This window comes from Pieris napi, chromosome 4 (genome assembly GCF_905475465.1).
Source record: "Pieris napi chromosome 4, ilPieNapi1.2, whole genome shotgun sequence".
NCBI classification, from domain to species: Eukaryota; Metazoa; Arthropoda; class Insecta; order Lepidoptera; family Pieridae; genus Pieris; species Pieris napi.
The window spans coordinates 9,071,787-9,215,965 of NC_062237.1; the positions used below are offsets into that span (position 1 = coordinate 9,071,787).

The window sequence follows — 144,179 nt, forward strand, 5'->3', positions numbered from 1 at the left end:
TGGTAATTCCCACACTTCATTCGCCTATTTACGAACACGTTAGGTGTTAATAAATACCGCTAATGGTGCGTATTTCGTTATGTGATTGTTTTACATTTTATGGGTGGTTTCTTCTTGTCTGTTTATATTCCTTATTTTATTAAGACATAAGACATAGACATAACATTTATTACATACGAAAACACACACACATAAACACACAAAATAAAAACACTTAAAGAAAAAATAAAATAAGACATATCAAAAACAATAAAAATAAAAATTAATAATTCGCTTTTGCCATTCGGTTCGCTTTTAGTGTGCAATGTGTGTGTACTGTGGTTGTAATTGGCCCTGGCTCAGCATTATGCTGAGGAGCAAAAAGTTCCACAGCGCTGGTCATTCTGCCAGAGACCACTCAGTAGCAAAGAAAAATAATAAATAATACAAATTAACGTATGTGTATATTATTTTGCCTAATACGCAGTTTTGTTGTAGTTACCAAACATTTTTTTTTAAATTAATACAACCTCCTTAGCCTCAGAATTCAATCTGTTTATTTTTTTTTATAGATAGTGTTGTTAGCCTGATACATACGTCCTTCATAGTAAATCTTTTTGCACCCATAGACAACATTATCTATAAGTCCATAGCCGTGAATCAAACGATCTCACGTTTGACGCATACTTTAGCCCTTTAGCCAAAAGAGTCCCATTTGTGTGCATATGGACTTATGATAAAGCAAATCAACAATTTTCTTATGTCTACATTAGAATGTGATTTGTGTAAATAAGTTATATTTTTTCTATTAAACCTAAGTATCATTCATATTTGTTAATTGAAGTACGTATATGTTCTCTGTATATGCTATGATAATAATAATACAAAGAAGCGATAGTATATGTTATAAAGTGCATTCGTAACCTAAACACTAAGCAAATAATAATATTTTTTATAAATCATCACACATTCACATCACACATAGAACATTCAGTTGTTCCTTCTGTAATGTATGATAAAATTAATGTATGGCAAATTGTATGGAGTCTTGTCTCCAAATCAGGCATCGGGCAAGAATAAGCAACATATATTACTAATCAGGTTAGACATATACATAACATTTATTACATACGAAAACACACACATATAAACACAACAAAATAACAATACTCAAAGAAAAAAATAAAATAAGACATATCAAAAACAATAAAAATAAAAAAACCCTTTTCCCATTCGGTTCGCTTCAAGTGTGCAATGTGTGTGTGCTGTGGGCCCTGGCTCAGCATTATGCTGAGGAGCAGAAAGTTCCACAGCGCTGGTCATTCTGCCAGAGACCACAGCAGCTAGTTTGCGCCTCAGTAGCAGAATAAATAATAATACTAAGTAGAAAATAATAATAGTAAAGTTAGCAGTGTGAGTAATGAAAATCGTGTGTAAGGGTGTATAGTAAATAAAATAAAATTAAAAGTTAAAAATAAGAATAATTGTTAATAAGTAGATATTTTTTGTTTTTGTTTTTTTGGGTGCATAAAAACTAAATTTCGTGGGGTTTCATTTGATAAAACTTCTGTACCAAAAGAGTTTTACTTTACCAAAGTACTGAGTATTGAATTCTTTCGTCTCCGCAAGCAAGCTACGTCTACATTTATAAACTCTTTGGTAGCAGCTTAAATTTGTGTTCAAAGCCATTTTAAAAAGTTTTCCTTCTACTTGTAAAAATTACGTAAAAACGAATTTATCTCGAAAACAAAGGGTTGTGTACAATAAAAGAGCTTTATTCATACTTAGGGACCTGTGTGATTTTATTTTACTGAATCAGTTCAAAAAGGGGTTCTGTATCTGAATATATACGTATGCATGCCCATAATTGTTTTATAAATTATTATCAGATTATGAAACCGTATTTCTCGTTTAATTAGAAATTAAATTTTCAGCAATGTCTTTCTGGTTATTCCTTTTGAAATTTTCATTTAAAAACATGATGCTGGTTATGTTTCAATCCATCGTTGGTAATACGACATTAGTATACTGACATCAATAAAATAATAAAAACTTAATGTTCTTAATCATAATATAATGATTGTGTACGCAAAATCCCCTAACGTAACGGAATTTAAACTTATAAAAAAACATGTTATGATCGAGTCAAAACGCATCGAGTCGAAAAATCATATTTTTTTAAATTGCTTTTCAATTATTAAATATTTTAATAGTTTGGAATCATTACTTAACGAAAAATAACGACTGTTACGACCAATCAGAGTAGAGCAAATGCTCCGAGTGGGGTGGTGATCAGATCGGTGCTTTGAACCCACTGCTGGTTATAATTTACGCTAATGAGTTATTTGGAGTGGTAAAGGAATCAATCTAAATTAAATATTGTACGATAAGTATTCGTGTCTTTTGCACCGCTAACTCGCTATTGTCAGTATCGATGGAGTGACGATATTTTTCCGACATATATATTAATCACATGCACAACGCCATCTGTTGTTGAATAAAAAATAAAATGACTATTCTAGATATAACATTATTATATTTTTCCTTAATATATCTTAATAAATCTTTTATTTACAATCAAGTATACAGTATTTACAACTTTCTTAGCCTAAAAAGTAATAATAAATAATTTAAAAAAATATTAAAAAGAAAATAAAAACAAATTTAAAAAGTTTCGCGCCTGTGGCAGTGTACCTTTAACGCTGATAGCATTTCCTCGCTGTATAGCGATACTTATTCGTTTTACTTAATTTGCCTTTACTATATTTTACGAAGTTAATAACATTAGAAACAATACAGGAAGTATAAACGCCGTCCAAGGTCGATACTTAAGAACTTTAATAAGTCTAGAGCCGTCGCGCTAACTTTGACAAAATTTAATTACAGGATTAATTCCTTAATTTCTACGGAACCTCACCTTGCAAAACACGATTCGATCTTAACTTATTTTACGTTAGTTTATTGACAGGACTTTTAGCGTGGCTCTTTTTTACGATCGTACAATTGTTTGCGTGTCCATGGAGAAAATTTATGGCAATGCACAATGGAGCAGTCGGAAAATTGGAAGTTATTTTTACCAAAATACGTGAATTTATTTCGTTCTTATGCAAGGGGTGTTAAAAATTTTATTCACATAAAAGAGATAAATGTATCCTCAATATAGTAATATCTGGTAAGCAATTTTTTGTATCATACCTGCAGAATACTACAAGGTTTTTCGTTTAAAGTTTAAAGTAAATACAAACGAATAAAACCTCATGCAATTTGTAGTTCCAGATCAATCACTACAAAGCTTACTCAACATAAACTATCAATTACGAAAACGACAAAGGGAAGTTTAAACTTCGCGAAACCTTGGACCGCTACTATTTCCCAGACCTGAAAATTGAGTCTGGATTCCGTTGCACCGTCAGCATATTGCTGACCACGTTCCACAGTATTATGAAGTTCTATTTTGCCGTGACATTTTTCGTTCAGGAATACCGATCGGATTTTTGAAATGTGTATATTCGATAAAAGGCGTGTACAGAATCGCGGGACTTGTAAATATTTGGTGTCATTGTTCCTCGTAATTCGTTTGGGCCGTGAAATTGATATTAATGAATTACTAACGATGTGGTTGTTTTACACGTTTGTTTTAATTATTGTAAAATATGTATGCTTTCAGAACAGCATTGTTTCATCCTTGCAATTACCTTAACGCTGTGGCGTAAGCTGTGTATATGTTACTGTAAAAGCTCGAACTGCAGTAAATCCTAAAATATTCCAGTAAAACCTAAGATCTACCAATTCCTAATGGTTAGATTAGGCAAAAAGTTTGCGATTCGAACTCTTACCACCATTCCGTTGGTAAATCTTAGGATTTACATTAATGGCACGGTAAATGTTGAAAAATAAAAATAATTATTAAGTTAGACTAGCTTATGTTAGCATTATGTTTGTATTTCGTTGTTAAATTCCAAATAGAGAACTACTGATTTAGTAAGATAGATATGATAGAGATTGAAATATTCAGAGATATACGTTATGTGTTTTTTTCAAAATAAATTAAATAAGTTGGTATTAGTTTGTACTTATTACTATCATATGATACCTTTATAATACTATGTACCTGTTTTGTCTAATAGTACATAAAAGTAAATAATGAAGAATTACTCATTGTTTTATTCCTAAAACCAACATCTACCAGCTGACAGTGGTAAAACCTAGCATATACTGAATTCGGATGTTAAAAGCTCGAAAAAATCGTCGTATTTTCAGAAATACTTACATTTACCAACTCATGTCGGTAAATCCTAAGACTTACACTTAAATCTTAAGATTAACCGTAGTTCGAACTTTTACAGTAACATATACATACTTAAACCTCAATTAAAGATAGACAAACAATTGTATATATTTATAAATATAGATAATAAAATATAATCACGAATAGCTCAAGTATTTTTATAAAACGTTTCCAATAATTCAATCTCATATCAAATGTTAGCGGAAATTTCCGGTTATATAAAATTCACGGGTAAAGTCTATGAAATGGTTACTATAATATTAAGCGGCTCTAGTTAAACGATATTTAATGTAAACGCGTGACGCAGCTTTGAAACAGCTGATCTTAGGAATTTATTTAAATGAGCGTTTAATAAAATATAATATTCAATTAATTTCTTCTTCTTCATAAAATTTATTAAATACAAATTAATTTTTTTGTCGATTAAAGTTCAAACATTTATTTAACTCTGAAAAGTAATAAATCAGTTTAAGTAGCCTCGCAGTCTTACGCGGTAACAGCGTTCATTGAATTGTCACATCATAACCTATAGCCATCCTCTGGAAATGTGCTATTTACCACGGAATAGATTGGAAGGTTCGATCAAACTGATAGTTATTTATTTAGTTTATTTAATTTTTACCTAAATAGTGTATAATTAAATTGTATAGTTGTGGTAGAGGTACTGGCAAAACCTGTGGTACGATTTTTATGTCCATAAAGAAGCTGTGAATTGTGTAAATTTACACAGATTTCCTATTATTACCCTCCCTTTTAAATAAACTGAATTGTCTAATATATCAATTATAAATCAAACCAATCAAACAATCAACCTTTAAGAGAAGATACGTAGAATATGTATTAAAGTTTGATATAAATCATTTGTTAAATTTGACAAAAGATTAACCCAAAATAACATATTTGAAGAGGCATTATGTAGTCAGCGCGCATAAAATAGCTTCAATACTGTCACCAAGCTCAGATCCCGACAACCATATATCGACGATACGATTTGAGCAAATCGCTTCAGAATATTCAAAGTTAGATTGATTTGAATTTCACAGCGCATTCTAGTACCTTACATACAGGAATACTGATTGTGGAGTCTTGAATACATACAATGCTATTTAGATTAGATAATCAGGCAGTATTTTAATATCAACAAATTTTATTAAAATTATAATGTGAAAGTATTTGGTACTCATTCTAAAAACCTACTAGAGTTTGCTAACCAAGAAATTTTCTGTAGAATATTACAAGGTAATAAAAATAAATTTTACCTAGAATTATAATAAGAATTCGCGGCCATTGCTATTCTCAACAGACGCTCTTTGTAAACTTGAAATTTTCCGCTGCAATGAAAATGTTACGTGCTCTCCAGGCATTCACCGGACAATCCTATAACCTGTACGGTCAACTTATAAAGTACAACTAAGTGAAGCTTAAGCAAAATGTTACGTTTATTACAAATTTAGAGCAGCAAGAAAATATGTTAATTAATTTTACTTTAAACTAATGAATTTGTTTTTTTTTTTCTTAAACAATTCACACCAATTGACCTAGTCCCATACTAAGCTGGTGAAGCTTGTGTTATGGGTACTAGGAAACGGATATAAATACATATTATAGATAGATAGACATATAAATACATATTTAAACACCCTAGCCCTAAGCACAACACCAAATGCTCATCACATCGATGTTCGTCTCAGCCGGGGATCGAACCCGGGACCCATGGATTCGCAGTCAAGGGTACTAACCACTAGACCAATGAGTCGTCAAAAATTAATGTGTAGTAACTTATTGTTATTATTTATTTTAATTTTATATCATTGATTGCTTTACTGTATGTATGTACTGTAAGGTTGAATATATCATAAGATTTCTTTAATTTAAAAACTTGAAAACGTAAAACTCATACATAATCCTTCAAGTAGCGTTAGTCTGTCAAAACTATGTCATTAATAATATTTAATTCATAGGATATATAAAACTCTTAACTCTTCAAGAACACGTCCTACTCAAATAAGCCAAGAAACTGACTAAATACTATTTAAAAAAATTGTTAAATCATAGAATAAACCTATCCTTTACAAAATATCTAAGAAATATATTTTTTGTTAAATTATATATTGTTACTTTACACCAACATAATCCTTTGCTATGTTAAAACGGTCAACTGTGTTATTAAATTTGTATTGTCTTACGACTTGAGTAAAATGCAAATACTAAATCGTGTCATGTTTATCATTATAATGTGTAATTTAAAATGAAATTTTGACAACGCAATATTAATGACAATCCTTAGTTTAAATTCTAACAGCCTTTAAACCTAAGCTAGGTTTCCTAGAAAAGCGGTGCCGTTAACTAACGGCGGTCATTTTACGGTTATTAAGCTTAGGTTTCCTATAAAAGCGGTGCCGTTAACTAACTACCGTCATTTTACGGTTGTTAATAACGGCCGTCTTTACTTTTAACATAATGCAATGCTAAAAACATAATTTTCGCTCGTCCAAGCCACGTGTCCACTCATGGTACCCGTATTAATTAAATATGGGCACCGCTACACGCGAAAAACGTTGAACTAATGTTTATCACCGCTATGGCCATCATGCAAATGACAGCACCACTATTTGACGTTACGGTGACACTCAACATTCTCTAGAAAACCTACTCCGATGTTATTTATAGACAACGTATTGGTGACGTCACCCAACGTTACATTACGGCCGTTGGATAAGGGCACCGCTTTTCTTGGAAACCTAAGCTTAACAGTTTCTGTGGTTAAATCATAGATTGACATATTGTGTAGAAAGCTGTTCGGCCATAGTTGTGTAGTAACTCCTATTTACCCCTAAAATTGAAGGTTTCATTCTCCTTGAAGCCTCCTTGTTTCTTGAAGGTTACTGAACAGAAGCTTTAAATAAAATATAGGCTTTGAAGCAGAATCAGCAATGTATCCGCCTCTTGCCCCTTTAATGGCTGATAGGCGAAAATATAATATTATATCACATAGAAATATTTTTATTTGAATGAAGTATCGATAGCTTTTACATGATGATATTTTAAATTTCAGAGCAATTTATTCGATATTTCTAATATTACGCATTTTTATAGCAAATGAAAAATGGACTGAACATCTGATGTTTAATGACACGCACAAAAATATTCACAATAACTAAAGTACGTGGGTGGAAATAATACATATAAAAGAAATTCTGCAAAATGTAATATAACACCCGAATGAAGTACAAATGATAAATTTTAGAAGACCACTGTAATTATTCAAACAGACCATAGGTAAGTGACGGTTAAATTGTCTAATATTTCAACGAAATAACGACCAACGTTGAATAATACTCGATTTTATCTTGCGTTTTACGAAACGTTTAGAAAATGTTTCTCTATATTATTTTTGTGAACTGGTTTGAAAATTATATTCTAAGTACTTTGTATATTCATAAAATTTAAATCGTTTTAACCAAATATATTGTTTTTTTTAATAATTCTGGTACATATTATATTTTGGCTATGGCGGAGGACCCTTAGCTACCGCCCGAAGTTTGGACTCGCGTGGTCTAGATATATTTTGGCAAAATTTTTTGCGACCTCTTAAACAATAAACACTATAATTATTATAATTTACATAAAACCATAATCAATTATAGGTACACTTGAATCTCAAGAATCACACTATCTTTTAGTAGAATTGTACCGTACGTAGGTACATTGTGTTCGGTAATTTTTGGATATATCACACAGAAAGACCGACGGAGGATCGCTTCATTTTATATTGTGTAAAGAAATATTTATTAAGAACGTTTCAAATTTACAAATGTATAATTATTTTCATTTTTCAAACATGTCTTAAATTAATCATAATTTACGAAGTAAAATAATGGAAACATATAAGTTATCGAGCGGAATAGCGAAGTCAGCTTATAATTGGTGAAACGTTCAAAATTTACAATACATAAAAATATGCCGAAAGTAATCAAATATTTAATATAGTTATTATCTATCGGCAAACGGTTATTTGTTTATTTACAGCTTGTTCTTAGACAACATTTTTCCAATCATGGCGTTCTCTAGCGATTCGAATCCAAATTGGACCTTGAATTTGGCAGGTCCATATTTATATATTCTTCCCATCTTCTTATCTGCTTGCCTTTCTTTCGTTGCCCACTCAGTTACAATTCTGTTTCATTTTTGCTTCTTTTCTCTCATCAAATAAAATAAAATTTACATTAAATAAAATTAACATTTCCAGTTTCGGTAAGGCTAAGAAACAAAATCCCATTGGCCCGTAGATCATGTACTATTCATTGAAAGCCTACAAAGTTTGCTTCTATATCATATTTTAGTTCTACCTCCATCTTTAATAGATAAACCACATCTAATTAAAATTATAAGTTATAATAGGACGTCTCCTCATTATTTCCATGAATGCGAATTTACGTCGACAACTATCTAATGTCAATGGCAGAACGACTTCTTAAATGACACTTCGCTGTGCTAATGACGCCGTTTCATCCATTTGAGTACTTAACAATTAGGTGAGAAACCAACAATGCTTTTACGAGTTAATAATATCCAATGTGTGAAATTTGTGATTATCAAATGAATTATTTAATTCAGCTAAATTTAAATTACAGTCCGTATTATTTCCCGTAATACTATTAAACCAGTCATGGCCATAGCAGGGAGAACACTTGATAGCATGCGGCTATACAAGTATATATACTTAGGAGCATGGGTCAAAAGAAATCAAATCTTGAATCGAAATAGCCCGGGCTTATTTAAATAAACTGAAAAAAGTACTATGTTGTCGCCACATTAGTATCAAATTGAGCGTTCGACTCTGACTCTCTTACATCTGTCCTGTAGCACTATACGGCTGTGAAGCATTGACAATTAAAGAAGACACAATACAGCGCCTCGAAGCTTTTGAGATGTAGTTTTACCGTCGCATGCATCGCATCATCTGGATGCAAAGAGTGACGAATAAAAGAGTTCTTCAACGTATGTGTATGCAGACTTTTAAACTTTAGACTAGCGCAAGATAACCGGCAATTCGAGTTGTTTACAGTTAAAGTTTAGAAAAAAAGTGGCATCAGAAGAAGAAGACAAAAAATTAGAGCGTGACACCCTAGTGGCTTCAGCGTGCGGCTCTCATCTCTGAGATCGTAGGTTCAATCCCAGGCTGTGCACCAATGGACTCGACCGGTGAAGGAAAACATCGTGAGGAAACCGGCTTACCTTAGACCCAAAAAGTCGACAGCGTGTGTCAGGTACAAGAGGCTGATCACCTACTGGCCTAATATATTGACAGATTGTCAAGAAAAATATGCAGATATCTGAGGCCCAGACCTCAAAGGGGTTTAGCGCCATTGATTTTTTATATTAAAATTGAGTCACTATATTCGTCGGGTCCTATAACTAAATTCAAGATTTGATTATTCTGTACTGTATTTGTTGCTTCACAAAAAGGCTACGCATCAATATTAAGTGCTCACGTAACTTCGTACCTCAAAACTAGTCTTTTTGGCGCAAGATAGTAGAATTGTCTAGACTCAAATAACATACTGACATATGTCGTATCGTTTTAAGGTAAAAAAAATAAATGTGTGGGGGTGATGATCTCGCCCTATTATATCTGATAATAATACCAATCTTTACAAATGTACTGTTTATATTTGTTACATACATTTTTGTTATTCTTATTCTAATATCTTAACTTCCTTCAGTACAATTGATCAGAATACAGTCATGGGTTTCTTTCTCCATTCGCTTCCTGCTAACGCTTCTATATCTTTTATCCACCTTTTTTGGGTGCACCTTTCTCGTTTTTCCCTTTGGTCGATTGTCTTTAAAAGGCCACCTTTTTATCTGTGTATTTTAGTTCTGAGTATCTAGTACTCAGAACTAAAATGCACTGGCCAATGAACATCGTTAAAACTTATTATTCATAACAATAAGCTAATTCCGTCTGAATAAAATAGTGATCTACATTCCAACAGATACGTCTCAGAAAATGCATACACTTTTTAGCTTATTATTCAGTACGCTGAGTTTCAAATGGTACTTCAACAGGGTAAAATATTTAGTAGGTCAGATTCACTCACTTATAAAACCCAAGCGCTGGCGTTCCTACAAAGTTCACGCTTGCGGTCGAGGCTTTAACTTTGTAGGCTATGTTTTACGCCACACTGTGCCACACAGCTTCACTTTGTACTATAATATGCTCGCGACTTCGTCGACAAAAATATTGTCTATTGTCTCGACTTAAGTCACTCAATTAACTTAATAAGATTAAGTTAGTTTAGTGGAATATACACTTTTTAGGATGTAATTAACTCACCCTACCTTAATCTGACGCGCTCGAGAATTTCTGATGGTCAACTTTTTTTTACTAATCTGATCCTGTATCCTTCACGGGCGGCCTTATATATGGGCCTCATGTTTTGTGGAGGTACTTAACCGGGTACAAGGTATCCCCCTGTATATTAATCTGCCGCGCTTTAGTAAATCCCAAAATCCCCGCTTGGGCTCCCCTACCATAAGGCACCAAAAAAAGAAGTAGATAATTAGGGCAGTGTTGGCCTAGTGGTTTTAGCGTGCGACTATCAACCCTGAGGTCGTAGGTTCGATCCCCGTCTGTGCCAATGGACTTACTATGTGCGCATTTAACATTCACTCGAACGTTGAAGGAAAACATCGTGACGAAACCAGCTTAACTTAGACCCAAACAAGTTGACGGCGTGTGTCAAGCACAGATGGCTGATACTTGTCAGTAAGACAAATGATCATGAAACAGAAATCTGAGGCCCAGACCTAAGGTTTTACCGCTACTGATTTAAGTCACTCAATTATTACCTCCGCTGACAGCAAAGTGTATTTTTTAGAATTTAGTTTTATTTAAAATCCATCGACAACGATTAACTTCCACAGGAATTGGATAAATGAAAAATGGATTCCTCCTTTAGAAAAAAATAAAAACACTTGATATGCACGTACATATTTTTACTTAATTCGATTCCCAGTAAAGCAAGCCTTAGGGTCGTGGGCACAGTAGCTTTACAAACATAACATTTTAATAATTATAATTTTGAAATAAGTTATAAATAATATTAATTAAGAGTTGTAGTATATTGTTGAAGTTGAAACAAAGGTTTCATAATTTTAGCAGAAAAGAATTTCTGTCGCAACAGCGCGAGAAGCCCTACAAAGTTTTAACTTCAAAGCACTTTACTGAGTTTGTGACTTTTTTGCGCACTTAATAACCAATTTTATTTGTACAATTACTTGTTTATAAATAACTTGAGAAAGTTTCACGACAAAAATTATTTTGTTTATGTAATACTAGTTGTTTCTCCGCATAGTTCAGTCTAGGATTTAAATCAATAAAATCTATATAGGGACACTCTAATCATTTAGCGGTATGAAATATACATTATGAGCTTCTTATACCTAACAAATAAATGTAGATAATTTCATAAAAATCTGCACAATGGAATGCAACCACAAATACCGTGACACGAGATTGCAATATGTTCCTTTTTTTAAAAAAGATCATTGTCTTATATAACTTCGACTGTTGTTCCCAACAAATCCATATTTACGTTTGATAAGTACATTATAAATAATTACAAAATATACTTTACATTCAAATCAGACGCTTCGTTGATGACGTTTTGATGAGACCCCATGGTCCCCCTTTATTACATTTTCATTCAATAATCTAGAGCAGTGCTAGCTTATAGTTAATGTGATTCTTTGGCTTGAGAATTCAAAACCTATATGTTAACTACGTAACTCTTAAAAGAAAACAGCGCGAAGTCAGTACATGCAATGTTTAAAAAAATATACGCATCATTTCATTCGGTCAAAGGGAAAGACGTTACGGGTGTGAATAGCCTTTGTGCCTTTATTACATAAGTAGTTTAGAAAACTAAAACCGACTTTGGTTCGGCTTGTCAACATTATTTAATTTAAGATTACTAAACTGACTTTTATGAAACTTAAATAAATCTAATTCAAATCAAAATAATCTCAGTATGTCTTTTAGTTTTGCAGAAATTTGTGGACAAACAAGTATACATTTTGTGGATACACTTACGTATCCAATTAACATATAGAAAATGTCTTTTTTTAAATCCATTAAAATATGTGGTTGTTTTTCACTTAGATTCGTTTTCCACTTTGAAAATATTCATTAAAACAAGTCCTTTTAAGTTGAGGTGTGAAAACGATAGCTTTTAATAATACAATATTTTTAAAAGCCATCGTCGTGTTGTGACAGTATTTTAAACGTTGACGAGAGTAATTGAAATGCCACAGCAAAAATCAATTCTATTAATTAACAATTTACGTTTAAAGAATATTGAGTTTTTCGGAGTGATATAATTTATTTATTTTATTTAAGGTATTATTGATACTATATACTGAGCAGTGTTGTCCTAGTGGCTTCAGCGTGCGACTCTCATACCTGAAGTCGTAGGTTTAACCCCTGGCAGTGCACCAATGGACTTTCTTTATATGTGCGCATTTAACATTTGCTCGAACGGTGAAGGAAAACATCGTGAGGAAACCGACATGTCTTAGACCCAAAAAGTCGACGGCGTGTGTCGGACACTGGAGGCTGATCACCTACTTGCCTATTAGATTTAAAAATAATCATGAAACAGATTTAGAATTTCATTCATAATAAATAAAAAATAAATAAATAAAGAAAAATAAGATTACATCAAACGAATAGAAACTTAAATTTGATCCTTATACTTGTGTTACTTTGCAAATAAATAAATCGGACAAAACATTTCTAAATATATAAATTTACGTCATCATATTATTTAACTATCATTATATTATTTCTATATTTTGTACACATCAGTATTTAAATAATGAAATATATTTTTGAACAGGGTAAAAAATATCTCATTACCGAGGGTGGCTAGCACGCCATTGGCCCATTAAGCGACGCGTCAGTAATCTTGGCTTACAGTAGTTAATATCTCATTAAGTCCTGATCAAACATGGAAAGTTACGATGTTTTTTCTGATCTACGGTCTATGGAAACCATCCCGGGAACTCAGTTAGTGCCTGGATTTTGCAATACATTCTTTATAAATTAAGAACGGTCTTTAAATAAACAACTATAAAAAGAAAAGGACATTTTTAATAGGAACTTTCTTTCACACGATCATAATTTTTTAGTAAATACCAACTAAATGGGTAAAACAAGAGGACCCATTACTAATCTACTACTCATACATATATAATGAGATAGAAGCAGGGTTTAAGTTATTAAAGCCTTATATAAATAAAATAAAATAAAAATAAATAAAAAAGCCTTTTTATTCGTTGCAAAAGAATAAAGTAAACTTAATCCTATTACATACGTTTATTTTAAGAAAATAAATAATACTAATTTTTTTATGGAAATCGCCTTATAAAAAACATTCTTCTAACCAGTTAATACATAATTTTTCTTACCCAATTCTAAAATACCATTAAGGCAAATGGAATCTGGTTTGACACATATATATGAGTGGGTTTCCAATCTCACTAACCTTGTATCCCTTATTAAGATAATATACTGATGAAAGTACCGGGTGCGTGATTATTAGCTATTGTGCTATTCAATGATGGAAGAGCCAATCTAATCAACATAATGTATTATCATACCATTATCCTCCCTCATTTGTATAATTCTTTTTCGTTATTTTTTGGAACATTATGATGATTAAGAAAATTTAGGTCACCGTTTTCATATTTTACGTAACAATATCTTAGAATTATGAATATCGGCTAATGTTTACATGACGCGAAACAGCTGATTTGTGATAAAAAAATGATGTTAATTTATCCCTAATGGGAAAGGCAAAGGACTTAAGTCCATACAGCCCAGATCTTGTTCTTGGTAATAATTGGAGAATTTTTTTAGTTGTAAAGGTCGCAGCCACGTCTTACGTAGTTACGAGCCAATCTACTTTCTCGAACTCAAGTAAATATACAGCTGATTTGTTTTTTGACTCAAAACATTGTGTTTATTATGGAACCTATTTTATTGTAATCTATGACCTTCAAATTAAGAAAGGAAGACCTTCAAAGATAAGAATTCTGTCAAAGATTTGCAAGATAGATTAGTTTGTGTTTAATTCGTTTTTAAAAATAAGGTTCCAAGTGCACCTCATAAAAGTAAATAAAAAGGTGACTAGTCTTTGTGCCTAACGAAGCAAATTGTTATAGTATCTCTTGAAATCGAACTCAGTGAGTGAGTTACAGAATCGCAAGGCAGGTCACAATAACTTCAAGCCATAACGCAATGCATTCAGATTATTAATATATGAAGTTAATATAGTTCTTATTCATCATAATTTTTTTACTTTTTGTTTAACTGACGTTTAAAATACCTGCTGGTTAATTCTTTCAAGCCCATTGTGCAGTGACAGGTTAAGCAAACAATATTCAAATAATTTATAAACCACACCACAAAAATATGGGGTAAGTATTCTAGAATTAATCACATAAGAACCTTTTCCAAAAATGTAACCAAATATTTCAGAAACGTTTTCATTATCTTGCTGTCACATAATTATTGTAATATCGCATACGTATCGTATACTTTTATATGCAAGTCAATACTACTTTTAAAACTACAAGCAGATTCTTCTCCTGAATTTTGATATAATTATTAGCTGCGACCAATTATATAACTATATTTTTAATATAATAAATCTTCATCAAGAAAGCTTAAAACTTAAATAAGTACCTCCAAGAACTTAGCAAAGATCTATATTATTTGTTCTTAAGAAAAGCTTACTTGCTCAATCGTTTTCCAATAACTAATTAATTGATTAAATTGTGGTTAAGTTTGATATCTCATTTATTAATTGAAATTTATTGGCAGAGTACCCCACCAAATTTATTTGGGTAAAATCAATGGCGACTAGCGATTCTAATCGTTATTATTATATTAAACAAAAAACCTTATAAAGTTTATATATCCATACAATATTATCAACTAATACTTAATTTAGTTTATACTATAATTATTAAATTTAATAACACATTGAAGTACTTCTTTAATCTTTGGTTTTGGGGGAATTTTTAAATCTCAATAACACTAATGGGATTGTTAATTTTTTTTTAACATTACGTGCACCGCATTCACATTTTTTAATCCATTTTATTATAGTCTTTTTTTTAAATATCTACTCTCGTGTTAATGTTCCATAAGATTTGAAAACCCTGCTACACCATTATTCATGGTGCGCTTTAAAATGCCTTACGTCTCTCGTCACCCCAAATTTCAATTACACCGTTAATGCGGCCACACAAATGCGCCCCAGCACCATAAAACTGACGTCCCCTCATGAAATGTCAAGTGTATGAAAAGAACAAATCTATGGCAACGGTGAGTAGGATAAACTAGGGTAAATTATACGATGAAGCTTTGTGTGTTAATCTTTGCTTAGTAACTATTATAAGCATAGTTAAAGATGGAATGAGCTAAACATATATACAATATACATATATATATTTTTGTTTACTTTTATAGGCATTAAAGTGGATTCAGCGTGCGACTCTCACACCTGTGGTCGTAGGTTCGATCCCCGGCTGTACACCAATGGACTTTCTTTATATGTGCGCATTTAACATTTGCTCGAACGGTGAAGGAAGACATCGTGAGAAAATCGACATGTCTTAGACCCAAAAAGCCGACGGCGTGTGTCAGGCACTGTAGGCTGATCACCTACTTGCCTGTTAGATTTAAAAATGATCATGAAACAGATTCAGAAATGTGAGGTCGATCTTTAAATAAGGAATTATTAATTTTCAAGTTCTTTTTTTTGTTTCTTTATGGAAATATAATACCGGAATATATTTTAGAAAATTAGATTGAAACTGTATGTGATCTGATATGCTTTAAATAAAAAAGAGAGCATGCCCATTTATTGAAATTTCAAATAGTTTTTTTCCCATAACAGACGGGAAATTCGCACTAATTGAAACCAACTGACCCCAACTAAACTTCACCGCTATCTTTGCTATATTTTAATCCTTAGGGGGTCCACTTATATAATTGCGTACCCAAGCACGTGTCTTTGGAATCTCATCGAGCTAAGTCTTGATATGACATGTCATTTGCTGCCCGATTACATTCAATTATTTGCGAATAAAAGCGCGCTACGGGTTCATAAACAATTTCGCAATATCCACAGGAAATAAAATTACTAAATACTCACACATCTTCATTAACTTTCGACTCATAGTACCTTGATAAGAAAGAAAAATGCTTTATTTCACATAAAGAAAATACTATTGATTTTATTATTATGAATGGTGTACTTGCTACTGTGCGGTAGGATTCCCTTTGATATGGTGCCTAGTCTCTTTTACTTGACATATACCTATATCATTAGAAACAGTGTTTGTCTAGCGGTTCAGCCATACCAGTCTCAAGCCTGGAATACACGAAACTTCTGCCAAAAAATACGAAATGTGTCAGTTATAGAAGGGTCATCTACTAGTCTATACAAAAAAAAGAAAAACAGATACTGTATACTGACGCCCAGACGTTGTATTGGATTATCCCACTAGACATTTTTTAGGTACTATAATTATTCAATAGAAATACTAAGACATTGAACACGACTAATGTATGGCTTAGTAATAATATCATAGAGCAGTTCGTACAATAAACTCGAGACGATTCTGAAATTTGAAAAGAGAATACCATTATTCTCAAACATACAAGTGATATTGTATGTAAAGCCTATATACACTTAAGAGGGGGAATTCGCAGCTACTTAATGCCACTTACGCTTATGCATTATTTATTGCATCTGATGCGCTTTACGCGTTCAATCGACTTAGGGGAACTTCTCCTTAAATTGATAATATTTAATTCGGGTAAGTGCTCGACTAACTACTTGTCAAATGTCAGAGTTTGTTAAGATCCAGTTTCCCTATTACCTCTTGAGGTTTCTCCCTAGTCACGGGAGTAATAAGATACGTGTATTTGAAATGTACCTTAGTTTGTCGTGTATAAAATCGATAAATTTAATATACTAAACGACGTTGTACCAAGTCATGAGGTAAAATATATATTTTTTAATTATTCGAAATTCAACTTTACCTAATCTGACTTAGAAAAAAAATTCATATCGAATTCATAACCTCCTTCGGATTCAACTGAAAGCCTTAAATAACTAACCTTTTAGCCTGGAAAGGAATGGGTACATAGTAGATTAGAGTGTACCTCAAGTACCTATTTGCTATGTACCCGAATAGTATTTTTTATTTAATTGCGATTTGTAATTGCTTTACATATGATAGTATGGACATTAAACTAATAAGCAAACGGACAAGGGAACATGATGTTAAGTAATACTGTTGTACGGGAACGTACAGTTTTATTAAACTCTTCTAGAACACACTTTTCTTGGAAGACCCAAGTCACATTACGTGATACATCGACACGGCTTTTGCACATATGTAGTTGTAATACGTGACAAATAGTTTTAATGCTTTGTTAATGAACCATTAATGGTAAATCAACTTATGAAAACATTATATTTTGTTTAAGCACTTGAAGTTCAAACACCAAAATGATTCTAGTAACTATTAGATATGAAACCTTTGAATAGACAGGCGTAATTGTACTTAGACAAGCGACAATAAAATCAATAACAAACCCCTTCTGAACTTCGTGGAACCAATTAATCGTTAACTGCTATAACATCTTTTAATGTCCGTAAGATAACCTGACAAGTAGGCTTGAAACTTGTACTTATCTCACGTAGTAGGTCGTTACCTGAGAATTATGGCCGTGGTTAAACACATGCTACATTTACTCGAAAGTTCTTGTTACGCCCGAATAATTCCCCTAAAGGATTCAAACTATTTTGTCTATACGCACTTTTGAGCCCGTATAACGGGAACTTTAACCTTATCGAAATAAATATAAGAGATGAGCCCATTATAAGATCGCCTCGGTGGCACAGTGGGTTATAACCTCGCCTAGGGTTGATTTCCGGTGAAACAAATATTGCTTTGGATCTGTAGACAGACGATCAGAAAGAAACAGGATCAAACATTTGCGTTAAAAACGGCTGAAGTATGCCCTTCATTTAGACCCTTCCTTATTTTCACATTTGGATTTTTGGTATAAATAACAAAAAGCGATTACAATATATGAACATTCCGTACATATTTTCTTCTTTTTATAAATTAGCCTTTTATTTAGCCTTTCCCACCAAGTGACCGCGAAACTGAACGTCGCTCGATATGTAAAATATCCTAAAGTCTTTACTAAAACTGTAACTTTGACTTACCAATTTATTCGACTGATCAGGCAACACAAACGAAGGTATCACTAAGAATAATATAATATTACAGTGTTACAAGTTCGTTGACTGTTTACAAATAAAATTTCGCGTTCGGGACAAGAAATTATCTAGGAGCTCTCGATTATTATTCAAACAACATATTTACAACTCCGAGCTTTAATATTTAATAATTTCAAAGAAAAAGTATAGCTCTTGTTTGGAGGAAATAAATTGGTTTATTTGCATACTGAGTTAAAGATTCATTTTGAACCATTACAATCACTCCAGAGGGTATGATAATTTCTTACATTCCATACACGTGTTACGTCTCCTTAGACTTAACCAAGATTCGGAATAATCGGAAAATAAATTAAATTTCAAGAATGCATATCCTAATGTGTTACAATGTTAACTCTCCATAATATATTACAGATATATGATTTACATGCTAACTGAAGTCATGATTGCATAGTATCTGAGCCAATTAAGATAAAATCCATCTGTGATCTTTAAAATATATCTCATCCGCATGCCTAAGTAATGTGCGTATAATTTATATGTACACACATAAATCATTAATATAATTTATTTGTTTGATGCCCCATAACGTAAGGCATATTTCTCTATCCTTCCAGTACGAAATGATTTCACACCAGAAATGGGGCGTAGAACCTCTTAGGACCGCCGTGTTCTTTAGAGTTAAAAGTGACGGCCACTTAGAAAAGTCCCTTCCTATTATATAGAATATAACTAGTTTCTTATAGGTTTAATAACATGCAAATACCGTGATATACAAATGAGTTTCACATCACACGAAGCTATTTCGTTTCAGGTAAGCGTTCGTAACTTTCAATTCCAATTTCGAATGCAAAAAATCCATATCTTTAGCAGGTCCAGGTGCAGTTTCGAATGGGATGCGGGAACAAAATTGATTGTAGGGCAGCTTTCCATTTAGATATGGAAATTCAAGCGGTACGACACAGGCTATAATAAAAATATTTCAATCGCCATTGTATAGGACCTTTGTCAACTTTACTTGTGTTGTTTACAAATGTTGTATATGTCACATTTTATTGCTGAATTAATCACGGTTAATATACGGTTAAAGCGTTAAATGTTGTGTAAATAAGCTCTTGAAAACAGTTTTTAGTGAATAAAATAATTTAATTAATACATTTTTATTTTGAGAACCTTATTTTAACGTTTTTTATCAAATAAATATACAAAAAATGTTAAATGCCTCGTTATATCTGTAATTTAACCACGGATACCACGTTTTCGTTTGTCGCTAGATTTTTTTTGTTAAAAAGCTTTTTCAGTTTTTTGGATATAGCTTTTACAATTATTGTTTACAAATCCTACCTCGAACTAAAAATAGCTTATTGTTTGGTTGCCTTTGTGAAAATATAGAGCGCTTTCGTAGTTTCATAAAAATGATTACATATTTTTCGAAGTTAAAATAATATTAATAAAAATAAAAAATACCAGTACACTAATAACGTGATGCCTATTATAGCTTAGGATCTTCCTCGTAATTAATTGACTTCATATCAATAATGTTTCTATTAGAACCCGTGGTTCATCAAATTTAATCATATAAATTTAATCGGCACAAATAACTTATATAGTTATATTTCATATATTCACTTTTATCTCTATAACTCTATCTACACACGAATCGTGCGTGATAGACTAGTATTACATTTCGGCCACCATATGTCTATTACAAATCTAAAAATATGCGTGTCATATAAGTCAGCTGAGTCTCAACTTATCCAACTGTACAAATCGTGTGAGTTTTATTGCCGTTTGTGTATAGCGAACTCATTTGCCAATATATAGGTAAATATTTTCTATGTTAGAATAGGTAATAAAATAAGAACAAGATACATAACAGAAAGGTTCAAACATAAGATTGTCAGGTCCCAAACCTCTTACCCTTTTCCCAAGGCCTCATAAAACAGAATGTGCTGTCGGATAATTTACTTTGCCGGGCTCATTACGTCAACGAAGTGGACAGACTAATGCACCTTGAGCCTATAATTTAATTATCTGAGGAGACAAATACGAATTAATGACGTACCTGCCTCCGTGAGCTTAAATGCTGATGAATTTTTCTCGCAAACCTTGTTAAACGGAGACAAATTAAATTTGTATTGATTATCTGAGCTATTTTGTTGCAGATATTGAGCGCGTTCAAGTTGAAAATAAAAGAACTTTGCAAATTCGATTTTTGAATGTTTTTCATCATGACTATGACTTTCTTAGGGTAGATCATGTCTCGCTTTCAATCGCGTAAAACATATTAAGAAATATTCTAGTAAACGTTAATAATTCGTTGTGAGTGATCCCTTAAAGTAGTAATATAATTTAAAGCTAGGGGCCTCATAGCCTAGCGGTCTTATTAAGTGGCAGCTAGGTGAGGGTACCGGGTTCGATTCCCGGTTCGAGAGCAAGTTTTAAATTAATTTAAATTTGTTGTCGGCCTTTGGAAGGGTTATGCGGTACCGGGCGAGTGCCTTAACCGTACAAAGAGGACACGGTCGAATTTCTAAAGACAAGCACGAATTATAAAAAAATCCTATACTTGACGCTGGCTAATGCACAAATCGTGCCAAAGCTATAAAAAAAAATTTAAAGCTACTGTCATGTCTAAAGCATGATTGACATCTATAAATAAACATTAAAGAGCATACTTACATTTTATGAACTATACGAAATTATAAAAAATGATATTATTCATTTTTTAAAACTTGGTGATTCCGCTTAGAAAAAGTACGAACTTTAGCAAATATACTGCGTTGAAGCAAATAGAAACTTTTTAAATAGCACTAACGACGGATGAATATAAAGTTTTAAAAGTGGGACACCCACACAGCCTACATTCAGCCAAGCTCAATTATTATACTTAAATTGTAATTAGTGACTTACCATTGTCGAGGCCGTAATTCACGTCATTAAAACTCCATAACTATTGTATTTGTGGTTAATTATTTCGCAAAAAGTTAAATGAAATTTTCCATTACAGATGATATATATTATGTTCGTTCGTTCACTTTTTAAATAAATATATTTTAACATCATCCTACATTAGTCAAATATTATAAGATCTTGTTAAAACTTTTTTTATTAATATTTATATATATATTAATTAATAATTGTTTGGGTTAGATTGTATGGGCATAGCATTATAATAATATTAAAATAATGCCTCTGTTTTATGTATATTATTACGAAATCATATTTTCTTCCTTACCTTTAAAAATATTTTTTGAATTCGATTGCTTTGATTGACTTTTATTGCTAAATATTTTGTTTCATTGTGTAACTAACATTACCGGGGTCTTAAGAAAAGAAAAAAATATTTTTATAAATGACTTTAATTTTCCATTTACCTGGAATCGCTTAGATATTAAAAATTATTTATTTACATTTTTAATCAGATACTTAGTAAGTACAAATTACATAATATACATAGTTTGATTATATTGACACTAAGTAGACAAACATTTTGTTTAAACAAAAAGAACATTGAACAATGTTACTCACAGATAAATAATAATTTTGCTGTCAAGTGTCATGTTTAATTACTTAAATATATCTTAAACAACATTTGTGCAGAAACTAGATAATACATTCACAACTTACATAGTATTTTTACAACCTATATCACATTTCATTTTTTATCTATATGACAGTACAACACCTTTTATATTAAGTGTCTTAAATATTACGATAAATTACAGTGTGTACATTTTGTTATTAATACAGATTATAATAAATTCCAATAACGATAACTTATATAACAGAAATGAACAATTTGTAAAAAAAAATTGCACATTAAATTTTCTTAAGTTTACTGGAATATTTTCGGAGTTATATTTACAAAACTTATATGCTAACTCTGTAACCAAAGTCAATGAGAGATAAATTATGAATACATTAAAATGTACTAATCTCAAGTGAACACTAAAATTAAGTGAATACATTCATAATACATTTAATTTTGTAATTACAATATTGAGTTTGTATATTAATATTGTCAAGCGTTATTTACAATTTAGATATGTTATTTGAAGAGCCATTTAAATACAAAATGTATAAATACGAAATGTTAGTAACGTATCAAGTTGTTATTTGAAAATCAAGACACGATATAGTATTCCGAAACATCCAATATGTTCACACACTGCATGAGTTTAAAAAGCGAATAAATTTGCAGGCACTTTTGCCGCTTCAGTCTTTAATATGAAACAAAACTTTATTAATGTTCACACTGTCGTCTCTAAAGGGTCCGGAGATTGTCAACAAAAGCCATCCTTTAGGTCTGGGTAACCTAAATCAGGCAAAGCTTTCCTTGAACTTCTATTATCTGTTCGACTGCTTCTACCGCGGCCTAGACTTGCGTATCTTGTATCGCTCAATTTTTCTCTTTGAGCCACTTCATCATAATATCTTGCATCATTTAAACCTGCGCTATACTTTTGGCTCAGACTGTATTTGTCTATAGTAGCATATTTTTGTACTGTGGCGTATTGTTTGGCTGCTTCCGGTATGCCGTTAGCTTTTGCTCTATCATATGGTTCTTCTACTTGTAATGCTCCATCAAGACGTGCTTTAAATTCTTTGTCTTTTTTTCTTCTACGTTTGCATGCACAAATTGCTATCGCTACTGCACATATTAGTAGGCCTACGCCGGCCATCGCCGCAACGTACGGTGGAGGCAATGATATCCGAAACGAACAGTTAGAATCGTCTTCGTCGTATCCAGATGGGCAATGAGCGCTTCCATCACACCACAGTGTGAGTGGAATGCAAGCATTTAGTTCAGGACAACTGCAAGAAAAAACTTATTTGTAAAAACAGAATATTACTAAAACCAATATTTTATTTATTATTATATTAATTGGCATGTGTGACAGTATTAGATTGAAAAAAATATTACTAAAATTTTATGTTTTTGAAGTGAAACTTCTTTATCGGGGTTGGAAAAAAATTTAGTGTAACATTTTTTCGTTACGCGTCACATTTTTCCGTTACGCGCCATCTTTTGAAGTGAAACTTCTTTATCGACGTATGGGAAAAAATTTTAGCAGGTTACGCGCCATGTTGCTTTTTGAAGTCAAACTTCTTTATCGGCGTTGGAAAAAATTTACACACATTTGTCACATTTTTCGGTTACGCGCCATCTTTTTCTTGTCCCTACCACGGTTGATCCGAAGAGATTCGAAGCCATTAGTAACAAAAATATATAATAACGATAACAATGATAGTAATACTAATAATTCTATTACAATTAATGAAATTCTGTAATAATCTTAGTACTACATAGTAGTACAGTAATAAGTTAAAATGAAATAATTGTATTTGTATTCATGTCTATGATAATAAAAGCCTTTTGTTAAACTTTATCTAATTTAACTTTATTTAACCAATTTCTGTAAAGTTGCATATAGTAGATCATTTTTCGAAAAATAGGGTGATAAAGAAGTTCCACTTATTACGTGTGTACACCTAGTACACGCACACATTTTTTTTTTTAATTGTATACGTTACGCAAATTACGTTTAAATTGTATACGTTTTTGTATAGGTTTATATCCAAGCAACTTTTAAAACCTGAAAAGGCTAAAATCGGTGTAAAAAAACTAAAATTTACATAAAATTAAAAACTTACTGGTATCGGCAATCGAGAAGAACTGAAGATGGTAAAATAGTATTTTCTGGATCATTTTCTAACGAAGGCTTTTTCATAATCTCTATCCATTTAATTGAATAATCGGCTTGTTCATGTTGTAAGAAGTCTATAACAAAGCTTCTTGCATGTGGTTTCAGAGATGACTCTATAGAAGTTTGAGCTGAGTCCCATCCGGGTGAATAAAATTCCATCATGCTCGATGTATCGGGGCATATTTCCCTAAATCTACTTGTATCATACGCTTCGTATAAAAACAATCGATTTGGCGTGAGACATAACGATGAAGATCTATCGATTTCGTATCCAGGAATCTTTAAGTAAAGGTATCGACCTTGCATTGGAGTAACTTCGTCACCACCTGGCTCAATTAGCCACGGTCTATGCACACAAGCTACTTCCGCTTTTACACTCTCTGATATCACGTGCCTATCACTGACTATTTCTGGTAAAATCGATGTTTCTCTCCGGTCAAATAGTCTTATTTCACCACTGCTTCCTCTAAGTCGTCTTTCTCCCCAGCCAGTAGAACAAACAGTCTCATCCCCTGGTCCAGTTGGTATAAACTTATATTCACCTTCAAAACTAAAATCGTCATAATCTTCAGTAATGTTCATCATAGTAACAGTGAAATTGACTTCTATCACGGGAGCTGTTAACGTATGAATGTGTAGAGGTTCAGAGCGGTTTGTACAAAGGCAATCTCTTTTTATGGGGACTCCCTCCCATGGGTATTCAGTGATAATTATCTGCGCGAGGCCTTCACCTCCTATTGTCCTCTTGAGAGGTCTATTGCATATCCAACGGTTGGTTCTCGAGTCCTTATGAGTGCTACAATGCTTATTGCCAAAATTGTTGTTATTAAAAATTAATTGAACCCGCTCGCCGTATTTTGCTTCGAACCTAAAAAAATATTTGTTATAAGTTTAAAGTATAGCATCACTTTTGTATGAAATTAATATGAACATGTTACACGCTTTGTTGTAAAGTTTACGTACAATATCCCAAAAATAGAACAAAGGACAAACATGTAATTATTATCTTTTTAAAAACAAAAATAAAAGTGTAAATACCTCAATATACACGTAAGATTTTGAGCTCCACCGCGACCGTAATAAAATATCGCTCTCGGTGCTTGAAATCTTCCGGAGTACGTCTGGGCGGATTTAAAAACTCTATCACAGGCGGATTTTGAGTCCATCAATGGCTGTCCCTGTTCGCTAACGTCAACAAACTCGTAACGTAGAACAAATGACACAGGATACAGTGCTGATCCTTGGCGAAGTTCCTGAGTAAAACATTTGCATTAAAGAAGTCTGAAAGTTATTTTTTTCGATTTGATGAGTAAATTGTGTTATAAGATGAATTCGAGTCATATATATTATTTATGTTAAACCACATTTAACACATCATTGATATTATAACTTCAAATTAAGATTTAAACTTTTAAGCGGTTCCTGTTCTAATCATACTTTTTTCTTTATTCGTATACTATAAAATATTATTTACGAAATATCAAATTAAATTTGCTCATCGCTTAGAACTGCAGTACAAGTTCAAATATTTAGTTAGCAAACTGTAAAGTCCTTACTCTTCCATACTTAATATTGAATAACAAAGTAGTTTCTAACTTGGATAACTTGTTCCAAACCATCGCTCTAATATTAACACCTGCTCTTAAGAAATTTCATTATCACATGTGTTAATACATAAATTAACAAATGCATAATGGATAATAATACTACTGAACAATTATTAATATTGTAAACATTTTAACTGTAATTTAAGAAAATCAGTAATTACAAATAATAGTACTGACTAAAGTTACGTATGGGAAATTTGGTAGGACGTGAACTCATTTCTCTTTCAATAACATGGCGTTGTGTTCATTTAGGCGAGCCGAAGACATCCGTCAGGTTTTAGTGGGTAGGTGTGTAAATATTATGTCTGAGTCCCACATAATCCCTGCTGGAGTAAAATTCAGCAGGGATATGCGTAAAAGCATTTCCTGACGTTAAAAAAAAAAAAAAAAAAAAAGGTGATCAGTATCGGCCATACAATTATTATTTTACCAGGAACCGCTGCTAGGAGCTCCACTAGTTATATGCAACACCAATAAACCCAAAATGGCAATTAACTGTTGATTGAAATATTTTCCTAGTCACTATAAAATCTTCCCAACCGTATTTAAATATACTTATTAAAGCGTAGTAAAGATTTTCGAATTGGACCAAATTTATATAACATTTTAAAGTTAATGCGAAAACTAAAACCACAATTTAAGTGCCACAACTATTTGTTCGGCTTTGCACCAATTTTCTAGCGCTTTGCCATACTATAATTTTCACGTTAAATTATTAAACTCTACGTACCATAATTAGTTACACCACAACGATTCGGTTAGACCTTTGTTAGGTATTTTAATAAAATTTTGCATATAACATGCTTAAATTGTTGATTTAAAACCTATATGGTGATGAATATATTGTACTGTATACCTACTCGTAAATATTGGACTAATTAATTTATAATCAAACGTCCAGCCTTGCGATTCTGTATCTCACTTTACGAAATTGATATATTTTTGATATATATAATTGGCATTCTGATAAACAATAAACTACAAGCTCCCTCCTTATCAGAATGCCAAATCGTAAAATGACTGCTTCACGACGGATTTGAGCGCGACCGCCGCTGCGAAAACGGCTGTGCGAGTTCGAAAAGTGAGTTACAGAATCGCAAGGCTGGTCATTTGCACACGTGTATATGCTTTTTCTATCATATTCGAATAAGTGTAACATTTTAATTTTGTGATGTTTGAGAGGATAAAATAAAAATTTAGATATAAACACAGCGCACGTGCAGGGTTTAGATTCACGAGATCGAAATATCGATAAAACAAAATTTAATTAACGCTCCGTATGTATGTAATAACAGTATAAAAGATGTCAAATAAAACCTTTGTTAAAAATAAGGATATGAAAAGAAAAATAATGAGCTGTCTTTGATCGTAGAGACAGAACTTCGCAACTTGCGAGAGGTTTGTAGTTGAACTACTTACTTATTGAAAATGTTTACAGTTGCAGTACTCGTCACGCAACCGTTTGAATCAGCGCACCCTCAAACGCTTGGCGTGTGTGCGATTTTAGACTACAACTTCAGTTAAGCGAAAGCGATTTTATGTAATGGACGGAACATCTAAGAGTAAATATATTTTTATTGTAATCGTAATAACATCAACGAAATAAGTTTGTGTAAAGTTAAATTTGTTTTAATTTTCGTTTAAGTTTTATTAATTTTTTTACTATTAATATGTAGGTTAATAAATTGTAAATACTGTACATTTGATTGTTATGATTTGGTTTTAAGAACGATCCATTTATTTATAAATAATTTATTATTTGCACTTCCATTGTTGGTTTATTTTGCAAACGCTGGTCCGCTGCTTCCAAAGTACAAAAAAAGAACAGGTTTCAGACATGTTAGTCAAGTTTTATAAGGAAGAGATGTAATTTTTCGCATCACATTTAACTTTGGAGCGGATTACCAAGTATCATCTAATATAAACGACTCTTGTTTATTTATTTTGAAAAATTCTACCGCTCCCGCTATATTCAAAACACAGCCCTAATCCACAGTAACAAGTAAGGCAACGTGAAGTGTTCACGTGCCCGTTGCATTATTCACTATGGCGAGTGCAACGTGACTTATCTCCTGCGACTGTGAACTGACTGAATGAATGCATACTTATAGGCCTCTGTAACTGAGAGAATCACCAATGTATGCTCTGAATTTTCAAACAGCATCCACAGTATATAATCACAATTTTTTCCAACATCCAGAGATTGTTCTAAAAAATTTATCCGAAAATTTAATAGTAAACTCCACAATATAAAAGCTTTTTATGAAAAAAATGTGCAAAGTCAGACTTATTCCAGCTGCACTTCTGCAAATTTGTTCAATTTATTCAGAATTAACATTTTCCTGTCTCTTTATTTATTTATTCAAAGAGAAACTCATTGCTAATTGTACTTTCGTCACCGAGGAATGTAGTTGAAAGGAATGTAGTTTTATTGTACTTAAGTATGCTTAATATTCTATGAATAATAGCTGCTAAAAGTTCATTAAAATTTGCTTTTATAACTCTGACATGGTATATTAACGTTTTGTCTTAAATGAGCTGTAAATTCGTTACCGCGGTTTTAGCTTAATAAATAAGCTAAGAATGGTAATATTATGTATATCTGTAACTTGAAAACCTCTAGCAATATTAATATTATACTTGACCGCTGAACAGGTATCACATCTTTGTTATGGTTACTACGTCATCATATATTAAATATGAATGATCGAACATAAATAAAATGAAATATATATGATAACAAAAATATCGGTTCAGTAGTTCTAGTTCTACTCTGGTTTTGTAACACAGACAGGCAGTTACAAAACCAGTGGCGCTACAACATTTTACGTCTGGGCCTCAGATTTCTCTAACTGATTCGTGATCATTAACTTTTTCTAATAGGTACGTAGGTGATCAGCTTTCGGTGATTGACCGACGGCGTCGACATTTTGGGTCTAAGGCATGCCGGTTTCCGCACGTACGCGCAAATAGCTAGAAATTCTATTGGTGCACAGTCGGGGTTCGAACCTACAACCCCAAGGATGAGAGTTGCATGCTGGTAACACTAGGCCAACTCGGCTCTTGTTTGTGTACAAAAAAGTAAAAAAAGATGTGCCCAGCCGTTTTACCGCATTAATTCGGTCGTAGCGTGACTACTGTCGATAGACTTCCTCGATAGCCAGATTCTGAGATCGGGTTCAATAAAATAAAATATAAGCAAATAAAATGGACATCACTTTGCTGTTTAGGGTCTGTTTCACAATGTATAGATAAAGTACCAAATAGCTATGCAACACATAAATTATTTGGAAGATAAATTGTGCTATTTGACATTCATCGGACTCATAACTTATGAAGGACTTTATGTGACGATTAGCACTATCTGACAGTTGTGAAACGCAACAATAGTGTTTATCCTACCAATAAGTAATAAATAGCTAATTTGGAACTTATGTAGAACTTATCCGTATAAAACAGACCCTAAATGTCAAAAAATTGTAATGTTCTTAATACGAAATAAATATCTTAAGCCATACTCGTATATAGGATTGGATTACATACATAATATCTTACCAGGAATATAATAACAAAGCACTTTCAATGGTTGTCACGTAGCAGACGCAGAATATGTTTGGACGATTTGTCGTATGTCGTATTGTTGATATATCACTAAACGTGTGCAAGCAATTTCATACAATGTGATAGAATTGCAGACTATGCAGGATTGTATAGATTTATGGGGTTTTCTTAGCTTTATGTACAAAGGATTATTTACCTTTAAAATTACTCGTGGAGGAAGGAAGGTGAACTTATCCTACAACCTAACAATCCTAAAAATAATCTTTTTAAGAACAAAAAATAGTATATATTTTCATTATGGTACTTTGACATGTCCCGAGCCCGGAATTAATAAATAAAAAATGTTATTTGCACCATCTGTCTCTTAGTATCACAGCGTGAACAAAGTTTGACAGAAAGAGACAAAGAAGTACCTAAGTTAAAAAAGTGAACTGACTGAATTAAAGTCTATATCGAGCATTTAAGATTTTATTATTATTCATAAACTAAGCTTTAGGTCCGAAAATCTACGATATATTAGATGCAGCTACATACTTACTGAAAATAAAACTGTATGGACTGTCTAAACAAATCGTAAATGCTTTAACAATTCCTGTTCAAATGTACTGTAATATTTTTGTCGCTGCTTTTTTACGCTACTTAAAGATTATTTATATATATATATGGTTTAAAGATATGCAATACTGACAGTATAGTTGGATGCATCTTAAATACACAGGGAAAAACTAACGAGCCACTAGTAAAACAACGTAATAGATTGCAATCTTGTCTGTGAAAAGCGTTGGGTTGACTACCAGCCCTGTTTGTGCGTTACATTTTTCAACGGAATTGCTAGTCATACAGGCACGCTATGCATTCCTGAGTTACCCGAAACGAAGGCGCAATATCTAATGAATGAAGCCAACAATAGCTTCTTTAGATATTCAAGAGACTTCGTATTTATCATGAATACGATATTGCAATATGAAGTTTAGATTATGCTGAATTCTTCTAATCTATGTCATCAGTTATTATTTGGTCGAAAGCGATCCACGAACCTTCTACCAATGCTAGCCATGATATGCTCATTTTAAGTAAATATTAGAATTAATGATTTGAAAATCTCATAAACCTTGAAAATGAAATCATTGTATATTTTAATTTTAACTGCATACAAATAAAAATTTCGCCACTTAATTTCGATAGTGAGTATTAAATTAACAATTTAAAGAAATAATGAGATCGAATCCCTTGTAATCCCTGTGAAATTTCATCATTTATAACTAGAGCGAAACTTATCAATTTCGGAATCAACAAAACCGACAATTAATTATAAATTCTCGCAAATTAATTAAATTCAAGCATGTGTTACATTAATTGTAGCCCACAAGTCTGGTTGACGTACTATCAGCACACACGGTATTGAAATAGAGACTGCTGACTCCTTACCTACTAATCTAAACATCTTCATTAGTATAATTTAATATGCTATAACCTTATCGATATTGCTTTAAGTAAATCATGTCTGTAATAGTTAAATTAAAACAAAAAAATCCTAAAACATTATGTTTGTGCTCGCCGTCCACACTTATTTCCGAGGGCACAAATTGGTTCTAGTTTGTGGTCTTTTCTTTCTTATGTGTACCTAATTAGTGCGTCTATAAATAGATAAATAACAAAACTAACTAACTAATTGATAAAACTACACTTTCATATTTAAGCACCTGTAGAGCCTTCGTTGATTGATAATAAAGAGTTGTTAATCAGGATATCGGTAACTCTGGAGACATTTGTTTGAAACCGGCTGAAATGTGTAGTGCATTTTCTAAGTGCGAAATTTATTCTTGCATAAATAAAGAGTTATATATGTATAAGTTTAACTTATTTTATATGTTATGTAGTTTTCCACATCTTGAACTCACCTTTTATCATTTAATTTTTCTTTAAAAGGTAACTTAGGGTAAGGTAAGCGATAAGACCGCCCGATGCCCTTATTGTTATTTAATTATTATTATTTTTACTGTATAAGTGTTAAACAATAAGCTATTATATACGAAACCTAAATATAAAAGAAAAAAAGCCAAATAGCTCTTAGACATAATAAATATCAATAAAGTTAGCGCAGAGGTGTATCATGCCTCTACGAGATTGAAAAAAAATAGAAAAAGAAATCAGTGAATTAGCAACAGTAGAAACTAGTGGTAAACCACTTGCTGACGGTACATAATTGATATAGTGAATGTTGCCACAAATGCATCTTATGTGTTGGCGATTCTAATGCAAAACCCTAGTCCTAAATGGATTTGATGAGATTCTGATAAGATTTACTGATCTGATTTGAAGTTTACTGTGCCTGTACTTTGGAATTGTACCAAAATATATAGGATGAATTTTTAAAATTTAGAAAACACATGGCATTTAGTTATATAAAATTTAGGAAAGGGAATGCCTATAACTTATAGTATACTTCGGAAAGTTTTTCTATCCACGGCTCTCTTTTAATTAACCTTAAAAGTCATATATATCCCAATTATCATCTCTTTATTGAAAGAAAGATACGTTACATAGTAGCAAAAATTATATTAAGTCAATAATAGAAATCACCCACACAATTAACCATACGTGGTAATCTTACAAGAACGATTACTTCACATCAAGAATAAATCAATTATAATACCTACTGATAGTACAAGAGAGATTAGTTTATAAATGGTTGCGATGGATTTATAGGTAGAATCATTAGTGTCCCGCAGACCATTATTGCTACAACCACTTGAATTGTTTAATAATATAAATAATGTGATAAATTTGCGTTTATGATGTTAAAGAGGTTTTTTGGTGCTACGACGTAGCGTTATCGCGGAAGCTACACAACGATATTACGTAACACGTGCAAGAAAATATGGTGAATATGAAATCTTATTAAAGTGTCCTTTCCTTTGACAGCACACTATTTTGTAACCAAAATATTTTTAGATAGCCTTAAAGTTTTGGCCTACTATTAAGTGAAAAAATCACTTTAATCTGTTTAATTTTGTTATGGTTCCGTAAATTATATAGCAATTGCGCATTTTCAGTCCTAAAGTGTCATTTAAATCTATGTATAGACAGTATAATTTTCTAAAATTTTCATGCAAATTTAACTGTAATTTGTATTTAACTATATTAAAAACTAAAGGGCATTTTATAAACGTATTATTTTTCTGTTAAGTTTTGAAACTTACTTCATAAATAAAAGATCATAAAGCGAACCTGTAATATTGTAAGTGCTGGTCCAGAAGTGATGTAACTCTCAGATGGTGCGCAAGGTCTGGTTGCTCTCGTGGCGTTTGAGAGAAGGGCGTGGTCACATAGTCGTGGAGATTCTTCGCGACAAAACGATCCCAGCAGCAACTTCTTGTCGGTCATATCCAACTAAAGAGAAAAAAGAATCTTTTAAGTTTGTTAGTATTAATACGTGATACTTTTTTTTACTAATATTTTTACCAAAGAATTGTGTTCGCTTATTTATTAATAACATGCATTCGTTTTGCGTCGCTCGATAGGTTGTTAATGGCATGATTATAAAAAAAGGGTGCGTGTACTTATGTACGCGCGTAAGAAGTTATACTTCTTTAGCATTATTAAAAATAGTTTTTAATGAAATAATTAATTACAATTAAATAATCAAAGACTGGAAAAGGAGTCATTATAGTCAATAAAGTTCAGTTTACATATGAAAAATTTAATAAATAAATATTTATTATTATTCTCGTACATTAAGTGTAACATAAATTCTATTATTATTCGAATGCTGTTATTAAATAATGTCCAATGCCGTAGCATCTTCCGTGTGCAACTTCATTCTGTTAATTTTGTGTCACGGTACGCGCGCATCGTAAAATTTCACTCTCATCAATTTTTCATAACGCAATTTCATAAGTATAACTTCAATAATATTTTACATTCTTGGTACACTTGCTGTGACACAAGTATGCTATAGACAAAACCTTCAGTAGCGAGGCTTATAGTACGTTTAAGGTGTAACATTATTATCGTCATACAATAAAATATTATACACATAAAAGAAATGGCTTTGTTTATCCAAATCATAATTTAATTTACACACTCCGACGCTTATTCGATATTGTTGACATAAAAAAGATGTAAAATCCTCAAGTTTGTTTTACAACTTCACGTAAGATAAACGTAAAAGAGAAGTACGGGGGAAGTAAAACGTAAATACGTACCAAGGAGAAAGTTTGAAAACAAATAAAATTGTAACAGATAGCACAAAATTATTATAATCGTATTTGGGTTGAATATTTATTCAATACAATGAACCAACGTCAAATTCGTTTATTTTTACCACAATATTAACAACACCACATTCTTATACGTCCCAATAATGACAAAAAACTCGGATCACGAAGAAGTTATCCCTATGCGTTAGTAAGAATAGTCCAATGGTGCCACAACCCAATCTGGGTCATGGCTGCGGATTGGATCGCATCCACATCTTTCAGAACTCTTATTTTTATATAGACAGGTGATCAGGCTTCTGTACATAATACATATCATATTTTTAGGTATATAAGACCATTCAAGTTAGCCTTTACCATAGGAGCAAGTATTGATTGTGTAGAATGAAACTGTGTGTGATTCTAACGCGCGTTTAGACTCGCACGATTAATACACTAGGCTACCTGGCATTTTTGATACTACGCTTAGACTGCTCTAAGCGTAGTATCAAAAATGTTAAAGATTTTTTAAAAAGCCAGCAACGCATTCGCGAGCCTTCTGGCAGGGGTATCATTAACATCAGATCACCCTCCTGCCCGCTTGTCTATGTTGTATAAAAAAGAAGTTTAAAGTTTTCTGAAAGTAATATACAGTTATATAGTATAGTTATTTGGAAGTCACTGCTTTTAGCAGTAAGACAATTAATCATTTGCCTTCATTGATTTATCTTAATTTTCTCTTGTTACATGTTATAGTGTGAAGTGCTATTATTATTATTATAAGCTACTATAAACTTATATATAAGCTGCAATAGTATACTTAAAACGCTTAAGAAATATATAATCAATATAAAAACTACTCTCTTCTAAAGAATTGATTCTATAAAATAGAAAATCGTGTTCTCAAAATTTTAGATATTCTTAAGCTAAAAGACGTTAGTTAGTATATTACGCAAGGGAAATCAAAACATTTATGTCTATGGTGATATTACTTGCTATGAAATATTCCTAATACTGAACAACACAACGTTCAATTACAGTGTATAAACACACGTTTCATGTAACGTCAGCCACGGCTTAATTATACGTATCGATTGACTTAAATAAGTACAGTTTGTACTGTAGAAATATCGATTTAGATTTAATCTAGGTAGTAATAACCGTATCTAGCGTTTTCATTGTGAAACTTAATCCCTGTTACATATTGCTACAATGAATAACCCAGTTCTGGAAACCAAGGGATTCATACTGATAGCGTGGAAACATTAAAATAACCTATTTCTGCTGACTTCGATTTTACAGATGGATCTCAAGTAGTAGCAACCAGTAGGAATGTATTTATTTATTAAAGTAATTTTCACCTATGAAAAACTGAACAAATTTCACTTTTCTGGTATTGATGAAATAAAAAATTATTTTATTAATTTTAAATATTAATTTATCAATTATTTTATAAAAGTATTTTAAGTTATAAGCAGTGTATAGTTTTAACATATGTTTGACATTTCGCTTGTCAACAAACTCGATAGGTTACTGACATCGTCGAGGGTCTTTGGGGTAAGCATTTCCCTATAACTTTTATCGTTATTTTCGGGACTTAAATTTAAAAGTAATATTTTTTTCATTTTATAGACAGTAGGTAGACAGCGATTTTTAGATTTGACACATGCCGGTTTATGCACAAGCGAGTGTTAGATGCGCACATGCACAGCCGCAATCGACTTTAAGCAAGAGTGTCGCATTCTGAAGCCAGGCTAACACTGTTATTTTAATAGAGGCATATTACTTCAAAAATAATGTGTAGTTACCGACAAAATCATCTGTTTCTCAACTCATATAGTTTTCGCAAAGTCAATAAAATAGGTTATACCTTCAAAAAAACTAACGTGATTAATAGATATATTGTGTATTGACATCCATCTGTAACGAAATACAGTTTTCTGCTAGTTGCTATTCAAAAATGAACTTCACAACTCAGGTATTTCTTGACACAGAAAACTTTTGATTAAAGTGCTAACAAAAACTTGTGCTCATCCGAACTGAATGCAATAGGAATGTCGAGTGAATGAAAACACCGCACTGCAGAGCAAGTAGGAAAGTGTTCAGACACATTAAAGAAAATTAATGTTTGGCTCCAACGTCAAGTATAGGTAGTTGGCAAAGTGCTACGAGGAACTAGACATTTTTATCGAGTGCGTAGCGTACAGCCGAAAGTAGTAGTCTCAATAAATAAAAGCTAATACCGACCTTGTAGATTTGTTATAATGTGCCGTGCTCTGAAATCTTTATTTCTTCAACAAAACTTAGCCGAAGTACATCTTTAATTGCAAGCAAACGTAATAAATATTTAACAATGTTGTAATTGTAATTGAGTGCACAAGATGTTTACTACGTTTGGGCTAGTTGTAGTGATGCAGAACTGTAACATCTACCCTCCGTACTTGTTACAAACTGTATGACAGCGGAGTAGTGCGGCCACCTCGTTGCCGCTAAGTGGGGCGCGCGTAGTATGCGTAACTAAAATGCCTTTTTTAGATCTGACATACATTCATAATTTTTGGGGCTCAAACAACCCGTGCCCTCGCAATATTTTCCTTAAACGTCAGTGTTAACTGCGAATAATGTTGCAAAGGTGGAGAGCCAACTCACTACTGCGTAAACATAATGATTTTATTTAGAATGTTCTCGAATTAAAATTCGATTGCTAGGTTTATAACGGGATATTAAAAATCACTCTTGCTTTATATTGTTTATCAAAATTAATAAAGAACTAAATTAGTATATATCTGGAGTTCAGGAAGATATAATGAATGTTTTAATTGTGTAAAACATATTTATGACATTCAATCAGTACCTACTTTACATTTATCCCGTAATAAGGTATATAGATTTAACCTACCTTTCTATCGAGGTCAGCATCTGGAGCCGCCCCATCCCAAATGGTTAGTTGTGAAGAGCAGTCCTTTTGTTGGTCAAAGCCAGCCGGCTCCGTTCCCGCCGCGTGGTACTTCACAAACGAAACCCACACAACTTCGTTAGGACGACCCTGTAAGAGCACTTTTGTTATTTGCTAAGAAAAACGTTAACAGAACAATACACTTAAAATGTCTTACAATAAAAGTAACAATGGAACATCGTTAACAATTTATGGTAAAAACTTCATAATGCAACTGTTTTATAACGCAAATAACAAAGTTGGTTAAAAAATATAAATTAAAAACTGAAGAGCGTTTTTTCATGTTTGACAACTGACATCTACTAGTAATGTCAAGATGTCATGTTGATGTTTGACAGTTGAAAATCAATAATTGTCAATTTGAATATAGAAAAAATATATTAAATAGATAGTGAAACTGAGCCCTTTATGCCTACGGTGTGGGTAGTACATAAAGGCCATAGATAGTTTCACAGTTTCCCGTGACTGATAAATAACGTGTGTATCTGTTTAAAAAAAAATTACAATAACGATAAGTTATTAATAGTAGAAAACATGTATGTGGAACCAGCTGCCCACTGAAGTATTTCCGAACCAATTCGACTTAGGGACCTTCAAAAAAAGAGCGCACCAATACTTGAAAGGCCAGCAACGCATTTGCTAAAAAATATGAGTGAAGTCAATGTTACTTATTACTGCTAAATTATACAATGTTATGGATTTTCGGTTAAGGTAGTCAATGAATGTGTTGTTAATTTTTAAAGTTATCCTTCTTTAGGCGCGTTATGAAAAATTGATGAGAGAATTTTACGATGCGTGACACAAAATTAACAGAATGAAGTTGCCCACGGAAGATGCTACGGCATTAATACGGCACATAATTTAAAAACAACATCCGAATAATAATAGAATTTATGTTACATTTAATGTAAAAGAATAATAATCAATATTTATTTATTTAATTATACAAATGTAAAATGAACTTTATTGACTCATTTTCCAGTCTTTGATTATTTAATTGTAATTAATTATTTTTATTTATGTGTCATAAAAAGTGGTTACAATGTATAATTCAAAAGGCCTCTGCGGTATTCAGTTCGTTATGAATAGCAAAGTGAAAATCATGAATAGGTAACGTTAAATATAAAATCTCTACAACATCTTCACTCAATCATCAAATGTTTTAAGGTTCATAATAATTCAAAACATCTAAGGCAGATAAATCAAGATATATTGTGGAGATCTCGGATTAAAATAAGCCAAGAAACAAAATACGATGTCTGTTTGAGAAAGGTAATTCTGGCTCGCATTACTCTGAATGGGTACTATTCATCTTAAGACTTGGATTATACCGTATTAAAAACGAGAATTTACATACAAAATGCTGTATTTTCGAAGTTTAAGGGTCCCTTCTCGGTTTTATCGTTGTTCACGTGTTTTTAAAACAAAATTGCGATGGAATCATTGCAAATAAATCAAGTTCAGATGTTTTATATTTAATTATCAAACACTTTCATTACATTGAATATCCATATAACATAATTTATTTTTATTTATTTGATCAACGGTATTCCTACAGCTACTTATTAAACTATATTCAAAAAATTACACTGTACACAATAGCCAAAACGAAATACACATTTAAACATAATATGTACATATAGTGTATCATTTGAAGTGTGTTATAGCGTATTCATTGTATGATGGTAAATGTAGTTATTAATTAATTATAATTAAGGGTATAGACAAAACACAGAATTCAATTTCAATACATTTGAAATTGTTTTGCATGAATTATTTGATATAGTGTCAAATGAACCTAAAATAATTTTAACCAGCAAATTGATAAGTAATGTTCAATTATTCCACTTATTTATATCAATTTATTAGAAAATAATTAGTTGATTAGTTTAAATTAAATATTATTGTGTTCCTATATTGCTGAATTCTATGTCGCTGACAAAGGTATAAAATTAATTCTATTTCGATTTAATACTACATTAATTTTATTTACTCTGGTAATAGTGGTATTGGATAATTAATTTAAAATTCACTCTTTTCAAAATACATATTTCAATTTTCCAATTATTTTTAAGCGAATCAGCGAAATAGCAATTATACCGTTAATAAGTTTGTATAGCTTAAGTTTCAAATTGAAATTATGGTTATTTATTAACTTAAATAGTTAAGGAAACTAAATTTATAATCTTTAATAAAATGGCAACACAAAGATCTATCTAATTATTCAATTAAACTAATCAACCATTTTGTTTGTATCAATAACAATAATACAAAAAGGTAGACATTTCTCAATACTGTGAAATTCAAAAATAGAACTAACCTGAAAGTAGTAAGCGCAGGAGGTATTAGGAGGCAGGGAGTGTCGTGGATTACGTAGCACGCCACTCGTCCTGTCAGAGGAGCGTAGAACGAACCGGCAGCGCCCATCCGTGCCCACGTACGAGTGGGAATCTTTGTCCACGTACAACACCTGTCGGCGATTTGATTCTGTTACTACGTGATATCGAATGTATGTTTAAAACTTTTAGAAAAAGATTTGGAAAGATCAAGAAGCAATGTCTTTATTAAAAACCTTTGAAAATTTTAAGAAAAAATACATTCAAATGACTATGTTTAAACAAGAATTGGTTACAGAATAATAAAAACAAATATATATGGGCAATATGTATGGGCCAGCTAATTTACTAATTGACTGATGTTATATCTAAATTTAAAAAAAAAACATGTCTGTCAGTGAATTGATGTATTTCATTTTTTGACGTGACAACGTCTTATAATTCGATGGAGCTCTGAGGCTCTTTCTGAGGCGTTCCATTTAAAATTGACATAATTGTATTTATGCGTACAAAATATAAATGTAACTTGATCAATTCAATTGTGATTTCCATTTACCTCCTTCTCTATATCCATACAAAATACCTATCAAACAAATAAAATTTAATTTTTTTTTTGAAAAATGCAACCATCCCATCAATATTTTTTATGACGTTGTCACGTTCAACTATCGTCAGTAAACCGACTTTACAGACAACCGATTTTTATTACATATTAAAGGTTGTTTCAACTAAAACTCTTGTATGGGACAATTTTTTTTTAATTCTTTCAGAACTAACCTGTACTTCAAGTTCAAATCCTGGCAAGTAGCTTAATGGTACGGGATGAAATGGATTATCATAAGGCGATGTATGAAACTCGAGCAGCATTTTTGGACTTCTGCTGATGATATCTGGTACAGCATCGCCACCACAAAGCCGCACTAGTACTGGTGAATCTCTCGTTGGTCCATCCCAAACCGTCAGGTAGTCTTGGACTACATTGCATTGGTCCCAGATTCTGTTACCATTAAACAACAATGTACATGACTAAATTATACATATTGCAAATATCCTACCAAATTCAATAAAGCTTTGTTCGGCCATCTTGTCATGGTTGAACAAGAAAGATTCATGCATATTTAAAGAGTATAAATATAGAAAGGTAAGCTCGTTGATAAAATTTGAGGCTAAAGTCAGAAATATTTACACGAAAACGAAAAAAAAAGTTAGGTAATCCTTTAACCAATGCGTGAATGAAATATATGATATTTTTACAAAGAATATATTTAAAGAAGATCGTTCGTCACTTAAAAATAAACCCCGGAAATTATCATTCAAACTTTTCCATTTATGAAGTCTTTTTAACTGAATGTCGGCGGTAGTCAAACCAATATTATTGTAATTAAGGTAAAAGATCGATATTACTTACTTTAGTACGCGTTGACTCCTATCGTACTTCACTATTTGGTCTTTGATATGTATTTTATGACTATTCGTTTGCCTCACTGCCAATAGGACATGTTTGTCAGCTGGTATCTGAAAAATACATTCCTATTAGCTTCACTATAACTATTGTTACTAACTCACTAATCAATCAATGGACTGTATTTGTCTGATTAATAAAATTATTATTATTATAAAATTATTCTAAGGTAATTTTTCTGATATTATATCAAAAAAAACCTCTTATCATAAACTTGAATGATAGGCCTTCATAGAAATGTTTCCTCTATAGATTGGACTTGAATTCGTGTATGCAGTGATGTTTGTTATTTCGACTATGTGTTTGCGTGTTATTCCCACGAGAATGTAAGTGCGTGCTCCTATTTAACCATGCCTCGTACTGATAGAGGACAAGTCTTTGTTTATAATTTATGTTGTTATTGTTAATTACATAAGATGTCATGTGGAACATGGTGTAATGGTTGCAGCTCCTTACAAACGTTGTGTAAAAAAAATGGCGATTAAAAAGAGTGGCGGAGAGTTTATTGTCAGTTCTTGTCTTCCGTTCTACGCCCTTGATTTGAGAACTGGCTAAGTGTAAAGTTAGAAGAATTTCATATACATTTTTTTTTTGACGATCATAAGTGTACAATGTGTTACCTATAAGATTAAATGATTTTTGAATTTGAATTTACTATAGTACTGAACCGAAAAATCACGCATCTAAAACAAAAGGCGAAACATTTTAAGTCAAAAAAGCGGAGCGAGTATATAAAAAAGTTAGAACGAAATGACGATACAAATCTTAAGTCGCGTTAAGATATGTATCTTCCTTCCGAGGACTGGTGAGAAGTTTGCATTAAATATTAAAACAGCAACAACCATACTCATACATTTTCATACTTGTAAAACATAAAGGTTATCTGTGTGAAACTTAATTCAGCTGTGACTCGAGGCATAGTTAAAAATCTATTGAATTGATTTAGCTTACAAACATCGACCGCAAACATCATCAAACAACATCATCTATTAGTCGCTAGAACATGGTGACGGTCCAACATCTTTATATTTTGGTATGCTTGTAAAATTAGGAAATGTTATCTGTGTCCAGAAAAACTAAATTGTATCACCTGTAACCGAATCATCTTGCAAGTTAAATGTGCTTACGTCACAAATGCTCGTACATTCATAATGCGAATCTCATACCAAGCCCGGGTGTAAATTTTAAATTAAATATTAATACAAACAGCCACATCAACCACACGAGCGATTGTCGGGCCTCCGCTCCTTCTGAATTCGTAAACGGTTCAAACCTACGCGTACGAATTATTTCGCTTTTGTTTTTTATTGCCGGGTCAATTATACGTCCACGGATATTTATAGCTGGGTAAATTCGTTTTGTCTATAATAACATTAACACAAAGGTTTTATTTAATGCATTTTAGTGATACGTCATACACACAGTATATGAATAGGAATATTATATAATTTATGTTCTGAAGATTTTTTGTAAACTTATTAATTAGTAATATAAACTTAGATAATTGATCATCACAGATTTGAAGTAAATTTGACACGTGTCATCAGAATGTATAAAAAATATGAATATTTTTAGTAATTTATTCTATTCTGAATATATCTCCCGAATGGGTAGGCCGAGACAACGGATCTCTTCCTACAGTCCTGACACCTCTCTCGCTTCATCCACTTTCATGACACTCACCATGCACGCTTATCAGTTATGGAAACTTTTAACTTGTCCCTTCTCTAGTAACTCCTGGATTTGGTCCAGGTTTGTCCGACAAGACCTATCTAACCCAACTTCACTATCCTTACACACCTTGTACATTCCACTTGTAAGCCCCTTAAGTATATGAATATATTATAATGAAAATCTTCAGAAGGTTTTTCATCAATAATTATCTTCAGCTACATATTTTACATTTAATTCGTAACTAAAGATCATTATGATACATGTAGTATATGTAGTTGTCTGGTGAATACAAATATTACATTTCCAAATATCATGTAACATCGTTACGTTAGTAATCAGCAAACTAATTTAATAACTAGTACATACAAACTTTGCGAACCGCGTATCTTCTCAATATCTAATTTATTATGAGTAAATAAGCTTATGTGCTTCACGATTTCTAATGAATAGGAATACGTATCGAAGTTTCTTATAATATAAAAGTTATTATAGAACGCAACTGTTTTTTTCAATAGTTTCTATGCTCTCATGGGATATTTAAGAATGTTTTATTTTAGAGTCAAAAACTCTAACTCTTACAATAGGTCGTGGGGTAGAGGTCGGGTCTTATTCATTGCTTATTATGTCTGTCGTACGACCAAATGATGTTTCCGCTACTCGAATCCAAACCTGTGGATTGAAAACTATCAACTAACGCCCGAACTCAATAACCTATCTCAATCCATAATCCACCATGAGATAGTAATCTTAATCCAAATGTTGTAACAAGTGTGCCAATAACCAATCGACGGATTGTAATAGCCATCTGTCGATACAAGCTATCCATGGGAGGTCGTATCGGTCGGTGTCTGTGGATAGACCTTTGTATGGAAATGACAGTTTACGAAAGCTCGATTTTAACAGTTAATTATTTTAACAGATTTTAACTTACACCAGTTTTTTAAATAAATAAACATCTGTTTGTTATGTTTTAAACATACACATGTATATTTTAATGTTATTTGTACGGTTTTATTTACTTTATTTGGTTTACATTGATTATCAAATATTAGTGAAAACGGTAAAATGCAACGACAAAGAGCATTTTATCCGTCGCCAAAATTGCATTGTCTTCGTAGGGTTTGGTTATTGGGATGCAGATAGGAGATCGATCGACTGTCACGGTCTGAACTCAGATTGTTTTCAATCTGAGATTGTGGATTGATTATTGGGTTCGGGCGGTAATCATGCTGGTTTTTGGTTTCTTAAAAGTAACTTTTAACATATATAAGACAAATCAGCTAGTATAAAAGCAAATAGTAATAAGTTTCCATAGTTTTTATTCACGTCGATTATATATAGAACAATTGTCTTGATAGTAATAGCATACAATGAATTTAATTCCCTATGGGACAATGGAATTGTCTTTTCGATAGAAGCATAACTTTGTCTCACCTTAGTATGCTCAATGCGATAGGTGCACGTCGCGTTCCTCGGGTACACTCCAGGGAAGTTAGGAGACTGTATCCTACATGCTCTTAGGTCGCAGTCACTCAGTATGCGGTCGCAGTACGTTCCAGGTACCCCCTCCCCCCTCCACGCCCCCACCGTCGTGTTACCGAAGCGGAGTCTAGCGTCGCTACGTCTTAGAAACTTGTAAGCCAACTTGAAGTCGAAATTGTATCCAACGCCCTAGAAATTCCGTAATTAGAATAATTTCAATCGTCATGTCATTGTGTCTAGACAGCTAATAGCAATTCAATGGGCTTAGGTTATAAGTTCTTGCTGTAATTACGAGACAAGACGTTATCTAAAATATATATGGTTTCTTTAATGTCTTTTGCCGACTAAAACTGCTGTAAGGCACTTCAAAGCCGCATTGTAAAGATTGTATTAGATTTGTGTTTATATTAGTTAGAAATGTGTAGTACCAAAGATAATAACATAAGTAACGCCTTCATAGTGTAGTGATTGAGTGATATTATTTATTCATTGAATTTTTTCTTGATTAGTCCTGGAGGAATACTCAGAAAACAATTGTTTATAAAGCACCAAAGGCTATTTTTTAATATTATTATACTAAAAATTTTGCATGGTTTATAGCATCTTAGTTTTTACGAGAAAATAATTTAGGTATTGTTTTATCAAATAAATATCAATTTCCGGTTAATTTTCCCTTTACAATATACGTTATTATTCCGTTGAATAACATAAATGAATATAGCAACCCTTGTAAAGATAATGAAATTATGGAATATTAATATTTAAACATTAATTTCCTACTCGATCCGAAACAGATTATTCGAGCAATTCAGGATTTCAAACAATTATCTGCTAATTTTCCCCGGTACTGTTTGAAATGACGAAATTTAATCAGTGGAGATATTTGAAATCTCTGAAGGATTTAAAGGGGTCCTAAAATTAAATCGCCATTAACATTATCAAGTTATTGTATTTGTCTCTCGTGATAGGGCTGGAATATAGAAACTTATTTATTCATTACCTATATATAGGTATGACATACACACATATATTATGTCGGCGTACAGCCGGTGTATCGTGATACCCCATCTTGATACCCTCAAGCAAAGAAGCACTTGCTTCCCCTTGTTTTTTTATTATTATTATTTCTTGTTCTCAGTCGGTCGTAGGTTCGTACCCCGACTGTGCACTAATGTACTTTTTTATTTATGCGCGTATTTAACACTTGTATATATAATATATTCTTAGTTAATCGAAACTACTAATATATGATAATAGTATATTGGCGCCACAATGCTATATAAGTCCAGTCCTGCGATTCTGTAACTCACTTTTCGAACTCACTCAGCGGTTTTCGCATCGGCGGTCGCTCTCAAATCAGTCGTGAAGCAGTCATTTTATGATTTGGCACTCTGATATACAATAAACTACAAGCTCCCACCTTTTCAGAATGCCAAATCATAAAATGACTGCTTCACGACTGATTTGAGAGCGACCGCCGATGCGAAAACCGCTGAGTGAGTTTGAAAAGTGAGTTACAGAATCGCAGGGCAGATCTTCAGTTTCTCTCATTTTGTTTTGTGTGCAAGTAGGTGAGCTTTTTGTGCAAAGTAAATTTTTCCCTTTAATGTTGTATATTATTGGCTAAATACTTAAACAATATAGTTAGGAAAAATTATTATATAATAATTAAACTATTACGTTAAATTATGGAGATTTAAATTGCATTCGGTAAAGTTTTCAAATAAAAGAAATTCGTTTCTTCTAAATAGTCTTAAATATTCTTATCTAATAAGTCATATGTTCAATCGTTCGTCATCAATGGACGTTTTTAGTACGTACACCTTTAACACTCACTCTTACGACGAAGGAAAACATCGTGAGAAAACCAGAATGCCTTATATTCAAAACTTGCCAATTAATATCACAAACCAGATAAAGTATTGTGAAACCAAGACTAAGGGTTGTAGCGCCACTTTTATTTAAAAATACTTACTGAATTTAAATTACATATTGTTACTTAATGAGGAAAACGGCAGCGTTTACCTGTAAAAGTGAAATCCCATCGCAAATCCCTACAATTTTATAGAATTAATAGGAACAAATTAGCTTACCCTTGGGTGTTCCTTAATAATCTCTTAATTAATTGATCGTTACACATAATAGCTAAAATAAGATAAAGGGGCCAGTGAACCGGTAAAATTAGGCTGATGTGAAATATTAGTCAAGTCAGTGGCACAGTATGCTTAAATCAGTAGTGTCATTATTATAAAATGTACTGTAAGCATCAATTTAAATTAAAAAAAAAACCCGCACTATAAAAAGTTATTCAAAAAAGAACATTTCCTTTATTTTTTTTTGTTATTTACACACATATATAGAGTATTTACAATACTCTTAACCTACATAGTAATAATAATAATTAAAAATTGATAAACAGAAAACTAAAATAAAATTAACAGGTTTAGTGTCTGTGGCAGCATTTCCTCGCTGTATTGCGATACTTATTCGTTGAGCGAGGAAAGCACCAGCTCGGTCACCGGTAATATTTACCAGGTGCCAACTTAAATCTTTAATCTGCGTCTGTGCACCTGAGCATCCAAGAGTCTATATTACTTTTCTTTTTAATATACTCAATGGATCAGAAAGAAATATACTTTATTACATAAAAAAAAAGAATGTTCAGTTAAAAAAGAAAGTACACTAGGATTTCCTGTCTCGTGGGCAGCTAGTCTCTTCCATTTGACATATTAAAGAATTTAAGAGATTTAATAAATCTTCAATCTTTTTAGCAATTGTTAATTATTATGATAGTACTGATTGGCAGATCTTCGTCTACTCATTTTCATTAACAGAAAATACTTATCAGGTCATCACAGCTTATAACATCGACAAAATCTATGTATTTCTTAACTGACAAAAGTTAAGATTAAAAAGTACAACAAAGTAAACTTGTAAATAAGTGAACTTACTCGAATGTTAATAACCTACATAAACAAATTGGCTTCAAACAAAGCGTTTATATAACATCGGCCTACTGTCCTCATTATCCTGTATTACAAGCGTGAGCACTGTTAGTTACGTCATGTCATTGAAACAAGGGGTTGCTTAGTAAGCTCTTAATGAAGATAAATACCGTTGTTCATTTATATGGATTAACTTTGCAATGTGCTGAAACTGTTAATTAACGTTTCATGTCGAAGCTAAAATGTATGAAAGGATCACCGGTAACACGCTACTTCTAGATCAGTTCAAACAATAGCTACCCGACTGTATGTCTAGTTAAAAGCTTCAAATATTGACTGTTTCGTTTAGGCAAATATAATTGGGCGAAATTAAAGTATCGTGTGTGCGCAGTTAGTACAACATAGTTATGTAGGTTTGGAATAAATTAATTGAACCCGCAACCCGTTCGACCCTGAACAAATTGGTGATTGTTCAATAGTTTCAAATAGTTTGATACTCTCGTTTAGCGTAAATTTGGTAAATTAAATTTAAACAAAAGGCTAAATTTATTTTCTTATATCCTTCAAAAATATGACATATCTCAAAAATTACTCAACCAATTTTAATGAAACTACAATTAACTTAACAATTCAGATATGATTTTCGAGAAATTTAGTGACCCAAAAATTATTCAATTCTAACAAAATCACATACTGACAACCACCATTTTGTAGTGTACATAGATGCCATATATTTTCTTTCACACTTCACCGATGTATTATCAATATTTTCTTATTTTTACATTAAACCATTACCTGTTGGCTCAATCGGTCCAGTCTCAGCGTCATATTGATGGAATTTGATTCACTGAAATACACTGTATAGCCCCAAGCTGAACCGCACCACTGTCCCATAGGCGGTGATGGGCTGCTCTCCACAATCGTCATATGCCCATCTGGACACCCATCCGACGTGAACGACACGAATTTACCCACCGTGAACGTGTCGAATGTTAGCTGCAGAAAAAAATACCTTCTTATTACGGGAAGGGTGTTAGAAATTGGACATATAAATCTAAGTGATTTTGTGAAAACTTCTTTAGCGCCGTTGTACACTTTTTTTTGGAATGGGTAAAAAATGTTAAACTCGCGTCAGGACACGTGACCTGATCAAAAATTCGTAAGACGGATGGAGACAGCTGGCGCGGCGTATTAAATGTAATATATAAATTGTGTTTGTGTACGATAGCGCAATAAATAAATATTGTATTCTACCACATAAATGATAGTACTTTTATACTGATAGCTAAAACAATTCCTGCAAAATTATTCCCTAACTATTCTAAAATATCAAAAATGCACAACGTTAATATTCAAATTTTTACTTCTGCCGGCACTCCCGGAGTGCAACCCGTTTTTTTTATATTGAATATAGATGTATTAACAGTTATAGTATGGTTAAATTGTTTTATAGAAAAGAAGTTACAATTATTATTTCCACAGAAATAATCGTCTCGCACTAACAATTCTCTTTTAAAGTCTCCGCAGTGAGGCTATGGCTATTATGTATAGGCTATTCACTTCCTGTCCCTATCCGCTTAGATCCTTCTCTATCTACCTTTCAATATCTACCGTACAAGCATTATCCATCTGAACTAACTAAAAATATCGTGATTCATGTGTCCTTTTTCATGTGCCTTTTAATTGTCTACATATGTTAAAATTGCTTTGTTTTGTCCATTCTTATATATTGGTAGTTTTAAGCCTGGATGATATGACTAGCAGTTTCCGTTTTTTAAACGCGTTGGGGATTTAGGTTTGATAGCCTTAATCCCGTGTGAGTCAGATTCATACAGATTAAACCGCTTTTTCATATACGATGTATATCTGTTCGACCCGTAACTAAACTACATAAATATTTATTAATTCCTACTCCTAGCTAACTTCAATCACATAAAAATAATTATACTTAAGTTATAGCCAAAGATGGAATACATAATATATAATAAAAGGTTCCAAAATTTATGAAACTTAAGAAGAAAACTTCAATAAAATACATTATTAAATCTAAGTCGTCTTCAAGTATATTAACCATTTAGGTCACCTGTTTTTTAAATGTTTAAGGTGTAAATGTAAAATATAAATGAATAAATAATTACCTGTATTATATCGCCATAATTTCCACCATTCGCAGTAAAGTTGAGGAAGCATATGAAGGGCAGATGATCTTCTCTCGGTCTTCGTACTTCGAGCTCATAAGTGCGGCCTACGTCACCCATGTACGTTCTGTTACACGCTGAAAAAACATAATCATTAGTATCATATTGTTTAGTATCTAAAACTTTTGTATACTGTCTTTTTTATGTTAGGTGGCAAACGGGCAGGAGGCTCACCTGATGTTAAGTGATACCGCCGCCCATGGACACTCGCACTGCCAAGTCGAAGAAATTAACAATGTTAATGAAACGAATTTTTGTTTCTTTACTTTAGCGTATCAATTCTACACGAAGTTACACAGTTTATATTTTAATATTTGCAGAGCCACTTATATTTTTATTTTATATTTATTTATTTATTTATTTATTTATTTGTAAACCTACAGCTAACATAAATTATATACAATTACAAACAGTTACATTAAAAATATAGCCAAATATGGAATACATAATAATACAATTAACTACAAAATGGTTCAAGAATTTATAAAAGGGAACAAACAAACAAAAACTATTCAATACATTTATCTAGGTACTACCTAATTTGGTTGTGTTGTATGATGGTGTAAAAGTGAGGGTAAGTACGTGAAGGTGTGTATGTGGGGTATGCTCATGATGCAGGTGATTTTGCGCTATGGATATTCTTAATACTTCTTTTAATCATATTCCGCGACAGCTTAAACAGGTCGAGGCTTAAATATTGGTCGTTGTATGTCCGGGCTGCGCGATACAAAACTGAGTTCCTTGCATAGTTAGTGTTAATGTGAGGAACATGGAACAAAGCACGATTACGAGTCTGGTAGGCAGGAACAAGGAAGGGCAATTTTTCTAGAAGGGAGCTACAATTAATTTTATTTGAGATGATGTCATGTAGTAGCAATAAATCATATTGTTTTCGTCGAGAGTCTAAAGTATTAATTTTAAAATGTTCACACGCGTCATTATATGTATTAAACTTATTGTAAGTCTTATAGGAGATAAATTTTATGAAGTCTTTTTGGATCTTTTCAATTTTTTCTTTGTGTACAGTGTAACTAGGTGACCAAACCGAGCAACCATATTCGAGAATACTTCTTACGTACGTATAGTATAGCACTTTCATACAGTCGACATCATGAAAATGTTCACTAACACGTCTTACAAAACCAAGCTGCTTATAGGCCTTGTCAACTATTGTGTCAATATGGTTATTATACGTCATTTTATAGTCTAACCATATACCTAAGTCACGAACACAATCTACTTCTTTTACAGATTTGTTATTAATATGATAGCTAAAGTTAAATTTGTTTTTTTTTCTGGTGATAGTATATATATAGTTTAGTTTATTTTCTACCAATTTGATAAAACGTTGTACACACTACACAACTAACCTACCTTTAATTTTCTCGCTAAGTGAATTGTATCTTTGAACCGAATCTTATACATATAACTATAATATATAACTTGTAATTATAATAGTCATAATAATTTCTTTAATGAGTGGCGAAATAAAATAAATTACGTGTTTTCATAAGGCGCATCGCTTGTGTTCTCCGTTTCGCCATGAATTTGTTTGTAGTTTTTATCGACATCAATACACTGTTTATTTTAAAATCATTCGTCTATTTCCCTCTAATTGAATTGACGCTTTCGTGAAATGAGAGAGATTAAGATCTTTAAATACTTAAATAGGTCACTCCTTAATTTTAAATGTATTAGGTTAGTTTTTAAATTACGATAACAAACGATATTTTTATTACTAATAGAAGAGTATTTGAAAATCAAAATAGACAAACATGGCCGCTTTCAAATATAACGGAAATGACAAGAAAAAATATTAAAGCATAGAGAACAATAGACTAGGAGCGATGTTTTTACAACCTTTTCAAAGGCCTTTTTTTGTCCACTGACAGCCACATTAAGTACACAGCAAGGAGTGTTCACTCCGTCACGGACGTTATTGTTCATTGTAATTCCTTTTAGTTTTTGTAAGCCTAAACGGCTTTTATTACCAATTTGGAAATTTTAGAATATTGTAGTACAAATGTATAGTGGTCCAATTAGTACTAATAAGTGTGTTCAAGCGGTCATCCTTCTTTTTTGTGTGGAATTCTCGTGTAGAACATATAAAAAAATAAAGATAAGAAATCTTATGCATGATACATTTATATAATAATGTTAAACATTGTTTGACTTTTGTAAGTAGTCTAGCCATAAATACTGATACATAAAAACTTTTCTTTTTTTCAACTTTTTAATTATTTTGAACTTGGAACACGTTTTATATTTTAAAAACTTCTTTCAATTTTGCGCCATTGTTTTCGTATTCATTATCAAATTACAATATTCCATATTTTCACAATATGGAATATTGTAATTTGATAGGAGTGTTAAAGAAAATAGGATTGCAGTAATCGCCTTTAAACTTCAAAAGGTTGGTATCAATCGTATGTTCGTATATCGTACTATCAACAGATATATACAGAGAGTTATCAACAGATCGGGGCGGCCGCATGCTGTTAGAACTACAAAGGCTGTTAATGCTGCTATCGCGAGAAATGCAGATTCTCGCTGGGACTCTGTCGGGTATTATAAAACAAGACCTGACGCTCGGTGCTTATCGTCGATATACAGGTAATGCCCTAAATCAACGAATTAAAGAGAGTGGATTTAACGATTAATAGGTAAATAGATTAATGATCAAAACATCTTCTGTCGCGATACGCAGGTGAAAAGCACAGACATATTCTCTTTACAGATAAAAAAAAGGGTACTTATGTACGCGCGTAAAAAGTTATACTTCTTTGGCATTATTAAAAATAGTTTTTGATTGCATGTAAATAATTAATTACAGTTAAATAATCAAAGACTGGAAAAGGAGTCATTATAGTCAATAAAGTTCAGTTTACATTTGAAAAATTAAATAAATCAATATTTATTATTATTCTCTTACATTAAGTGTAGCATAAATTCTATTATTATTCGAATGTTGTTTTTAAATTATGTCCAATGCCGTAGCATCTTCCGTGGGCAACTTCATTCTGTTAATTATGTGTCACGGTGCGCGCGCATCGTAAAATTTCACTCTCATCAATTTTTCATAACGCGTCTAAAGAAGTATAACTTCAAAAAATTCACGATTGAAGTACACTACAATAAGCAAAATGATAAAGTGTACGCTCACAGTTCTAAAGAAGCTGCTCAAGTGGTCGGAAAGGTACAACGTGATCATCATCCTGCGTCAGTGATGGTTTGGTGGGGCGTGTCAAGGAGTCACAAAACTGCATTTTTGTGAAAACGGAGTGAAATCTTCAGCCAAAGAGTATCAAGATACAGTCTTGGATCATGTTGTGAAACCTCTCAGCAATACACATTTTAAAAATATACCGTGGACTTTCCAGCAGAATTCTGTACCTGGTCATAACCTACCCAAGCCTGGCTTGTCACCAACGTTCCAGACTTTATAAGAGCTGAAGACTGGCTCTCATTTAGCCCAGACCTCAACCCTTTAGACTTCAAATTATGGTCAATGTGGCCTGCTCTAAACGACACGGCGACATTGAGTCTCTTAAAAAATCTTTGGAGCGAGCAGTGGAGAAATTTCCCTTGGAAATAGTGCGTAAATCCATAGATTCGTAGCCAAATAGATTAAAGGCCTGTATAAAATCCAAAGGTGGCCATTTCGAATAGAATATTTTTTAATTTTTGCTAAGACTTTAATAACTATGTAGGTATAAATTAAAATAAAACATTACTTCATTAAAAAATAAATGTATTTTCATTTGTAACAGAACTTATGGCTGGACTAGGTACATTGTACATACGTATACATAAAGAACAATAAGGTAGGAATATAACAAAGCAAAAGAATATGTAGAATACTACTACTAATAAAAGTAAATTGTGCAACTTTGCCAAAACGAGGTGCTGAAAATGCCCACCGAGTAATTTTTTATCACAGTTTTATTGTAATGCCGAACCCATTAAGCATAGTTATACGAGTATATGTTGCAAATAGTAATATGTTATTATTATATTTAGGTTTGTTACTCTACATTGAACGGAGATTCTATCCCATACTTGCATATTATATACGTATGTACGTATACACATGTTCATATATTGTTAATGATGTTTAATATGTACATACTGTATATGTTACTTAATAAACAAGTAGGTAAGCTACCTTTGTAAAAGCGCAAAATTCTCACTGTCATATTAAAAATTAACGGGCACTCCCGGGTAAGCTAGGGAATATAGTGACAAATAACACAGTTTTAATTGAAGAGTACAGAAGCTGCTAGCTTGTAACTGAAAGGTAACTTACCACTTTTTACAAATTCAAAAAATTCAAAATCATTTATTCATATAGGTAACACAATGTACACTTATGAACGTCAAAAAAAAATATATGAACTGCTTCTAATTTTACATTATTGCCAGTTCTCAAATCAAGGGCGAACGGAAGAGAAGAACTGGCAATAAACTCTCCCCCACTTTTAATCGCCAATATTTTTGTTTTACACAACATTTGTAAGGAGCTGTAACCATAACACCATGTTCCACATCTTCAATAATAAATAATTGTTAACTATTAAATTGCATTAATTACATAGGAAAAATATTAGTTTTATTATTGAATTGATTTTTGTTGTTGATTTCATGACAAAGCATGTCAACATGACATAAAGTTTGTTTTACAAGCGCTATTTATAACACACACAAAAAAGTCTCACGTGACTGTAGGGTGTTCACGTGTTAAAACGTCGCCTAATTGACAAATAGTTTAAACAAATGCAGAATAAAACCTATACAAAGTTGAAATTTCACTTGAATTATCGTCTGACAGTTATAAGAATCACATCAGCAACCAATCTTAATTTCCTGTAATAAAACACTTTCGAATACGCACGGTACGGTTTAAGGAATACAATAACATATACACCTTGATATAGACGTAATCTAAACATTTAACGTAAAACACTTTTAACTGCTACAAGTTAAAACGCTATTTCCTAAAGAGTGCGACAAATTAACACCTTATAAAATGGTTCAGGGTTTTTTGTTAATTGCAGCTATATTTCGGGTAAAAGCCTCGTACGAGCGAGGCTTTAAGTTACCTTAATTAAATACGGTTGAACGCCTTTGAATATAAATTTGGTAATTCACATATAACCTGCACTTCAATCTCATCCCCGTAGATTTAGGATAAAAATCTTAATATGTATAAATTACGTGTCACGTTGTCCGCTATGGATTCCTAAACTACTTGACCGATTTCAATCAAATTTGCACACCGTGTGCAGTTAGATCTTATTTAAAAGATAGGATAGCTTAAATCTTAATTTATACCCACAATATTATTTTATTGCAAATTATTTGATTAATATTTGACTGTCACAATTCTAACAGATGGCGCTGTGTTGAAAGTACCAACGTTTTACATAAGCTTTTAATGGCATAGCCACCAAAAAAGCATGGTGGTCCCCATGACTAGTGTTCTCCTACTGCTTCCCTTGAACAGTTTACTACTTTGTAATATAACAAAAACCTTTGCCACAGCAACGCTTGGCCGATCTGGTAGTTTGCTTTAATATAAAGATATAGCTATTTATTTCACAAGTTAAAATGTAGAAATTCTGTATATAATTCCCATTTAACAGCAGAAAATTCTATCATGATCTACAGTTTTGCAGAAAACTTTACTTGAATCACTGGTTAACAATTTTTAATTTACATGACTGGTAAAATAGATGAATATTGTTTAATCTATAACGTAAATAAAGATAAATTTGTCTTTGACGTTATCTATTTTTCGAAGAGACTTAGAAAATAAACAATACAGTTTTCCCGAGTTTAACTTTTGATGGTTAAAAATATATGTAAAACTATATATATCATGATATACATCGCAGTAGCTACTAAAATACGAAAAAGATTTTTTTCCTTGAAATAAAATATCACCTTTTGATCTGAAGGAAAAATGTACCCAAAGGAATTGCTGAATTGCAAGAACCGAGAATAATCTAGCTCTATCTTTGTCGAGTCTTTTGAAGACAATTATATCCGACCATTCGTAAAAACGTATTTCAAAGTGAGAAACTGAGGCACTTTAATTAGGTGCTTAATATGCTTTGTTGATCTAAAAATAAATATAGTAATTTCGGATACAATTTAAGGTTTCAGAGGATTCTTACTTTGTCATGTTTAATGTTGAATGAACATTAAAAAAAACTGTTTTTGGATATATTACATTATTTACTTAACTTGACAAGCAGCAGTCTTTCACCGTTGTATTTGTTGAAGAACAATATTAGATACTCAATTAGTTGTGGAAAACTAAAATTGAGATACTAGCGCAATATTAAGTTTCAAATATACCTACTAATATTTCCTAACATTCCCTTAGTCGAAGAAACAAGATTCAAGATGTCCATAATGGCACTACAAACTTTTAGTTCCGGGACTCAGATCTCCCAGATCTGTTTTGTAATCTTTTGTTTTTTATTATTAGGCAAGTAAGGCAAGCTTTCTGGACTTAACCCACGCCATAGTGGGTCTAATGCATGCCGGGTTCTCACGATGATGTTACAAGCGAGTATTAAATACGCACTGTTAGTCTATGGAATGTAAATTTGGTGCCTTCAGCAATTATTATAGAATACATTACTTATTTTCTATGTTATATCTGGTATCTATGATTTGCTCTGTGTAATATAATTAAGCTTACTTCCTTTTTCGCCATTGTCTGGTTAACATTAAAATATAATTAACAGTGATTAATAAAATACTCGTTTCATTTAACAGGTTATGGGCCCAGACCACCTGATTTTATTTAAAAAAACAAAATAGTTAAAGTGAAAAGTGCGAAATTGAGTTCAGTATAACCTCAAAACTCGCCACGCGTTTTTTTCAATATTCTTCATCAGCAAAAAAAATGTCTTCAAATAATACGATGGCACTGATTGAAAAGCTGACGGGAAGAGAAAACTATCCTACGTGGAGATTTGCAGTGCAAACCTACCTCGAACATGAGGAATTATGGAGTTGTGTCACCGCGAAAGACAATGAAGCAATTGATCCCAAACTTAACACAAAAGCGAAGTCGAAAATTATCTTATTAGTACATCCCATCAACTATGTACATATACAAGAAGCCAAAACAGCTAAAGAAGTTTGGAATAATTTAGCCAAAGCTTTCGATGACAAAGGTTTGACACGCCGAGTTGGTCTGTTGAGAGATCTGATCAATACAACACTTGAAAATTGTCTGAACATTGAAGATTATGTTAACAAGATCATGACCACTGCTCACAAGTTAAGAAACATTGGTTTTGAAGTCGATGATGAATGGCTTGGGACTTTATTACTTGCCGGTTTACCAGAAATGTATCAACCAATGATCATGGCACTTGAAAGCTCTGGTGTGACAATTACAGCTGATTCTGTGAAGACTAAGCTTCTGCAAGAAGTAAGAAGCTCTGAGTCTAGTGCATTGTATGTCAAAAGTAAGGGAAATCAGTTTGTCAAACAAGCTCAAGATAAAAACAAAACAAGTAAAGGTCCAAGGTGCTATGTGTGCAATCAATATGGGCATATAAGCAAATATTGCCGAAGTAAGAAAAAGGAACAGAAGTCTAAGGAGAACACAGATTCTGGGTATGTTGCTGTGTTATCTGCAACAATAAACAACGACAATAATTGGTATATTGATTCTGGAGCATCAATGCATATGACAATGAATCGTAACTTGATTTACGATGAAATTACACCTCCAATTTCCACAATAAGAGTAGCTAATGACAAGAAGCTAGTTGTGAAGGCCTGTGGAAAGGTAAATCTTAATGTTGTCAATACACAAGGTAAGTTGGAAACTATCAAGGTACAGAATGTTCTCTATATTCCTGAATTGGCTACGAATCTTCTCTCTGTCAGTCAGATAATAAATAGTGGCTGTCAAGTACAATTTGACAAACAAGGTTGTAAAATTTTGAATAAAACAAACAAGCAAGTTGCAGCTGGTAAAATGATAAATAATATGTACAGGCTAAATACACATAGTATTCCAGCATACATATCTGCTTCAACAGAAAATGATGACTTCTACTTATGGCATCAGCATATGGGTCATTTGAACTACACTGACCTGAAGAAGCTGGAGACCTGTGCTGAAGGTGTGCAAATGTCCCTGAGCAGTAATGTGACCTGTATCTCCTGTATAGAAGGTAAACAAACAAGCTTGCCATTCAAAAGTGAAGGTTTCCGAGCAACAAAATTGCTAGAACTTGTTCACTCCGACGTATGCGGGCCCATGGAAGTGAAGTCACTCGGAAATGCAAGGTATTTTCTTACCTTTACTGATGATTATTCTAGAAAAGTGACTGTTTTCATTTTAAAATCAAAGTCTGAATGTCTTAATAAATTTAAAGAATACAAATGTCTTGTAGAGAACCAACTTGACACTAAAATTAAAGTATTAAGAACCGATAATGGAACTGAGTATATAAATAATGATTTTACTGAATTTTTGAAGTCATCCGGCGTACAACATCAAACATCAATTCCATACACGCCTCAACAAAATGGCTTATCTGAACGTATGAACAGGACACTGCTTGAAAAAGCCAGATGTATGTTAATCAATGCTAACTTACAGAAAAACTTGTGGGCTGAAGCAATAATGACAGCAGCATACATAGTGAACCGTTCACCTACACGAGCACTAAATTATATAACACCTGAGGAGATGTGGAGTGGAAGGAAACCTGATGTAAGTCACATGAAAATATTTGGTTGTTATGCAATGGCTCAAATACCTAAAGAGAAAATTAAGAAATGGGACTCTAAATCACAGAAACTTATTTTTGTTGGTTATTGTGAAAATAGTAAAGGATATAGATTATTAGATTCCAAAACAAAAAATGTTATAAAAAGTAGAAATGTAATTTTCCTAGAGAATAGTATAACAAGAAATGTGGTTCCTCTCTCATTGTCAGAATCAGAAAATAAAGAATCAGATTATGTAATTGAAAGTTTTTCAAACCGTGAAGATAACACCACAGATTTGTCGTCTCATACACCCGTGGATCACAGCGATGGTTCTGATGACCCTGAGTATGTACCGGAGATGTCAGTGAAGTATCCTCAGAGTTCTAATATTACACTTCGTCCTCGAAATAAAATTAATAAGAACACAGAACCTAAGACTTACCTATGCTCAAGTAATGTACCACTCTCTGTCACACCACAAACATATGCAGAAGCATTGTCATCAAAAGACTCTAACTTGTGGATGAAGTCGATTGAAGAAGAGCTGAAATCACATAGTGATAATGGTACATGGCAGTTAGTAGAACAGCCACCTGAAGCTAGAGTTATAGGATGTAAATGGGTGTTTCGTATAAAGGATGAAACTGAGGGACTAAGGTACAAAGCAAGGCTATGCGCTAAAGGATTCACACAGAAAAGCGGTATTGACTATACTGAGACATTTGCACCAACTGTCAGGTATGACTCAATTCGCTTACTTTTATCTGTTGCTGCAGAACAGAAAATGTCAATGATACAATTTGATATTAAAACTGCATTTTTATATGGTGAGTTGAAAGAACAGATTTACATGACGCCGCCAGAGGGCCTTACTGTTAAAAAAGATATTGTATGCAAGCTCAAGAAATCTTTGTATGGCTTAAAACAATCACCTAGGTGTTGGAATGCTAAATTTGATAATGTTTTAAAGAAATATGGTTTTAAGAACAGTCATGCTGACAGATGTGTTTATGTGGGCTGCATCAATGGTATTAAAATATATTTATTACTGTATGTGGACGATGGCTTGTTACTGTCTACAGATGCCTCTGCTCTTACTCAAGTAATAAATGACTTAAAGAAAGAATTTGATATAAAGATTTGTAAATCATTACATTTTATAGGAATGCATATAGAAAGATGTGATGATTATATATTTGTGCATCAAAGTACATACATTGAAGAGATGCTGAAAAGATTTAACATGTGTGATACCAATACTAATAGCATTCCTGCTGATCCGCATGTTACTTTGGTAAAAAGCACAAGTATTTAAAAGAAACAAAACATTTTGGACTCTGTTTCAGATCAACTCAAAGTAAAATACTTGAATGTTACTCTGATGCCGACTATGCCAATGATCCTGACACCAGAAGGTCTATCACTGGTTACATCTTCATGAAAAATGGAGCAGCAGTGACGTGGAGCACTCAACGACAATCGACCGTCGCTCTGTCTACCACTGAGGCAGAGTTTATGGCATCCTGCTGTGCTACAAAAGAAGCTCTCTGGGTTCGGCAGTTAATGCTTGATATTAACGAATATAAACAGAGTTGTATTAATCTTCATATAGATAATCAAAGTGCTATTTGTTTGATCAAGAATAATGATTTTCATAAACGATGTAAACATATTGATATTAAGTATAACTTTGTAAAAGAAAAATACGCACAAAAATTGATAGATTTGAAATATGTTAGTACTAATAGTCAGTTAGCTGATATATTTACAAAAGCTCTATGTAAAGTAAAATTTCAATATTTCTGAGAGAAACTTGTGATTGAGAAACCAAAAATGTAAAGCTATCATATTACTGTGTTGCTCAAGTATGTTTATATAAAGTTTTATAACTAAGCTATTTAATGTTTGGTTTTCATTTGTAAGCTTTAATAGAAGGCTCAAATTTAGTAGGAGTGTTAGTCTATGGAATGTAAATTTGGTGCCTTCAGCAATTATTATAGAATACATTACTTATTGTCTATGTTATATCTGGTATCTATGATTTGCTCTGTGTAATATAATTAAGCTTACTTCCTTTTTCGCCATTGTCTGGTTAACATTAAAATATAATTAACAGTGATTAATAAAATACTCGTTTCATTTAACACGCACATAGAAAAATTTATTGGTTCAATCCAACTGGGGATCGAATCTTCATCCTCAGGGATGAGAGTCACACACAGAAACCACTAGGTCTTAACAGCACTAGCACAAATATTTTTTATTTTATTATATGAATATTGATAAACAAAAGTTTAATATTTTGAATCATAAACAATTTTGGAAGTTTCCGTTTTCAGGAAATTTGCTTAACAACAATCTTTTCACCCTTATAATGATGCTAAAATTGCCTTGATATGATTTTTATTATGAATATAATACTGATCTCTTGAAAAGTCAAGTGGTACGCTATTGAAGTTTGAAATCAAATCGTGTAATCACCAATTATATTTTCACGACTCACCAATTATATATGAAGGATTAGTGAGTTTTACACAACTAAAAATTAGCACCCAAAAATCAAAACAAAAAATGACATTACGGAGTGCCCTTTCTCATTCTTTTGTTTTTTTTTTTTTTCAAAAATTAAATGATGATCGAATAAACATTATGAAACAGTAGCTGTACTCTGAGACATTTAGTAAGAATTAACGGTTTCTTAGTGATAGTTTAAGTAACTTTCTTCTAGTTAAATATTAAATTATAATTATTAATCTAGCATTAATTCAAGTAACGAGCGATAACAATTTTTTTTAAATCCTATGACACCTAACATAATTTAACAATAAACATTGTGTAGTTTTCAGTCAAATGTAATTATTTCCGCTGCGGCCACCATATTTTATAATTATGCTAATTTACACACGAATAAATGATTTATTCGTTTACCACAAAACATTCAAATATCTCTTTAACATAATTAAATATTTCATATGTGTTTAATATGTATACCTATTATGGGAAAAACTATGCAATACTTAAATATTATCGTGATTGAAACGTGTAGGTACATTTTACATTACATTTGTACAATACATTTGTACATTATACATTAATCATTATAGGTGAATAGTATTAAGATAATTCAAATAAAAAGCTTTTGTATATAAACATAAATTTATCAACATTCGTAGGTCTGTGACAACCTTGGTAACGTGTTGAAGTAGAGATAGCAATCACTATCGTTATTGTGAGTTACGTACTAGGGCTGATGTCTTAAGGTCTCGTACGACCAGTTTCATTTCGGAACACCGTACGTCTGTTCTTTCCAAATAATTTTATTTAATAATAAATCAAAAGGGTATATGTTAGGTAGTTGTGACTAACCTATACATTTCAAGATTATACGCGTAGTATACAACCTTAAAGTAAGATGTAGCCGTAATATTAAACATTGTTAAAAATTTAGAGTTTAAAGACAATTTTATACTAATTATATTTACATTACAGCCATTAGAAATAATAATGTTTTAATTGTATAACACTAGTGAAGAAATAAAAGCTACTAAGTATATGGGTAAAGCTTCAATATTTTTGCGTCTTTTTACTTGATACTTTTTCTTCATATGTGAGAATTATTATTATTACTAAGCCTTTATTGCTGACACTTAGTATAATATACATAAACACTTGTTTTAGTTAGATAACCTAACATAATCTAATACATCAGATGTGCCGGTTTTGGTGATCAGCGTGTCCTGTGACACATAAGCCTCTTTCTGCTGCTTCCATTATCTTCTAATGTTATCTCTTCTTGTCAATAAGAGCATGTGAGGATAAGTCTACTGTTAATAATTATTTTTTATCATAGATCTTAAATGATACATTAGAAATTAACTCAACCACGAGAAGCTAATAAAGTTAATCGTAACAATCATTGAATGCAGTTCATTATACTATTAAATAAAAACACATTTGTCGTGTTAAGGGTAAGGTAATATTAAAAAAAGCTTAAATGAGTGGTCACAAAAATTCCAATCGCCAAGGGAACCCGGAAACTTTTAGGTGCAAGGAGAGGAGAATCCTGTTCCGAAACTATAAGATCCTTTCAGGTGAATCAAAGGAGACGTCCAGAGAATAAAAAGGCGAACGGGAATGGGTGTGCTCCAACATTCCCGGCACGTTTCTCAAAATTTTCTCGAGTACAACTTTATATCCTCTTGGGAAAAATTTGATAGTATTTTCTTCTTCTGCTTTTTGTTTATTTGACATCTCATAACTTAATTTGTTTAGTATTTTAAAAAAGTTTATATATTAAATGATACAAATATACACTAGATCACACTTTTCAATTTACACCATCAATTTAAGTTCTATTATAAATTACAAGTTTTTGTTCAATTGATTTCACAAAATTTTCTCTGCCTCGTGCTTTCTAAAATCAGTCGTTAAGCAATCGCGCATTTTATTTCGTAGTGAGTTACGCAATTCCTAAGATATAAAGTTTATACGACGATTAGAGATAATTTAAAGGTCGCAGTTAAACCATATTATTAACACGATTGAGTACGCAAATTTATCACCCTTGTCATTCAGTTATGATATAAAACACTGAAAATTTTTCAATACTTTCCAATATTGTAATATCTATCAGTTATCATTTTTTAGGTTCCTTTGCTGTATTTTGTAATTTTTAGTCTTGTAATGTTTATCAATGCAAACTTATTACTAACTACTACTACACTATATCCTTGAAATCCCGTGTCATAACTCCTCCTTTCTTGACGAGTCCTTTAAGGTCTCTGCAGTTAGGCTATGGAATTCACTTCCAGTCCCTATTCGCTAAGCTCCTTCTCTATCTTGCTTTAAATTTCTTCTGTACAAACATTACCTGTCCACATTGTATCCCTAACTTTAATAATACCCACTAACTGACGTGAGATTGATCTTAAATTAAATTATAATGATTCATGTGCACTTTTTATTATTAGGTATTAATTTTTTTCATGTGTCCTTTATTAGTTTGTTTTTTGTTCCTGTTTAGTTTCTTTTTCTCAACAACTATATGTAATACATGTATTTTTGCTCTTCTTGCCTACCTTATGTAATTTAATACTTAATTTTTTCTCGCTCGAAAGCGATAAGGCCGCCAGTTGCTCTCTTTTTTATTTAATTATGTCAATTGTACTATATTTATGTATATGCAACGAAGTGTTAATAAATAAATAAATAATTATATAATATATTATAAGCATTAAGTTTGTGAACGCCGTGCACGTCTATTATCGAGGCAATACTTTTTTATGTGTGTGTTGGTGCGGCTATATCTTAATTTAAACCCTTTCTTCAATTCCAGCTTATCTTACAGTTACTAAATACAGAGGTAACTAATTACTTACGTGTGCAGGCCTTCGGCTCGTCGCTTTTATCTCCACAATCGTCTTCGCCATTGCAGTATTTATCTAAGGATATACACTGGCCCGTATCACAAAGTAATTCACTAAGTCTACACGGAGTTGCCGCTCCAATGTTTCTAGGTAATTTTGCTTTTCGAACTGCACTCATTTCAGTTATTATTTCGATATTGTCTTCAATGAATTCGTCACTCAAGTCCTGGGGACTGCACAGTTGAAGCGATAGTAAAACGATTATGAATAAAATAGTTCTATTATTTAGAAAGTTGAGGTGCTTTTCGAAACACATTTTGCGGGCGCTTCTGTCACAACATGGCTTTCCTATGGATTGAAAGTACCTGAAACAAAAATATTATACTATTATAAACTAAATAATTTTCATTCAAGTTGAAAAAGGGTGATGCTATGCGTCGGTTCTATACCTTTAAACAAAATAGTGATGAAGATTTGGGTCATTTGGTTTGAGAACATGTAACTAAGTTATTACAATATCTACATCCATTTCGCCGATTGAGCATCTTAGTAAAGTTACTAATCGTCGATGATTCAAGTCGTTCAACGTTGAATATGGTCACGTGGAAAGAGCTAATGCTGGGGAGCTCCCACACACAGATGAGAAAAGTACTCCATGTGGTGGTAGAAAAATATACTTTCTGTATAGATATATCTTATATTAACAATGATCAATTAATCACATAAAAAATTTATCTTCCCCATTTGAATACATGTGACCACTTTAATATTGTACTAATTAGTGTTAAAAATTCGCATTGAAAATAAAGATTAACTATCAAAGTATTACGATTTAATGGAACATAACAAAGAAAATCTTTATTAAAAAAGCAACTCCAATTTCGGAAACAATTTAAAATCCATTACAAAGATTCATTCACTCCTTACGCCTATAGTGAACGTGTGAAAACTGACATCAAAAAACGTTGCAGAATCTCATCTGTAGACAGAATGGAATTTTTCATAAACCTGTAATGAAACTTGCTCTTCATCAAACAAAAAAAGCCTTTGAAATATGCAGCAGGGTGTGAAAATTAAGCGCGCAAAAAATTATAATTTACACAGCGATCTGCAAACAATACTTTATTTATATTTCTGTTCTCGTCAGTATTCCTATTGAATGATAATTATTAATATTAAGAGTAAGTAATAATCAAACTTTAGATACTTTAAAATCAGTGACGCTACAACCTCTTTAGGTCTAGGCCTCAGACTTCTGATTCTGTTTCATGATCATTTTTTAATCTAATAGGCAAGTAGGTGATCAGCCTCCAGTGCCTGAGACACGCGGTCGACTTTTTTGGGTCTAAGACATGTCTGTTTCCTCACGATGTTTTCCTTTACCGTTCGAGCGAATGTTAAATGCGCACATCGAAAGAAAGTCCATTGGTGCACAGCCGAGATCGCACCTACGACCTCAGGAATGAGAGTCGCACGCTGAAGCCACTAAGCCAACACTGCTCTTTAGATACTTTATCTATATTAATATAATAATAATCAAGTGGCGTTACGACCCGCAAGGGCCTCATAGCCTAGCGGTCTTATTAAGTGGCAGCTAGGTGAGGGGTACCGGGTTCGATTCCCGGTTCGAGAGCAAGTTTTAATTTAATTTAAATTTGTTCTCGGCCTTTGGGAAGGTTGTGCGGTACCGGGCGAGTGCTTAAACCGTACATAAAGGGCATGGTCGAATTTCTAAGGCAAGCAGTGAGTATGCTACCTAAGAAAGGAGACTGTGAAGGTTTAGAACGTAGCAATACGTTCTAAGCCGAGGATGGTAATTACAGTGGTCAGTAATTCAACATCTCTTTTTTTTTTTTTACCTCAGTCATTATATATTACATGTTAAAAAAGGTCTACTAATAGAAATAAACTCGTGTGTCGTACAAATGCTTTTCTAGGGATGCACTTGATACAATTTAAACGCGTCGTTAATTTATCAGGGTATTAATTTATAATTAGATAAAATTAAATTTGCATTAGAAGCAATACATCCAAGTTAATCATCATGTGTTGGAAAATTACCTCGTTCAAAATTAACTTTTCCATTAACCGTGAGTTCCAATATTGTATCGCGGCTCGACTTATGTAGGCTTATGGAGGTTTTACGAAATTGTATTTATTATCTTTGTTTTGCAGACATCTATGTTTATATTTTAAACTCATACTTAAGAGTTATTAAGGTTATATATTTGTTAACTTTCATAAATTTATATATTACTAGCTGATCCGGCAAACGTCGTTTTGCCATGTATATAAATGATAATAAAAAATAGGGGTTGATCGTAGAGGGGTGAAAATTAGGGGTTGTATGTATTTTTTAATGCTGTATCATAAAAAAATAAAGAATAAAATTTAACTAAAATTAAAAAAAAAAATTTAGGGCTCTTAAACCCTTAACATATAGGGGGATGAAAAATAGATGTTGTCCGATTCTCAGACATACCCAATATGCACACAAAATTTCATGAGAATCGGTCGAGCCGTTTCGGAGGAGTTTAACCACAAACATCGCGACACGAGAATTTTATATATTAGATTATGCATAGTTAATTAGGTATAGGCTGTTTCCATAGTTGGGCCAATATTTTTAATCTATGTCAATGTTTCGTAAGTTGTTAAATCCAAACATATCCGCATTGTGTTCGTCCTTTGTTAGTTCAGCAATGTAAGCTTGAAAAGGTAAACAAGCTCACCGTCACATTGGTTAGTATATTTTTCACAGCTTTGTATAAAGTCCCGTAATGGGACAATTCTGTTCATTTTTAAAAACCCAAATACATATGTTTCTGTGTCAAAAAATAGTGTCGTGAATTGAACCATGTACTTTCGGCATATACACAAACTAAGCAAGAATAAATTTGAGCCTACTTTTAGGTAAATACGTCAAAAGTCGCAAAAAAGTTGTTTGTTTAGTAAATATATATTTCTATACAAATTTATTATTTTGTTAAATAGTCGTAGCATTTTAAGTAGTTAGTAAGTATTTTAATAGCTAATAGTAACTTATTATGTATAATAAGTTACATAATATTGTAATAATATGTACTTTTTGTTGGAACTTGCATAACCAGTGCTTTTGACAGTCGCCTCATTTGACGAGATTGTGTCGAGTCAATGGCTTGAACAAAATTATAACGCTAACTTAACGAGCGAAATTAGGACGAAATTCAGTGGATATTATAAGAGTGTTCATACTAAATTCCTTTTAACTATACTAAATTACTACGTTTATACAAATTTTAATAATATCTACTTATACAAAAGTATGTAAGCATTATTAACACAAAAAGTGTAAGACGTTTTGTTTTATGAATTTGTAGTAAATCAAGCGGAAAATAATTAACATGCTAATATTTATAAGTTAAAATGCATTAAATAAAGCAGATATATAAATATTAGTTTACCTACCCACTTTACTTTTAAGAATTTTGAGTGTGCGTAAGATTCTAAACACAAAAATAAAAAAAATACACTTGTCAAGCTACTAAAGTTTATAAATAAATCGAGGGACATTCGACGCACAAGTATTGTTCTACTAGTCATGTTATCTAAAGTAATTAATTATTTAAAGAATATTTCGGCTCTTTGTTAAATCTCGTGCGCACATTGAAAATTTACTTTTTACAGACTACAATATAACATAGATTATGAATTAATTGTTATTTAATATGCAACGTTTTAGTAAATAATTTTAGTTGTACCAAGAATACAACTGATTCACCTTCTTTATAAAAAGTGTATGTGATCGCTACAGACTGATTTTCATAAATAAGGAATACTGTTACTTTTCGTTTTATTTCTCGCTCTCTTCTTCTTTAACGATGGTATATCTAATATATAAAATTCTTGTGTCGCGGTGTTTGTAGTTAAACTCCTCCGAAACGGCTTGACCGATTCTCATGAAATTTTGTGAGCATATTGGGTATGTCTGAGAATCGGACTACATCTATTAAATGTTAAGGGTAATTTTTTTTATTTTTAGATGAAATTAAAAAAATTTTTATGAGACAGCATTAAAAAATACATACAACCTCTAATTTTCACCCCTCTACGATCAACCCCGTTTACCAGGTCAGCTAGTAATTTATAAAAACACAGATATCAATTCAGATCTATTACATTGCGGTGTAAAATGGAGAGTCTCTCCGTGAGGTTGTATTTAAATATACTCGCGTAACTCAAATACCATGTGAATATAAAGTAACCTTTATTAGTAATTACTGCATTATAAGCATTGTGATTAAAATCAGGCATCGTTCCAAAAACAGCAGTGAAATTAAAATTGTCGCGCCGCGGTAATTAATCCCGTACATAACTAACGACTCTTAACGATACCCTGTTCATATGAAGCCAAAAAGTGCCTCCACGAAATTAGTTTGCAGTGGCAACATTTGGGCAATATTATGTCAGCTTCTCTACGTGAGATAGTCAGTGTTAGACAGGAAGCTTTAATGGACGTCAATTTTGTATAAATATTAGGTAAAGGGTAGTGTTATATTATTTTAGGGGCTAAACATAGTCTAAAGATAGTGTGTCCGATCATTCTTGGATGTTTTCCACAAAAAATTTTTTTTATCAAATAACTGTGTTCATGGTATTTTATTCATTTTCCCATATAAAATTTTCTAAATATTTATTACATATAGAAAGCAGTATTAGTAGTATTACAGCGTCGAAATCTCAGCGCCAGAAGTTGTGAGTTTGAACCCAGGCGTTGCACTAATTGATTATTTTATAAATAAGCTCGAACGAAGGAAAGGCCCATCAGAACTTCCTCATAAAGAATACAATTGACATCCAAAGCCAAACATAGTTGTAGCTTTTATCATCAGCCACGTAGCTTAGTCATAACTATGCTAGATAATAAATGCGATGAAAATATAATTTCTAGCCATTTTTTTAGTACCACTAAGAACGATTCTGTGGCCGTTCCTACACAAGTTTGTTTAACAATAAATATTAAGCCCTGACATATTTCAGTATATTCTATATTGAAATAACTTAAGACGAAAAAAAAACACACAATTGTGAGTGTTAGGGATGATAACTTTTATAAAAATAGGAAAGATAAGACTGATAAATATATATAATTCGATAATTATAATTATATATAATTCCTATCAGTACAAAACACGCAGAAATAACTCACAAAATAATAATTAAAAAATAAAATAAAAACTGCTGAAAATTATATGTTCGTCTAACCGTAAAAAAGAGGCAGTGGGAAAAATTATACATTACCGTCAAAAAATTAGTAAAAAAAGTATCTAAGGGTTACGAACAGTAAATACAGTTTCACTAAATGTTACGACACCTTTAATACATTGTTACAAATACAAAACCAAAACGTTAAGCTAAAAAAGCGAACTATTCTAGAACTGAACTTCTAGTATTTTTGACCAGTATCAATATCGCCTTGTGTCAGAATTATGCTGATCTTCGTAACCGTCAATGCAATACGTATCTGCAACGGTTTTATGATAGAATTGCAAATTTAAACCCTTTGTAAGCATTTCAGATTCGGAAACACAAATTCGCTTTTACGGTCATTTGCATGCTGTGTCGCAGTTGCGGCGATTCCCAAATTGTTCAAGTGCTATACATTACCAAACAGAATTATATGCATCAACTCAGTCATTATATCCATCATGATTCTGATTGAGAAATTTGAATTTCGAATGGATTTTAACATTGGAATCTTTTAAATATTTTAGGTTATCTCTGGACTTGAAAAACTATTATAAATGTCAGAAACGACACGTGTCAATTAACAAATAACTAATCTTTCTGTCAAGAACAATACTATATTTATATATTCAATTCAAAAAACTTTTATGATTTATTTTTATTGAAAACAATAAAATATTCTTATATTCTAAAAAGGGGTTTTGCAGTATCTATACATTTTTTATAGACGGCGTTGAAAGATTAAAACAATAGTTGAGTTTAAAATTTTCTATTAAACAAGCATGTTTTTATTACAATACCCCCAAAGGGACAGACATTTTTGAATATTCATTTTTAAACCTTTCCGTGGCTCTGCACTGAAACCATTATTACACCGAGAATCAAACCTAGGTTTACTGGGTTATATAACATAGGCGTTAACTACCGACTGGCTTGGTTAGTTAACAATTTTCTTTTATTAAAGAAAATTAACAAACATAATAAGGAGAACCAACAAACCCCGGTTGGCAAACATAAACGATCGACCCCCGTAAGTGGAGCAATTCATTTCACCCTTGGTAACATGTGTGCATCATAAATAATTCGCACCTGTAACCTAGTGCCTTGATTAAAGAAACTTCATATAAATTATGTTAATTAACATCGGAAATATAAGGGATATTCAACAGGTCTAACTTTAACATCTCAACAAATTTATACGGTTTTTTTCTTGATGCCAACCAATAAGAGTGCCGCAATTAAAGGCAAATTTTTCCTTGCACATCACAAACGATCCTTAGTTAATTAGTATGTCACCAATTTACTATTATTATTTCTATCTCATCTTTTGGCTACATTATATGGTAGTTCTTTTTATTTATTGTTAAGAGCAGGTGGTAACTAACTACGTTCATAAATGTGTTGTTAATAAAATAAAGTATCTATAGTGTAATTCAGTATCGAACTGTTATATACATCTCTGTAGAGAATACTGCTGAGTGCTCTCATCTCACGCTTTCGCCAGATCATAAATTTATAATAAAATGTAACACATAATAAATATTATTGAGTTAAGTTCAATTTCATCATCCGTCGCGGTAACACATTCGGCTTAATTTCAATGTATTGTAAGGAATTATTTCATCATTAAATTTAATTATAATTGAAATAAACTTCTTTTTTTAAAACCCTAAAATAAAGGGCAGTTCTTACAGAACGCAAGCTAATAATAATAATCATGGGCGCTACAACCTTTTTAGATCTGGGCCTTAGATTTCTGTATCTGTTTCATGATCATTTGGTAAATTATTAGGCAAGTAGGTGATCAGCCTTCTGTGCCTGACGCACGCCGTTGACTTTTTGGGTCTAAGGCAAGGTTTCCTCACGATGTTTTCCTTCTCCATTGGAGCGAATGTTAAATGCGCACATAGAAAGAAAGTCCATTGGTGCACAGCCGGGGATCGAACCAACGACCTCATGGATGATAGATGAGGTCGCACTCTGAAGCCACTAGGCCAACACTGCTCAAGAACGCAGGCTAGTACGAATTAATTAACTGTTTCTAATGCTTATAAAAGAGCTACAGCTAATACCTTCAAGAAAGCCTAAACCCATAATCAACGGATTGAGTCAATCCTATGAGGTGGATTAAGTAATTAAATAAGTATTTAAAATGTTTCTGAAAACTGAAACTAAGACAGCGAAGGCTTAAAGCTGTAGCGTAATTATTTGCTGTAATTATTTTGTAACTATGTACATTTGTATATAGTTACAAAATAATTTTTGTACCTCATTTAAGAAAAAACCTATTTTTAAAAAGAACAATGCACATAATTTAAGCCCCTTATTTTTAGTAATAAGCTTGTGAGGTGCAATTTTCGCTCAACATTTTTGTTGGTGGAAAATGAAAAATCACGCCCGTCGCAACATAAGACCTTACCCGTCAGAAAACAAAGGAAGGAAACTTACATAGCATTGTTTTAACATTGTGAAAAATACAGTAGTAGGCGTAATACTGTATAATCCTTTGTTACATTCCGAGTCGACTTTCTTTTAATGAAACTATGTTGCTATGCAAATAATAATTAAAACTGTTTTAATATAAATTCTTTACTTATCTTCCAATTTGTCTACGGGGAATTAATGTTAAGAGTATATTAACCTTATTTATTGAACATTATAAAATTATCCCACTTATATTCGTGAAGTGTAAAATTATTCCGATATTTATATAGCAAGAAAATTTGAGTTAATAACGAAGATGGTAATTGTAAACAGTGTTTATGTACAAAAAAAAACTCATTACATAAAGTACTGCAGAAGCGTATTAACGTACAGTATTATTCAAAGAGACCGCAGATGTAACATAAAAAATAATAGTATATCTCTTGACTCATTAGTACAGTGGAACTTGACTGCTAATTTATACGCGTGAAGTAAGCGTTTGCAATTAGAATAATTGTTACGTTTATTTTGCTAACTTCATAGGTTTCGTGTGGTTATGTTTAACGAACGCAAAACATAGTTAACTAAATATAGTACCGCTCTATATTTTTTATACAATTTCGAATTACAATTTACCCTTTTATAGCAATTAATGTTTTTGTGTAATAAGTGACAAACTTCTAATCACCCTAAACTGTTTTAAACAGAGTTGTTTTAATATAATTCATGCCTATAAACGACGACAACATTACTTTTTTTTTTCTTTAATCCGCCTTAATTATATATTATATAATATTAAGCTAAAAATATGTTTGAACACACTTATCAGGAAGTACTGGACTGAGTTGAAAAAAAATGTGTTGGATAGTCAATTAATCAACGAATGGTTTATAATGTATCATAACGCTAGTTACGTAACCTAACCTTAGTTAAGTTACATACATATATTAGTAGTTAATAAAAAAGCGCAAACAAATGTAAACAATCATTTTACACTTGTAGCCAATATATTGTAAAAAGTCAGCCCTTTAGTTTTTCATGCAGTCATAAATTGTAATTTAACACTCGTTTCCGAGAATGTAGAATAGGTCGGCATCACTTATATTCTTTATAAGTAACAGGTGTGACACTTAGTTTAAAGAACCCATAAATAAGTAAGTTACCGTTTTTTGTTAGTTCATGATAGTTATACCTTTATGATAGTTATAGCTCTTGTTTTAAACGATTAAAGACATTAGACCTTTAGCTTTAAACAAAGAGTTTTCATTATTTGAACATCCCTCAAGCAACCAACAGCCACCAAACTTAACTCGCTACTAACGCAAAAACTAGTGAAAAATGACTATAATACGCTAATCAACCTAAGCATTTAGTTAAATTGACTGAATTAAGTTTTATCCTTATATCTGAAACTTTATTCGTTATTTCCGTCCCAATAGTATTGGCATGCAAATTTCCTAAATGCCCCTGGGATCGGCCGCCAACTGTGAGCAAACTGAGGGCTATCAGACGTCACAAGTTTAATCCCGTCTGCGCTGCAATCTGGGCAAATGACTTGATGACTCTAGCGAGAGATTTACTCTATTCCAAGTTTAAATTTGGAAATGGCTATTAGTACGGGAGTATGTAACGCCCGCTGTCCATAGACGGGTGGCGAACTTTACGCCATACGATAGCTGTAGGGTTTAAATGTTATCTGCAATTTCACCAAACTATTTCGCTATGGGAAAAAGTTCTGATATTGTTATGAATCAATCTAATTTCAAACAAACCAGTCTTGGACTTATTCTAGATTAAGATTCGAATCGCAAATAACTTTTTTATATTTTTTATACAAAAATTTTATTTATTCATATTTGTAACCATTATCACTTATTGATGTAATTTAAAAAAAAAGTAATCAAACAAGCAAAAGTATTGATTGTAATATAAAGGCTTGAACTGGTAACTTTTTTTACAAATCTGTTTTTTATCATTGAACTTATTTGATTAACTTTAATTTCCTGTTATAATGTTGAATACCTCGATAACAAATATATAATCCGCAGGCATAATTTTTGTTTTTACTTTTAGGCAAGGCTTTTCGCCGTACCGGGCCCATTTTTCAGATTTTATATATAAAATAAACATTCATTACTCTCTCGAATTCACAAACGTTCAATTAACTTAAAGCCAACAGGAAACAATTTTCATATCTCCGATAGTTGATTTACATACACAATATTATCATTTATGTATTCATCGCAGTGGCTATAATAGCGGCTCATTTATATTCACGTTACGAACGGAATAATAGCTTAAAAAATTGCTCGTTATATTGAGAATATACGTCCTGACTTAATAAAAGAGATTCTGATTGCTTTCTTGATTGAATTGTTTGATGTACGGAAATTTAGTACAGAATACAAACCTTATTAGATTATCCTATGAATGTTGTAGGTTTATATATTACTTGTTGATACCCGGAACTTTGTTTATATAAAACGTCTGTCAGATTTTAATGCATTATATTAGGAGATATTGTAATAAGGGAACGCGATGTCATTTATTTTATTAGAATGGCAACACCACCCAGTATCATAGGCATCTTACAGGTTATAAATTGTCAATGTGTCAATCTGTCAGTAGGGCGCCTGCAGGAGACGTGCGCACTGACTTATTTTAAAATCATTATGACCGAAGACAGTGATAACCAGGTGGTTAATAAAAATCCCTTCGAATCTGTTAACAACTCTGTTCGGGTACAAAACAGTAATATGTATCAGTATTAGAGGCATTACAAACTGAATTCCTCGTTCATACATTTATAATATTGTTATATCAAGAAAAGGATACAAGATTTACGTATCTACAAATAGTAGTTTGGACCAATAGGAAGATTATAATGTACTGAGATTACACAAGTAATATTATACCGTACTAAATATATTACAATTAAAACATAATACATATGTTTTATACACAAACCTTAATTTTTTTTCACTGTCGTGGCTCAGTTACTCCCCAAGGCGTAAAATCACTCCTAAATTCTAAATCTAGCAAAAACTTATTTTTAGGTAAGGTGTTCTAAAAATCAAATAGGCGTAAGATTATGTCTGCTATATTTCCCATTTTAATGTTACGAAACAGTTGTTAAAAGACACTTAATATTCATGAAAGTAAATGGACTTCCATAAGTATATAACAAATTATATTTACTTTCAAAAACATTCCTATTTCAAATTCGCGTGTTACACCAAAATAAAAGAACATTTTCCTCTGAATATGTTGGACATGCGTCACTTCTTCCCGCCATTATTTCTGGCCATCATTGTGTTTTCGAGCATTTGTTTCCTTACGGCAGTTAGGAATATTTATTGGCACAACTTGTACAACTCCGCTTTTTATTTCATACTGTACTGTATTGTATCGACGAAATTGGTTGATGTATCGAGCAATGTAAAAGTTTTAATAGTCGTGTATTTGCTATTTCTATTGCAATATATTTTAACCTCAAGTACATCAAGTAATAATTGATAGTTCATGGCACATTACATAAAAAGAATAGTTTTTTAAAAGAAAATCGTTTACCGTATATTACACGCTCGTATCATATATAATATCTTGTAAGACAATCTTACAAGATATTATTATAAACTATTTACTAGCTGCCCCCGCGATCTTCGTTTCGCCTTAATATGTTTTTTTTTACTTAGCCCACCTTTTAGTAGCTACATACTACATAATATATGGCACATTTTTCTATGCCCCATAGAGCTGTTCACTTTTCCGGAATAAAAAACCTAGGTACGAAATAATACTATTTTTTTTTGTTTCCTCAGAGTTCAAGGAATAAACAATAAAAAATACTCGCAGTCCAGTCGAGGTTTGCACTTAGTACCATATCATTAGTTATATATTTACAAATAAAAAATAAGGGTTGATCGTAGAGGGGTGAAAATTAGGGGTTGTATGAATATTTGTATGCAGTACCTTCCTATCATAAAAAAATTAAAAACAAAAAAACTATTTTTTTAGGGTGGACATCCCTTATCACTTAGGGGTTTGAGAGATAGAAAGTAGCCAATTCTCAGACTTACTGAATATGCATAAAAATGATTGCAAATACGCGCAGAAAAAACAAAGTACCCATACACCAATTACCAAATTAAGACCAACTAATGGACAAATTTCCGAATTCAAAAAACACGAGCTATCTGTCGTATGATAACAAAGCTCGACCACTTAGAAAAAGAAACAGTGGCTGAAATGTTCAGTACAATGGCTCTACGGCATTCTCGAGTCGTGTTTTGTCCCGACGCCATGCGGCGTTGTAAAAACACACCGTGTGAGACCCTTTAAGCCGGCACTTAAATACTCTCAACTCATTTACATAAGCCCCATTTGCGTAGTCTAGGCCCTTAATTCTAAGCCAGCCAAATTAAATAGCATCATGCTTTTTGCAAGTTTATTCTGATTAATATGTAACGAGCGTCGTAGTGAGTACAAAACCAAGGTACTACTACCAAATGAAATACCCTCACGCCCTAACAACAAAATACGCTGGTGACGTATCAATACAAAAACAATTGAATGACGGTAGGTGGACCCCCCCGATATAGAAAGGGCTGAAAGGGGTCGCAGCCCAAGGCCCTAATCCCAAAAAAGGTATATAGATAAAAAATTAGAAGATATCGTCAGTTTTAAAGCACTTTTATTTTCGCTGCCTGTACGACCAGACATTAAACAGAATATGGTACTTGACCTGCTACATGGTAAAGGCAAAAAAAGTCACAAATGTTTAAATAAAAACGAATACTTGAGAAATTTTATATTGATTACGTATATAATATATTTTATAGTATAAAGTTCTTCAAAAAATTCTACCGAGAACGGTGTCTTAATTATAATATTTCAACAAAATATTCGTACACGAGCTGACCTCATAAGTTCAATATTGGAAATAATCAATCTGCTAAAGATTTTATCAATTACATATTTTCTTTTTACACCAATTTCGCAGTTGTGATTAAAATCAATCTATTCACAGCATTCGCGATTATAATAGCATAGAATCATTCCAATTTTGCAGATCAATAAATAATAACATAAAAGAGATATATAAAGGGTGATTATCTTTCAACTGACCGTGTGGGGTCCGTGAATAGAATGTGGCACCCCTTTGTAATCAAAATAGTCATCAAACGCTTTGAATTAGGGATGCATGTTGAAAACTCCATTAGAATTTTACATACAGCCCACGTAATTAATCCGGCAGGGTACAAGGAATCAATTTGTTATTTGTGAAAGATAAAATCTTCCGTTGAGTTTAAGAACTGTAATAATAATGTTTCGAACATAGCAAAAAGTATAAGTCAAGTATTTTTTCTTAATAAGTATCTTAAGAAACTGTATGTATTTAAAACTATAAACTTATATTCGTTTCAAATAGTGTGAAAATACAGATTTAAGTTTAGGGTCATTTAGTGTTTGTAAAAAAGTCTTTACCTATAAAATTGGCGATTTTATGAAAATTGTGATATTTTTTTTTCAGCTAATCAGAATACTAGCCAAAATAATGGCAGTCCAATTTTATGTCAGTTTGTTTATTCCTTTACAGTAGACGGCCAGGAAGCGATAAAGTAAGCGAAAGCGTTTTGTACTGCTTGTTGAATCTGAAGAAATTGTACTTGAGAAATAATACTTAAAAAATTGTCTACATTTAGTAAAAGGATGTGTGGTGGAGAGCTTCCAGCTGTAACTCTTTTGTAGCTTTGCGATGGCCTGTCTAGAAATGTGAGTGTTGTCGTGGAGAAGTAATGGGGAAGAGCGATTAACTAGTCTTGGTTGTTGAATCGCAAACTTCTTTACAATTGTTTGCAATTCTTAGCAATAGACATATGCTGTCACTGCTGTGCCATTCAGTAAGAAGCTGTGATATAAGAATCTGGCAGTGGTCCACCAGACAGTCACCATCATCATCTTTGAGTAATATTTTTTTAAGCATCTAAGGTGCTGTGCTGTCCACCCAGTGAGACGAACGCATACAGTTGTCCGTAGAGGATCCACTTTTTATCGCAAGTAACAATGCAAGAACTTCTCGTTTCTATGCCGATTTTGTTGTGATATGCATACTACTGTCCATGCACCCACTTATCTAGCTTTTTATCTTTCTGATTTGACGAAAGTGCTTCAATTTAGTTTTGACACTACTCTAAGGCCCGCAGCAAGTTCAACCATACATTGAGTTGGATCCGCTTTCACGGTTGAGAATGATTACAGGCCGATCTCGAGTTTCGTTCATCAACTAAATATTTCAAGATTTAAAGGGATTGAAACAATACATTTATGCAAGCAGTTTGCGAAGGGGTATGTTCAATTGTTCACGTTGGAACTCATACTAGAAAATTATACGAATTTTCAGTTTATCCATGCCACCAATAACTACAATGATTTCACAAAAAACTGTCTGAGAACCGTCATAATATCTAAATAACTGCATTTGAAATTAAATGAACAAGGGTTTCAAATACAATTTATTTCAATTACGATTTACGTGTCAATCTTTAGATAATAAAATGTTGGTTATAGAATCTCCAAGTATGGCCTATGGCAAAAAAAGTTGTCTATGGCAAAGTACCTATTAGATAAATCTACTACTACAGCCTAAAGGACCTTTGATCTAGTCAACTATACTATATACCTTTACCCTATTGTGTTTTATCAATCAAATGGAATCCTATATTATATAGACTCTTTTGCTTTTCAGTTTTTTGGTATGTTTTATTACTTTCCATAATAGATACGAAAGTTTAATGTGTTATCAAAATATTATATCGATTTTCCAAGACTATTTAGAGCATTTTAATTTGACCGAGTGTTCCGCTTCGGGCATTATTCTCTTTGCCCGTGAGGATTGAATTTCCACGAAATAGTTTTCAATGCAGTGTTATCGTAATAGGAATTCAATATTCATACAGAGTGTATTTCATTAGATACGGGTTACTGTGAAATCGATGTTCCAGCTATTTCCCTTTATTGATTGTATAGGGGTGTTTTGAATGATTTAGGCATGGGATTGTACCGAAATTACGTCAAAATTTAATTAAAATAAATCTTTATATCCATCATAGATTTTTTATCAACCTTATCTTTTTATCTATCACAGGCCAAGTACCAACCTAAAACAATAATAATTGTTTGCCCGAGAATCGATTTCAGGACATCCAAGCACTAAGTTACTAGAGGAACAAATTTAGAAAATATATAATAATATGCTAAATACTACCTGTTATCACAATCTGTACCAACATTGAAAAACATTATAATAATTTATCGCTTTTAATATGTTCTTATACTATAGAAAAGCGCTAAAATAACTCCTTGCGACTCCATATAGTCGGCATTCAATGTTATTACATTTTTATTGTGTTTAAACTATCCTATATCCATATTACGTGCTAGATTTCCATAATTGAAGTCGTGAAATCCTCTGAGAAACACATTTTACTTCAAGGAAATAAGAGATAATGGTATGCGAAATGAGCTTCGGTAGCTTCGTCAAAGTAAATTTAATCGAAGATAACTTTTGTACTTTACATAATGTTATTGTACTCGTATTATTAACATTTTATGTCTTTACTGGCATCAGGCCAGTATCTCCGTGGGTCATTGGTTCGATTCCTGACACAGAAATATACATGCAATATTATAGCATAGTAGCTTAGTAACGGGTATTCTGGATCAGATTCCCGTAGGCACAATCAATGAACGAGACTCATAAATGTGCATTTTTTGTTTTCTTTTTCTTTAACTGTGGCATTTTCCCAATGATGTTTCCATCATGTACAACGAAGTGATACTCGTGGATAGAAAGAAAAGTCAATTGGTACACATGCGGGATTCAGTGCTTGGAGCTCAGAACCGCACCATTATCTACAAGCACTCCTATATATTATTGTATGTCTTACTTTACATTACAGTATGAATGCATTAGAAAAGTAGATTCGATATTGTTGTAATTTTTTTAACATTTAATTAAGCAATAACTAGTGGTTTTATATAATGCTATTCTACGAGTATATTTCATCAATAAAGAAAATCGCTCATCTCAAGCGAATTACCTTTGTGTAAAACAGCGAGCACTTAGGCTACGGTTTCTCCGTAGATGCTCTCTTGGCATAATTTGCTTTGATTTGTAGCTAGTTAACTATTAATGGCGCTTACCAAGCTTAACTGTTAAAATTAATAAGCAAACAGAAGACCATATTTAGTAGAAATGTTTGCGTTATCGACGTATTGCCAAGTGTACAAGGAACTGGGTACGCTATACCCGTCACGCGTTAGGGGGATGGTTGTGCACGGCTGTTTTTCATCATCACAATGCTTTCGCATTGTTTAGGATTCAAATGTTCATCCTCTAGAGTCCATCTTGCCTGAGACCAACATTTTAAAACCTTCAAACTCAAATCTGTCAAACTTTACCGTATAGTTATAAAGTAATATTTATGTTTTCAAGACATTATTATTAATTGAGACATTGTATTGTATTGTAAGTAAGACTTGTAGAATAAAAATAGTCGCGTACAACCCTTAACCCTTGGTCTTAATTGTCGTTTTTGTGTCTGTTTTATGAATTTTGTTTTGTTTAATAGGTATGTAGGCTGATCACCTCCATTAAGAAACAAGTATACGCCAACTTTACTCTTTAAAGACATGAGTACTGTACAAGCGAGCGTTAAATACACTCATGGAATAGTCCATTGGTGCACAGCCTTGATTCGGACGCACGACCATGATGATGGAGGTGATCGTTGCACAAAAAAAGGAAATTGAAAAAATTAAGTAATAATGTATAGCAACAATTGTCGATGAGCCATTTTAATTTCCATAAAAAAAAAGATCAAGAAACATTTTCAACGAATGGCATACAAAGATTATTTTCACAGCACATCCCTCGCACATAAAAAATCTGCTATCCTATTTATCTCCCTAACGCTTCACATATTAAAACCCTTATTTTAAGCCTTAAGAAAAATAGAACTTACGTTATAAATTTCGAAATACATTTGAAGACAAAAAATAAAGCTCGAAAATATTGTAGCAAGCCGCAGCTTTTTCTCAGATAAGCTCGAGGTAAGAAATAGTTGAAGCATATCTCTCAAGGAAGTAACGAAATTGTTCCCTAGCGGCATTTCACGTCCGTATAATACACCGAAATGTTTTCCTTAAATGGGTCTTGTTCCTAGTCTCGTATAATCTATGTGTATCTTTGTCACTAGACAAAGGATTGCTTCATAGATGTGCAACCTTGTAGTAATTTTGACACATATCCCTTGACCTTACACAATATTACAGCTATACCTTATACTGAACCAAAATAACGCATTCACAAATTTCCAATCTAATATATAAAATTCTCGTCACAATGTTCGTTCCCATACTTTTCCGAAGTGGCTCGACCGATTCTTATGAAATTTTTTATGCATGTTCAGTAAGTCTGAGAATCGGCTACTATTTATCTTAGAGTCTTACCTCTAAGAGTTAAGGGGTGTCCCCCAAAAATATATTTTTTATTTTTTAGACTTATTTTTTTGTTTTTATTTTTTTTATGATAGAACATACAAAAATACATACAACCCTTAATTTTTATCTACTCTCATTTGATCAACCCCTATTTTTTATTTCTTATATTGACAAAAATCACAGAAAAACCTAAATAGTTTTCATCCCAGAAAACCGAATAGTCTCTGAGGTAGCATAGGAAAGTGTTCCATGTTTGTATGTACTCAAAAGATAGGCTAGGCATTAAGGAGAAACGAAGTTCGCGGGGGCAGCTACTTATTTTATGGAATTCCATATAATTTAGTCTTAATTTAGCGTGATTTACATTACATAATGTAATAGATTTACAGTCACTCAACATTTCTATATCAAAATCTTTTTCGTTTTACTTTTGTGTCTATAATAAATTTAAAAATAATTTTGGTATGTGTTTGTTAAAGTTAAAGAAATGTAAAAAAAAAGAAAATTAGGTATAACTACTTCAAGTTAATTCTTAAGAATAGACGTGTGTTGTATCTGTCATCTCCTTATCATTGTAAAGTATATGTTAGTAAAACGTTGTTGTCCTTAAATCATCTTAGAATAATACGTTTGAGCGTAAAAATCGCTTTCCGTCGCCTTTAATCGCTACCAAGGAAAATAAGGCAATATCTAGTTTTTATAATATTTAATGTAATGTGATCTCAATTATATTAGAGTAATTCAAGCCAGTCCTAATGAAAATTATGCAAATTAAAGTAAGACAATGAAAGTAAGTAGGGGTTGTTTTCATGTTAATTTATAAAAACATAAGAGCATGTACCTTCAACCCTTCATGCAAATTTAGGGGTAAATCTAATTATACTGTAAACAGAGCATGTATGAGAGAAAAGAAATAATTGTGCCATCTGCCATGTCTACGTAAAATCACGTACAATCTCTGTCATTATAATATTTGACCGACTTTAAATTTTTTGCTAAATCGATATTTATTGCAACTTTTAATTAATACATATAAGTTCTAACCTTAACTCTTACAGAACATAGACAAAAGAGTTTACAACAAAATGCGAGTAACTATCTTACATATTAACTAATTTTCTTCTTATTAGATATTAAATGCATAAATTAATATATACTAGTATTACAGGTATAATGAGTTTAAACTGAAAGCGTTTACCTCAGGAGCTACTGGTTGAAATTTAAAAACTCCTTATGTATTTCAAAGTAAATTTATCGAGAAGGGCGGTGTTGGTCTAGTGGCTTAATCTTACTATTCCCAATCATTAGCAGGATGCGTTCAAATCACGACTGCCAATGATTATTATACTCTTGCGGTAAACGCAAACGTGTCAAAAACCTACTTGCCTGTGATAAACGGAAAAGATACAAAGAGCTAAGACCCATATAGGGTTGTATCGCTACTGGATGATAATAAATTTACTAAGGAAGGTTACTATTAGTGGTACTACCAAGAACGTGAAAAATGCAGAGCACAGCTAATGAAAAATATATTTTCGCTTTTTTGTCTAATAAATATTTAGTGGGCAGAGTCGAAATGTACGACATCAGGGTCGAATCGCAGGGTTTGCCACTAGGCTAAACTGATTAAGTAGTTTTACATATTTATCAGAGTTAGTTACTTGCGTATCTACAATCGCCGGCAGTTGGAGCTAAACATAAATATTTTTTGTCACCTTTTCATTTATACAAACATATTTTTAAGCGTATTAAAAAACTTATTTTATTTAGAAATCAGTTTTCGTATCAACATTTGCAAATGAACAGGCTACCTCGAATTATCTTGATAAGACGGAAGTAGCTTGAACATTTTGGGCCAAGTAATAAAAGTAGGTCGACAAGACTAAAATACTTGAATGTCTGAAGTTAGTACAATCCGCAGACAGCGATTCTGAAATTGCTTGCTATTTCTGAATTTCAATGTACTTCGAGGATACGAAATGTAGCATTAATCGTTATTAATAATAACTAATATTATTAATGAGAAAGTGTATTAATACGATTAATACTATTATTTGTGTACTAATATGTAACCGTAATTTGTGATTTCTCGTTAAATACGTTAAATTTATGAATGAATTATATTTTTTTTATTATTTAACATTACACAAATATAGAGTATTAACAATATTCTTTACTTATATAGGAATAATAAAAATAATTAATGGATAAGTAGAAAACTAAAACAAATTTTAAAAGTTTGATCCCTGTGGCAGTGTACGTTCAATGCTGGTAGCATTTCCTCGCTAAATTGCGTTATTTACTTTACTTATTCGTTGAGCGAGGAAACCACCAGCTCTTGAGTCAACGGTATTATGTACCAGGTGTCAAAATAAATCTTTACTTAGCGCCTGTTCACTTGAACCCCACGGCCTAAGAGTCTCTAATGCCAAGGGAACAAAACCTAATCCAGGCCTCACCCCACACGTTGGATCGATCAAGTTAATTCCCTATAATAGGCCTTACAAATAAATGATAAGGTTTGTCCAAGACATGAAAGATTTAGCACCGCAACAACCTTCAGAAATAATAACTCTAAAGAAAATATATTAAATGTAATATAACAAAGTAGAATATAAAAGAACTTCGGACTAACCTACTTATAATACCATATAACACACGTTGGAAACAGAGCCGAGTTGTATTAGATAACGTTATTACTTCGCCGTTACTTGCTGAAGTTTTTGTCGGCAAATCTCCATTTTTACGTTCGTGACTTTGCGTAGAGATTAAAATTTTCTTTTATTCCTTTATTTTATCAAATTACTTATATTCTATTTGTGATCGGATATTTGTGATTTCGAATAAAGGAAACAAAATGTCGGACCAACTTTATAAATTTAATAAATTGTAATAAGTTTAATTCTGGATCAAACTCGTTCATCAAAGTCCTCGGTCCCATTTTCGGCAAAGTATATATATATATTTTCATGCGTTAAGTTCATCAACAAAGACTCAAAAACGTGTATTTCCTTAGCATATAGTCAGTTTTAAATAAGCTACTGACTCGAGTATGACGCAATATATAAGTCCCTAGAGGCAAAATCCCACCTTTTATAAGAAACAATGATTTATCTGTCTCTCCCTAAACAGGTAATGGACTATCCCTCACAACGCATTACGTCACGGCTTTTACATGTCTACAGTTAATTTCCATATAAAAAGTTTATTAATAGGGTTAGGACATTTTTTTTAAATTCGTATACCCTATACAGATTTGATTTGATTTGTTAAGTTAAAATTCATGCTTCATGTTTTCAATGTCATTTCATATTGTGTGACACTCCGTACTTTGACTCCAGTTCTAATTTTTGTAATGCTCTAACGGGATTTTATTGTTTTATTTAACATGCTTCTTTCCGTGTCATGTTAGAAGAAACTTGCAAGTTTTTAATTGTTTTTTTTTTAAATACGATAACATCACTAAACTGGTAAGTCTGTCTTGTCTTACCATTGGATGTCATACCTGGCTGGTTTAAAAAAAATACGAAAACAAAGTTTAAACTTTGTTACATTTAAAGAAAAACTAATAACATAAATTATAAGGGATGCAACGCGCGGCCGTATCGCTAACAAGCGATCTCTTCCAGACAACCCTAGAAAGGAAAGACTTAAAAACAAGAAATATTAAGGGTAAAGTGCGATATGTGCATAACCAATTTAACAAAAAACATCACAAGTGACACTGAAAAATTATAGAATTACCAAACTTAACCTAAAATAATACAAAATATTTTTATAAAATATACTAAAACTAAAAGCAGTACAAAATATTTAATTTTATGACGATCTACCGATAAATTGTTTTACTGGAAATTATTTAATGCATATTGCTAAAACGAGATATATTATTTCAAGTTACCTAATAAGCTACCAACTCTTTAACACGTTAACGTCAAACAAAAAACAGAAAATTCGCTAAAATCGTTAGGTACAAAAGGCACGCGAGGCATTTAATATTTTTCTTCGATGGACGGAGAAATATGACGAGGTGGGTGACGTAGGTAAAAATAGACATGTCCAAATTGTTTTACGTTCCAAGGAATATTCGGCCTGGAGGCATAACCAACGTCTCATAAACATTCCCTGGGCCTATAAAAATTCATAAGGGTACTTTTGCCCAGGTATAAACGTTAAAACGTCGCGAGCTTTTTCCTTCAAATATATGATTTTAGACAGAGTACTTACTATAAGTTTAAATATCTATTTTTTTTGCACGTGTAGATACACAAAACAATTTATGCTAACATGCGGCTGTACATGTAGATTTACAGTGCCTTTTGAAGTTATACTTCTTTAGGCGCGTTATGAATAATTGATGAGAGTGAAATTTTACGATGCGCGCGCACCGTGACACAAAATTAACAGAATGAAGTTGCCCACAGAAGATGCTACGACATTGGACATAATTTAAAATCAACATTCGAATAATAATAGAATGTATGTTACACTTAATGTAAGAGAATAATAATAAATATTTATTATTATTCTCTTACTAATTTAATTTTTCAAATGTAAACTGAACTATACTGACTCCTTTTCCAGTCTTTGATTATTTAATTGTAATTAATTATTTGCATGCAATCAAAAACTATTTTTAATAATGGCAAAGAAGTATAACTTCTTACGCGCGTACATAACACGCACCCTTAGTTTTAATGAAATCTAATAACCATTTGAGACTACAATATGATGTATATAACAAAGTTTATATGAAACTTTTCTATATCCAACAAAAAATGACCTTGTCTATTCGAGACGGAACAATAAATGAGTTAAGCATACAAAACCTTCGAAGTTACAAACACGAACGATCACGCACAATATAAACGCAAAGAAATTGCTCTAACATAATTTATAACAGTCATTTCGAAAAGTCAATCCGAATGAGATTTATGAAGATGAGGAAACTCGTCTGAAAATATTTTTTTGGGTTTTAGATTATTATTGCCTTTATTGACTTATCGTATACTTAAAAAAAAACTCTTATTTTGAGTTTCTTTATTTATTTATATTTGATTTTTTGTTTGTTTGAAATGAATAGGCTCCAAAACTACTGGACCGATTTCAAAAATTCTTTCACCGTTGGCAAGCTACACTATTCGTAAAAAATAAACAAAAAACTTCCTTCAATCGCGTGCGCTGCGAAAACTATTAATGATAGAAGAAAATGATGTATTACAATTTTTCAGGACACATCACTATCTATAATAATATATAATATATCTTAGCGACAGCAACGCTTGCCCGAGTCTACTAGTGCTTGATAAAAATTCTAAGCTCTATGCTAAATTGGAGATGTAACGGGGCTTTTGTTCACAATAAAATGCCTTCAACTAGTAATTTAAGTATTTTGTAATTCGTTTAATATTTATAAAAGTTCAATTCGGCTATACAATTTTGCTGGTTTGAAAATTGTTTGTTGAATTTTCTCCGAACTCTTTTCGAGTAAGCCGTAAGCAAAAGCTTTAAAACAAAATTGAATTTCCCAGGAAAGCTTTTCTTAAAATCATTCTCTTTTAACGCACTAACTAATGCCCACAACTCTGCTTACAAATAGCCTGTTTATGACGATTTAATCTGTTAGATAATAATGCGTCTTAAATGTTTTAAGGAACTAATGCATCATAGATCAGAGCCAAAACTTTTGTTTCGTGTCTGTCAAAATAGTTAGAATGTGTAATTTAATAATAATTAATAATATATTACCACCTATGTATGGTACTAGATCTGTAGACTTTTGTAGAAGAGCTATTAAGTAATTTAACATTCTGCTGACCGTTATATATATATATACTAAAAATATGTAATTAACCTTCAAATCAACCTTAACTGCTTTGAGCTTAACGTTTAACTACTAAACTGCGAAGATAATTTAGTCCTATTAAATCACATTATTTTGTATTATAGGTTATAGAAGGCATTTCAAATTCCAAGATTATACTTCATTACATTATACATTATTATATAATGCAACGTAACTTGTCTCCTATTCATATATAATTTTACGCCATTACATAATAGTCAACATTGAAAAGGCAATACGAGCAAAAGCGTGTTTTGATGAAAAAAATAGAAAATGTTCACGACAAAGCTTCCGATCAAAAGTGGAGCAAAATGGGCAGTAAGCAAACAGGACGTTTCAGTTTCAGTCAATTTTCCTCGATAGCAACTGTTTTCTATTAATGTATTATTTGCTAGATGCTTTTGAGTGCCTTTTAGCATAGAGAAAAATTCACATGACATGACTAGGTCCTAGGTTTGATCTGAAATAATAAAGATTTGGGTGAGTAATCAAATGGCTTTAATAATATAGAAATATATGTATAAACACTTAAAACGATTTAATGTGAGAAAACTGATACCCGTTACTTGATAAAGACATATAACAATTTGTAAACCGTAAATAATAAGAATAATTAAAATTACAAAACTTTTCAAACGTTTTGTGTTAATACTTAACAGCAAGCTCAGTTTCGGTAATTATTTTTTTAATTATCAAAAGTGCGTAAAATATAAATAATCATAAAAATTAAATGTTAGAGATAAATAGTTTCCTATTTAATAAAATAAGGTGTTTCATAATATTCAAATTTAAAACAACATGCGCATTATTCCTATATTCGTACTTTCTTATTTTTGTCTCATTAATTTAAAAGCCAAGGAGTACTGCGAAATAAGAACCATCTCCTTAACAATGACATCTTGAGAGATGTCAACTCTCACGGAGAAAGTACTTGAAATATTTCTTTGTTCTATATTTAAAACCATAAAAACATTCGGACTGTTATTAGCCTCTATATAGTATTTTTTAAGGATATGTAATTATAATAATCTGTCACAAGGACACAAAGAAAATAAGACTCTCTGTTCTATTTTTGAAAATTAACAAGAAATATTCAGACTGTAGTTGCAGTGTAGAAGATATAGTAATATCTAATAAAAATATAATTCAAAGATAATAAAACAAAAGAAACATAATATTTTTAAATTCACAAAAATATCCGGATACCCAAATTTTGGCTAGCAGTAATTTTCAATTCACGATACGAAGTTATTACCTAACATGATACAATAAGAATAACGAAAAACACCAATACAACGAACGACATAATTATTGTAATATAATGGCGTATTTGAACCGTAACAGCCATTGTTACAGGATTTTAAAACATTCAATTGATGCTTCGAAAACCTGAAGTAGGCTGGCATAAAATTTCTGCATGGTGGCTATGACATTTCGAGTTCACAATGGAGTTACAGTTGCACTACACAATGACTTCACTCAATCGAGGTATTGCTTGTTCTACAAACAACGTATGGGGTTTGAAAAGTAGGCGATACGACACGACAATTCATATCCGATACATCGCAGAGTATATTGTTCAAGTGCTATACGAATGTAAAGCGATAGATGAATAACGAAACCCTGCGTTCGATTGCAAGTGTAATATTTTGTGCTTCGACGCGTTTGGACTGAGATGTTGACCAATCACAAGCAAAGGGGACGCAGCTTTGTTTCGTGTTTTTTTTTATTACCTTCCTAAGTCACGTAGCTTTTGCTCATAATGATCTAATACTGTTTCAGCGTATTTATCTATGTGTAATTTTGTAGTTTTTTAGGTAACATATTGTTTTGTGAACTAAACAATTAATATCATATAAATGTTGGCAACTAATTTTGGAAAAAAATATGACTTATTTACTCCATTAGTTATCGTAAAAAAAGGCAATTACTGAAAATTTATATTTACTTGTGAAATTATGTCAAAATTTTCAGTTGACTCTTTTATTTTTAAAAGTTTATCTAAAAACCGGTTGCCTAGAAAAGATCGCTAAAGGTAAATTAATGGACTAATTTTAAAATTTAGACGTCTTAACTATGAATATTTAATTCGAATTGGTATAATTAATAAAAATAAATGTTACTGAAAAATTATTGTACAGCTCTGAGTTAAAAAATATTTGCAGCGTGCATACTGTCAATTGCTGACAGTTAATTCTATCAACTGACAGTTAAGTAGATTTAATATTGTCATTAAGTTTAATTAAATATTCTTATGTTCCACTCTTTCATTCAAATATAAACTTCTTGATTTTTTGTTTGATAAGACCTTACACCACACGAGTATATATAGGAGAAAATAATTTGCGAAATTGTTCCATCCGTTCTCGAGTATCGCATCACTAGACCTCACAAGACATCACATAGAATAAGGGAAATAAAGATTAGTCTTATATATAAAATTCTCGTGTCACAATGTTAGTTACCGTACTCCTCTGAAACGGCTTGACCGGTTTTTATCAAATTTTATATGCATATTCAGTAGGTCATTTTTTATACCAGGAAATGATAAGGGTTGTCCACCCCAAACATTTTATTTTTATTTTTTGGATGAGATTTTAATTTTTTTATGATACATCAAACAAAAATACACACAACCCTTAATTTTCACCCCTCTACGATCAACCCCTATTTTTTATTATTGATAGTCTATATTTTTATTGAACTCAAAAAATGTTTCCTAGAAATAATATACATGGCAAAACGATGTTTGCCGGGTCCGCTAGTTTTTATATCTATTAAAGATGTGTCAAGTATTATTGTGGGTGCAAACACTGTCAAATTGATAATTCTATGATATAATCGTTTAGTTTGAATTCGAGGAATTGGAAAGATGAGGATCTTCGCAGGTAAAGTACTTCAAGTGTATATTATATTAGTTATTACTAACTCGATAAACTTCGCTATCAATCTTGACGAGTTTCAACTTTGTTATTGAAATTTGAATAGTACTCTCACTTCTATATAATGAATGTTTATTGATAATACTTGTTAGGGAAACGGAATAAAATATTTGTCTGAGCTACGGCGAGGAAAATCGAATACAAATTAACAGATGAAAAAATAATTTGTAAAAATATTCCATCATAAATTTTGCTTAAAGGGACGTCCCAATATTTTTTGTGTTAAAGCAATAAAGTTAATATTATATTTAAAATATTTTTAATTAAAGGTCTTTAATAAAAAGTCATTCTAACCGCTACTATCTATCTATCAAACCTCTAAGTGATAAGAGTTTGTTTTTTTTATGATACAGCATACAAAAATACTTACAACCCTTAATTTTCATCTACTCTCTACTATCAACCCCTATTTTTTATTTGTTAGTTAAGAACTTATAACTTGAACTCTGAGGTATATATATATAGAGAAAAATCACAGAAAAACCTGAAAAGTTTTCATTACGGAAAACCGAACAGTTTCTGGAGTAGAATAGGAAAATGTTCTATGTTGGTATGTACTAAAAAAGTAAGCTAGACATTAAGGAGAAACGAAGTTCGCGGGGGCAGCTAGTGATACTCTAAACATTTGCCTAGGGGAGGCACTGTAAATCATTGCCATGTGATGATGGAGCTTATCGCATCTCAAGGGACAGCTAAACTTGACTTTATATATTTATGTTTTCATACTCTTGTCCCGATGGAATAAATGTTTTATTTGTTTGGATTTGTCATGCTTCTGTATATATTTCTAACCATTTAATGTCATAAGGAACAATTATGTCAGATTTTAAATGGTTATCGATCATCAACGCTAATTATCATGAACTCTTTTGGCTCGGAGTTTTAAAATAAATGTAACTGTTCCATTTTTAATGTAATGTAAAATAGTGTTGCCAATTTTAAGTTATTTTACTTTGTATGCGGCGGAGGAAGTTTGTACGTTAATATTTCAGGTTTTCTGGCACATTGCCTGTTTCAGACTCCATTCCGAGATGACAATCGGAGATTAGGGCTACCGTAACCCTTACTAGATTTCAACGAGGAAATATACAAAGTTGTTTATGGAGTATTAAGTATTCTTATAATACTGTAGTATTTAAAAAACAATAGATACATTTATGTAAAAATTCATTTTAGATTTGGTTTTATACTTAAATAGGATTGACTATTTACCATGGAGATAGACAATTAAAACTTAATTTAAATGTTTGTTTTGGTTGACAATAAATGTGAATAAAAAATACCTAAATATCATAAAGATTTTAATATCTGTAAGTTCATAGCAAAAAAAAACATGTGGATCGTTTTCAAAAATTTGTTTACGTGTGCTTACATATTATCTATAGGCATGTTTCCAAAGTATTTAAAAAATAAATCATCCAGGTGCTAGCATACTATAAAATTTTACCTAAGGGTACATCTAGTAGCAGCTGATAATCTATTAGCGAAATATATAAATGAACAGAACAGAAACAAAATTACCTTTACAGAATATATACAATAAGCTTTTTTAAATAATTTAAGATAACAGATATTTCATGAAGATATAACCGTAAAATTTTGAAAAAAATTGAGACTGTTGTAGTAATGAATGATTGAAAATAAATTATCTATATCATTATATACATTATTCATATCAATATTTATACCATAATTTTATATCCGGTCTTAAAATTATATCTTAATATGGATGTAGCCGGCAATAGTCATTGAAATATAATATAAGGGAAGACTTATAATATGAGTATATAAAAGATCTTACCTTAGTGGTACAATTACAGTAATTCCATAAGCACTCACGTGAAGCAGTCAAAATTAATTAAGTTTCACAGACACTGTAACGTCACATAAAGGCTGTATAATCCATCTGAAATTATTAGAGCCCTATTTGTCTCACACTAATCGTCTGTTTTGAAGTACAACAAAATTAATTATACATCAATTAAATTAGTGAAAACAGGAGGAAATATTATAGTCAATTTTACTGAAGCATATTTAACTTTTTTTTCTCTCGCAATGTCCAATAGCTTTTCACAAAAATAACAAAACTGTACGTACGCAGATTCTATTGTCCGATAGTGAGCTACGAAGACGCGTCGTAGCTCTATCACGACCGACAAGCTACTGGCGGGGGCTACGAAACCCGGACCGCGCACACAAGCGAACATTCGTAGCTGTAACAACGTTCCTACGCACGCTCACAAATACTCTCATCGCCAAAAGGCCGTAAGAGGAAGCGGGAAAGTAACATTTTTCGGGTTGTAAATGACAAACACGTCTATATTTTACCGCACACATTGAAAGCCTTGTTATACATACCATTCTACAGCAAGGCGATTTAAACTTGTAATCCCTAACGATGATTTGAATTTAAGAGATTTGGTTCATCTGAGAAAAACAAATACGAAAGCCAAATTTTGCAATAATTAAACTCGAAATTTGTAATAGAAAAATAACAAGATTTTTTACGTTTGATATTTTACAATTGATATTTTAAATTACTTTAAAGTGTATAATATAGTAAAGTCTCACTTTTCTGGTTCTAATTTTGAATATGAATATAGTTTAAAAAATAGTACTTATATTCCCGTACAATACCAGTAGGGTAATGACCTTAATTTACGGTCGATTATAGGGTAATTAATATTGACATTAAAACTAAATGTACCTCACAGTCAATTTGTAGTAATATGCTCATTAAAATAGACGACGTAACTTATGACAACTTTAAATAAGTTGTCTCTTTATTCATATAGACCTGGTAAGTCTGGAATGGATCTCGAATATTAAAGTATATTACGTATGTATAGCAAAGTTTCTATCTGGAGAGCAGGTGTTGCGAGTGACTTTAATAAGTTAGCCGGCGTAAAGTACAAGAACCGAATGTGACCTGACACTGCACTAACTCCGAATACTTTATACTTAATATATTGGTCTGTAGAGTAATATTATTTTAAAGTCCACTCATGTCTTTTTATGATAAATATGATGGTACTCGTATTAGGACATAGTTCCTTCATATCGTTTTTATACGGATGTTATGTTACAAATACTAATGTAACAGAACATCCGTATCGTGTACCAGACACGATTCTGATCCCTACTGGTGATGTTCAATAAATATTTTTTAAGCTTTTTCCAATATCGACGACTCATTGGTCTAGTGGTTAGTACCCCTGACTGCAAATCCATGGGTCCCGGGTTCGATCCCCGGCTGAGACGAACATCGATGTGATTGATGAGCATTAATTGGTGTTGTGCTTAGGTCTTGGGTGTTTAAATATGTATTTATATTTCTATCTATCTATAATATGTATGTATATCCGTTGCCTAGTACCCATAACACAAGCTTCACCAGCTTAGCATGGGACTCGGTCAATTGGTGTGAATTGTCTTTAAAAAAAAAATGTAATTATTTTTTACCCGAAACTAAACTAAGGTGGTAACTCCAAAACGTGTGAATGAGAATAATTAAAATACTGCAACCGCAGTACAAAGTTATTTATTAGTCTCTTTCTAAGTTATCAAACCTTAAGAATTTTGGACCAGTTCAAACTTGCGTAGTAGAAGACAAAGCAACTAAATTAAGATTAACATTGAGAAATATTTATCAAAGTTTTAACCGATTTGACTGACTCATTCATTTAAATTACGAATATTTAGGCCAAAACATTTTGTTTCAAACAGCTACTGCATTGTCAAAGTTCGCCAAAGAAATGTTCAAATATCAAAGTGGATTGAAAACTTTTCAATGAAGACGTCGCAATTAATTTTCGATAAAATTTAGCTCGTTAACGTTCGAAAATTACACGGTCGCTAATTGAAATATACAAAAGTTTTTTCATTAAGGACCCACCGATTTACCGAGGGTGTGATACGTTGATAAGGCTTCGGTTTAGATTTACAGTTTAATTAAAATCAATATTTGTAATAATTAATGATAGAATGATTCGGAAATTCTAAATTATAAAGCCATAAAAAATACTAATTGTATTGCTTTTAGAACTAAATAGAGACTCAAATAATTTTCAGGTACCAGACATCATAGAGTAAGCACAGTGATGTAAGTATTTTCAATCTTAATTTTTATGTCTTGTGCAATATCGCCTATACGGTTGGTAATGTCTAAGTGTATGATTTTGCATTTTAACACCATGATTATCCATGTGCGCAATTAGCGTGCAATACAGGAAACCGATATATTATAACCAAAAATCGATGACATTTGACATCTGTGTGTGTGTGTGTGTGCTGTGAACCTTCTTACATATACCTATGCGGTCGCTTAATTCCGAAACTTATAATTTAAATAAACCAATGTAACTATACCAAAACGTGTAATCTTACACCAAAAGGAAGGGTTTTCACCTCCTAGTTATCAATCATCTTTCCTTTGGTCAGTTTCTATAGACTCTATTCAATTCTCTGAATGCCTTCGAGGTATATTCATACAATTACGGAGGAACTAGGAAGTACCCTCATACATAATATAACAATTCGTGTACGGTTACAAATCCTCATTTGATCTAAACCACTATAAATTGAAACATTATAATTCTATGCCTACCGGCGTTCTATTCAATACAGATTATTAGTCAATGCTGCTGAAAGCCCCATTTAGATACAACTTTAGTTATAGTGTTATACTGTATAAAATTAAATTTCTATTGTTATTGTAAAATACACCTTTCCAACACCTACTTTTTCCCATCCAGCTACATAATTAAAGTCCGTAACAAACATCTTCTGAGCTATCTATGTAATCAGCCCAAAAGATGTTTGTTAGTAACTTTTTATGCTAAGTTTGGTTGTACAGTGACATTTTACGCACTGAATATTATAAAAGGGCTCTCGTGTATCTTAGTGGATATGGCATTACGATGTCTTTCAATTCCTTTTGTATATGTAAGTGTAAATTACAGCCACCATGACGGATGTTGAGGTTCCCAATGCCCCTGTGTTGAGCGGCGGTGCAATGGATGTTAGCACAGCTCTACAGAAAGTCTTAAAGACTGCTCACATTCACGGTTATCTAGTACATAGTCTCCATGAGGCTGCCAAAACTCTGGACAAGAGACAAGTAATTTTATGTGTATTGGCCGAGAACTGTGATGAATAAACAAGAACATCATATTCCACTAATGAAGATTGACATCAAAAAAAACTAGGTAAATGGGCTGGTCTATGCAAAATAGACAATGATGGAAAAAAATTTGAATGCTCATGTGTCATATATGTCATATGAAATATATATCATATCAAAGACTGATGAGGTGACTTCAGCCATGGATATACTAAAATATTACTTGAAAACTTCGAGATAATTTAATATTTTCGGGTTAGGTCTTTTATCGTAATTACAATGTAATTAAAACAAATAAACAAAATAAAAAACAAATATATTTCAATTAAAACTTCTTCGTTTACAAAGACGTAGTTTAAAAATCGCTTCGGTGACAACTAAAATTATTACGTATGACACGAACCAAACTAGAGTCCTACGATAACTAATACGAAAATCGTCATTTTACAAATAGTATCGACTCCAAAACTATTGACTAGTAGGACTTTTGATATGCGCAACAATGTAGTCACAGCATATTATACAACTAAATATGCTGTGACTACAGGCCCCTGTTGCCCTTTCCTTGCACAGTATTGGGTCCACAATCCAGCTAGATAATGTTAAGATTAGGTGCTTTGTGTCCGGATTAGGATCAGAAACCAACTGTAAAAAACATTGAAATCTGTATTAAACCGAACAAGACTAGTCACAAAGAGACTTTTAGTATAAGTAAAATCAAACAAATATCTAGCACAATAGATAAACGGTATGAAAGTACCATCTAGGCAATACTTGAGTAAATTTATAATCTAGTGGAACTACGCCTACAATAGCCAAGGGAAGTAGGCCGACTTAAGCTATAAAAAGATTTCAAATAATCACTAACCGCTCTGAACTTTACAGCCAATGTACGTAGACTGTACGTATAAATTAATTACATATAATTAGTATAATCCATGGTTAAAAAATTTCTATTACTTTTTTAAGAGTAGTTCTTGTTACCAATGCCATATGTGAGGATATCGTAAATGGTTTGTAGATAAAAAACATAAATAAAGGATTCCCGTAAATTGTTCGCTATGTTTTACAATCTGAAACATAATATGCTATTTTGTCTTTAAGTGGAACAGGACATCCAAATAGTACCTATCTGAATAACAAAGCTGGTTTTAAAATAGTTTAATCTTTAGGTCCTAGGTATATTCTAGGCAAAACATTTTTATTTGAGATGATGGTAGGCCTAGTGGCTTCAGCGTGCAACTCTCAACCCTGAAGTTATAGGTTCGATGCTTTCTGTTCTGTTCTGTTTCTGAAAACAACATGAGAAAAACTTAAGACTCAAACAGTCGACGGCGTGTGTTAGGAGCAGATTAAGTAGGTTTATTAGAAAAAAAACAAATGAGTACGAAAAAGATAGAGAATTCTGAGGCCCAGACCTTAGAAGGTTGTCACAACTGTTTTTTTATATCTAAGATAGGATGACAAATTATCTAGTAGCGTTCAATCCTGATCAATGAAACGTCTTGTTGCCACACTTATACAGGAAAATACTCGAATAAAATTTATATCCGAACAATCGTTTTCCTAGATAGAAATATTTCCTCACAATATAATTGAAAACTGCAACATGCGAGTTACGATTGAGCAGGACTAACAGTTCAATAGAAGGAAATAATTAGACGACATGCTTTTATTAAAAATCTCTGTTATTAAACATTTCATTATAGTATTTTCTTTTTCATTATGTACGTTTATAGGATTTTCTTTATCCTTTATAGTTCAGACAAAACTTCTTAATGATTTTATTAAAGCGTGCAAGTTCAGTGACTGTTTTTCTTAATATTTGGACTAGACTTTGCAGACAACAAGTTATTTTTATATATTTCAACTATTAAAAAAAAATGCCGATTAAAAACAGTGGCTGAGAGTTTATTGCCAGTTATTCTCCACCGTTCTACGGCCTTGATTTGAGAACTGGCAGTAAATGGAAAATTAGAAGCATTAATATGTATTTCTTTACTGGTGAGTCATACAGGATTAAATGATTTTTTACTTTTTACTTTTACTTTACTATAGAACCATGTTTCATGTAAAATTGCATACCATGCAAAGTAACCAACTGCCCTTGTCAAATACGAACTATGGATTGCGTAACTTTTACACATCTTTTGTTATTTATCATCATCTTTTTTATTTATTTTAAACACTAAAGTATTATGAAAATGACAGCTAACGACCTCTCGTTATGTAATGAACCTAGTGAAGGCTAAATTTACTACATATTTTTTATATGCGTTCTCAACATTTGGTGATTTTACAGACATAAATGAGATACACCCCTCAATTTGAAAGGATGACGCAAATGATGACTTTAGTGAAAATGCTTTAGATTGATTTATAAATAAGGAGGCTATAATGTTTAATCGTACTAAATAAATGCAAAAAGTATTCAAAATATTTCACATACTAAAACCACGAAAACTATCACTTTACAAAATATAAAAAGCAACCAACTTCAGACCATCGAGAACCCTTTGAGACTTACTGAAGGAAATTTAATTTAATAGTATTTTCTCTCAAACCGACCACGTTATGTTCGCTTTATCGGATTTTTCTCAAAGAATACTTGTGTGATTAGTTGTAATATACTGTATACTACCAAAACACAGTTATTTAAAATAGTTTTGTTAGGTTTAAAAATGTTTTAAGAAGTAAAACCTTACCGTGAAAACATGACAAACAATATTCTCTACGATGTAATAATTATTACTCTTCATATGTGAAATGAAAATAAAAGAGAAAAACACAAGGAAATTATACAATTATCGTATGACTATTATAACTGTATTTACTTTTTGTTTTAACCTGACCAAACTTTTCATAACCGAAAAATTTAGCATTTAAGAGTTAATTTTTAGTAATATGAAATATTTTTTAGAGATATTTCAAAAAAACAGTATACTAAAGTACTAAAGGCAGAATTGTACCATAAGTCATGGGAGCAAGGTATACATAATACTAACACAAACAATCAGCGTTTTACCTAATTAAAAATTTCTAGATGAAAATTGGTTTCGTATAATAAAGAACGCATTGAAAACAAGATCAAACGAGAGTTTGGCAAACAACAATCATAATCTTTGATAACGTAAGGCAACAGAAGGCTGGCAATTACCGTAAAAGGGAAGTCGGTGGAAAATGTCCAAGCTATTATGATTCCCAGGAATTGCTCTGTTTCATAGGTCAACTGCTGAATGGATTAAGGCTAAATTGAATTGTCTACGGCACTTGTATAAACACGTAATAGATTGGGAATTAAACTGACAATAAATAGATGTGGGCTTTAGTCTGCAAAATAGTTTCATTGTTGAATTATCATTTAAATAATTAAGGTACCGGTTTTGCTTTGATCTGATGGAATAACTGCTAAGTAATTGTCTAATTTACATACTTCTGGTGATTCATATCTTCATATATCATTTAAATTTAGTTATGTATTGGTGTAGTAAAATGTATGTTATTGAGTAGTTACTAGAGAAAAACCAACATTAAAATTAATAAAAAAAACTTATAGTATAACTTTAGGAAAAGGAATACGTTTTACGATTTTCTAAAACTATTTTGTTCAAAATACAATCTGAACTAGTAAATTTTACGAATATTATAATAATGTCGAAACTCTCTTAAACGCTGAGCAAACATTCAGGTACAAAAAGGAAGATGATTTAACTGCTCAACTAACAATACAGTCGAAACTTTCGCCATAAATTCTAGTAAATATAATTTACATTGAAGTTGAACGTTTTCACTGACACAGGACAGAAAACCTCTTAAATAACGACTGGTCTGAAGTTATCGGTTAGCCAACTGCACTGAAGTTGCTCCCTGTTTCTTGTGGAACATAATAAATCTTAGCAAGTGTCATTGCTACTTAGCTTTGGCTAAATGAATATCGTGGTTTGTTCTCGAGCAAGACGGATTCGCCTGTTTGATAAAATCAAAGGTCATTTGAAACGTCTTTCTTTTGTTTTCGTTTTTGTTTATTTAATTAACACTTTAATAATGATGAAACGGTGCGAAATAAATTGGATCATGTCTAAAACAAAATATAAAATAAATAATCAGTACAACATTTTACGGCTGGGCCTCAGATTTCTGTATTTGTTTTATGATCATTTCTCAATTTAATAAGCAAGTAGGTGAATAGTGACTGACACTCGCCGTCCACTTTTGTGGGTCTAAGGCAAGCTGGTTTCCTCACGATGTTTTCCGTCACCGTTCGAACGAATGTTAAATGCGCACATAGACAGAAAGTCCATTGGTGCACAGCCGGGTATCAAACCTACGACCTCAGGGATAAGAGTAGAATGTTAAAGCCACTAGACCAACACTGCTCTAAAATTTTTTTTAAAATGTCATGTATAGGTTACCTGCATATATGTTGCATATTCGAAGCGACTAATATTTGCCAAATTTTTATCACTATCGTCTACTGTCACATATCGTCACTATGACATCGTGTTCTCTTATTGCATTATCTCTGACAAATTATATTATTTGATCTGAACATTAACAACAAGAAATTGGTAGGTGTATAATAAATATAGAAGCTATAGGGGACTTCATTATTTTCTAGATATCTCTGACTTGTCACTGCTGAGCTGATTATAAAGCTTAAAATTTCCAGCTTCTTGAATGACATCACATTTGTGCCTAGGTTTTGTGACACGGCCTTGGGCTCTTTGGTATTTTTCTAACTATTACAGTTTATAAACTAAACTACTAAACGAGCTAGGTCTGGATATACATAGTTGCTCACCTCACAGTATAAAATGGATATTTTGTGTTTGTTTTTACCAATGTCTCAGTGTGCCGAGCGTTGGCAAGCTTTATCAATAAAAAAAAAACAAATATTTGCGAAAAATTTGAATAAAGAATTTCATTTTCACCTAGGAAGTTATGGATAAATATATAATACTTGTGACAGTGCAACTCATACAATTTCATTTAAATTTATAGTACCAATTAGAACTAAATTTTATATTAATTTAACATACCGTCTATTATGTTAGACACGTATCAAATGTGTTGTATGGAACGTGAGAGCAGCCTGCACAAGGAAGCAAATAGCATACTTATTCAATTGTACGCCACAAAGAATAGTTATTTTTCTCTTTAAGATAAGCAAGAGGCTTGTAAGAAGGTGTTTTTTAATAAACGTAGGATAAAGATAGGACATTTTATTTGAAATTTTAGCTTATATTTGCTTTAAAATATCGCTTAAACATGTTTCTATAAACGTGAGTTACGTACCGTTCTAATTCCCGCCAAAACGATAAAGGCTTTTTAAGTGAATGGAATATTATTAGGCCTGCTTTAAGGATTACATTGATTTAATTTTTCATAAAAGCACTGATACATAAATAAAAAAATACAAGTTTTAATGCTGTTTAAATACATAAATGCTGCTTTATGTTGGTTTGTTTATTCTTTTTATAGGTTTCTTTTACGAATAAAAGTAAATAAGAGGTCACCAATTCATTTTTATTGTTTGTGTTAAATCTATTTTAAAAAAATTTAATAACATAATATGTCGCTAAGCACAAAACTCGAAGACGGCTTAACTAATTTCTGTTTCTTTTTTAATTATTCCTTGAACTCTGAGGAAGGTTTTTATAGAGACAAAAATAAGAAAAGAAAAATTTAATTCGTACATAGGTTTTTAATCTGAAAAAGCGAAATCTCAATGGGCAAGTAATACCAACATGTGTAGCTACATACTACTCATAAGGTAGGCTAAGTCAAAAAACATATTAAGGCGAAACCAAGTTCGCGGAGGCTAAATAAATCCCAAATGATACATCAAAAACACGCTGACTGAATGGTATCTCGCAAATTGGCATGCTGACATCTAAAACGTCAATTAAACGAGCAAACGCCCGACATCTTAAAGGCACGACAGTCTCATTTCATTAAAACTATTAAAGTTTTCATAAAAGTGTCCACATTGCTCATTAGTATTAAAATATTCTGTCGCTACAGGATTCACCTGGCGCTAATAATCCTCGCTTCCCGTCTAGAAGCTCCGTCTTTTATCAACTTTATTCCTTAAAAAATGTAACGAATGTTATGCTATGTCGCTAAGTTATTAAGTTTTTATATATTTTACATTTTTTTATCGGGCAGGAGGCAGGAGGCTCACCTGATGTTAAGTGAAACCGCCGCCAATGGACACTCTCAATGCGAGAGGGCTCGCGAGTGCGTTGCCGGCCTTGTAAGAAGAATCCGATTCCACATTGGTTCGGAAATACTTCAGTGGGCAGATGGTGGTGGCATAGTGGTGGAGCGTGGCAAAAACTGCCTTAAAAAACTCGGAGGTGATACGAGAGGAATTTCGTATTCTGCCTCGACAACGTACGTTTCGTAATTCTCTATTTAATTATTAAGAAACAAAGACCTTATAACTAGAAATATTTCCATAAAGTTAATCGTAATACTCGTAAAGCTTAAATAAAACTAATATTACGTCAACAAAACTGTTACGTCAAAAACCTATAAAAGAACAGATAGACCAGAGAGAATTGCGCGTTTAAGTGCGTAAACTAATTCCACACTGCATTCATGCATACAAATATTTAATTAGAGAGTGTCCAAATTAAACTTAATTCACTAGTTATTAAAGGTGTTAAGTTGTAGTCGACACCTAGTTGCCTGTTGTCTGACGCATCATTCAATTAGCAATGAATAAGGAAGCTATTTTTATCAAATCAAATTTGAACACTTTTTTAGCAATCATAATGCTCCGACAACCCTACAGATAATAAGTAATACCGTTGCGCATGAACGGTGTCATTGACAAAAATCTTTGTCAGCCTTTTAAGAATTGATATGCTATTTTCTTGTAACTCAACTGGCAGTTGAGGTAATTCCAAAAGGCTGATTGCAAACAAAAAAACATACAAACAAAAAGTATCTTAAAACAGCCGGTTGTGGAGCCTCGGATTTAGGGTGATACGGGTCAGGATTTCGAATTCTGTCGTCCGATAAACACATTGGAATAAGGCTATACGTAATACAAGAAAATATTTTAACGTGTTCCATGTACAGATTTACAGATTCATAAAAACATGTACAGACATGTACAGATTCATAAAAACTAAACTGGTGTTTTTACAACGTTTTAACTTAAGTACTCTTACGAATGTCAAATTGTGTTTACATTGTGAAAAGAGAAAGATGAGAACAACGATTCGTTTAGAAACATATATTATTATTATTTCTACCGACGCATTTAATAGATAACATCTTCAACAAAACGATGTTCCAAACCAACCACATTCCCTTATAGAATTACTAGCTGACCCGGCAACCGTTGTTGACAATTTTTTCGCAAGAAACATGGTAATTCTTGGGAAAAAATTTTTGGTTCAATAAAAATACTTGTAACTATCTACTATAATAAAAAAATATGGGTTAATCGTAGAGGGGTGAAAATTAAGGGTTGTATGTATTTTTGTATGATGTATCATAAAAAAATTAAATTTTTTACCGAAAAGATAAAATTTTTTTTAGGGTGGACACCCCTTATAACTTAGGGGTTTGAGAGATAGATAGTTGATTCTCAGACTTACTGAATATGCACAAAAATAGGTCGAGCCGTTTCTGAGGAGTATGGGAACGAACATTGTGACACGAGAATTTTATATATTAGCTGACTTTCGTTTTAAATAAAAAACGATAAAATATATATACAAACATTATAATATGTATACAAACATTTCTACCAAGGTATCTGATATTCGTGATGTATGAGACTTCATGATAATTGATAGATCGTAAATACTCATTCTTTCTTAGCATTGCCCATTCTCCTAAAAGGGTGTAGAGAAATCCATTCTTCTCCTTAATTATGTCCTAATCTTTGACAAAGTAAAGTCCGAACAACCCCCAAATTAATTGAAACGAAGACGATGAAGACTGTATTAATTAAAATACTTGATTTGGGCATTCTATTGCCTCGCTCCGTACCTTTTTAATTAAAACTACGCAATCAGAATAAAACACTTCTTTTTAATTGTTCAATAACGCTTATTATTCTTTTGTTTGAATAATATTTCAAATTTTTCTGTGGTGGTGACTGGTCGTACTTGAATTCGTGTATGCGGTGATGTTAGTTATTTCGACTATGTATTTGCGTGTTGTTCCCACGAGAATGTAAGTGCATGCTCCTATTTCACAATGCCTCCTGCTGATAGAGGACAAATCTTTGTTTTTAGTTAATTTTATTATTATTTATTACTTAAGTGGAACATGGTGTAATGATTCCAGCTCCTTACAAACGTTGTGTAAAACAAAAAACTTGCCGATTAAAAAGAGTGGCAGAGAGCTTATTGACAGTTCCGTGCTACGCCCTTGATTTGAGAACTGGCACTAAATGTAAAATTAGAAGCATTTCATATAAATATATATTTTTTTGACGTTAATAAGTGCACATTGTGCTACCTACATGAATAAATGATTTTGACTTTTAACTTTTTTACTTTTACAAACAGTGTTTTATTTACCTTGCCAGCCTATCGGTTTATTTGTATAATATATATAGCTTATATATAAATACTAATATAACGAAATATGTTTATTGCATTTAAGCTTTTGCAGAATTATTAACAATTTTATAGAAATAAAAGTATATTAACAATACTTAAGTCTACTAGTATAAATTAATAATGATGTATAAATCAAGACGAATGTTTTGATGAATATTTTTTTGGTAGAAATAGGACCGCAACAACGAAAATGTCCTAACCTCCCTGTTATTTATCCACAGTACATTAGAGTTTCAACATTTCGAAAAACAATTCCGAAAGAAAATCTTTAAGGAATTCTGGAAGTTTTTCATAACATTAAGCGGAGTCATGGCTCGGTCGACACTCGTTGCCTCCATTAACGGAGATGAAATCGCTTGAAGGGGAATCAATCTTTAAAAAGTTGGACACGCTTTCAAATATATGAAGTTTTGCCTGCTTGAAACTTCTATCAATATCATCGAGTCAATAAGCATAGGGGAAAGTGAGGGTGAAATTTACTTTTTCCATATAAGGTTTTAAGAAATGGCCCATGCTATGGGGCACTTATGACTTTTTATTAATATTTTTTCTTCACAGGCCAGCCTTTTATGTCTTTTATTTTCTTGGAAGCCAGGGACTTAAGCGCTTAACTAATCACATAGGTACGATGGGAAATGTGTGCTACTATTGATTAAATTAAAAATAATACGAATACCTTATATAAAAAGTCATACTAAAATTAATATTATGTACAGTAGAACCTCGATAAGATAAAGTCCAAGGGAAACACAAAATATTTTATGTTATAGAGGTTTTAAGTTATCAAGGTTCTATGTCAGGTAAAGGCTAATATAGAGGTATGTACATGTTTCTATGTACCCTTCCTCCCATTTTTACTTGAATGCATCAGAAGGATGGAAAATTAAATATGTAATCATATTTATTCACATTACTTACATTACATAAAAATAAAACAACAACTAAAGGTTTAGTCTACTTAAAAAAATCTGTGATTTTCTTTTGTTTTAAAAAATTCACTGTTTCTAAATCGATTTGATTTTCAATGACAAATAGAGAGGAGAATACATTAACACATTAACTTATGATGCAAGTAAGTCGTTGTCACAAAGCTAACCGCCGCAAAGCTTTGAAGAATTTAGATAAAGCAAACAATAGGTAATGTATTGTTTACGTTAACAATACATTAGTAAACACGTACAAGCAATAAATACCGAAACCATTTGTTTTGACACTCTTATAAAATGACTCATTCACAAACAATTTTATGTTATAGAGGTTGTGGAAACATTTCTTTTAGTTACTGAGGGCCTATACAGAGATTATTTATTTACGTTATAGAGGTTGCGTATTTTAAGTTATAGAGGTTTTGGGCTCTGATGGGAAGGGAACATAGTATTTTTTGAAGTAACAGAGGTTTTTATGTTACCGAGGTTTACGTTATCGAGGTTCTACTGTATTAATAAAAAACTTTGCGTAATATATATATATATGTATATATGTCAATGTAATATTACATCTTATAGAAAATGATTTATTTTTTATTTTTATATAAATAGTATTAAATAGTATCTGTTATAGAAAACTTCAAACTTTTTCTAGACTCATACTAAATTGAGTACAACAATGACCTTAGGTATTAGGTGACGTTAACGTAATCATATTATTTTTGTCAACCGTCAATACCATACCAAATCGACAACAATTTAGTGAATACGTGTGAAGCAACCCTAAACCACTAACATCGAATTTCATCGATCTACATAAGTCCCCTTCGATGTACAACACTAGAACATCAAGGTGCTGATCACGTAGCCATACTGGCAACACCGACCAATCGCACTGTTACAAGACGCGACCCACTTACGCTTAAACCATTTAAACTTGAATATCGAATTTATTTGATTCGATGCGATGCCAATCAAAATTCCACCTTTGCGGTTTTAACCGAACAATTCGATATGTTCAGTAGAATGATCACCCCTACGTGTGGCTTAATTGAATAGTTGAAATGTATTGTAAGTGAACATATTATGTTTGAAAATACCAAAACCTTACAAAACTTGTGATTCAATATGAATCAAGTTGTTTTTTCTACTTTCTCGTCAGCGCCATTGTGTGGTTTCTAATGTAACATATCATATCAAATAAATTAAAATGCTATTCTAAATAAAACACTTTTTACCGGATTGAAGTTATGTATTATAATAAATTTACAGTTATTTTGCATAATTTTAAATTTTTCGACGTTTCGCGTGCTTTACAGCGTGCGTGGTCACGGTGACTAATATGCAAAATAATTGTAAATTTATAATAATACAAGAATTAGACCCAAAACCTATTTACAAATAAAAAATACAATAATCTTCTGAAAGATTAATACTCTCCTGATTGAAAATAGAGAACATTTGACAAAGACAGACGAAAACTTGCGATAAACAATGTTTTTACTTTTTGGTCACAAAATAAACAAAACGCCGTGACACTTCACTCACTCGTCGAACTGCTACTAGCTATCGTGCGATGATTACCTCTCCTACGACTCCTTCTTTTCGCTATTTGATACTCCTGCGTAAGATGAATAGTTTCCGAGATATTTCGATTGCCCAACTTGCCCCTATGCTCAACTAGCCCCGCTCTAACCTAACTTCAATCCGGTAAAAAGTGTTTTCTTTAAATGTGTAAAGGTATGTCAATAAAAGACAATACTAACTATTCTTACTTTTCTAATTATAATAGTTAATTCGTAACTCCTCTTATTAAAACATTGTATTGTATTTATTGTGGATAAAGCATTTCACGTTATTTATTTTTTTATAATTTATTGCACAGTATAAAAACGATTTACAAATAATAAAACAAAAATAAAAACTGGACAACGGGCGGCCTACTATTATTGTGTCTTTCATATTAGTCCTTTTGAATAATTAAAATATATCTTATCAGGATACTCTCTTAACAACCTTGATTAAATTAATTAAATAAATTATTCACAAACCCCCTTGAAACTTTTTAATGAACATCGCGAAATCTGTAGTATCCATTTTGAGCTTAAGAGTAATTCAAATCGAAAGACGCAAAGCGCCAAAACAGATGTGAACAAAGATGAAAAAAGTTTCCGAATTGGGCTCGGAAGATGATTACAGTACACAGAATGGAGCTGCGGCATTTTTATGAAGTCCCCTTTGTACTGATTCCGAATGTTTCCTTTGCAACTTGGAAAAAGTTTATGGCTAAGCCGAGTCCATAATACCGAAATAAATTCGACAAAATCGCCTAATTTTAATGTTCTTTTGTGTACATTTCGTCTTAATTCCGCCTTATTGTTGGAATTTTAATTATTCCGGATTTAACAAGGAATGCGTTTGAATAGGTCGTAATGATCGGAGATTTATAGAAAAGTTGAATTAATCTGAATTTTATTACGATTTCCGTACATAATATTATGTAATAATTGTTTTATAAACTAATGAATTGCAACAATATTGTATACCTCAATAAGAACTATTTATTTGCATTTGCATATATTCTTTTTTATATCCGACACATTATATTTTTGATACATGACAGATACAGATAATTGACTCTTACGTAAATTGACAAAAGTTAAAATTGTACACGGTCAGTTGACAATTGACGTATCATTTCGACAAATTTCTACAATATAGTGCTTTTCATGAAAGAAGTCCCGCGGTGATTTTTGGAACTAAATTTGACAGGTCGAAAATGTTGTCATTCGTCGATGTTATCAACTTCGTTTGTTGTGGTAGATTTTTGTGAATTTTTTCCTAGCTTAGTGCACTTTAAAGATTGATTACAATGCCAAAAGTTGTAAAAAGTTCGGCTCGAGAAATGATATTAAAGGTGAAAGAGTTCTGTGAAGCGGAACATAAGAATCAAGGTGTTTTAATACCACTAAACAATCTTCGGAAGAGAGTTGCCGCCATAACAGGTACTTTTTAGAGTTGCCATTTAATAATTTTTTGCTGTATTGATGGGACTTTTATGATATAAATTCGTTTTTGCGACAAAATTGAATAAATACATAACGTGATGAAACTAGGTAACTGAAATTAAAACATATATTACATATTACATAAGCATTATAAACTTAAAGTTACTATTATTTTTAATTGTTCATAATTTAATTGCAGGTTTGTCAGAGAAAACTGTAACAAGAATTACAAACGAAGGTATAATAGCGGCGTGTACTTCGAAAAAAATTGTAACCCAACAATTATGCAATAAAACTGAATAAAAAATTGTATTGCTTTTCTTTACCCTATTTTCTAATCTTTTCCCTGTAAGTAGTTGGAACACCGCTAATATAAGTAAATAAAAATATACTTTTTACATAACAGAATTATTGTTTCATCGAAGTATGCAGAAAATAATATTATATTTTGATAAATTACATATCTGCTAAATGTAAATAAAATTGGTAAATTTTTTACTCATAATTGGCAACATGTCGTTATGCGATTGCAGCGCCGCGTCTGGGGGACTTCTTTCATGAAAAGGACTATACTTGATAGTTTACACTTATACGCATTTATAATAAGTCTTTTAGACGTTCTTAAGTGTAAACACAAAGTATGATTTGTAAAATAGATTTAAAAATGCTTATTCGTATCTCGTATGGAGTTAGACGTATAACTTTAACTGCATTGTGTAGTGAGACCACGTGGAGCAGCCGATTGATGTCTCACTAAAAACAAGTTTATTGTTTTCACATCAGTACCAAAATTACTGTCAAATTCTGAATATTTATTAAATTAATCAACGTCGACCAAAATAAAAACCCTCAAATATATTTAATTGCGGCTAAAAATAACCCTACTTAATTATTGTGTTCTAATTTTGAATTCTTAACAAGGTACTAAATTAAGTTCGCTCTCACCTGAAGAACGCGAAATTGATTAACGGATGGAATCTGGCAGCAGCCCAGACTCACGAGCAACCAAGCGTTATGAAGCCAAGCCTGTCTTATAAAACCCTGCCAACTGATGTGCTTAAGTAACTAGCTTTTATTTCTTTCATAGACCCCATACATCGAATTTACTTTGTTGCATAATCAGTTTTTAAATTAGGAACAATGAAACTTTTTGGTGGTTGCATCCTCATCGTAATAATTATTACTTGGAAGGTAGTTTGCATTTTCGTGTTTATTTATTAAATATAAAGTAAACTACAATCAAATGTTATTATGAACTTATAAGCTTAAAAAGCTAATATTAAATTAGCTTTTTTTTCTATAAATGTTTCGCTATCCTTGTTACATTAGTACTATTATAAAAATTTATAACTAATTTTATTCTCGTAATATTCAAGCACTCATTAAAACCTGTCATAATTCCCCGTTTTCTATCGAACTTCCTAATGAAGTATGTAAGTAGCTGGCTTACTGGAAGACACAAATTAATCTTATTTACCGACGGCATTACCTGCTTTGAATATTCATAAATCTATTCTCCCCAGCTAAGTAATTGAAATATACGTATAAAATCTTTAGAGAAAATTTCGTACTAAGTAGTTAGATGAAATAAATATGATCTTTGAAGTTACCTAAGGCAGGTACTTAAAAGAATTAGTATACCTTTGAAGGTATCGTACTTATTTTAAGTAATGCTATAAACTTATTTTTATAATTTAATCAAAATAGTTTTTAATCGTCGCTTGTCGCGAAAATAAAATTGATGTTTTTTTTATATTATATCATTAAAATAATAAAATTTACGCAAACAAATTCTGATTGCCTATTTATGATGAAAACATCGTGTTGTATACGTGGTTATATATATTAAATACTATCATTAATTGTTTATTGCCAAGAGTTTACATTGCAGATTGATCGGTGGGTTTAAACAACACCTATAATCTCGATAGCACAGAATTCATATTATCTGTATATTATTAGTATTATCTGCCTTGCGATTCTGTAACTCACTTTTCGAACTCACACAGTGGTTTTCGCAGCGGCGGTCGCGCTCAAATCAGTCGTAAAGCAGTCAATTTACGATTTGGCATTCTGATAAACAATAAACTACAAGCTCCCTCCTTATCGAAAAATCGCAAGGCTGCTCTGTTCGTAGAAGTGTCTAATGTCACTAACTAATTTTTTCTTTTTATTACAACAATACAGAAAGTTACCTACTATTTCTATACCTATTAAAATATATTAGGTATACTGTATAAACTTGAGAATATACATTTCGCGCCCTTAGCCTTTTATTACGGTAACCAATAAATCAGTTCTCACTCACTGAGGCTGAGAATGTATCTTAGCCGACATAGAACATTAAGAGCGTTATTATATTCAACCAAATAAAACAATTTAAAATCAGTTTCGTTTCTTTAGTTAGGTTACATTAAACAGAAAGGAAACAAGTATTTAAATTTTAAAAATGGAACAATTGCTCTTAATTAAAAGCCCTAATAGAATAAAGTAAATGTCGTCGAAATTTTTATTCATTTCAAAAGACCGCGGCAATTACGGAATTAATTTGAAGTGAGTCTGATAAAAGATGGCTAAACGAGGAACTGGAAAATGTCGACAATTAATATTATGTTATATGATTTGAGATTACAGCATCACTGAGTTAATCTTTAAATGTTGTTCTTGTGTGAGATGTCTGAACTCATTTACATAACAATTAATTTATAGGTAACTAGCTGGCCTGGCGAACATCGTACCGCCTAACAGTCGATTCTTTATTTTTTTTAAATACTTATTCTGCTATTCGGGACACCGGTCTAGCTAGTAAGATAAAAAAAAGAAAGTTGATAAGACAACAAATACATTATGTCAAAAAATAAAAATTTACCTTCCCGGAACCCCTCCACTAACATTTGAACTTTATGATATGGTATTAAAGTTCAAATTGACTTTTAAGTATTATTACGAATATTTTGTATGGGAATATATAAAAGTGTTGTTTTTAGACTTTTTCACTAAATTTTTTTAATTTCTCTCTCCGTAAGAACCATCCTCGTACTTCAAAGAATATTATAAAAAAAGAATTGGCCTAATCGGTCAAGCCATTTTCCTGTTATGTCGTGAAAACGGAAAACGGGTTTCATTTTTATATATATAGATAATATCTTTGGTTTAGCAGTGTACAACTTTAAATCGACTTCTTTAACGGACATAAATGAAAAGAACCGAAAACAGAATAATTCGTTTTTGAATTTATCTTTTAGTGTTTGTGGGTAATGTATATATAGTTTCCCGATGTTCTGGGTTATAGTGTGCTAAATGTAAATCCATAAGTTCCAAGAAGACAAATCATAAGTTAATCACTTTCAAATTATAGCAAACTAAATTTTCGTAGATGTACTAAAATATTAAATTGATTTAAGTTTCCAACTCAAAGTTTCGTGAGTAAATAATGAAAAGGTCTTACATTTATCTTCGAGAAATTTAGTATAAAATTAAGCATTTAATATGTTAATCATTCACAATATAACCGTAAAACAAAATAAATCACAATTTTCCAGCGATACAATGCATTCTGTACAGGGACCACTGGTGCGTTGTCCGCTTTATCTCCACCATACACTTTCTGATAAGGAGCTTACCAGCAAAGTTAATAAGAGTTGACAGTATCACTTCGAGCAAAAACAGTCCTTGCACCGTTGAAATACGCGCTTGTTTAGACTAAATTATCCGGTCACCTGGGTAACATAGCTCGGGTCAGTTTATGCATAACGTTACTCCAGCTTTTTGGGTATCAAGTGCACAATAGGGATGTAATAATGCGACGTGCCGGAGCACAGTTTTACCGCAATAACAAAAGTAAACTTTGAATGCTAAATGTGTAGAGTTTATGAATAACAACAGCGCTTGTGAGCAGCACTGTACAGTATATAAAATGATGGTTGTGTATATATGTAGTGACGGTAAATTACCCAGCTCCTATTTCTTCCGCCGCCCACGGACACTCTCAATACCAGAGGGCGCGATTGCGTTGCGGGCCTTTTAAGAATTGGTACGCTCTTTTCTTGAAGGTCCCTAAGTCGAATTGGTGCGTAAATATTTCAGTGGGGAGCTAGTTCTAATATATAAAATAAACATTCATTATTGGTTTCAAATAAATGGGGTCCTAATCCATCTATTGCAGGTATGAAAATGACGAGCACAAAGTATTGCAAAATTGGAACAGCGTATGGTTGAACACTTTACGATGAGACAGAAGCTTTCGCGGTTTTAATATCAACTGTAAATTACAGCAGCGCGCGAACACTACACAAATTGGCTTTGTTCAATCCGTATACAGGGTGTGGTTTTATTTAAAGTCTGCTTGGTTAAAAGGCAATTTTATTCGACGCTGATAAACATGGAATACCGTGTAAGATACACGGTACAAAAAATACTTTTTTGAGGAAAACATTAGATTTAATAAACGAAAAATATTTATTATAGAACACTTACCACAATTTTACAAATCTGTGGCTGTGCTTTGTTTTAAAGAACGGAGTTCTTACTTTAACGTCCAGGATAACTAAGAATGTATAGTTTGATGTAACGAGATTTCAGTCCCACACTATATTGTGTTTTTTTTTAAATACATGTGTCTTTACTAAGACATCATGGAACATTACAATCTAGCCTAATTTAAGACTAATAAGTAATTTAAGTCTAACCTAGTTTACTAATAAGGATTTTTACATAAGGTGGTGTCCAATAACACTTACAGTCTCTATTAAAGGAAAGACACTCTGTTTTTGTGTTCTATTTTCTTTCTTTCACTCACTGTGTATTTAATACTGACGTGCACTAACACTAATTCACTTGTTCAAATGGTTTTGTCCTTTTAAGTCTTCTCACTAGGCCCGTGGTGTCAAGGAGTTGAATAGCCTCGACATTCACGTGATGGTGGAGCCTATGTTCGTGGGCTCAATCAGTCTTTTTTATTATTGTGGCGACCCTATATTGTGACTGTAATGATTATTTAAGTCCCTTATTTCAAATAATATTCCACGTAAACACATTACACAAGCCTTATGTTACATGAGTTAAGATTGTACAACCATAAGATTTTTATACCATATTCTTGCAAATAAATGATTATTATTATTATTATCATATTTTAATCGTTCTGACCCTGAACAGAAGATTACAACTTAGAATAAACATTCGGTATTAAGTAAATGATGTAAGTCAAATTTGATTCGATTAAGCGACTTCAGCCTATGACAGAGCCGACTAAAGCGAGTTTGATATAAAATCCTGCCGCATTTTCAAAACTGCCCATTATGGAAAACCAGTGACTGACCAAAACAACTTTTAAGAGAATTGTTAATGAGACACTGTTTTATCTATGGCACACATTTGGAGCTCAATTATTTAGTTAATTACAAATACGTATCATAAAACTACAGATTCATTTGGCCATTAGGTCTGACTTAAAGCAGTTTGGGAACCCTTCTCAATGTTTCCATACATCTTGTTACCATATGATTGTATTCTATTTCTGCCACAGTATACACACTTATCTTAAACAAACATATCATCATTATTAAACTCGTTTTTAGTAAAATAGGACTTAAGAGTTTCAAACAAGTTTTTCAAATAACGAAAAGTAAAGTCTCTGAAAAATCAGGCTGTATAGGCGCTTATTATGCAAAGAGCCGTATATCATCTTAATACCATTAGCAAACGGAGATACACGTTATGGCGATTGCGAATACGGTTTGGTGGATCGTATTTGTTATTGGTTGGATTAATTGAAATTTGCTGTAGATAGTGATTATTCTGTTATTGTGAAAATAAAATTTAAAAACTTAGACTCTCCTTTAAAATTGTTATCAATAGATAGATACATATATAAAAAACAAAAATGAGGGGTGTCTTAACCACCTACAAAGTTATCGGGGATGATACATATGTATGCGTGTTGCGTTGATCAATTCTATAGTAATGCGATAAACCTTCCGTATTTTTCAAACCGGACCCTACTGGTTTTACATGGGCACATTTGCCGGGAATCGCAGCTGAGCACAGTACTCTAAATTATGTAGGGACACATAATAGTAATATTGCCTACATGACATAATAATACGTATATACTGATCGTATATATAACAACCACCAACCCACAATTAATGACGTGAGAATTGAAAATAAATTTCATAATAATTCAGTTTAAATTGCTTTAAAATACCACCAAAATTAATAAAATTAGGCTTTGACCCCGACCTTTCGATTTCGAATTTAAACAACCTTCATATTGCGAGCGCCATAAATCCCGTACAACCTTTGCATTTCTGAGCGCTAATTAAAACAGGTGAGCGTCATAAAATTAAATCATAAAGTTCTGACACTAATGTTCGAATACAACCTTTTATTCAATATAACTTTGCTGGGCGTAGGCCGACTAATTCGATGTTATTTTCTCATTAATGTGTCTCTGAAAGTTGGGTCAGATTAAAAACTCTCCTGGGAAGGCACGCCCGTGCAATTACCGCGACCGAGTCCGGTGTCGAATCTAATTGAGAAATAACATAATATCGTTATTTTTATTGTTTGTTCTTTGCTCTTCATCGCCTTGCCACCCCTATAGCGCTCGCAACTATCGACAGTCAAGAAATCACAACGATTAGGTATTCAATGAAAGACATACTAGACAAAATTTGGTTCGAAATTTGAACACATAATTTTTTTAATTTCTATAGGTTTAGTATCCTCAGTAGTATTGATGACTGTACTCAATCGCAAATTATGAGGCAATTTCCACTTACTTTCCTCGGTTATGAGAAACAATCAATGATTCCTTTTAACTCAGAATAGTTTTTATTGAGGTTAAAATGTGTTTGTACCTATTTCATATTTAAAGCTTTCAACTTATGCCATGCAAAAATCACAAAGAAGAATTTGTCAGAAACAAAACAAATCAAATTTATATAAATAAGCGGGGTGAGGGCCTTTTTTAATGACGTACGATTTCCATATTCACTTTTCAAAATAACTGAAGATCGCAATGAAGTACACATTACGGTTAATACTTGAAACAGTACCTTAATTTTACTTCATTTGCGTTACACGTAATCCGCTCTCATTAGACTACGCATATGTAAACTCCATACAATTTGACCAACATTGACAAATAGAAATCTTGAATACCAACCAACCGGAAACAAATACTTTTTACCGCTATTGTCTCAGACCGTATATTCAGAACGTTGTATTGTTTCCAAATACATTGTTATGCCTCTCCCATTTATCCAGCCAGAAAATTGATGAGTCCTTTACGTTCGGATACATTTTACAATCTCCAAACATTCCCAAGTGATACATTTCCCTTTCGTATTACAGTGTACAATAAAATTCGGGTCCTTCGTCAAAATAATTCTTTATATGACAATTTTCTTGCCATAACGCTAATATCGTTTTATGGGTTTCGTTTTTGGTGGATGTTTATGTTCATTTATTTTATCTTCGACGAAATACGCATAAATAAGAAGCCATAATTGTTACTGTTGTCCTCGATCCCTGGTGAAACAATATACAATGCCGGTTATGATTACTTCGCTGTTCGAGCAAGTGATAACACTTGAGTTAAGAATTGCACTTTTTTTTTAATAAAACACGGGCCAAACGGGCAGGTGGTTCACCTGATTGTTAAGTATGGACTCTCTCAATGCCAGAGATCACGCGCGTGCGTTGCCAGCCTTTTAAGAATCGGTATGCTCCTTTCATTAAGGACTCTATGTCGAATTGGTTCGAAAATACTTCAGTGGACAGCTGGTTCCCCATAGTGTTGGTGCGCAGCAAAAACTGTCTTAAAAACTCTCAGTTGTGGAACGACAGACGTCGAGGTGATACGGTTTAACCACGAAGCTAAATCGCTCTAATATGCTTTTAATAAAGCTTGTTTACTTTTGTGTAAGATTATACACGGCATAAATTAGCCATAACCCGTCATTTAGCAAGCCCTTGAAGTGCATTAATTCTCCATTATCCCGATCATTGCCTGTGATTAATACGATTACATTACAAAATAAGTAATTAAGGTGGTAGATGATTAAGCACTCTGTTTATTTGGACTATAATTTGGGAGGAATAAGAAAACTAAAGGTTCGCTTTGATAAGAATTAAATACGCTTTTATAGTTTTGTTTCAAGTAATATTGATAACCCAATTCTTTGTACAAATCATCGACCCATGCAATTGAAATAAATCAAATTATTTCATTATTTAAGTAATATATAAAAAAAAATAGTATGTTTTTTGTACTATACAAATAGCTATTGCATGTTCTCATCACTTATATCGCTTTGAATCTATGTAAAACCTCTTTAATAAACGCGAATTTCCTACATAATTTACATAACTAGATGTTGCTGATTTATCTTTAAATAAGGCCTATTACTTGTACTTCACGATCTAAAAGTTCACAAAGCTTAACTATCTAGTTTAGAAATTTGTAACAAGTCATCGAGCTATTTAAGTCACATCTTAACGCGCCATTAGGAGCAGATTGCGTGAGGGGAATACTGGTTATTTGCTTAATGTTGCCGAGAAAAACCAATTTGTATCCCAACGTCCGCTCCAACAAATCCCCATGATCCGATAGTTTTAAATTGTTTTATGCAAAGGATTAAAGAGAAGATAATTTAAGGCTTGTGAGTATAGATAGTTGTAGGTACATATAATGCGGACAATAAAAACTCTTGTAAGACTTGAACCATTATTTTCTGTAGTATTGAAATCTCATTACTTATGAATCATGTAAATAATAAATGAATATTTGCAGTCATGTGTCCACCGTGGACCGCTAAACCCACCAATGCATCGATCCTTGCGCAGTGTCATATTAAAACCCGTTTATCAACTATATGGCGCGTAGACATTATTTCGTACTTTAGTCACACAATGCGCAGGAGTGACGAGAACCTAGAGAGGCTTACCGTAATTGGCAACACCGAAGGCAAAACGACTCGTCGTCGTCCTCAAAATTGTACACTATTGTAAAAGAAGCGCAGGACCGAAATTGGTAGAGGAAAATGACTGAGTGCATGTGTTACAGACCCAGAAAGAGAGTCTAGCTACAGGTCATTCGCTGCTCCAAGGTGTCTGTTAAGTTAGCAGAAAGCATGAGAACTCTTTAATACACTTTGGCATATATTTTAGGATGTCCCTGAATCTGTTCTAGCAATGTCATTGTATGATATAATTTCTTGGAAATAATTGTGTGTCGTACATTGCGTGTACAAGAACTATTTAGCTTATACGTGCTCTAAATTAAACTAAAATGAATTAAAACGACGTTCTAAAATAAACTACGAAACGTGTGAAACAGTTTTAACTCACCGCGCAGTTTTCATTAATACAGTGAAAACTAATTTGTTTTAGTATTCACGTAAGCACTAATTTTGCCTTGTATCGCTAAGGTAGTATTTCCTGTCTGGACCTGGCTTATCTTGAATCTTGGCCGTTTATAACTACATGCGAGACTCTATATTAACACCTTTAGTTGAGCTTAACACAAGAGTAAATTGAATATGCTCTTTTTATATTTTATTTTCAAGATATCAGATTTCAAATACATTGGTACATAAAAATAAAATACCTACAACATTTAACTTGACAACCAGAAAAACATCGATTCGTACATTTTAAAAACTAATGGAAAATTGATTTCAAAGTGTGTGGGGAGCAACTATGGATATCCAGACCTAGCTCGTTTATCAGAATGCTCAATCTGGATATCGGTTTGAAGAATGCCTGGGGTATCTAGAGGGTACATGAAAATTAATTATACATGAATACGAATACGTCTTCTTCAGTTGAAGTATTGAAGAATCTGTCAAGTATGTAATTGTAACGTTTTTTACAGTTGATGACGGTACTAATTTACTACTTTACACTAATATCACTACAGTGTGTTCTTTAGCCAAGGTGCGTATTTGATTTATATATTTTGCATTACTTTCCTTGACAAAAACATTTATTGCCGAATTTTACGCAGTGTCCCGTTTCCGCTGGCTTGATCTCAAATTATCTAATAATTAGATAAAGTTATATCAGCCACGTAAATTTAAAATAGTGTAAGTTTGAGTACCTACCAACTACACTGAAGTTTGTAACTGATTAGAGGAAAGCTTAGGGGAGAACATCGCGAAGTCAAAAGTCAAAAATCATTTATTCATATAGGTAGCACAATGTACACTTAAGAACGTCAAAAGATGGCTTTGGTCCAAAGTTAACGACTAGTTTTAGATACAGAAGGTTAATCAGTGATCACCGATTACGCGAATTCCTATGAGGAAAGTTAATTTTGCGACAATCCTGAATTTCTATCCACCATTCTCATTATCCATTGAATTTCTGAACAATATTGAGAGTCAGTAAGAGACAGTACCTGCGCTGTGTATAGTAATTATTCTTCTGTAAGTGGATGCTAATGAGATTCGTGACCATGACTGAAAAGCGGACTGAAGAGCGTCATTATATCATTAATCGGATGCCCGCGACCTTCTAGATATAATATAAAACGAAGAAATAAATAGACCGGTGTAATTGTTTCAAGTATTTTCGTAAGATTTCTTTATATGTATAAAAAACATTTGTTACATTTAAAATATTAGTTTTTTCCTTCACCATATGAACATGTTAACGCGCATACATGAAAGTTTTTGAACGCATGTCTGTGGATAGGTTATCGTATGCTGAGCTACTAAGCTGCCTTGCGATTCTGTAACTCACTTTTCGAACTCTCACAGCGGTTTTCGCAGCAGCGGTCGCGCTCAAATCAGTCGTGAAGCAGTCATTTTATGATTTGGCATTCTGATAAACAATAAACTACAAGGTCCCTCCGCTTGTCAAGACGTAATGTGAAATTGCTTAACAGAATACCGTGAGATTCCAAAAATTACGAGTGTGACGAAGGGAGCGTTGTTAGTGTGAAGTGAACTCACGGATTAACAGAATCGCACGGCTGTAGTTTGGTAGCTGAGCATACGATAACGTAAAGGGCTAGTAGGGGCTGTAGCTTTGGCTAGCTTTGGCGTGGCCTGTAGCGCCACCTAAGAAGTCCCGGAAACGAGGTTCTGTCAGCTTATACCAAAATGTTGCCGACACAATTCTGTTCAATTACCTACCCATAATTTAATTTCGCTCAATAAAAGGTTTACAAGAAATAATTACTATTTATGTTTTCGAGTAGATCAAAGGTGATTCATAACATTTCTCTTATTTCCGTGTATAAAAGGTTTACAAGAAATTAAAACTTGTGTTTTATTACGTATTTATATTATGTAGGGTAAGAATCAATAACAGTGCAATATAGTTGTTATTTCAAGTATTATTTAATCATTGAGGATAGAGTATGTACCCTCTAAAAACCTCCTTTACATCTTGATTTCCACTTTTGTTGGGGGAAAACCCCAAGGCATCACCGAACCACATGGCTGACTTCTCAAATTTAGTTCATAGAAAAATTTCAACATTATTTTAATTTTGGAATATTAAAAAAGAAATAGTGCTAGGTTTCATCCGGCAACGTTTTTAACGTAAGACAAATAAACAATATTACAGCGCATGCTACGCTTCCTTGTGTAAATTAAATAAACTAATTAAGCGTGTACTTCGATACAACGCGGTTCTCTCTAGTACAGTACAATTTATTTTTAATAGAAGCTAGTCCATTACTTTTTCCTCCAACGTTCGACTAATCCCGGAGTTTATTCCATGACATAATAATTTAAAGGTTTTCTTAAACATGTAAGTAGAATTACGTATATTGAAAATAGTCACTTAGAAAGCTACGTCTTTTTATAAAACTAACTTAATTATAATATAATAATATATATCGGCTACTGTTACAAGTCTTAAAACAATAAAATTGTGTCGAGATCATGAGTATACACTTTAATCTTTTTTATGAACGAATTTACTGTAAAACACATTTAGTATTCTAGTATATATTAATGGTACTTAAATTTTATCTCAAAGGTTACTTATACTCATTTTTAAACATAGTTTTAACCTCTCGAGTTCCTTGAATACGTGTATCTTGATATAATACCCTATACATCTATGCCATGCCCTGGTTTGTTCAGAAATACACACAATTCCCAACTAAGTGGTATCACGTTAGTTTGAACTCACTCAACGCGGGCCTCTTGACGGGCGATCTCTTTCAATTAAGTGAAGGGCCCTCCTATACTGAGACGGGCCTTTAGAAATTCGGACATTATTATGATTTGCAAAATGAGATCAGTCTAGAGTCATTGACCGACTTTTGATTAATTCTAAATTCAAAAACGAGGGTGCAATCGTAATTCAAATTTGGAAATCCTTAAAATTGTGTTTGAAATCCGCGTACAAAGTGAACGTTAACGATGATATATAAAGTAAGTTCATTTTTAAATGAAAAAATACTACACCTTAGTACTAATTCAAAGTAAATTATACAAGTACAAAAAATCTAAAAAAACGCGTCAGTCGTTATTAGTTTCGCGGTTAAATTTGGTGCCTGCGTGAAGTTATGTCAGTTAAAGTTAAGGTTAACGTAAATGGCATACATGGAGATTTTGGGTTCATTTCTCGGCAAAATACTGATAACTGACGGGAAACGGTAGTTTTGGACGCCTTCAGTAGTCAGAAGTAGTTGAGGCCTCAGACACGTAACGAATAAGCAATTGGATTCATATACATCGTTACAATTATAATAAAACTAAAAGAAATACTCTTTATAGACATGAGAGTGAATTTCATTTTAGAACTCACAATATAGCATTATTCGAATCATATAAAAAGATTGTAAAAATTCAATACAAATAACCATCTATTCCACATTATTATTCAAGTTGTACACACGGTACAGTTGTGTCGAAAATTGAAAATGATTTGAGTCAGAAAATCAATAGGAGCTGATGTTTATAAATCTTTTCTACTGGCAACACAGATGGCAATTCAATTAGGTGTTTGTCATCGCTCCGCTAGGCAGGGAGAATCGTGTTTGCTACGACGATCACGTACGATTATTTTTGCTATACGATAGAAGAAAAATGATAAGTGGATAATTTGTTATGTAACGTTGCTTATGTTTTCTATTTTATACATAAATCCTTTATAATATCTTTTTTGTCTCCATCCTAAATAATGGGGATGAAATAAATCGTATTTAGCTGTACAGCTCTCAAAACGTCGAGTTGTGTATGTAATGTAATACATTCATGTTTATACCCGTTAAAAATATGTATACTATTTGCGTAAACAATATTTATATTAATATTATTTCGCATTGCTTGTAACGTTCAAACACAAGCGGTATTTTCTTGGAAATAGAATGTTTTCATAGAAATATCTACAACTCGAAGGTATATATACCAGTCGTCTTGGGCATTCCAGACGCAAATTGTTTAAATTTAAATTTCGAATACATAATAATAGATGAAAATGAACAATAATGTAAAAAGTTGATTCAATGTATAGAAATAGCACCACCCCACCGGTTCTATTTGAGTGAGAAATCAATTTGTTCCAGCGTTTTCATTTATGTGATTCGACTTTCCATTTATTCCAATGCAAATTGGAAAGGGCTTGTCAAACGCGACTTATGCAGACCCTAGAACTAACTCGACGTGTTTTACGAGTAACTGATGTCTTTTAAAGATAACTTAGAGCTAATAAAAATGCTAAAACCAAGTTACACTTAGCATCTTGATTTTTGCAAATTTTGATACATTTAAAACTACTTACAAAAAACAAAAAAATAATTGAAAGGCAGTGTCTCGCCGAACAATCTCGACAAAACGTGCAGCTAAGAAAAAATCAATAAATTCAACATCACTTGTTTAAAATAAATAATAATAAAAAAAAAAATATATTTACATAGCAATTTTCATAAACGGATACATAATGTAGTAACCGTAATTAACAACGGCAGAATTGCCTACATATTTCCGCTGCAATATTAAAAGCAAGCAAAAACCATATGTTCTTTATACAATGTTTAAAATTCACGATTCCCATCCGAACTAAGCCTTGCTCCACAAAACTGATATATTTTTTATAGCCTGCAGTGCTCACAGCTAATCGAAAAACTGTAATGAATCAAAGGCCTGATGCGTACTGCCTTTGTATACTTTTTAGCCTGGTAGTCCTCGTTAGTCTTGAATTAGCCTGATATTTCCACTTTTATACGTTTCAAAAACATTATGTATTCAATGCATTTGCATGTCACATTTCCCTTTGATCGAGAAATTTCTGATAAATTATTCGTGTCTTGTTCGCGGTAGATTTCGTTAGGTTGGTATAAACGCATTGATTGGCTGATTTCTTTGTTTCATTGAATTGGATTAGGTGTGTTTGACTTGCGTTCGGTTAAATCAATATACTTCAATTATTCCTATTTTATATTAAGTTTCTGGAATTGCCTATTAAACTAGTTATTGTTCGAATATTCCTTGTTTATATATTGTTACTATTCATAAAATTGTTTCTATTCATTTATTATGATATATGGACAACTACTTCAGAAATTGGAGGATGATTTACCGATGTGTTGGCAAAGGTTAGCTCAAGAGAGAACGAGATGGAACGCACAATTGGAGGCCTTTGTTAAAGGATAGCCTAACTAAAAAATAGTTTTTTATTTCATAAGACATCCTGACGAGAAAACTCTTTTTTAGTTTATAATATTTTTTATTATGAAAAGTGAAATAAATATATTCTTTGTAAATTAACCGTGAAATTATATTATCTTAAAATACGATACAACATAACCCGAACGACTTAATCAATTAGAAGTAACGAAATGAAGGAAAAAACTGTGTTATAAAACTAAAAAACTATGCAGCGTTAGACTAGAAGCTTAAGCGTGGGAGTCTCAGCCCTGAAGGTCGTGCGTTCGAATGGCTGTGGAAAAACAGATGTTTTTGTATGTGCTCAAGCAACACTTTCTATGGTGAAGGTAAACATCGCGAGGACACCGTTGTGTCATTAAACTGAGATACAGATTCCATGAGGCCACTACCCATAGAAGATCATAACGCCGCTGGATTAAAATTTATCGTTATTAAATAAAAAAGCTATGGTAACAAATATTTATTTAAGGCACCGAACACGAAACATTTTTAAAGAAATATTTTTTAACCGGATTAAAGTTACGTATTATTTATTATAAATTTACAATTATTTAACATAATTTTAAATTTAACCGACGTTTCGCGTGCTTTACAGCGTGCGTGGTATTTTGTTACTAAACGCGAATTTTTACTACTTTATTCATGTTATCTGGATTTGTTAACGTACAAAAATAAAAGGAATTATTTGTTAAAGCTTTTCAAAATATAAAACATTCTTGGCCACTAAGACGCAGATATTTTTTGTGTATCTATGATGTAACCACAGAAAAGAAAGGCGTGAAAAGATGCGCAATGAAGGGCGTAATTCCGTGGGTGTATCCCACGTCCCACGTAAATTTATATTCTACCTGGTCAGGTTTGATATTAGTTAAAAGAAACTTATAAATAGTGTAAATAGAGTCTATAAATATAAATCTAGATAAATAAGCAAGTTAAAACTTATTCGTCGAAAAAAACAACTCACAATCCATAATTTATTGTTACAGATAGATTTAGTTTTTTTATCAATTTACTTTTACCTATTCTCTTATACGAACACGGAAGAGACTTTATAATGTAATATTCCATGATATACTGAACCACCTAGAGTCGCAGGCTGCAACAGGTAGATTAATATAGAGAGTGTCCATGGGCGGCGGTATCACTTAACATCAGGTGAGCCTCGTTGCCCCCTGTTCTATAAAAAAAGAAAAACCTTTAAGAATTTATTTATAAAGTTGCTTAGTGACCATTATCTCTTTAATGCAAGGAATCTAAGCATGGTTCTACCAACCCCATATACTAAATAATGATGTATCTATATTTTGCTATAAGTATATAAAGGCCAGATGGATCGACTTTTGTATGATTTATCTGCATATAAATCGTGGGTCTGTCAGACGCGGTTGTGAGCATGTCCTTACTACAAAGACTTCGTTCCCCTTTTTGCGACCGACCTCTTTGATAATACGATTTTGAATTAACTCACAAAGGCTTGTATTTTTATATTGAGAAAGTGGTTTCGTATTTATTTTCTTTTAATTTTCTTGTTAAATGAAGGTTTACGATTTTTGCTCGAATGTTTTTAAGGTTTAATTGTTATTGTTAAAGAGAACAAGACTCACTTTACTAAATTAACTTTTTAATCAAACAATTTTAAGTAATAATAGTATGATGATTGGTAATTAAAGTGAATACAAACATGGCCAAAATAAGTCCACATCGAAAATCCTACGTAAAAATGTTGATTTGATCTAAAATTTGATTTAAGAAGGAATGTAATATTTTCTAACAAACTAACACGGACCACACCACTCTTACCCTTTCTTATATTTATATTTTATATACATAGCACTTATAAATAAGTAAAACCGCTTAACATATAAAAATGAAAGGACTATATTAATAATTATGTTTTTTAAATAATAATATCACCTCATTCATTGCTCTGTTCAGTCTAGAGTAAGATGTATTTTTATGGGGTTTTTTTAATATTTATAAATTGTATATACATTTATAACTTATAAACACTATATACATATAAAATCAGTGATAATTACAAGTATGATTAATTATCTTTCAGCGTTATAATCATGCCTATTTTCTTCGTGTTAAAAACTGATACAGCTCCCTTTATTCAACGGTTTCCATTCACTTTTTGTGAACATTCTTGTGACACTTCATTTATAATTCTGCTTAATCCAAGTGAGTGAGTTCTTAGTGAATGAATGTGTAATGTGAAGATTAATGATTGAACGGCCCCAAAAATCTTTAAGACTGCTTTACGCACCTATTTGCTCGAGGCTGTGAGTTAAATGTGAACAAAGAAATTAAGGGGAAATAAAATGTATGGAAAATGTTTCTGTGTAATTAATCTTTAAAGTCATTAATAATGACGAACGCTATGTGATTATACAAAATGTTAAGCTTGGTATCTCTTAGTCTATCAGTCATTAGGTTAGAAAACATATTTTATTATTAATTCAATGGCTGGTGGGCCAATTGACTTCTTCCACTCGAATTTTAATATTACTTCGTTGGAAATGTTCGTAAAATGAACGATAAAGAGATGTATATGTTATTTAGACGTATTGAAACAATTTCTCCATTCGGATCACTTAGGATAAAATTCGTTCGAGATTTAGAGCTAAGCCAGTCACCCGTAGGTCAAACCGATATGTTTTTGACATACATATCGCTAGGGATATTTAGTTTGAAGTTAAAATTTTTAGACCTATTGCTCACACAAATTTTCGTATACATATTATATGAAACAGAGTAAAGACACCATTACAAAAACTAAAAGTAATCTCTCTCGTAAATATTTCGTGATCATTTAGTTTTAATAAGAAAACAGATGATTAGCTTTCTATGTCTGAAACACGCCGTTGACTTAGTCTAAAGCGGTATTCGCATGTTTTCCTTCACCATATGAGCGAGTGCGCTCATAGAAAATACATTGCATATTACTTTCGAGAAACTGAAGATTCTTTATCCTATTTCCAAATTGAGTCGCGGTGTTAATATTCTTTAGTGACATACAAACTGTTCGTTTATTGATCAATTTTCTGCATGTGTTTCATAGTACAGGGATAAGAAGTCGGCACTTTTATGCCTCCATCACACTAGGTATATTTCTTATGACCAAGTAATAATTCACAACACAGGAGAATAAATATAATATAAAACAGAACCTTAAAAGGCCAACCAACCATTTTAGTAACCAATTAATTTCTAGTTTAGTTTTCGTATGTATGTTTCTAGAGGTAAGTTTATATTGTTACGGCAGACCTGTTTAAATAAAGAAATAAAACATTTGTCAACTCCCGAGATTCCGAAGCTCTAGGCTAAATACTACAAGCCCCTAATACTGTTATATAGGTGGTATACAGTCGACGATACGATAGTACGACTTATAATGTAAAATGTATAATTCCTTTAAAGACAAATTTGCGCGCACACAATGGTGTGTTGAAGAATATGCGAACTAAGATTGTACCACCTTACACATTTTTGTACCATATTCTTGCAATAAATTATTATTATTATAAACACACAAAATACTGTACACACATAAAACACGTCATAATATATATCTCTTCAACACAATATTCATCAAATATACCGATATTTGAAATGCGTGTTGTAAAGTGAATTGACGAAGTTCAGATTGAAAAAGTTATGACGGTCGCATATCTCAAAACGTTGCGGTACTTGGTACCTTTTCCTCGGGGGCAATTATCAGTTATGTTTGTTTTGTGCAATTTAGTTAATGTAGCCTCGGCTGGTTTCAGTGTTGCCATATTCCGAAAATACTCCCATTTATGGGAAATAACTTTTGGATATATTTATGACAATAATGAATCCGTTATGAAATGTTTTTACCAAGCATCTGAGAACCACTACTGAAAATTAAAGCTAATTATAGTAATTAAAACTGTATTTAAGTACCTAATTGACTAATACAACCTGAATAACCCTGTCTAAGGAGAATTTAAGCACACGATTGACTATGTCTTACTACATATGTCTTTTCTTTGGCACAATTCTCACAAATTTCCCCGAATCCGCCAAGGATTAAAGATTCGGTCTGGAGAACTATGCAAATTTTCCATAATATTAATAATACACTATAAAAATTTGTTTTACATTGAAGTGGGGAATTTTAAAACAATATTAGTGAACAACAACATTACGTTCCATATTATGACTTTACGTATACGCTTAAACGTACCTACATGAAAATTATTTCTTAACGTTTTATTGCGTTGGGGTCGTAAAACTCTTCTGCTTAACTGAATTTTTCCCCGATTTACGGCTGAGGAAGGTAAATTTAATGAAAAACTGTTCGGGAACGCTCGAGTTGAATCACCGACGTGGCTGAGAGGTGATAAATAAACAGGGTGTATTTATCATCTCCCGTACTGATTATATCTTTACTAGCTCTTTTATTCTTAGGGATAGAAAATGTATATGTATCGGAATGATTTTCAAACCAGTTACATGATTTTGTACGTTATCCGCGCTTTGAAGCGTTTGATAATACTATTGTAAGGGCTAGTTGATCTAGTTCTTAGGGTAGGAAATTAAACACTCCAATGATGACTTGATCCACTATAATTCACTTCACTGATTTTATGTAAAATGTATTACTTCAAATTTGACTTATAAAAGCTAACACTATTGTTAAAAATTGAATAATAGGAAAAATTTAGGTGTTTTAAAAATTTACAAAATCGAATGCAATCTCTATTTGGACGTGATATGCTATAACAATTAAATATAAAAATTTAAACTATGTTAATTAAAAAGCTTAGTTGTTATAAAACATTTTCTATTTTTGTTAATGTGTTAGTAGTGTTTATAAGCACATTTCTGTGTGTGCATAATTTCATCAATACCTTGCCCTTGTATCTGAAATTGATTCAAATCTAATCGCCATTTGCGATTACCACTAAGCAATGGAGGTGGAATATTTATATTAGTAGCACTATAACATAAGGTTATTATTTGAAAAACAAATTTTAATAACATTACCAAAATCTCGCTTAAATTCTAAATAAATAAGTCATACATAAAAAGATCACTAAGGAAATCAAGCCGAAATTTTGTAATCTTCGAATTTTAAAATTTGTCTACAATATTGTAGTTTCCTTCCCAGCAGCCAAATTTAATCCATTTAGCTAACTTGCCAAGCCATACAAATGTGTAAAATCAGCTGCACTCTAATGAGTCCGAAATAACAGCGCATGCGGTATTTGCATAGCCTTCCCAATATTCCCCCTTTTCTCATTGGAGTCACGTGAAAATAAGTTGAAAATGCACAGATGGGTTTTAACTTTTTTGTATTCTAATGAGTGCTTAAATGAAGTCCAATTTTGTATGCTTGGTTTCATACTTAATGAAACTGTTGTTATTATAGTCGTTTGTCGCGATCATGACACTGTTTTCATGATTTTGTTTTGATTCTTATAATCTGACTAGCTGACCAGGCAAACGTTGTTTTGCCATCTACATTATTTCTAGGATACATTTTTTTAGTTCAATAAAAATAACTATCTACATAAAATAGGGGTTGATCGTAGAGGGTGGTATGTATTTTTTAATGCCACATATATAAATAATTTTTTTTGGGGTGGAAACATCTTATCACTTAGGGGTTTGAAAGATAGCCGATTCTCCGACTAATTGAATATGCATAAAGCATTTCATAAGAATCGGTCGAGCGGTTTTGGAGGAGTATGGGAACGAACATCGTGAAACGACAATTTTATATATTAGATAATATTTCGTGGCATAACTTATATATATTGAAACTATATGATGTTTGAAAATATAATGTTCACGTTTAGGTACCTACTTGTTTTACTTACGTGTGATACCAACCTTTGAGGAAATGGTACATTCTTTCTTGAAGGGCTTTAAGCCGCTAATACCTCTTGACAGGTTCTACAGAGAGATGGTCCGTTTCACGTGCCTTAAAACGCTCAGTTATGGAACGACAGGCGCTTGTTAAGTTATTCCGTTTCGAGTTATCAATAGACCCTAGATAGTAAAGAATGTTATGCGCACACGTAGCTATTACTAAAGAAGTATAAGCAAATATGACGTAATTAGAAATAAAATACGTGAGTAAGAATGAGTCATTAATAGGAAAAGAGGTATAGATAAATCTCACTTATAAAGGTTCGCGCATGAAAAATGACTATCACTTATACAGGTTTCATGTTTCTCACTTATATTGGTTTTTAGGATATCAAAAGGACGGTACCCGGTAAATACTCTCATTAATAGGTTTTCCTCGCTTTTCCAGTTGTTGCTTACGCAGGTTTGACTGTATAACTCAAATTTTCATTAAAAAAGATCTTCTATAACCATAATGAAAATACCTTGCGATTCAATAAGTAATATCGTCGTGGACATATCTATTCCACTCTCATATACTATTGTATCCTTCACAATTCCTTCACATTAAAAGAGCATCGTATTTCCGTCTTCATCCAAAATCAATAAGGATTATTTGCGGAAAAACGGAAGTGTACCTTAAGCTCTCGTTGGATATAAGCGAACAAAAATGTCCAGTTACTTTGAAAGAAGATACGTAAGCCGAGCCGTTTGCAAGCTTTCCCATTGATTTGGTTTCAAACTGTTGCGATTTTAAACCAAATGAAGGGATTAAGCCAGCCTCGGTGCGCTATTAACGTTAGTTACAATGCTAACTGCATTAAGGAGAATAAAGTCAATATGTGCTGATACGTTATGTTATTATACATTCGTGTATTTTTATACGCCGTGTTTAAACCTGTGCCTACATGATTAATATAAATGTATCGAAGTTTTGATGTAGATCAGTATTGTACCAACACTCATATTAAAAAGTCGTGTCCTGAAGAGCCTCGATTCATTACAATACTCAGTACCTTATAAGGACATACGAATACCAAATACGGTACAAACCTCGCTGGTAGAAAATAAACGTGGTTTCTCGGCGAGTCAATAATTGCAGTGAAACCTCACCTACATGCCTTAAAAGCAACTGAATAAAACGTAATAAATATAATTATTCTTAATAGAAAATCTTCTAAGTGTACTTTGCTTACTTACTTGCTTACTTTGCGTAAGTGTTTTTTTTTAGAACAACAACAAACGGGCAGGAGGCTTACCTTATGTTAAGTGACTCCACCGCCCATGGACACACAATGCCGAATAGCCCGTAAGTGCGTTGCCGTCTTTTTAAGAATTGGTACGCTCTTTTCTTGAAGGACCCTAAGTCGAATTATTCGGAGTTCGGAAATTCTTTAGTGGGCAGCTGGTTCCACATCACTATTCACATTCACTAAAACGCTCAGTTCTGAAACGGCGGATGTGTGATTATCGACATCTCAAGGTTTGTTGTCGATAAATTTACCTATAAAAATAATTGAGAGACGCTGCCCCATGTCCCAGGGGTGACATTTATGTGAATGTATGCTCAGTGTCCTTATTAATTTTTAATCCTTAACAATTTATTAATATTAATAAAATAATATACATTGAAATAAATAACGAAACTTAACATAAACTAAAATATATCATTAAAAGGAGTCCCTTTAGGCAAGGTTCCGAAGATACTGGCAGCGTTCCCCCTTTGAATTGCTAGACTAATTCTTTGTCCGAGGTAGCTGCCAGATCTTGGGTCTCCTGTGATGTCGACTAACCTTTTTGAAATTTCTTTAAAAAAAAAAATATTATTAGTGTCCTTATTTATTTAAACCTCTCTTTTCTAAAATGCTAAATTATCCTCATATAGGTACGTAGTTAAATCTCAAAAGTTGAAACGCAATTTTCTAAAAGCTTTAAGTATTTCTCTAGATCGAGGGTGATAAACAAGCAAATCATTAAATTAACCAACGTTTGCTGTAAATCAATAGTAGCTTTGAATTAAATATTACACTCGACTGGCAACCCCACAAGGTGACATTCACTACAATTTTAAAAGCCTTTACTCAGAAATATATAATCAAAGAGTGTAATTTGAAATGCATACAAATTTATTCCGTTTATATACATTCAATTAAAGTGTTTAAATAAAATAAATATTTTACTACGAAAGTTGTAACATTTATTCTTCATTCTAGCTTCAGATTTAAAAGAAAACAACAGATCTTCAATGATGGTAACGTTAAAATAAAATAATTAAACATCAATTAACAGCTTGTTTATAAAACAATTTTGGAAAATAGAAAAATATTTTATAAATTTCTGTCTAAGGGAGTGTTCAAGTATTACGTCACGAAATTTTTGGAGTTTATTAACCCCCCCCCCCCCCCCCCATGTAACGCACCGTAACGATTTTCTGTACCCAAATAAAAGTTCATAAACCTACAACTTCATAAAACTATTTAAGTTAATACAAAAACAACACTTTAATATTTTTATTAAATAGATCATAGATATTATAATTAGATTGAAAATTTTAAATTGGACGAACCAATATTTCGCTTATTCATGAAATTCAATTTATCTATTGATGAATATTTACGCAGTTGCAAAACCACTTTCATTATTAAGTATATTTTATTGATTCTGTTGAAACTATTTATCTAAGTAAGTAACTTTCACTCGAATTGTTAGCAGATTTTTAGTTATTACTGAACAGTGCTTATAAAAACAGTGCATACAATATATTATATATTATGTCTTTGGTTAACACCAATATATTACACACACTTAATTATTAAAAGATATAAATCGTAAATTTTATAAATTTGAATAAACGCTGATTAGGCATACCGATAAACTAGAAGATTTTTGAAAAGCAACGGTACTATCTACCTGGCGCCATCTTTAAACTTTAATTAGCGCCTGTATACTTGAAAAAGGAAAATTATAAATAAAAGTTATATTATACAGAGAAGATTTGTGGTTGAAAAATAATGTGTTTTTTTTTCTATATTACAATTTCAATGTTTCACAATCAAATCAATAAACCAATTGTTAATTAACGGATACACAGAACTAATGTAAAATCGATAAGAATATAACCAATAAATGAAACACTGACAAAGCGCCGATCGCAATAATTATAATATAACAAAAAACCGCATTTCAACTTCGATAGATCAGTACGAAAAATATATTGAAACGATTTTTATAAATCTTTTTCAAAATTGGAATTATATAATAGTTACATATACCGTATTTGTGGAAGGGAACACAAGCACGCTACGAAATTTAAATATAAGTTAGGATTAAAGTCAAGATTAATTTTGGATCATTTTTCTTTCAGCTAATCACGTGTATCGCTCACTAATGATCGGATCTCGTTCTAATCTAGTTGTGTCAGAGGGACAGACTACTTTTTCTTCTTAATCCCAGTTTTAGCGCGTTTACTTAAGCCTCGCAAAGATCCCTTCATTACAAACACAGGGTGTTTTGATAAGTTGTTAAAATTGAAACACCTAAATTGTTAATACATAGTCGAGCGAGCGATATTAGCTATTCTGTACAGTAACACGCTTCCAAAGGTAAGATCAATTTAAAATTTTGAATTAATGTTTATAATATTCTAGGTATTGCCAGTTTGTATTGCAATGCAGGTTTTTTGAGACTTCTTCAACAATAATTTCACTAAATTTAGATAAAAGATCTTAGAGTCAGTAGATTCGATGACAATTTTAAATATATTTTTTAATCTGACTACAACAGCAAATCATATATTTAAATACTACTAGATAAAACAACACTGCTTATAAAATATCGGTTTGAATATACAATATTTTATTCTATTTTAATTTATGATAAAATAAACTTGGGACACCCTACCCTACATGCCACAAAACCATTAAAAAATTTCTTATTTCTGAAATCTTGATAAAGATATTTATGACAATAAGGATAATGTGGAAAACATCTTGAAATAAATATATCGTACAGTGTTACATGTTGCATGAGTCATGAGTTATCTTGAATAGTTTACTAGACAAATATTTACAAATACATGGGCTTTATATATGCCCAGTGATTCTAAAATATAACTTATGTAACTGTTTTGTTAAGTTGGTTAGAGAGATTTGATTAGGAGGATTGGTTGGATTAATTTCAGAGAGACATTAAAAAAAATACAACAAGAACTTTATGTACTTTGCATAATATGTATTAGATCAAGGAACAACATCGACAATACACACAAAATGAATTAATCTATATATATAAAAGAAAGTCGTGTTTGTTACAACACTTATAACTCGAGAACGGCTGGACCGATTGCCATGGTTTTTGATTTGTTGGATTTGTTTCCGTCCCGAATAGAATAAGCAATAAAATATCGGATAAGTTATCGAATAACAATAAATAAATTAATTAATTTTACGAATGCAAAAACCATATGGTGCCATCTGTTGACAAAACTACGCATCATTTTACGTCGAATTCGTGTCGTGAAGTTTCAGAAATTCAAATCTTGAGGTGAATGAGGAGATGCATAACCATGCTTTGATCCTGATCAAAAGATGTTGGATATCAGAAAGTGCTTAACATGCAGTATCGCCATATTGACGCTAGAGAGAAGATGCCTAATGTGTAAAACTGCCATTTTTCTTTCGCAATGGCAAGCAATGAAACATTTCTGTGTTTGAAAAAAAGTTGGATTAAAGTAATACTTAACATTAATGGAATCCTAAAACAAGTTAAATTAAAATAACAACGATATTATAAGGTTGTAGGGCGGAACGAAGTTAGCCAGGTCAGCTAGTTAATGAATAAAACATTATAAACACGTGCTGTCTCTGTAGAGACCGCCGTCGAGTGAGCTCAAAGGACAGCACAAAGGAATCGCGCTCTTCAACGTCAATGCGCGCCCACGCATTTTGGCGTTAACAATCTGAATGGTTTCTGCTACTATTAAGAAATATTCGTAACTGTAAGTAAGTACAAAATATTTTCTTTTTAACTCAAGTTTGATACAGCATTATCTGAAAACAATTAAGGTATCCCACTATCTAAAAACATTGTAACAATATATTTAGTTCGATGCAGTTAAATTTAGTTTTGTATTATTCCACAAATTTGACTGTACCTTACCCATACTTGGCTCGGCATTAACGGAAGCTTTCATTTCTTATATTTCTCTCTGTAATACCACAAGTAACTCAATAAAATAAATACAGGATCAAATAAATTGCTTTCCAATACACGAATTAAATCCACGAGGAAAATCTAGCTCCGACCTTTAATTCCAGCTGAAGCTCTAAACATAAGTTGTAATACTTTATAGATATTGGACCGCAATTCTGTCATTATCGTAAAAGAGCGTCAGCAAAGAAAACTATTCTCCCTTCGATTACTTTCATAATGCTTAAGTGGATCGGATACTTTTGTGGAGGAAATTGAATCATTTATTGTAACGGCACAATACCGGTCGATCAGATAGGTTTAAGATAGACATATTGTGGTTTGTTTCCTCGGCTGAGTCCCGTTAACCCTTCAGTTTGTGCTACTAAAACGGTTCATAAATTTAAGTATATGGGTTAGTGAAAACTATTTGTGGAATATATTACGTATCTTAAAATGTATTTTTACTGTGCTATGCCGTAGTTTTTTCCGATAGAGAACATTAATTATCAAAAACTCATTAACTAAATTCCGGAAAAATTTACTGGGTTTTACTTGAATAAGTATTAAAAGAAATTATTTGGCATGATTCGTATCACTATATAATGAATTACTTAGAGAGGATTTTTTTTTGTTATTAGTCATTATATATCGTCGCATTGCACGTTGCATAAAATTGTTTTAAAAATGAGTGCAATTTCTATTCCACGATAATTAAATCAAGTGATATCCCTTAAAACTAATATAAAATTAGTCTAAAAATTTATGCCTTGTTAATTACACCTTTGTTAAATGTACGATTCACTAGAGTTCATAATAATAATAAAATGAAAGTTGATTAGCTCAGAATCATGAACCAAGTGGCTAGTAATTTTTCCTTACATTACATTGAAGAAACGATTGTAAGTAAACACACGTAAAAAATCCTATTCGGTTTATTCGTGACTAGGATATCAATTTCGATAAGGATACCAATAGTCCTAAGAGAATCCTCTGAAATACGATACAAAAAAATTGCTTTTATATGATTGGATCAGATTGTTCATCTCCTCAAAATTATTGGCATGATGTTTTCTCATTACACGATGCACGGTTAAAGGGCTATCGTTTCTCCAAAAATGATAGAATTACAACAAATATAATGGTGTAGAGACCATTCATTAATTTGTGTTGCTTTTAATGCTATTAATACGTTTGAAATTTCAGGATCTAATACGCACCATGGAACCCAATACATCCATCTTCATTAACAACTTGCCCAATTATACTTTAAACAATGGGGACGTAAATGCTTCAAACAATGGGACATTTATGGTATACTCGCGTTGTTCTATGAAGGTTCTGATCAACCAGTCGTTGGGATTATTAAATATTACATAGAATAGAACAGTACTAAGAGACGATGTTACTGAACGCTAATGTATATAACTGTCTACTTAGAGGCTTTATCACAAATAGGACAACAGTATTTACAGTTTTGTGGTGGAATAGGCACATCTTATTGTCTTTTATTGACATAACCTTTACACATTTAAAGAAAACACTGTTTAACCGGATTAATGTTATGTATTATTATAAATTTACAATTATTTTACATAATTTTAAATTTAACCGACGTTTCGCGTGCCTTACAGCGTGCGTGGTCACGGTTACTGAAGACAAAATGTGTTGAATGTCAAAAAAGTGTCACAGCTGTAGAAAAAGTTGTATTATTTGTATTTATTTCCCCGGAGTTGGTATCGACTAAAAGATGGAGGGTTTTGGCAGAAATGGCTCACGGTTTCCTCTATTATAATAGAGGATCTTTTAGTCGATACCGGTTAAAAATTGTTTTCTTTAAATAGGCACATCAATTGCTAGCCGTCAGCTGTTTTATCAAAATCATAAAATCTCGCCTTATCTAGTCCAACATGAATATGCATGTAATAATAATTTATTAGGAATAGAAAAAGAAGAAAAACATTGTTTGAAGACTATTAGCTGTTTCCAGGTCGTCCTTAATCTCTAATGGCAGATAAAATACAATTATATCTAAACTCGCTGGGACCAATTAGTTAACTAATGATTAAGTGATGATAATTGATAGATCAAGAAAACTCAGACGTACTAGTGTACTAAAAGATCTAGAAATAATAGACGAGTTTATATACCTCGGTATATAAGCAGGATAGCAGCAGTAACACGCATGGATCCAGAAAGTTTAGAAAAACCAATCATGACTATCATAGTGGATCAACCCAGACCTCGAAGCCAATCCCCTACTCGCTGGACCGATCAAGTAAAGGCACGTCACACCATCACCGTTACAGGTTTTACCATCACCCAGACGCAGAGGCTAGCCGAAGACAGGGGGGAGTGGAGGAAGTCTAACGGCACCTTCAGAAATTTAGAGCGCGAAGTAGATACGGCAGTAGAAGAAATTGTTCAGTTGCTTATTAGTTTGATGATGCCAATCTTTTTAAATGGCGTAAGTAACCGTTAACTCATTTTTGTCGTTAGTCTAAATATAAATAATCTTAAAACTAATAAAAACTCTTTATATGAAAATGGTATCTTCATTTCATCCCTAGTTTATCTGTATGTACAATGTAGCAATCTGTTATACGGAGATGTAAGAACTTTGTCTTTTTGCTCTTGAACAATCTTTAGAATTATCTTGGAGTGCATTGGAATTTCAAAGGCACAACTCCGAGTCTTGCGGGATTAAATTCTAATGGAATAGATTACAAGTTTCAAACATAACACAATCTCTTAATGCACTAGTTTAGGTGATTCTTCAATTCAAAGATTTACTTTGTATAATAAATATTCGTATTGAAACTCGCTGTTTACTCTTGGAACTGAAGAAGGGTTGTAAGAAGTAATTTAGAAAACTTTTAACAGATATTAAAATATCTGTCAACATACCTAGTATTCGATACGAAAATCTCAATCACTAAACCGCTTTTTATGAAACTATACTCCATAATATAATTTTCCGAAAAAAAATCTGAAAAACATGCGTTTAAGAAAATAAGTACACGTGCTTGGAAGTCTATATGGATCAACATATACAAAAAATATGATTTCCTAAGAGTAAGACATACCTACAGGTCCTTTAAGGTTCAAAACCATGTTAATTCCTGTTTTTCGTCGGTTAAAAACTGTGTTATTATTAACTATAAAAAATTTAATATCCAGGAATAAAACATTGGAAGAGTTTTATCGAATTTTTCTACAGTCATGTGACATACCACATGATGAGATAGCTTTCAAATAAAAAAAAATCAGCATGCCTATTTATAGTTTTAAGTTGTGAATACGTGAAATTTAAATGAAAGGAAGAATTTATCCCAATGTTAATTTTGAACTTATCCCAAAGATTTTACTATAATATTGCAGATAGGTCACATGACGAAATTGTCTCTCGATTTTTACATTCATTTGGTTAGAAGTACTTTTATATCGATCGGAAATTTAGCTAAAACAAATTCAGTAGTTGTTTCTATATTCAGTAATTTACAATATATTTATTTAAATATTAATGCTATAAACTAGATTGACACAAGTGAAACCGCGCATTATTTTATCTTACGATATTATGATATTATTGGCCTAAAATTAAAAAAAAAACAATTGAAAAATCGAACAAAGCATGTTGTTCTAAATAACTATGGATAAGGGAACCAATCGCGACCCCTACAGTAGATAAAGATTAACGACATCTATCGACCTGGACGGTATGCTTCCTTTGTGTCATCTGATTGAATGACTTTCGGTAAACAATGATAGCGCGTTTCCTTTCACCATCTACCCGTTGAGCTGTGAAGATAATGGAAATTATTTTGCTCAGCTTAATATTCTATTAGCACGCAAACTTTTACGGTAATTTTGTGTAAGTAAAATGAAAGTCTATCGAGACTTTAGTTCTTCCACCTAGTACCTTTAAGTGTGTGTAATATCATAACAATATTAATCTAATTAGTTCTTAAATCCTGTAGCAACACCAACATTCTACAATCTTCGTTTACAAATCGATACGATGATGTCGATTTAGAAAACGTGCTAACAAAGTTATTCCGCTAAGGAAATATACAACTTCCCTAAGCTATTGAGCCTTGGGGCGGTCTAGTCAGTAGTTAGAGTGGTCGTGGATCCTCATCAAAAAGAAAATGGGAATATCCTACGAAGATCAACTGATATTAAAATTTACTATATTTAAATATGTTTCTAATTTATTTCAACTCAAACGCTACAACTGCACATCTAAATAGGCTTCTTATTAATTTCATCGTTAGTATCAACTAAGGACTACAAACTAAAAGCAATCGATGTATAGACATTTGCTTCGTATAACATAGTCAAGAAATATTCTAATAATTTATTTGCAAGAATATGGTACAAAAATATTATGGTGGTACAATCTAAACTCCGCATATTCTGCCACACATAATGGCGTGCAAATTTGTCTTAAAAGGAAGTTTATTATGAAACATATATTATATGTATAGTTACATATATTATGAGTCAGTAAAATAAATTCATTCATTTAAGTCTGTACGCACCTTGCGTACAGACTATATAACATAACATGTTATACAACATGTTTCAAATTATGTGGACACTGAATGTTATAAAACATGTTATAATAACATGTTATTGATATGTATGCTAGGACGAACCCAGTTACATAGTCTGTACGCACCCTTATTTGTAGTGATAAAATATCACGTTATTAAAATATATTATTACGTCATCAAATTCATATAAATTATAATGTTTCACGCAAATAATCATTAATAGAATAATCCATTATTTTCTAATTAGGTGAACAAAAATAGAAAGGGTTTTAAAACCTGTATCGTATTCGGGAGATTTTAAATATTTTTCATAGTGCCATTTGGTCGTACCTTATCGTTAAGATAAGGTGTTTCTAAAGAACCTTATTTCGCAATACAAAGAAGGCGTGCGTTCGAATAATGAGCCAGCCGCAAGACTAACTTCATGATACTTCAAGCCTGACATTAGCCTTTTTATATTCGGAAAGTAATAAGGTCACGCTATTTTGCTATTTATTTTTTTTACAAATATATATTAACGTTTACAACAGTCTCAGACTTATTTTTTTCCTTAACCATGGTAAAAAGTCGGTACTTCTTAGTCCACGTTATATAACAAAGTTAAGAAGGTTGAGGTTTTCATTACAATATTCTCCTTTACTTGTAATAGTTATGCTCGTGATTCTCAATATAAAGGATTAACGATGTATAAAAACTTTATAAAGAAACCGTCTTTGCTAAATCATTCGACAACGTATAGAAGAAGCACAGTAAGCTTGCCCAGCAGGTGATCAGGGCTCTGTGCCTCTCTGAATATGGGGTACAATAGATAAAGAACTTCACGCTCAAACAGTTGTATACTATGCATAAAAATCACCGACAGGCAACAGAAAATTAAAAATTTATAGAATACCTCAAATTCCAAGCGCCATCGGGAGGTAATTACGAGATTTTTTAAATAGAATTTCCTGTAACTTTTTAGACATTCAAGGCAGACAAAGCAACAATGCAATAGTGGAATGTAAAGAAGCTGAGAACGTACAGTCATACTTGAGTACCGCAGACGTCTGGAGAATTGTGATGAAACAATGAACACTACGAGTTTGTAAATTATTTCAGTAAATCATTTGCTTCTACGGTCTTATGATCGCCATTCTATTTGTATCAATATAATTGAAGAGGAAGGTATTACTTTTTGAGTGGTTATAAAAATGCCGTGGTTATGCGTAGTAGGTATATATCATAGCAAAACAATACTAAGGGGTTCGATTCTTGCTGGAATAAGAATTCCCTCGGCCCCATGTTGGCTACGCGTCACAAAGGTTTGAACTTATACAAGTTAATTTTAATTCTTCTAATTAAATTGTTATGTAGAATATACTTTATTAATGAATTCTAATAGGTATATTGCTAAAAGAATTTTAATATTGCAAAAAAATACACTTCTGGATTGTGAGTGTAATTTTTGGCAATTCTAACGATACTTATGTTTAGGTACCATTTGTCGTCTGCGAATGTTGCATATTAGAAAATGTTGACACAGTAAAATATATTTTTAAAGAATAAATGCATACGTTCTACTTTCTGTATCACAAACTTGCACGTTTTAACAAGTTCAGACGAAACCTAGTGCGCTTTTGATATGTCTAACAATATAAGTTAGATACATTTTATAGGAGGACTGATTGAAAAGTTCCTTAGAGGCGCATTTCAAAGCAGAAATGTACAGTCACAAAGAAAATTGTTACAAACATTTTACATTCAAGAGGAATATAGCAATCGCTGATGGGTTATCGGTGCAGTTTTAGCTTACCTGTCTACGCAGTTTATTTCGATGGCTTTTATGGTATGAGGAAAAGTATTTTCAATTATAGAAACAACAAATATCTGGCATTATCAAGTGTTTAAATGTCACTAGCAATGTTATATGTAATAAATTACGTTTATAAACTACTACGGTCTTTGAACATAAAAAAAAATTCACGTCGAATTCTCTGGAATTTTTAAGTCGGTTAAAACTACCTTCCATAACTGTTTAATGCAGACATCTTTCTGAGTATTTTTTAATACCCCTAATTAATAGTTATGTTACTAGTATATTACTATTGTTTGAAGACTCCTAGGAATTGTGTATATAAAAACTCCATTACATGCGAAATGTACCAACGGTTAATTTAATTAAACACAAAGGAACGAAACTATCTAGATACATTGTTCAGATAGCGGTTAAAGAAGTCAAGTAGTACAGTATAATGGGATTCTTGAAGGAAACTAGCTAAGTTAATTTAGCACCAGCTAAAAACGTCCTGCGGAACAAAGTAGTTGCAAGATATTAAAAGTTAGATTAAAGATGGTTGGTACAAATTCTAATTTTGGTATTACCTAAGTTTGTTGCTTTTGTTAAATTCTGTTACTTGATAAACTGGTTCGGTTTATTTAATATAGTTTTGCCTTCTGATTAAAAGTAAAAAGAACGAGACTTCAGAGGGATTAATTATAGCCAAAGCTTATCTATATAATATATAAAAATGAAACCAGTTTTCCGTTGTCACGACATAACATGAAAACGGCTTGACCGATTTGTCTGATTTTTTTTATAATTTACCTTAAAGTACGAGGATGGTTCTTACGGAGAAAAATTTAAAAAAATTGAGTGAAAAAGTCTAAAAACAACAACATTTTCGTAATAATACTTTAAAGTCAATTTGAACTTTAATATCATAGCATAAAGTTCAAGTGTTAGTGGAGGGGTTCCGGGAAGGTAAATTTTTATTTTTTGACATAATGTATTTATTGTCTTATCAATTTTCTTTTTTTTATCTTACTAGCTAGACCGGTGTCCCGAATAGCAGAATAAGTATTTTAAACAAATAAAGAATCGACTGTTAGGCAGTACGATGTTCGCCAGGCCAGCTAGTAATTTCATAAAACCATATTTAACAAGCCCCTGAGACAAAACAAGAAAAAATCTTTTCAAACTTTTCATGAGAATTCTCGCTATACTTTTTACATAGCAAGTAAACAAGGCGTAATTCATGCAGTCTCTAAAAAAGGGAACCCACGTCAAAAAGACCAGACACTGCGTCACTCAGCTGTCTTCCCTAACAAATAAGGAGCGGAGACTGAATGGATGTCAAAAGAATACATTACACTAGTAACATGTACCAGACAATATTACACGGTAGGATAGGTAAAGCTCCCAAGAGGCAGACTTTGGTTTTTTGTGAATGAGATTCGACGCGAGACGCGTCTTACGATGAACCGCTCGTGTATGTGTCTAGGTAATCCTCATACATGTTCTCTATTGATGATAACTGCGTCTACGCACATGCGTATACGGTCATGGATATGCGCACACCGTCATGTTATTTTCACGCATTTTTAGATGTTCTTAATATAATTTTCTACATTTCTTAGTATATTTTTGTGTTAAATATACGTAAATATCAAAATTTCTTGACATACGGGAAATAACTAATGATTTTGAACATATTTGTTCTTATTTCACAATAAAACAATAAATAGTGTAACTAGGAAGAAAGTTAGTTGTTTTTTATGCATGGCAAGAATGTATTTGAATAAAGTTTAGTTTTTTATGAATTAATTATAATAATAATAATAATAATATAGCCTTTAAATTCCGAAACTCTGTCACTTTATACATCTAAACTTTAATATATTTTCACTCCAGTATATCTCGGAGTTCGGTTTGCCTCTTGGCAAAGGCCTCCTCTAACCCTTTCCACTGTTCTCTATCTTTTGCGACTCTTCTCCAGTTGTAGCCTGCTGTTAGTTTCAGTTCGTCCTCCCATCTCTTGCGTGGTCGACCTCTTCTTCGTTTTCCGTCTCTAGGGTACCATTCCGTCACTATTTTGCTCCATTTTTCATGAGAGCTCCGTAGCATATGACCCGTCCATCTCCATTTCATTTGGTCAATCTTAGTGAGAATGTCTGTCACACCTGTTCTAGCTCTTATGTCTGCGTTTATTTGTTTATCTAATTTTCTTATGCTCAGCATGCTTCTTTCCATGGCTCTTTGGCAGCGTGATAGCATATCCCTGTGCTGGTTAGATAGTGCCCAAGTTTCGCAGCCATAGGTAAGGCAGGGTAGGATACATGTGTTAAAGACTTTTCTCTTTATTTTCTTGCTGAAATCTGTTGTTTTCATGATCTCCCTCAGTGACCAATATCTTTTCCATCCATTTGCTATTCTTCTTTTGATCTCTTTGGTGGTTATATCAGTTATAGAGATAATTTGCCCCAGATAAATGTACTCTTCAACATATTCTAGAGGTTGATTATTAAGTTTTATTTCGTATGGGATTGAATTTGATAGTAGCTTTGTTTTGCTTGTGTTCATTTCCAGGCCTACTTTCTTACTTTCTTTGTTTAAGTCTTGTATCATTTCTTCAAGTTTATGAGGGTTCTCTTCGAACAATACAATGTCGTCTGCAAATCGAAGATGATGTAGTTTTCTCCCATCTATATTTAGTCCAAATTCATTCCATTCTAGTTTTCGGAATATGTTTTCGAGCACAGCAGAAAATAGCTTTGGAGATAATGGGTCCCCTTGTCTGACACCTCTTTCGATTTTAAATGTCTTTCCGAGTGTTTCCATTTGTATTCTTGCATTGCAGTTAGCATATATTTGTTTTATGATGTTTATATAGGCCCCGGATACTCCTTGGTTTTCTAAGCTTTCCCATATCACTTCATGTTTGATGCTGTCAAAAGCTTTGGTGTAATCTATAAAAGCCATATACACTGTTTTGTTATATTCACTGTATTTTTCTATGATTTGTTTGACTGTGTGTATATGATCTATCGTTGCGAAGTTTTTCCTAAATCCAGCCTGTTCCATTGGTTGGCTCTCGTCTAATGTGGTGCTTAATCGATCTAGTAATATCTTGGAGAAAACCTTATATATGTTGGACATCAGGCTTATTGGTCTATAGTTGGATAAGTCTTCCTTTGAGCCTTTTTTGTATATAAGAATTATGTGCGAGGTTTGCCATTGTTCAGGAATCTGTTCTGATGTTAGGATGTCGTTAAAGATTTTTGTCATAATGGGCACCAGTTCTTTTAGGGTTCCTTTCAGTAATCCGTTCGTGATCTTGTCTGGACCTGGTGCCTTATCTGACTTTTGGCTTAATATAGCTTTCCTGACTTCACTTTGTAATATATCTGGTTCTAAGTTTGGAGGGTATATGGTCGTTTTGTAGTTGTTGCATTGTTCGTTTCCTGCGATAGCTGGGTTGGAGTATAGATTTCTGTAAAAATCTGATGCTGTCTTTACTATACTTTTGCGGTTCGTGATGTTAATTTGATTTCTTTTGAGATTAGGTACCCAAGGAGTCGCTTCACGAAGTTCTTTAAGAGCTTTTTTGGTTCCGCCTGATTCAATTATGTGTTTTTCGAGTGTTTGTATTCTCCTTGTTTTCCTGTCCTTGCGTATGCCCTTCCTTATTCCCTTGCTTATTTCGGCTATTTCTCTCAGATTCCGTTTGCCGTTTTTGTTCGCAATTAGACTTTTTCTTTTATTTATAAGCTGCATGGTAGAATCACTCAAAATATATTTTTGTTTCTTCTCTTTTCTAGTATTAGCATAGCGAAGTTGATTTTGAAATCTGGTGTATTTGTTTCTTATGTCAAGTCCTTCTGTTTCTTCGATTTCTCTGGTCTGAGTTGCTAGTGGGTATGATGTTGTTTCGTTAGTTTCCGCGATATCGGTTCTGCTCGAGTCTGGCTAATGAAAGAAGATAATTGAATTATTTGAAAACTTTCGGATGGCAACACAGAATGTCATTGAATTTCTTAGGTTAGTATGATTTATTATTATTATTTATAGTAAAATACTAAATACGTATATAGTATTTAATTTCATAGAAATACAGTTACTGTTAATAATGTTAAAAAATAAAATATAAATAATGTTTAAAAATAAAAATCAAATATCATGTAAGTTTAATACACAAAATATAATATCAAACTTTTAGGGATACCATACTATTTTTCTTTAATTTGCCGCGCTTTTTCGTTATCTTCTTTCATTAGCCAGACTCTATGATAATTAATTACAGAAGAAAATGGATGCAGCATCTATAGGTGTATACGAAGTATTAAACAAAGCCTGAAGGGCGTTTTTGGCATAACTTTATAAATAAGAGATTTTCGTGTCTTATTACAAAAAATAAATTCTTTCTTTCCTTTCTTCTTTGAAGAAGTTAAGATGTAAATATTGCATCATATCTCCTAATCTGTCCGTGTTATAAGACATGTTTATTGATGGATGTTTGTTACTATTTCTCAAAGTACTGATTATTTTTATAATGTTGGTATAGGTCGGTTATCGAAAGCTGGCGCGTTCACAGTACTCACACTAATGCAATTTCACTATACAGTATGTTTAAAAATATGACTTTTTTGCCAAGCTATATATTTTAGTCTACTCTGGTTTTAGTAAGGTTGGGTGGGTTGTAAATAAATAAAAATGTGTCAAATACATATAAATATTATGTGCATACGTGATACGATGGTGGATCCCTATATATACTCAGATATTTTTTTTGTATAGAATGAGGTATACCTTACCTTTAAAATGTAGAAAATTGTATACATAAATTTTGCAGATTTTCATTTAGCTGTAACGATTGTATTACTCTGGTTGAGTAACAGAAATAAACAAAATCATACAAACATTTTGATATATCAAACATTTCCCGTCATTATTCTCTCTCAGTCAATTTCATGAGAAACAAACAGTGAAATAACCGCGGAAGCCGAACTGGGTGACAAAACAGTCCCGAAAATTTGTTGCAACAATGCGGAATTCGCTTTATCCGTCCGTGGGGCAGGTGTGACAACCGACGAGTTTATTTCGTGAAAAAATTAGCTTAGTCTGTTTGGGTTCCCTCGTTCGATATTCTTGTATTTTTTTTATAGCTCAGTGCCCGTTTAATTACGTTGCCCATTACATTCTTTATAAGAATTGGCACTTTCTTTTCTTGAAGGATTCCAAGTTGAATTGGTTCGGAAATACTTCAGTGGGCAGCTGGTTCCACATAATGGTGGTGGTAACTTCCTTAAAAAACGCTCAGTTGTGGAACGACGTCCAGGTGAAATGCGTGGAATTTCGTATCCTGCTTCCGTCCAGGTATTAATCCAAACAACTCCTCTGAACACTCTCCATCCACATCTCTAGGCATCGCCAAGGGATCAAGCAGCACGGAAAGGGATTGGTAGTCGGCGATTCGAACCGCCTTTCGTTGAAGGTTTAAGCGCGATATAATAAAACTTTTGAGCTTTATGGCAATTGCCTTCACCGTACTTCTGTAATTCATTAATCCTAAATATAAATTTATATAATAGTTTACTAGGCAGGGAGAATTTTTTATGTGTATATGTCAAGTTAGACTGTTTTTTTACAATTGATAAATTAATAATTAAATCTATAAACTCAAAAAACATTATTTCCAAAATGGTGATGAATAATTTTTACGCAG

The 144,179-nt window shown here is 32.3% G+C and overlaps 1 protein-coding gene and 1 long non-coding RNA gene across 2 annotated transcripts; both read right to left on the reverse strand.

The window, feature by feature from the left end:
- Positions 1–4,032: 4,032 nt before the first annotated feature.
- LOC125049004 lies at positions 4,033–7,616 on the reverse strand. Its single transcript, XR_007116925.1, has 3 exons — positions 7,607–7,616; positions 6,286–6,288; positions 4,033–4,338 (listed from the first exon to the last, which is right to left on the reverse strand). It is a non-coding gene; the product is annotated as an uncharacterized LOC125049004 (long non-coding RNA).
- Positions 7,617–21,954: 14,338 nt separating this feature from the next.
- On the reverse strand, positions 21,955–90,940 carry LOC125048694. The gene is made up of 13 exons (XM_047647522.1): positions 90,588–90,940; positions 62,858–63,210; positions 48,672–48,808; positions 47,329–47,529; positions 43,541–43,777; positions 40,379–40,485; positions 39,748–39,967; positions 38,955–39,104; positions 36,578–36,724; positions 32,711–32,872; positions 25,350–25,564; positions 24,259–25,179; positions 21,955–23,418 (listed from the first exon to the last, which is right to left on the reverse strand). The coding sequence occupies exons 2-13, from the start codon at positions 63,159–63,161 to the stop codon at positions 22,887–22,889; spliced, it is 3,333 nt and encodes a 1,110-aa protein (XP_047503478.1). The 5' UTR covers positions 63,162–63,210; positions 90,588–90,940; the 3' UTR covers positions 21,955–22,886.
- Positions 90,941–144,179: the final 53,239 nt, after the last annotated feature.

Excerpts from the sequence above, each read along its gene's own strand:
- LOC125048694 (XM_047647522.1), bottom strand. The coding sequence starts at position 63,161 with ATGTGTTTCGAAAAGCACCTCAACTTTCTAAATAATAGAACTATTTTA. Across the intron at positions 36,725-38,954 it reads CCTGCGCTTACTACTTTCAG|GGTCGTCCTAACGAAGTTGT; the intron begins GTTAGTTCTATT and ends GTGCTCTTACAG. Across the intron at positions 25,180-25,349 it reads AATCTTACGTGTATATTGAG|GTTCGAAGCAAAATACGGCG; the intron begins GTATTTACACTT and ends ATATTTTTTTAG.